Here is a 106,690-nt window from a genome sequence, read left to right as displayed (position 1 = left end):
GTTGAAGGACTATTAGAGCTACAATTTAAAAATATTTTACAAGATACAGAGTGTCCCAAAAAAATAAAAAATATTCAAAGTTGTATTTTTTTAAATGAACATTCTGTATATTATTGCATTTTTAGTTCTACGATTAAAATAAGGGTAAATTGATTAAGGTTTATTACACTTAAACCTTACCGGTTTTGAATATTTCAAAAAAAAAAAAAAAAAAAAAAAAAAAAAAAAAGGCTTCATTTCTCCGAGGATCTCAAAGTTTCCCTAATACTAAATATTTACTGAAGTTTTATTTATTGATCCATCGGTTATGTGTTGGCAATAAAAAATTTACACCTGTTATACAGAGTGTCTAAACATTTATTTAAATAAAGTACTAGATTTATAAGCGGCAATAACTTATTTACATTAAGATACACAGCCCTGTATATTTTAGTGAGAATCAGATGCACAATTTAAATTGTCGCTATCTAAATTTATTGAATATGCCACTGTTTACCTATTTCTTCAAGTTTCAGTAGAAAATGGCATTTTCTATAGATCTTCAGACTCATGTTATTCAATTATCAATATGGAATATATTGACGATTTTTAATTTGTTTTTTAAAACCGACAAATTATCAAAACGTACAGCTTAGTAAGTATATCCGTGTTGGTTCAGTAAAGACGATAATATTATCTAGCTGCAGTTTGTATGCAAAAGAAAACTATTTAAAATCTTTATAAAAGAGTATACCATTAATTAAATATACCCCCAGTATTTCCGCCAAAATACTAAATTAACAGTACATACTTAATTGTGTTCGTTTAATAAATTTATTCTAATATAAATGTAGCATTGAACAAATCAATATAATAGATAAGTTATTTAAATGAACGTCTCTGTTGTTATAAAAAAAATAAAAAAAAAAAAAAATATCATTTTTAAGGTGGTTAACTTTTTACACACTGTCTAATCACATACATAATTCAGCTTGTTTAGTATTTGGAGCAATTATTATTAATCAACGCAAACGGTCAATTAATGTAGTTTTTTGAATAGTGGAATCATATTAATTGGTCCGTTTTAACAAATATTTAACCAGTTTTTAATGAAATAAACGAACTATATTCACAATAATTACGTATCATATATACTCTTTAAAAAATTTGGTACATTCTTTAATAATTAATCTAAATGTCAGTAGTCCAGGGTAGGTAATATATTGAAAATGATGTCTAAATTACAAGAAAATGCATTTTTCCCTAACGGAAACTTGAAGAGTATAGGGTAAAAAATTGGTAATAGATACAATCTGTGGAATAAGACAAATTTGTATTTGTAAACAAAAAATTGTAAAAAAAATTATACAAGGTGTTCATTAAATTAAGACAAATTATTGCCTTAAACTAGTAATTATTTAAAATTAATTTTAGAACCACTCTGTTATAAGGTAGTAAAGTTTTTTATTATTGGCATACACAATAATGATCAATTAATAAACTAATAAATATTTAGTAATAAAACTTTGATACTCCTCGGGGAAACGAAGCCTTAAAATTTTAACTGCAACTTTTAACAAAAATGAAAATATTTCAATAAACGGTAAGTGTTTTAAGTGGTAATAAACCTTAGATCAAATTTACCTTTATTTTAATCGTAGAAACAAATAATGTAATAATATAATGGGTGTTCATTTAAAAATACGAACTTTGATATTGTTTTATTTATTTGGGACACTCTGTATTTTGTAAAAATGGTATTTTTAAATTGTAGCTCTAATAGTCCTTCAACGAATCCAAAACTTACAATTTGTAAAAATCTAGCCGTTTAGCTACAATACTTCGTGTCGTATCTGGTGAACAACCCTGTATAGTGTGGTATATATGCTAACCTTAGATCTTATAGCCTACGTGAATAAGTAAATTCGCTTTATTTTTGTTAAAAACATCAGCGATATTCGATTATCTGACTTTTTATTTTGACGATATTTGATTATCTGATATTGGGTTGTGTCTGACAGTGACTTGTTGGCTCGTCTGTCTTTAGTGAATGAATAAAAAAATTAAATTTCTAAAGAATAAATAAAAAATTTAGCCCGGAAATCATACTAACATGGACAAGAAAAGGCGACAAACGGTATAGAAAAAATAAGACTAATTGAAGTGATTTAACTTATAAATAAAATATTAAGGAAAGCAACAAAAGCGATGTATGGGATTAATAGGACTGGGAGAGACTTAAATATTGTTTCATCAGTGCCGTAAAAATAAAATGTAAAATAGACTCAATAATTTGTTGGTTTTGTTTAACGTTGCCTACAAATGTTATGAGTTATAAAAATTGAAAAAGTATGTTTCTAATAAAAATAGGTAAGTTATAATAATTATTTAATAACAACAATATCAGATATGCTACTGAAACTAACTAACCCAAGTCAAATTGACGTTGCTAAAATTATTATTGACAAGTTGTAAAAAACGTTTTATGTAAAACTTATGGCATATAAGCTTTATCCACGAGGTTCATAGGATCTAATATGCTAACTATAAATAGTTATAGAAATAAAAGACCATATATTCGAAGTTCAATTAACTGACGCACAATTAGGGGCCCACTGTATTGACAAATAAATTTTACACGCAATTTTAATTGATTTAACCGTGCAAATTATGAATTAATGTCTCCTTTTAAGAACAGAAGTAATATACAGACAGAGTAACTTTCAAAATAAAGTCTGTTCAACGAGTGAGGAAATCTTTCCACAGCCGACTTCAAGAAATGCCAGACAACACACTTTGTCTGCAAATTCAAATGACAGCCACACCTGTCACCGTCATGCGTCTTATCGTTGGACAGACTCTACTTTGTACATACATTTTCATTTCAGGTCTTCTTTTAATCATGCGTAGTTTGCACTAAATAATACAGGGTGATGTGTAAGTATTGTTTCAAGCTCTATGATAAGAAAATGTTTCAAATTATATTCTTTTATTGAAAGTAAATTATTTGATAGTTGAAAATATGGAATGCAAACATGAAGTGAACTAGTTCTTTGATATACCTAATTCGCTCTGTTATATATACATAATATATGATATTTCTAAACTATAAGAATCCCCTCAGACCTTCCCTCATAGTTTTAGGACAATTTATAAAAAATATAATGGCTAATAATATAATCTTTGTTTTTTTATAACTAACTCACTTAAGTATATCTAGTGTACAAAGTTTAATAATAATAATAGTTTAGTTGATCTGATACTGTGATTTTTTTTCTTTATTGTAAGATATAAAATTTGTCCAGCGAATCAGGGAAGATTTCGACAAAAAATTTACCTGTCAATTAAAATGACACACAGTCGTTATGTATCCACTCGTTGGACAGATAATATTAATTAATGTTGTATTTGAAATTATTTCTTCTTAAATTTGTAATGATCTCAATAGTGATACAGTTACTTGTAAGAATTGTATAAATATTTTCAAATAAACCAATTTAATAAAAATATTTTATTATATATTGTACAATTTAATTTTATTTTTTAGCAGAGCTTGTATTCAAAACGTCTCAAATACTAGAATATCTATGTATATCTATTCTATAATTCTCCATCTACCAGAGGAAAAATATACAGGGTGTTTCATTTAAAAAAAACGAAGAAAAGATATTTTATATTTTAGAAAGTTTAGCTTAGAATTTTGAACGCCCTGTATGATTTAAGATTACGATATTTAGAATAAAGTAAATACAAACCAACTATAGTAAGCACCTGGCATAATTTTTATTCCAGTGCCACTTCTTATATTTTTAATATTTAAAAAAATCTGTAAAATATATTTTTTTGATTTATTTATTGATATCTCTGAAATTATCAAAAGAAGTTGAATGATATCTTAGGACTATGTAAAATGATTAAGAAGCAAGCCAAAAATACAATGATATACAGGGTGTTCATTTAAAAAATATTCCGATCCACTCGCACGACTTTTTTGAGCCACCCTGTAGAAGTTAAAATATTTTCCTGAAATAGGCCCTAGTACATACTTTTATACAGTTTTTTATTATAGAAGCTACAGATGCCCGACGCTCTGTATTTTTGTATACATTTTTTAGAAAGATTTGATATCACAATTAATCATATATTTTTTAAAATTTTCATATTTTTTGATGAGATAAACGTAAATTTATCAGTAACTAATTTATCAGTGACAATAAAATTACCAGACACTAAATGAACGTCCGATTAATTAAAATTGTTAGATGTCAGTTTTTGAAGTAAATTTCAGTTAATGTCAGATACGTCGCAAAATCAAGATGATAAAAATTGCGATATTCTGAGAAGTCGAAAAAAACTTATGCATTAATGTATAACTATTTCAAAACGATTTAGGATCTCGATTTGAGGCAATTCAAAAAGCGTCCGAAGCACTAAAAGTTCCAGAATGCACATTATATAATCTTTGAAAAACCAAACAGAGCACAGATTCGAATTCTAGAAGAAAATATTCTGCAAGCGTTTCCCGGAGCAAAATCCGAATTACAAAGAATACCTTACATTGTTTGAGGGAAGTAATTTACAAAATGTATGCGCGAAAGGATAAAATAACAGTAGAAACTATTTTCCGGCAATTTATCGAAGAGTCTCCAGAAGCTAAGATTTCCAAAAGTTCGTTATATTTGGGAATTAAAAAAATGGGTTTTCATTTAAAAAACGGGATGGAAGAAAACAGTTATTGGAAATGTCTGGAATCAGATTAAAAAGAATATATTTTGAACAAGATACTATGCGCTAAAAGCCGAAAGCTTTTGAAGCCTTGTTTTGCTGTAGAATTTTGTACATAAACGACCCTATATAAATCTTATTACTGCTTGCTCGGACTTCTTGTTATGATTATTTATATATACTTTTTAGTGCATCAGACGCTTTTGAAAATGGCCTTAAATCGAGATCCTTAATCGTTTTGGATATATAGTTTACTACATTAAGCATAAGTATTATAGTTAAGGATATTCCTTTGTATAAGCCTTAAATCGAGATCTTAAATAATATAGGTATTTTTTTTAAAGAAAGACTCGGTATCTAGTTAATAAAACAATAATTTTTAAAAATAAAAAAAAAAATTCTTTTTATATTTTTTTTAATTACGTTTTTTTTTTTTTTTTTTTTTATAAAATTAATTTTTTATTATTTATAACCGCCACTGATAATCATAAATTTCAAGTCACTCCGCCAATGCAATAAGAAATATGTCAAGCATTTGACATGACAAAGGTCATAACCTAATTTTTTTCATGCGGGTTTAGATGGTGCAAGAAGCCGCATACGTTAAGTTACTAAAACGGCTGGTACCTCTAAATAGGTATTAAAAATACTATATTATGTATTTAATGTATATATAATTTATGTTTATTATCCATTTTAAATTATTTAGAAAAAAAAGATACGCTTATTGTTAAAATGACAGAATCAGTTTTTTTAAATGTTTAAGAAATATGTATTTTCAGGACTTTAGTGTAGTTTATTCTGACACAAATGTTCATTCGAGTGAAACGTATTTTCCACAAAACATCCCCCTTTAGAACTTTTTCTTTAATGGCCATAAGTGGGAGTAAAAGACCAACCGCCCGAACAAACACTAGAGGCGCCACCGGTCATCAAATGGTGTAAAAATTGCGAAAATTTAATCATCTAATTTTGACACAAGGGGTCGCGCTTAACTTTTTTAATTTTATTTCAATATTTATTGTTTTTCAAACTATATTAGTAGACTTTATTGTATTTGTGGTGTATAAATGTTTTCTTAGTATAAAGTTGTATTATATTAATTTAAATTATATTACATACATATTTAAAATTCAAATATGACATATATGTCGGTGCCGTCTAAATGTCATCTTGATAACAAAAGTTAGTTATTGTCAGAAATAGTTAAAAATCATGTTAAAATATTAAAATTTACAAGTTATAGTTAAATATGTTTCACCTAATAGTACAGCGTAATGTTGATATGCGGGTCCAAAACAAAAGTGCCGTTATATTTTTCAGTTTTCGTTGTCAGCCGCGGAAGTTTCAGTGATTTTAGTGTTGTCGGATATTTTTTGTGAAATAGAAATATTGCATTTGGATTGCAAAACTAAAAGTGGAAGTTTTATTGCAATGTAGTAAGCGTTTGTCCATTTTATATTTTACTTTGTCATACCTACGACAAATATATATATTGAAATTTAACGAATTCGTTTTTTTAAATGTTAGAAAACAAGCCTGTAATCCTGTAAATTGACATAATTGTAATGTAATATATTCCATTTAAATGTAATATATTACTTTACAATTAAAAAAATTTAAATTTAAAAAATATATTAAAAATATATACAGGCATTAATTGAAATTTTTAGAGTGCGAACAAACACGAGAGGCGCTTTATTATTTACTTTCATTTCTTAACATGACAGATGAAGTTCTAAAGGGGGATGTTTTGTGCGTATTTTCATAAAGTTTTATATAAGCTGGACTTAAAACGTATAATGTATCTCTGCGTAGATTTATTTTTGTTCGTAGTAATTGTCTTTCTTAAGAATAGAGATATGAAATATCTCCTTCTTCTGTAATGTTTTTTTTCTAATGTGCCTAATACCTTTTGTGGAATAAAGTGTTTGTTTTACGATAAACTTGTTTTATTATAAATTACATGGGTCTTATTACAGTCAAAAATATATACTAGGAATCGTACAGGGTGAGTCAACGATAGAGTTCATTATCTGGTTTGTTGTCAGAATTTAGAAAAAATGTTATAGAAAAAAGGTTTATGGAAAAAAAAGTGAGTAGCTTTCAACAAAGTGGGGTAGATATACCGGTCTGGTCATCGAAACTGCGTGGTCTGTATTTTAGTGCATGCGATAGAGATTTATATTTAATAAATGACCGATTGACATGTCTGTCAATCTTGACATGTCTCTATATCGAGAGACAAACTAAAAAAGGGTCTACAGTGTTGCCGATTTTTACGTGTGTCGGAAAATGTGTGTAGAAAAAAATAAACTATTTTAAAAACTTTTATGTATATAGTCTGTCCAATGAGAAGATCCTTGACAGTGAGAGATGTGTCTGTCGTTTTAATTTCAAAGTAGTTTATTTTATTTTACAAAGAAATAAGTTGGTACAACTGGAACGCATTGCAGGATATATTTAAAATTTGATTGACAAGATGACAAGTGATTACTTCAAAATAATTGTAGAAAAAACTGTATAAATCGTATTAAAAAATACAAAAAAAAAATTATTTTATTTAATAAAAACGGTATGTGTTAATACAAAACAAACAAGAACAAGACACTACATACCAAAAAAATATAAAAAAGAACTATTATTTACTTTCAAGCTTTATGAAACTACCCTCAGTTATGATTATATTTATCAATATATATCGTGAAAGTTGTCGCAAATTTTTCATAGAAAAGAAAATACTAACAATAATCTCTATGTATATTCTGGATTCGGTAGTATTTGTTTACGACAATAAAAGTCTCTTTAAAGAACCAAAGTTAAAACATCAATACTCTACTAGAAATAGAGATATGTTACAAACCAACAAGAGCAACTACACGTATGTGCAGAAGAATGTGAAGCACAGCATTATAAAGATATATAATGCTTTCCCACTCTCAGTTACTGATTTACCTAGACCAAGATTACTGTTAACCCTAAAGAATTATCTATTAGACAAGGCATTTTATACCCTAGATGAATTCTATGCAGACAAGGATAAGCTGTTAATATAGTTTATTTGTAGTAAGTATTATTGTGTTTTCAATTTATTTTCTTGTTAAAAATTATATAAATATTGAAACTTGTAAATTATAGTTATGTAATACAGTATAAAGACTCTTCAGAAAAGTATTTTAGGAATCATGTTTATATTACGATACATTTAGTAGTATTTGAGTATTTTAGTATCTTGAGTTTTTTGTTAACATGTTCCACACCCATCTTGGGTCAATTTATGTAATTGTATTACTTGGAACTAATAAAGATTTATCTATCTATCTATCTATCTATAACTTATGTACAAATACAAATTTGTAATATTCCACAAGAATAAATAAAACAACATAGGTAAATAAAACAAACTATTTTATTAATAATAACACCTACCAAATTTTATACCTTAAAGGTTGATTAATTAACTTTAATCTTAATTTTTTTAAACCAGTACCTTTTGACATTATTTTTCTGCAGTACTAAAATCCATTATTTACCCATCGTGTGATGTCGATATTTACAACTACTCAGTTTTTAGTATGTGTTTAGTTTGATCTTCTACGATATACGAGATGCACTTGTCTATGACGAAATGGTATACAAACTTTATCGATGGCAACTTCATTGGTGTATAAAACTTGCTGTCTGGGCAGCGAGTATAAACCATAAACTGTGCAGTACAGTTAATTTTCACTCGATTTTTCCCTCCACTTGACTTCAAAAGACACATAACACACGTAATATGCACGAATCAACATGCATCATCTTCCAAAAAACGCAGGTTATTTGACAAAACTGATAAAAGTTAACACAAAATTCTAACCTATAATTTGACAAGACTTTGACAAAATGGGTCCAAAAATGACAAAAATCTAAAGGCAGTTCATACGCATCGGCGTCCGTTTGTCGTTCATCGTTCCGTCAAACCAATAAAATTGAAGCCACGATCTGTCATTTTTAAAATATAAACCAATAAAACTGGTTAAAAACAACAAGACACGACGCATGACGGATTTATATTTAAACCCATCCATAGATAACTTAAAAATTACTAGAAACTTTTTTTAGTAAAATAAATAGATTGGTATGGGACGTCACCTGCTTTTCTTCTGTCATCGTCTGTCGAAATCTTACCTGAGAAAAAAAACAGAGTATACTACCGAAATGAAGATAATAAATCTAAACTAAATATAATCTATTACAGAGCTCTATAGTAAAATGAGTAATTGTAAAAAACTGTAAAAAATAATGTTCCAACCCTAGATACAACATTTTTCGTAAACGCCTACTTGTGCGGTTTGAAATGTTGATGCAAAATCCGGCAATACCGCATAAAAGAAATGTATCAACCCAACTTTTATCTCTTTTTAATACATTTAATTTTACATTATCATCACTGTCTTACAATGTAAAATCCAAACCACGCAGTTTCGATTACCAGATCAGTATAACTACTAACAAGTTAAGTAATGTATTTTTTACCTTATTATGAAAATAAAAATAGATTATATTATATTTTTAGAAAGCTTATAACAAGACAATGTTGTAGTCATATTTCGAAAATAATACCTCCCAGCAATATACTTGTTACGCCACTGGATTCTTTGTGAAAAACTCTACCGGATACAATTTTCACCTTTTTGAAATATGATAACCAAGATACGAAGGAAGCCGAAAAATGCAACATTTTAGTATATGCCTTGCATTTCAAGAACTAAGGAAGCTACTAAGCTTTATTGCTTTTATAGCATAGTAATCTGAAAGTCTCATTTGTGTACTTTTACTCATAATCTGAGAAACAAAATTTGTATTGCATTGTACAGTTAATAGTAAACAAAGACAAAAATAAAGAATTTTTAATCTCTTTTCCTATTATTATATTTACCGTCTACTGTAACTTTTTAAAGCATTTAAATTAATTTATATTTAACCATTTACCCAGGGTTTTAATTTACCTAAAAAGCAATTATCTAGTTATAACTTATGAGAGTACGATGTTGGATTTATTTTACTCTACATAATAAAACTTTGTAGAATAATTAAATTCCAACACAGATAGCAGCTGAAGTTAAACTTTGATAATGAAACGATGTGGTCCTGGATACAGGGTGGTCTCAGATCGACATAACTAGACTTGTAAACTTTCATATTTTCTATCGTGGCAAAAAATTTAATCTGTATAAATAAAACAAAGTCAGATTAGTTACACTATTTAAAGCTGAAGAACGGCTGCACCGATTTTAACGATCTCAGCCAAATAACTATTAATATATCGGAAAAAATCACAAAAAAATACAGTTTAATTAGTAATAAATTAGATTTGAGATTTGGAATTCCGCCATATACAATGGGGAACTTACCTAAAAAAAAATATTATTAATTTTGATAGACAATGGAAAATAAATAGACAGGTATTTTTCTTTTTTTCGTACGTAGAATATTGACGGAAATATAAATCAAAAACTCGTAATATAAAACTAAAATATCAAAACGAATGACAATGTCAGGAAATAAACAAATAAATGTGACAACTTGACATTTTTTACAACAGAACTTCCACCTGAATCCTCAGCGGGAAATTTAAATTCCAGTTAGTCAGCCCGGCGCCGAATATGGCTCCATGGTTGACAACAATGAATTTAAAAATCGCGCCCTCGATTACGTAACTAAAAGTTTAATTGATATCAAATATAGAATATAAATTCAAAGGAAATTAGTGAGAAAATACTGAAAATAGCATAATATTCAAATCTATTATAGAAAGATATTGAAATATACAGAAAATTCTTGAATCAAAAGGTAAACAAATATGGGACACCCTGTATATTCTTCAACTTGTGATCTTTAGAGCGCAGCTTCATTTATCTGCACGTGGACGAACAGCAGCAACTGGTTGCTGCTCTTGAGGGTTAGTTGTGTTTGCACGTTCCTGCTAATCTTACCAACTCTCCTGCTGACATTGACCCTTAAAGGTAACGAACGAGAAACAATCCTCGCTTTTAACTGTTATTCAGTTATCTTGCCCTATTTTACTTACACGTCTCTTATTTGTTGAAATTCTGGTTTAAATTTATTATTCCCCATATATTTTAGAATATCTTAATTACAAATTATTTTTATTTTAAATAAATTACTTAAAACTTTAATTCAAACTCTATTTTGAAATTTTAATTTGATTTTCTAATTAATAAATAAATTGTTACATAGTTTACTGTCACTTTACTTTACTGTTGCTTTAACGACTTTTTAAAAATTAATAATTGTCAATCATTATTTATTTAAATGAACGTATTACATTTTATATAATTTTATACATTATATTTAACATTGTAATCAGACTTTTTTAAGCTCTATTTGAAAATAATAATGAATGAATAATAATTTTAAAAATACCTAATCCTAACACGATAAATTTTTCTTTTTTGTAATTATAAATTTATCACCCTTTCTGTAGCATTGAACTAAATAATTTTCTTTAACATTTTAAAATAGCATAAATATGACGTTAATTAAAATTGCATCAATAACGATCCATCAAAGAATGAAAACGACATTATATTACCACAGAAACGTTTTGTTTTTTAGGACTTTAAAATTCAGCCATATTTTCATGTAGTTTTATTTTTTTTAACGCTATGGAAATTGGCTGAAAAGTTTTAACTTTTTAGTTACATGGTCAAGAGTCTAGACTAATACATTTGCTATAACACTTTTACTCGTCAATTATTTTTTAAATAAAAAAAATCATATAAAATTTTCTATCGCGTTATAATATTGTTTTCATAACTTCTAGTGATCTGACACTCATTTTATTAAATTATACAGAAACGAAGTTCCGACCTATATAACTTCTTTCAACATAAATAATGAAGTTTAAATCGATTTTCCACTTTGGATATAAAGGTTTTAAGCCTTTTTGTCCTTTTCTCCAAAAGTTTTCGTATTTTGAACTCAACCTAAAAGGACCTATAACGGTAGGTAAACAAATACATACTATAGAGGCTAATTTTACCTGACTGGCTTTCAAGCTGTTTTAAACTTGAAGCTACTACCCTTGATTACGTAGGCTACTACTATAAAAAGTTTAAAATAGGTCCACGTTTTTAAAATGCCTAATTATTTGAACTTCATTTTCACTATAAATATAACTAATACATCAGACTCTTTCTTATTAAATTTGCAAAAAACAGAATTTTAAAACTAAATTTATATACAGGGTAGCTCATTAGTGCGAGGAAGTAACCAAACCTAACCAAATTTTCAATTTTTTTTGCGAAAAAACCTCATAGACGTGTTTCTGGGGTCGAAATATATCACTCCTAAAAATATTTCCACTTATTTAAGACTCATCACCCTACACAGGGTAGTCCGAACTGTATTCCGGAAACTTCGGCAACATATTCTACAGATAAAAATAAGTAAAAAAGTCTTTTTTTCTAATAATTTCTGAAGTAACGTTAATATTTGGATAAAAATTGGTGTCTGGGAGTTTTTTGACATGAAAAACTTGATTTTGATGTCAATATGACTCCTATTTGTGGGGGGCGCCATCTACATGTGTTTTAACTGATTTGAAGAGTAGTAACTTCTCGTCCGTACCTGTATAAGACTAATGAGTAAGGAAATATACATTTCCGCGACTTTCTACGTAAAAAATGTCTCTTGGTAAATCTCGCTACGAGCAACCGTTCTCAAAATATTTAGAATGGAAATAGTCAAAACATGTATTTATTGACAAAAAATAAACATTGAGTAGATAGTTATTTGACTGAAATAATAAATTTGGGAAGTTTTCATTTTTTTAAATTAATCATAAATTCTTCTACGAAAACATGATGATAAAACAGTTTCTGTAGAACTTTTGGCACAAAAACATTTCACATCTATGATTTCAGTGTGTGACAAAACTTTCAAGATTTTGTCCATTATCATGGTAGTGTGGCCTTTATATAATTTTTATAATTAAAATAATTTATTGAGCGGTAGGCAGAACTTGGATTAATGAGAGCACCGTCTTTTCCGAGCGTAAATATAGTTTATCGTTTATATATATAAAAAAAACAAAATATAGCCAGCTAATAATAGAAATTAAGGCATCGCACTTTTATGGTAAGGGTTCTTTCTGAATTAAGTTACTATAAACTATATTGCCACTTACCTTATTACGTCAACATCCATCAGCAATACATCAACAACAAGAACCTGTCGAAGATTTCATTGATCCCCTTGTAGATCTACCTCTTCGGTCTTGGACTCATACTTTGGATTGAACCACTCGACCGGTTATCACAGTGTTCTTTTAAATAACTTAATATTTTAGTGATTAGGTAAAATAAAGAAATAAAATGCCGATTTTTCACAACACCTAACTATATTTAATATAAAGAAATAAATAAATAAAAAAATAAAGAAAAATATTTAACAACAAAACATTTATAATTAATGAAAAAGAAAGAAATTGAATCAAAAATAATTAATGACAATTAGAGAATTGAAATTCAAACTCAGAGATAATAAAGTTAAAAAAAATACAAAATATTCTTCTTATTAGTCCAATTTAAATTATCTACAATTAGCATACACTTTCAAATCTCTCTTGGAATTATCGTTGGCAGAAAATTAATATGTTAAAAAAATATTCACTGAACAATTAAATTTAAATTAGAATTTAATAAAAAGAACAATTGCAAAATAATCACTTATGCAATGACATCTAAATTTTACTAAAGCTTTTAGAACAAACAGAAAGTCTTAAATCATTAATAAAGAAAAGTATAAGAGAAAATCCAAAAACAACAATTAAAATACTTTAAGCATGAATAGTTTAGAATTTCCTAACTTGAGAATTTATTTGAGACAATCTTTAGATAGAGAACTTACTAAAACAATTAAAAAGACCACTGGATAATATAAGATCTACACGAGTAAATTCGACCGTCTAATTTAAAAGTCAGTACCGAACTGATCCAAAAATCTATTTTCCTAAACCTCGAAATATTTAAAATGGGCGGGTAAAAAGAATAGGGAACCACCAAAAGCCGAGCCATTCTCAAATCCTCTCCGGGTTCGCTTTTCAGGAACCGTCTGATTGGTCTGAGAAAACCTCAACTACCCTGTCGTTCCCGGTCTAGTTGGCCCTACTTGTCATAGATGTCGTTACTATGACCATTTCTACGTTATTTTCCAAATTATTCCTAATATCCGTGTAAATATTATAATTACTGTAAACACAATTACACATGATTAAATCTAACCCTAACTAAAGTATATTTTAAGGTCTGTCCTTAAAAAACCCAAACAAATCACATTTATAATTTGATTTCATTAGATTTCGCTGTTTTATCTTATATGTTTATTTATTTCACATAATTTTGGATATTTTGGATAAAAAAGGAGGACAGTCCTTAATTTTCAGAATATCATTACGTGAACTTTACTTTAATATTTAAATTAACAATTATACTTGTTTTTATCCAAAATCTGTTTGTATTGGGCCCGTGGAGGTCTATCGTGAGGAAGAGTGTCGTCTTAGAGTTTTATTGCTTTCTAGGGGTTTTGCTTATATAATCTCGAAGTTAAAATTTAGGGTTTTACAGTTTTAATGATTGATGCTAGTCGTTTCTAGCTGTTTCAAAGCAAATATTATATTAATTTATGGACGCGGGATTTTAAACCTAACAGAAAAATATTTAGTTTTTCCCAGAGAAACGGGTCCTTCATTCTAAACAGTTTTTACGATCTTCTGAAAAAATACCAATTTAAGGGCGGAAACATATGACAAAGTTTTAACAAGCTTGGTTTGTTGTCTGCTCTAAAATATTCCATTACAAGTGTAATAACTATTTAGTCAAAGCATATTTAATTTATGTCAATGATGGTAGGTATTGATAATTTCGATTCCGTGCCTTTTTTACCTAAAAGACGTCGTACATGTATATTTTTTTACTCAGTAATTTTATACAGGTACGGACAAAAAGTTATTACTCTTCAAAACAGATAAAAAATATGTACGTGGCGCTCTCTACAAGTAGGAGTCATATTGACATCAAAATCAAATTTTTTATATCAAAAAACTTCCAGATACCAATTTTCATCCAAATATTGATGTTACTTAAGTTAAATTATTTGAAAAAAAAACGAAATAAAAATGAAACTTCTACACCCTGTATTTCCGAAACTAAGCATTTTAGGACAGACATTTATACAAACTTTTTTACTTATTTTTATCTGCAGAATATGCTGCCGAAGTTTCCGGAATACAGTTCGGACCACCCTGTATAATAAAAGTTCAAATATACAAAATTTAATTAATAGTTATAATTGCTCGAGATATCCTACAACCACAGAAAATATTCTAATAAATATATAAGGTAAGATGATGTTACAAACATGATGTATTTTAATATAATCATACGATTTCTAAAAGTATATTCGTATTATCGTACCTAACTGTCTACTAAAATTAGATATATTTTATTGTAGTTTTCAGTTACATAGGCTGTAACACAAAACGAGAATGATTTAAATGTTTTTTTTTATTGATTTTTAGTTAAAAGCCTAAAGCCCCATACTCACACTTCGCTACTTCACCTCGTTCCTTCCTCGCATCCCTTCGTCTAAAACTCATATATTTACTATGGGAAAATGTCGATTTTATGCGACTGTGTGTTCCTTCCTCCTTCGTCAAAACGCTACTTCGTCCGTTTACTTCCTCGAAACGCTCCTTCCACGTACTGTCGGTTTTTGGAGGAAGTAGCAAAGGAATTATCACGAACACAAAAAAATATTAAAATATATAAATCGGTCTTGGATTTCATTGGTAGTTGATTTCTTGATTTGGCAGTATGTCTGTACAGGGTGACCCATTTTCGTGTGTTTTGCAGGGTTTGTTTTGCAGGGTTTGTTTTGCAGGGTCGTTTATGAGTCGAAATACAAAGATGCGGTTTTCACATTACGCTGTTACTTTTATATGAAAGTAAAGATGCTACATACAGATATGTCCTAGCTCTCTTACTTCCTAAAATACAGGGCGAATCTGAAATGATTGCATTGCCCTTTGTATCATAACTTATCGAAAAGATGAAAACGGTCTCCCGTACAGTTTTTCACGTAGAATACAGTGACGTAACTATTTCTTCGTTGGAATCTGTCTTTTTTAAATTGACTAAAACTTATATGTTTTTTTAAATACGATATTTTGTATATTATTTTATTTTCCTTGTTACGATCTTTCTAAAATACTTATTTTCATAAACGGGGTAAAAATGCATTATTTAACTTTATTACATAGTCGGCCGGTTTAAATTAGGTAATCAAAACAATCAACTAATTTATTCGACGTAAAATGTTGGTTATTGGCATGTTATTTAAAAGCAGAACAAGTTCAGTTTCCGTGTAGTTTATCAAAATATCACGATGCAAAGCAAAATTATCTGGTAAAATTAAGTTAAATAAAATAAGAGCCGTTTAGCAGTTTAGCAGTACCTAAATAAATAAACATAGAGTATATTATAATTTTCGAAAGCTCATAGCAAGGCAAATAAAATAAAAAATAATATATAGAGTGTCCTGTTTAAAAAAAAAGAACATAAGTTTGAGTCATTTTTCGAAATAGACAGCTCCCAACGAAGAACCACGTTCGTCACTGCCATTCTACCTGAAAAACGAGACACGGGCGGTGGGTAAGTACTCAATGGGTAGAACAAAACAAAAAATCAGGTTATCCGGTATATACCTGTACATTTAGATGAACAGTCTAATTTTATAAAAGGTATTTCCAACGACCGCATAGTAAATACCCGATATAATACCAGTAATATCAGGAATACGAGTATATCTACAATATTTCTTATATATATATATATATATATATATATATATATATATATATATATATATATATATATATATATATATATATATATATATATATATATATATATATATATATATATATATATATATATATATATTACTATATTAGTATATTTCTATTCCCGGTATTATACCGGGTATTTACTATGCGGTCGTCGGAAACTCCTTTTATTAAAATTAGGATGCTCATCTAAATCTACAGGTATATAATATATACCCAATTTTATTTATCTACAAATTGGGTACTTACCCACCGCCCATCACTGACCCTTTTCACCTTTTCGATAAGTTATAAGATAATCGAGATACAAAGATTATCGAAAAATGCAAAAATTTCTACTAATTAAAAAATAAAAAGTAAAAGAAAGAAATAAGAAATATGTATCGTAGCCTTCTTAGTTCAAAGTTTTTTCTTATTTCTTATGTAGCATATTTAGTTTCATAATAAGTAGAACAATGATGTGAAAACAGCATCTTTATATATCTACTCATAAACCAGAAACCCCATAAAACACACACAAATGGGACATCCTGTACATCTAGCAATCGCCAGTCGATATAAAAATAATTCACACACAATAGTCTAAAAAATGAAAGAAAAAAACAATATTGTCTTCATATTTGTGAAAAAATGCATGTCCATATTTATGTAATCGTAGCGACAAAAATAAAAAAAAATAGAAATAATGTGCATGATGCCTTTACAAAAATATCTGAAGAAATGGGGATTGACATCATTAACGTTTAATTAGTATGTCATATGTCATGGTTTCGATATAAATTACATAATAAACTTTACTCTATTGTTGACTCGCCTTGTACATTCATACTGATATACCTTGTACATGATACAGAACTATTCGGATTTATTAAAAAAAAATATATTATTAAAATTCAATTTTTATTTTTGACACGACAAAGAATTGCAGTTTTATAAAATAAAAATTATGCGCCTTTCGGATTTTTTAAAAATTTTAGAGGTTACTAGATATTTCGTATTAAACATGTGGCTGCTATATTAAAAATATTTTGTGGTGTGTTGTTGCATAACTGACTAATTTCCAAGCATCGAATGGACGAAGGAAGAAAGCGAAGGGACGAAGGAATGCGAGGAAGTAACGCGAGGAAGTAAGGCGAGGAAGAAGCGAAGTGTGAGTATGGGGCTTAAGTATTCAAGAAGCCTGTAACGATAAATTCTTACATACTTACGTCCTACTATTACATTTTTTTATTGATTCCATATCACAGAAATCTAAAATTCCTTAAAAGGAATTTAATACAATTTTGCAAGGAATTTTAACTTTTTGATTTTACTAAAAAACTGCAATATGTATTAAAATTACATTTTTTTCTGTTAAGTTAATCTAATTTTATTTTTTTAAATAATCTAAACTTTTACGTACAATTCATACGGAATAAGCTTTTAGTCACGTCATTAAGCTTTATTTATCTGCACAGCGTTGCCCACTTTTATATATTTTCTTTTAATCAAAATATTTTAAGAAACGAAAATAAATTAATTATAAATATGTGAACAGTTTTTATTTACATCAATAAAACTCACCTTCATAAAACCACTTAAGGGACATAAAGGGCCATTACCACCGCTTTCCAGTTTCAAAATATTCTAATAAAGTTGCGATGAGTTTTTTACGGCTATTAAGCTATATTGTACACTTCGCACTAAAATCGAGATTCTAAATAGAACAACGTTCGACTGCAAGGTCTGCTAATAAAAAATTTCAAGCTTAAAGTATCACAACAGTATTTATTTGGGGTCAAGTTTCGTTTAGCCGAAATCTGTTAAAAAAGAAAAAAACAATTTTTTGTCATTTAGGTACCTCAGGGAGTATATTACTGGAAAAAAATTGCAGCGGAAATACGTCACCATTTTTTGAATGCGGTTTAAAAGTAACGAAATGACATACATGAAAAATTAATGTTATTCCATATTTTAGACGTCTTTGTAAATACGAATACGAAAATGAACTTCCATGGAAATGCGATGTTGCCATTTTTTTGAATAGGGTTTAGAAGTAACGAAATGAGATATATAAAAAATTAATATTATTTTATAATGTAGACTTATTTTTAAGCACCGATACAAAAATGAATATCCGCGGAAATGCCTTTTTTCACCACTATGCAGTGATCTTCTTCCCGACCTTTGACCCAGATCAATGAATAATATCTATTCTTATCAACTTAATATCGCTATGGTCAATAAATGCGAAAATTTAAAAAAAATTGTCAATAAAGCATAAAACGACAACTAAACCAGCGACCACACACCTAAAAAACAACCAAATCAAACCAAGCCAACTAAACCCACTACAACCAATAAAAAAACAACCAAGCCAAACCAAACCGAAAGTATGCAAAAAGTAGAGAATACTATGGAAAACTTCGAAATATTGAAGATTTTTCCATTACACCACTTATGATACATTTCCGCGGAAATAGTTATATAGAAAAGTTATAGCAAATTATTAATCAATCAAAAATATGTAGTTTTTATCTTTCTATCGCATTTCGGCACTTCTAAATCCGGAAAAATCAATGAAAATTATTGTGATAAAAATATATTTTTGAATAAAAATTAGTTCACATCGTTGAATTAAATGTTTTTACGTCATTCTATAATGAAAAAAACTTTTAAAAACACCGTAAAGTTTTAAATTTTAGTTAATAATAGAAAAATTAAAAATTCGAGTTTACTCAAAAACAAAGAATTTCCGCGGCAAGAATCAAATTATGTAGTGCTAGTTTTCTTGTATAGAATCATCCTATAAACCGATATTCTATGTAACTGATTTCGGCTAAACGAAACTTGAGCCTTTATTTGAACCAAAAACTCGTAATACAAAACTAAAGTGTCAAAACGAATGGCAATGTCAGGAAATAAATAAATAAATGTGACAACTTGACATTTTTTACAGCAGAGCTACCACCTGAATCCCCAGGGCGAAATTTAAATTCCAGTGAGTCAGCACGGCGCCGAATATGTCCGTGGTTGGGAACAATGAATTTAAAAATCGCGCCCTCGATTACGTAACTAAAAGTTTAATTGATATGAACTATAGATATTTTATTCCTTCACACAGTGATATGAAATTTCCTGCAAATTTATCATAATCCATAGCGATAGGATACACTTTTAATTATATTTTATAAAGTTGCCCACTCACCTCGATTTTCTCCGTTGAAATATTCGTTTTTTTTTCAAAAAACTTCAGAATTTTTAAACTTCTAATGTGTCATTTGGGATCAGCATCAAATTACACTACTTTGTCTCCATTTAACCAGCCTCGTATCTCTTCAACTTTTCGAGATGAGGCTCGAATTCGGGACACCCTGTATATAAGAAAAAAAAATATTAGATGTGCATAATTGAAATAAACGATCTTTAAGAAAGATGCATAAAATTGTAAAGTGCTCCAATGCTTTGAAAGAAGCACTACTTTCATCTAAATAACGATTGTCTGTCTGAACGATTATGTACGAAGCATTACTCGCTGATAATTTTAACATTTAAGTCAGCAATATAAAGAGAAACGTTTTAATTTCAGCATTAAATTATAATATGAAATCAACCCTTTTGTCTTCATTTTACTTTGTTAAATAGAATTCTTGAAATATTAGGAATTCCGTTTAAAAGTTAGATAAAAATGTACACTTTTTTAATTATTGCTTTAAATAAAACAAAGTCTTTACACCATTTAAAAACAAAATAAATATAAAAAAATATTATTTAAAATAAAAAAATATTATTATATACATTATACTCAATAGTCCAATTCGGGCAATGCCCGAGAAAAATACCCAAATCTAGTTTTGAGCAAGGAATATTTCCCAAACCCGAAAAATTAATTTTATTCGATTTTTTTTTTGCTTATAGTGTGATTTGATTGCATTGTTTTCACTCTTTTTGGGTGGATTGGTTTAGTTATTTGGCGAGTTGGGTAGCGTGGTTATTTGGAGGGTGTTAATTCATTGGTTAGTTGATTTTTCGGGTTTGGGAATTTTTTTAAAAGTTTGGGAAAATACACACAATTATTGGTAGTACCTTCAAAAGAACCGTTGCATCCCCGATCTGAACATCCCATGTAAATTTTAAAAACGATGAATAAGTTTTTCCCATTTTATTTTACAGATAAATTTATTTAAAACTTTCTAAAGACCTTCTTAAAATCAAGCAAATTGTTCATTTTAAATGGTTTATACGAATTCGTTAAGTTATGGGAAATACAAAAATGCCAAATTAGTCGAAAATTTAAAATAATGCAGTCCTGATCAAACAAACACAACAATTACAAGTTATGTCACAATTTGAAAAATCTATTATGATTTTCTCCTACAAAGTAATATTTTCAGTTACTACTACAGAGAAATATTTTCAGTTATATCTGGTTATATTCCCTATGAAAAGTTACAAAAACAGTACACTGTAAACCAGCGGCGGATACAGAAATTTATTTTAGGGGAGGCCCAAATAAAAAAAATGTAATGTATAATATGCTTTTCAGGGCGCCATTTTTAACCCAAAAGCTTAATATTTAACCCAAGTTACATATTCTAGGAGGGGGGGGGGGCAGGCCTCATGTGCTCCCCTCTGTATCCGCCACTGCTGTAAACGTACGAGAATCTTTTAAAAATCAAATATATTTTGTAGATATGTAAACATACTGCTTCAAAAGAACATTTATTTATTAAACACTAAACAATTCACAACACAACAAAGGTCTTGTTAATAATTAAAAGATGCATAAAATTTGCCCTACGTTCTTCATCCCCGTCCAATAATTCTTTGTGTTCGGAATATTTAAAGGACTTAAATTTTTTTGCTTCTTTAAATATGCCAAGCAATTGAGTAAAGAACAACCGTAAACAAGAACAGAAATAATTTTCTCTTGTCAAAGTCAGAATCTTCAAAAATTATAAAATCTCGCAAAATTTAAACTGCCCTCAATCAAAAAAATACCGAAAACTGTTTAAAGCGTCCATTTTCAATGTAATTATAGCTATCTTAAGGACTTTAATTTAAATTTTATTTACTCAAACGCATGATAATTGTGAAAAAGTGGCATTAAAAACTTAAAAAGCTATGTGAACTGTAAAAACATCGTGGATCGTGGCATAACGTCGGTTTCCAATATTTCATAGGTATTCCGTACATGTCCTTATATAAAATAAAGTTTCTTATATGCAACACACTGTATTTTATTTAAAAAATAAAAAAAAATAATAAAGGTGTTTTAAAGTTAATAAATTAAGGTGTTTTAAAGTTAATATTAAAAACAAACCGTTGATTAACCCTGTATAATATGTCAAATACTAAAGTTTATAAAAAACTAAGTTTACGAATTAAAGTTGATGCTAAAAAATTAATGAAAATAGGGCTAAAAATAACAAAAATATAACACTTTAAAGATCAAAAATTTCTCCGTTGCGTTTTTTGCATCAGTGTATTTAAATATAGTTTTTAGTAGCCTAAAGTTTTATTACAATAATTTATTGGCTATTGAAAGTTTAAAAACATAATAGAAAAAAGTTAAAGTTAACTTCGCGAAAAGTAATTAAATTTAGTAATGCGTTATATAACTTTAAAATTGAGTTACTAGTTAGTATTCCAATTAAAAGGAAACGTTAATAAACAATCCCACGCAACTTTGTACATGTTACACAACTAATACCACACTGCGTATTAAAACAATACTGTAATTTTAAAGTTCCTATACAAAAGATCAGCAAAATGTAATATACTTATTTTAAACTCACCAAATATTCCACGAACAAGGACTACTACGAATTTTTGGAAACATAGTTGCCTTGCATGGTACAAAGAATACAAGGTATGATATTGCGCAGGTTGGTCGCTACGTCACAGGTGATAACTGGCGCTATTGGTCAGCACTCTCCGCGCGCCAGTTCAAATCGTCAAGATATTGTTATAAACCTGTTTTTTTGTTTATATACCGTCATTGAATTATCGCTAAGCAAGTTACTGTGGAGCAGTGCGTAAGGAGTCGGGCTAGGAAGCGAGAGACCTGAGTTCGAATCTCGGCCGGGACATAACTTTTTATTTATTTTTTAAATACTGTTGTATTCTATAGTTTATTTTTGTAGTATAAAAAAAAGAACTATTTATTCTGTTATTTTTTAATCTCCGGTATTAATATAAATTGATTGTTGGTACAACACCTCATTTAATATAAAATAATATTCTACTTTTTGAAATGTATCGGGCACTAATTGTACCTAAAAGTAATATATTTTTAGTGATATACCATATTGTAAACTATTTAATATTTCAGTCACTTAAAAAGTTAATTTGCATTGAATAATTGCCTACCATTAAAGGAAATTTGAGCTATATAATCCTTGATGGTCATATTCTGGGTATGCAAATACTTCCTCTAAATTTTGGGTTTCGTTCAACCGATTTATTCTCAAAACCTGAAACATCTACATATAAAAAGAAGCACAGGTCACTAATTATAATAGACTTCACCCTTGGAATTACTTCTATCACAATTACAATACATTCATCTGCATTGGCATTTTCTACTTTTCGATGGGAAACTTCAACTTCCCAACATTTTTTAAATGATGTAACAATTCCTCTTGTGGTTACTTTTCCATAGATATCCCCATCTCTGTCCTCATGTGAATTTAGAGGCAATGAACATGAAAATTATTTACCATAAACATCGCAAACTAAAAACCTAATAAACAATTTTATACCGAATATAGAAATAAATTTAGTATTCTTACCTATTATTATCGTCCAAATCCATGTTAATAGATAATTATTTTTACATATATTTTTGGAACTGCTGGTTTTAGTAATTATTAAACGAACTAAAAAGTCTTAAAAATAAACAATTCTTAACCATAACCCCAAAAAAAGCAGATCTCCTGTCAACTTTCTTTATTTTTTATTTATTCATTATTTTTCTAGTGACGTCACAGGTGGTATGCGCGAACTGAACGAAATTGGAGCCGCTATCGATCATACCTTGTATTCTTTGTACCATGGTTGCCTTGTATATATTGATTACTCACAATTCACCTCTATACAAGAGTGCTTCGTTTATCCCATAGACAAACTAACAAAAGCAAGACTTCTCAAACGATTGAGGAAGTTGAATTATTGTTTTTGCGCTGGCCAGTTGAGTCAGAATTCATCGCGCAGTCGCACTCGTCAAACCTAACCTAAATAAAACGAAAAACGTTTTTGCCTTGAACGAACTGTTGAATTCCTGATTTTGCGTTTTGATTGGTTATTACTATTATTTTATTAGCGTACAAAACGAAAACAAGTAATGTAATACATTTTACACTTATGAAGAGCATAATAATTACTGTGATTATACATATTATTGTGATTACATCGCTAACGTACACAAACCGAAGGTCCTACAAATTGACTGTAAGTTATAAGAATCTTTATCTTTTAAATCTTTTTATGATTTGAATTTTCGTGCTTTATATTTTATAATAGACTCTAAATGTTAATATTTTTTAAATTCTTGTGGAAATGTGAAGTTTATGTTTTTGTTTTATATTTGAAAAAGTTGTATATTTTTAAGATGTTTCTTGTTGTTCCTATTATTAATATTATAATATACATAATTATTTTTTTGTACCTTTTGAAGAATAATGCTTTGTTTATTTCTGTTTGCCATAAACTGTTGTTTTTTATCATCTTTTGTTATTTAAATTAAATGAAAGTTAATAACGAAAACGTATTCTCTTATTAAAGAGGAATGGCGTTTTCGTTTATTTGACTTTTTGTTTTTATATCTGTTACGTCCAGAAATTATTGTTTATTTTACCGATAGAATGGGAAATAAATGTATTTTGATTTTAATAAACGCTTATTAATTAAACATCCTTTTTACAAAATACCCAATCCATAAGTAAAACATCCTCGTCTAAAAGACTACTACAAAATACACAATCCATAAGTAAACCGTCCTCGTCTAAAAGGCCAGTTGACGCAAGCGCGGTAATAAACTCTTATCAAACTTGTTGCCGTTTTGCAGTACAGCGTTGACGCGTCTTGCTTTTGTTAGTTTGTCTATGGTTTATCCGTTAGGAATCAATCAAAATTAAACACTAAAATAAACTCAAACGTTAATTAATTTAACAATAATTATGAAGTTTAATGCCAAAGATTATTAAATTTGTGACACTGACATAACATTGACTGACATAGCCTACTAAACTTGAACGCTTGATGTGATGTTGGGTCCAGACCAAGGCGACAAAAAGTAAACACGATTTTGAGACAAAACAAGACAAACTTGCGACAAAAAATGCACAACAAAGTCAAAAGTTTAGTTGTTGCGAATGAGTTTTATCAATTGTAAAAAAATTGAGCGAAATTCAGATCATAAAAATTAAGTTTTACTTAATTGAGATATAAATTTCTATACAAAAAACTTTATTCAAAACAGTTTATAAACTCTCTCAAAAAGGAAGTATTTATTTTCATAATGTCCGACGATATAAATGGTTTGGGAATAAGGCAAATCACAAAGGGTTTTCTGGGGTAAATAAAGGAAATAAAGGGAACGGTATGTTTAAACAGACAGGCAAAATAAATTTTATATTTAACGAGGAATTACAAACAAAACGTTCAGATAATTAATAAAAATTAATGAGCTCCTATTCACAATTCAGCATTATAATACGATAAATTTAAGCCTTAAGCCGCGTCTACATATTATAATATCTGTCACTTTTACAATAGAACAGTGTGTCTTTCATTTACATTCTTCTAAATCGACAGACGATAGACATCATTAAATTAATATCTCTAAACAATTTTGTTATTACAGTTGAGGGTTGGAACCTTTGGTGTTACACAGCAAAATAAAAACACTAAATCACCACAATACACCAAAACACTTTTACTTTTACACTGGACGCGCGTTTCGCTAACCATGTTAGCATCATCAGCAATTTGAGTTTATAATCATCTGCTGATGATGCTAACATGGTTAGCGAAACGCGCGTCCAGTGTAAAAGTAAAAGTGTTTTGGTGTATTGTGGTGATTTAGTGTTTTTATTTTGCAATTTTGTTATGTTACATTATTTTGAGAAATTATACAAAAATATTAGAGTTATAAAAGTCGCTTATTAAAGATACTGTATGATCATATCCGTATTATTTTTGCAAATTTTTTAATTATATTTTTATATTATATATTCCTATATTTTCAGTCTAGGCAAAACGACAGTTTTGTTGCAAGCGACACGCTTGTTTTGTTTATTGTCTACACGTAAAATTTGCTTGATCATTTTGACAGAACAGGTAAAACTGACAGATAAACCCATATGTGTAGAGGGGACTTTGAAGAATCAAATCCATTATAAATTATAAGTTCCTAAAAAAATTAAAAAAAGTAATATTAAATATTTGTCAAACTTGCTAGGTATTTTGTTCTGATTAAGTGTTTGAAAGGAACGCCTTTGGGGTGTAGTAGACTCTAAAATATGAGATAAAGCCGGGATTTAAATGACTGTATTTTACGTAGTAAGTACAGCCATTTAATACTTTTTCTTTAGTATGTAATTACATAGCTTGCGAAATATATAACCACTAACAAGAAAAAAAGTACTTATAGCACAGATTATAATCTTTGTTTTTTCTTTATTGTTTTTCGTGGTTCCAATTTTCGGAATCGGACACTAGTTAGGTGACTAGTTTGCGCACATAGCACGCCCCAAAAACGTTTAAATAAAATATACGACGGCCTCCCCATAAGAGCAATGAGAGGATTTACGTCCCAGTATTGAAGGAGGACAGAAAATCGAGTCGAATGTTCAAGTCATAGGTTCATCCTTGTCTAGTCAAACCTCCTACAAACCAAGGATAGACTTATGTAGGAAATGCATTGAAATTCTATAGCCATCCTTCAATATCGGGACAGGAATTTAAGCGGTACCCTCCGTATACTTTATTTTAAACGTATTTGGCACGCCCACTTATGGCCTCTAAAATTGTGCACAGCGCCTGACCGGCACAGTTATTAGAGAGATATCGGAAAACCGAATAGCGTCATCCAGTATTTACGCGTATTACGATATGCGCGAGTCAATTTTTAACGCAACACCCGCTAATAACGTTACCGCCTGACGTAATTTGCGGATCAATTACACCAAGCGCTCTTTCTAAATAACCTCTGATAACGCTTAAAAATTGCTTAAATGGGCATGTGCAGGTATTTGACAACCGGAGCCGGCCGGCGAGATCTTTTATTTTAGGTTATGTTTGAATTGCTTTGAATTATTGCTTTAGTTTTATTAGGTAATTTGATATTTAAGTAGCTGGGATTAGTTTTAATTAAATAAATATGGCCCAAAATATGGATTCCACCTCTTCCAATACTAAAGAACCTATAAAGAGAGAATTTGTTGCTTGTTGCCCTAATCCCACTGGCAGACGTTGAACAATAAAGCACTGGAAATAAACACTTTAGCCCTTTAGTTTTAAAATACCTAGTAAACTAAACAATTTCAAAGTTTTAAATTCAAAGTTAGGTTAAGTTTAAATAGCGGACGCGACGCGATCAAAATTCTTTCCGATCCGATAACTATAAAAGAAGAGAGTTAATACCACCTCACGTAAAGGAAATAACACCTGACCTTATTAACGTCCATGCACGCTATTCGGTTTAGCGATATCTCTCTATTACGCTGTTTATTGTTATTTTACGCGAGTTTATTTTTGCGCACAGGAAATTTGACTCCTTTGCACATCGTCATAAAAAACAATTTTCGTACCACGCATTAGGGACAAGATTTTTATCTGTATACTTATAACATTAAATATGAGTTTTTTAATTAGTAAGACAACAAAAAAATACCTAAAATCAGCTGCAGGTGGTAGAATTTCGGTGTACTAACACAGATTAGGATACCAGCTTTTTTCGTTTTCCTGTTATTACCGATTCTGAACCGTCCTAGAATTGTGATGCGTATGCGCAGAAGGAAATATGAAGACATTATTTCATTTGCGCATGCGCTGGAGAGTTCTAGGACGATTCAGAATCGATAATAACAGGAAAACGAACAGACCTACCTAATCTGTGGTACTAATGTGTCTGGTCTGGTACTGGACGTGAGACCGACACCAAATTTTAGTGAGTTAAAGGCGCGTTTACACGAGTGAAGTGAATTGATCAAGTAACTTGAATTCAATTCGTATGAATGCTACAACACCGTCTAAACTCGACAAATCATGTCAATTGATCAAGTGAGTTGTTTCTGCTCTCAGTTGACTATTAACGTTCAAGTGGCTTTTTTAGAATGGCGGTCTTTTTTTCAGAATATGCTTTCAAGTCAGTTGACTTCAAGTGACTTGATCAATTCACTTGACTCGTGTAAACGCGCCTTAACTCAAGGCCTAACAGAAACATTGTTGTATTATTTAAAACAATTAAACCACCATATAAAATATTTACTTCTCTTTTACTTTATTTACTTTTAATTGTTTCATCTTAGTTTAATTTGGGGAGGTATACTTAAGACTATAAAGACTATATTTTATTAAGTATCTCTTAAAATAAAGCTTGAGCGTTTCCTCAACGTAAATGTTATAGGTTATAATAGCAAAGTAATTTCGTAAAATAACCGTTAAGTTTAATAAAGTTTTAAGACCCAGCTCAAGAGAGTTACCAACAAGTCAGAAGTAATTTCCGACGATAGTATCTGTGTTAATATAAAATTTATATTAAATTAAAATTAATAGCATAGATAAAATATATTTAGAGATAAATTTCTGTTAAATGAAAAATTCTTTAAATTTTCTATTGAAGTAATTTTTAGAGAGCAAATTTTTGTATTAAAATAACTTCTGATTATTTTTAGTAGAAATATTTGAAATAAGCCGTTTTTAATCATAAGTAGGTATTTTTAATTTTGTATAGAAGTAAATTGTAATTCACTTACATCATTGTTTAAAAAAAACGTAGTTGTTCTATGTCCACAGAATATTAGTATTCCCTGTATATTTTGTAGGTCTGCTTTGGAAAATAAAATAAATTCTCCAATTTTTTTTCAAAAACTATGTGATGTACAGTTTTTGTACAGCGTATTCTGAGACCATATTAAACCATTATTAAGGATATGGTGTCAGAAATTAAGGTCTAGATTGAACTAAATCTAATATATTTAATATTATGTATAGTACAATAAAATTAACTAAGGTGTTATATTATTCTTTCTAGATTAATCAACATGAAGAGTTTACTATTAATAATAATTGTCGGTTTTCAATGCAGAGGAATTTTTGCTGGGCAATTCCAAGAAGGTTTTCGGTACTACAACGTAGGAGTACTTATGGCTTCCAATTTGAATTATCCATTTGATCTGGAAAGATGCGGTCCAGCTGTAGATATGGCTCTGGAGGAAGTTAACGAAAAATTTCTGGCACACCACAAAATTAAGTTACTAAAAGTGCAAAAAAGGTAAATTTGGTTTGATTCAAACTTTACAATAATATACCAAATTTTGAACTGTGCAAACATTTACTGCTCTGTTAATTCTACAGTGAAGTTTAGTAAATAGATTTTTAAAGGTCTAGGCGCCGGGAGGCACGTATAGCCGCCCATACTAAAATATGTTAATATCTCGAAGACTGCGACTTTGACTGATTTTGATGTTATTACAAATTTTGTTGCAAATATTATTCCTAATCTTAATTTGAAAACCGCCTTTCGTTAGCTACTGTAATTTTGGAGTTGTGATTTTTTAAATTTTTAACCCCCCCTCCCCCTACCCCCTTACCAACCCCCCACCCCCACCAAAAACTAATGGCCAGATTCTCGGGTGCCACAGTATTTTTGTGCCAAATTTGGTTAAAATCGGTTCGGCGGTTTTTGAGTTATCGTGTTACAGACAGACAGACAGACAGACATCATGAAAATATTTTGTATTTAGGTCATTTATGACCCAAATAATTCATTTTGAGTGAAATTAAAAAAACTTAATAATCACCTTTTTGTAACAAAAAAATCGTAAACAAAACAAAATGTGACATCGAATTTGACAACGACAAAATCATATTTATGCTGGTATTTTAGGTAGCTTTCTCTGAGCCGTATTATACATTTGTAGTAATTTGAAGGCAGATTTTTGCAAATACCATTTAAATGTCTATTAAGCAATAAGAAATTCTAGAAAAAAGTACAAATTAAAGCCTCTCCAAAAAACTTTAATACAATTTGTGTATAAAATCATCGAGGGGGATAATATTTAACCTTTTCAAAATTTACATGGGATGTCCCGTTTTCTGATGGACCACACTGTTATGTTTTAATTATATTCTTTTCTCCTTTTTCCAACAAACGTATAATTATTTCGTACAAACTACGTATATCAAAAGATCGTCAAAGACTAACAACAAAACAGCATCGTATCCATATAACTTGTCATTGAAGAGGTGAAAACAAACTGCGAAACGTACAATTTTCGGTGTGACCGTGAATAGGGCGGAAAATTGAAAAAAGCCCTTCGGACTAAATTATACACCTAACGTACTCGTGGACGCGTGGATAAAAGGACACTAATTGGCACATATCGGACGCCTGCGGAATATTTAGATTTGCCATTGGACTCTGTTACGAATTCCAGTCGCCATCGGCAGACACCTAGGATTAACGCCTGTCTAGAGCATGTCCAATATGTGTTGGCCTTTAAACTGTATAGCGGATGACAACAAAATCAATGCAGTGAGACAAAATCAATGACAATTTCTTGTTTTTTGTCGAATATACCGTGTGATGCATCGGAACGCGGGTCATAGTAAATTTTGAAAAGGTCAAATATTATCTCTCCAGATGATTTTATGCAAAAATCTTATTGTATTGCATTTGTATTTGACTAAGAGTGGGTCCCAGGTGGGGCTCTCCACTGCGGCCGCGAGGGCCTATTGTGGCTCAGTTTCTACAAGCTCTTTAATAGAAAAAGAGCATTAAAGATCGCCCTCAAGACCCAGCCTTTTAACATAGGCCGATATGTCTTCTAGGTCTGATAGGTCTAGCGTGGGTTTGCCAAACACCTCAAACCTGGTCCTGTCCCCAGCGGGGCAGGTACACATAACGTGCTTCATTATTTCGTCATCTTCCATACAGAGCCGGCATTCGGCGTCTTCCACCAGTCCCATCCTCTGTAGGTGTGATCTAAGGGTGTGATCTCAGCCGGCAGTGGCCCGTGTATACTGCAGTAAGCGTACGCGCTCCGTTCCTACCAGCCTTTAGGACTTTTAGGAGTTCATCTGTTCTACGTTTGGATAGCCCTGCTATGATTGTTTTGGCATGTTCCATTCCGAAACTGTCATACCAGTCCCGAAACGTCGCACCCCTAACCCATTCACAGAGCCTGTCTCTTGCGAGATATTTTGGTACGCTAAGTGTCGGTACTGGGCCCACGAATGGCCAGCCTGCACCAGTTTTGGCGACGGAATCGGCACGTTAATTTCCCTCTAGGCCGACATGTCCCGGTATCCATATTAGCGACCCTTTGTTCCTATCTCCTAATATATTGAGTAGTTTCTTACAATGAAGAATCGTCATAGACGTGCTTTTCGTTGCCTTAAATGCTTTCAACGCCGCTTGACTATCCGAAAATATGCTTATTGTTTTCATGTTTTCCCGGTGTATTGCTGTTCTACCAGCAGTTGCACACAGGTTTCAATAGCATATAGCTCAGCTTAGAAAATTGTGGTGTGCTTTCCAAGACTGTGATAGATCTCAGTCTTTGGACTGCTGCAGTAGATTCCTGCGACAGATCCTTTATCGTTTTTGGATCCGTCCGTGTACCAACACATTTCCGCATGTAATAAGCCGTTTCTCGGCTTATCCCATTCGTCCCTATTCGGAAACAGGACGTTGTAGTTGCGCGTCAAGAGTTGGATTGGTGGTGTGAGATCCGAGGCCATTCCCAGAATCTCATCCGATTGTAGTTCGTCTACTAGTCGGTTTTGTATGAACATGATTGTTCCTTGGCTCTCTCGTGCCATATTTAGAAACCTATATGTAGCCCAAATACGTTTTAATTAAAATATACTGCGGCCTCCCCATAAGAGCAATGAGAGAATTTATGTCCCAGTATTGAAGGACAGAAGATCGAGTTTGACTATTCTTAATCTAAGAGTTTGACATAAGTCCATCCTTGTTCAGTAGATGGATGTAATGCACATGCGCCGAAATGCTACTTTTCTATAGGCCGAATGGTGTCGAGATGGGTTATCGATTTATTTTTGGACGCGTCGTCGGCGTGGATTTTGTTTTCAATTTGGACTTGGGCAGTCGCCATTAGAGTTTTCTCTAACTTTCTGTTTTCCACGTGTACTGTGTTTTCGTTTGTATTTTAATCTTTGTGCGTTTATTGACAATTTTGTGATTTAGTTTTAAAGACTTTTGCTGTAGTTTAATTAATAGAACAATGGGAATGGGCTACTGCTTTTTGTATGGTAGAAGCCAACTAACAAAATGAATAATAGAAATTTTTCTCGATGTTCGTTTGTATCATGAAAGCAAAATCAGAAATAAAAGGGATGTTAATATAAGACAAAAATATACTAAACTAATTTTATTCAAAAATCAATAATTGTTAAAAGCATTATATTTAGTCTTACTATTTTAAAATAAAAAAGACATTATAATGTAAAGACTAAAATAGAGACTACATAAGGCTAATTATAATGCTTTACACAGTTACACACAAACTGTCTTATTGTAAATTATTATTGTTTATTTTTCATAATATAAAAGAGTATTACAATGCAACAATGTAAATAATTATATTTTTTGTATCTAGCTTGATTTATGTATAAACTTAATATGTACATACTTTTAGTTATATTTGTTTAATAAAAAATATGTTAATAATAAAGAATTACTTTTGTTTCATTTTAAACCAGGACTGATGTTGATTATTGATCATAAATACATGGGCAGTAAAAGAAACAATAGACAGTAAAAAATGTACTGTTATACTTTGTTTTGCTGCAATTTTTAAGTCGAGTGAAATAGATATGCAATTTGTAATACTAAGTTCTTAAGACAGTTCCTTAATTGAGGTTTTACTAAATTATTTTTTGAATTTTAAAAAAAGTGAAATAGATATGCAATTTGTACTACGAAGTTTTTAAGACAATTTCTTAATAATTGTGGTTTTACTAAATTATTTTTTGAATTTAAAAAAAAAATATCGTACCTGTCACTTTTTTTCATTCGTTTTATTTAATAATAATTGTCTAACACAACAAAGTCTACTTAGAACGATATGATATAAATATAAATGAGTTCATTAAAAAATGGTCTGATTAAAATTAGTACCTAAATAAGCAAAAATTATCCCCTCATAAAACAAGAAATTAAGGAGTTCAGTAAAAGGATTGCAACTATATATTTTATTCAGTAAATTTTCATAATAGTAAGTATAAAAGCACAATCTCTAAAACGACAATATGAATAATGTATATTAAGATTTAACTCGAGTTTCAGTGAAAAAACTATATTGATATTAAAATATTTTAATACCTTCAGAATACTAATTACATACCATAAAATAGGAGTTTTTACGATGCGGGAAGCCTATCTAGAAAAAGAATTTTAGAAATCAGCAATGGGATTCTGTAAGCTCTGTAGCAAGAAATTTCCTATCGAGCCTATGCTATTTGTATACGATTGATGAGTCACTAGACAGGGAAATGTTTACAGAATCGCACTGCAGATACCTATTACGCTACTAGGAGCCCCCCATTGTGAGACAGATATAAAATAATTTTTATATACCTATTCCATAGCCTATTTTTTTAAATGTCTGTAATATTTATAATAAACTTATTTTAACGAGTAGAAGTATTGCACCAGCATCAAAATTAACACTACTTGTAAAAAACTGTTGCTCCTTGAGTTTGTAATAGATATAAACAAAATAAACATTCGAAAATAACTAAATCGAAGATATCTGAAAACTTTTGGTTGAAAAAGTGTTTTGCCATAACATGTTGGATACGATTAAAATATCTCAATTGATAAATATGCGCATAATGTTACATTATCAAATTTATTTGATTTCAGAATATTTAACAAAAAACTTCCAATTTTTCGAAAGATTTAATTCAATTATTAGAACGTCTTTAACCTCAACTTAAAATAAATAAAACCAAAACAAAACATATCATATGATTTGGAACTGTCCAATCAAAGTGCTTACAGATCGAGCAAGCGCAGAAAACCTCCTCCCGAACAAGGATAGACTTATGTAGGAAATGCATTGACATTCTATAGCCATCCTTCAACATCGGGACAGGAATTTAAGCGGTACTCTCCGTATATTTTATTAAAACGTATTTGATGTAGCCCATCTCGCCTCTCTCTCCAAAAGAATTTGAAGAGGAGGTAAGTCAAGTAGGGATTCCATAGCTTTTGACGGCGTAGAATGAAAGGCATCAGTCAGCGCTAAGCTAAGCATGCTTGTCGTAGTAATTTTGACAGTTTATTCTTTGCCGTTGTTCGGTTGAAACTACCAGGCAACTGCGCCATACGTGATAATAGGCCTGGTGGCGTATAGCCAGTACATATTTTTGGGGTTTAATCCCCAGTTTCTATCACAAATTCGGAGGCATGCCCATAGAGCATAGCAAACCTTTTTTGGTAGTTTTTCTAGATGGGAGGTCCAGCTAAGTTTTTTATCCAGGTTTAATCCTAGATACTTAACTTCCTCCGCAAACGTAATTGTCTCACCAAGAAGAGTGGGCGGTTTTAGTTTGTCTATTTTCCTTCTTCTGGTGAATGGTATGATCACGGTTTTCTGTGGGTTTACACTTACAAGTTGTATTAGACTTTTTTTAAGAGGCGTTAAAGTTGTACTGTCGTCTAGAATTTCGTTTTATTTGGTTTGGTCTGATTATATTCATTATTTAATCTGATTATATTCATCGCAAGAATATTGATCAGCGTTAATTAACATTGAATAAGGAAAGTCGAGCCAATTGGAAGATTCAAATAAATAATATCCAGGTCAGCAATTTAAAGATATTATTTTTAACTTTTTTTTATTGTGAATTTGAAATCTCAGTGTGCGATCTAATAATATGCATAATATTTATCATAGTTATTATAAATAAATCAACTTCTACCACTTCTACCAACTAGATTCTAATGCTATACATGTTCGAAAAGGTTACCACCCTCCCTATTGCACAAATTTACTTTTTGCTAAATTTTATTTGTAGCACTTCTACCATTTCCAATACATCTTCCGGGGAAACGATTTAATTGTTTATATTATATTATTTATTAGCCGATCATACCAACAGGTATGGTAGGCTATTAAGATCGGCAAAAAATAAGTTTTTTTAATTTCACTCAAAATGAGTTATTTGGCTCATAAATGACCTAAATACAAAATATTTTCATGGTGTCTGTCTCTCCGTCTGTCCGTCTGTAACACGATAACTCAAAAACCGCTAAACCGATTTTAACCAAATTTGGCACAAAAATACTGTGGCACCCGAGAATCTGGCCATTAGTTTTTGGTGGTGGCGGGTGGTTAGTAAGGGGGTATGGGAGGGGGTTAAAAATTTAAAAAAATCGTAACTCCAAAATTACAGTAGCTAGCAAAACGCGGTTTTCAATTTGAGATTAGGAATAATATTTGCAACAAAATTTGTAATAACATCAAAATCAGTCAAAGTCGCAGTTTTTGAGATATTCCGTGTTTCCGTAGTCCTTTTTTGAGAAAATCCGTGTGGAGAACTCCAAACTCTCATCGGACGCGACCACAGGTGGCGGAAATAAGCGTGGGAAATAAGCGTGGACCAAAATTGGAAAAATTTCTTTACTTTGCAACTAAAAGAACTGCCTACCAACTTTTTTTTAACATAATATTTTAGTATGGGCGGCTATACGTGCCTTCCGGCGCTAATTTTTGTTTATTATTTTGTTGCATTTGATTTTCCGTATTCAATGTTTTACCCCACGTCACTGTTTTATCAATATTGTAACAATGAATAGATTAAATATAAAAAAAAACAGAGCCGGACTGGAAATTAGTTTAAATAAATTGTGTTCAAATGTCCGAAACAATGACAGGAAAAAATAAACTTGATTTTCAAAAAAAACTGCAATCCTTAAAATTTTTAAAACTTTTTTGATGGTATCTTGATGAACATTCGAAAGCGCGACTTTGCCCCAATTTAACCATGTTTGTCTCTATTACGGTTACCGAGATACCTATGCTCGAATTACCTCGAATTTGTAGCACCCTGTATAATATTTTTTCTTGTATTTTGCTTTTATTTACTACTTACTATTAACTCATAACATTTATTAGCAACGTTAAACAAACCCAACAACTTATCATGCACACACAATAAAAATATTATTCCTAATTTACCCTTTAAAGTGCTTAAATAAATTCATAATATATTTTTCAGAAAAGCCCAGATTTCAGAGCTCACAAGTCCGGAATTTTGAAAAACTTTTATGAAAGCCCTACTATAATTCGACATATAATTGTTATTCCTCCTCGCTTTTTCCTAAAGTTTCCGCAATAACAATAAAAATTTATTTCGATATAGACTTCGACCGTTATTTTTTTACTGCAAATAAATTCGTTCCTCCATATTGGCTAGAAGACCTCGATGTCCCTTGCCTACTCCCTCGAGAAATGAAATATACGGTGCCTTATAGATAGGAAAAAATAAAGCAATAGTTATGTAAATTGAAATTTTCCAATTCCTTCATACAGATATAGATATTAATATTTTTATTCGAAGTTTTCGAATAGGGATGTCTAAACATATCGATGAAAAATTATCGCTACTTATCAATCATTAAACATCCAAATTGAATTTTTCATGTAAAAAACACACCAAGACACCAATTTTTATCCAAATATGGCCGTTGGTTCAGAAATTATTAGAAAAAATCGAATTTATTTTATTGTGTCTCCGAAATGAATTTTTCAGCTATCCCTCGTGCAGCGGTGTTTTAGCTCCGGGATTGGCCGCCGATATGCACTTCCTGTCTGACGTAATCGCCTTTATTGGTCCCGCCTGTTTATTTGCCCTGGAACCTGTGGCTAGACTGGCTGCATATTGGAACACACCTATCATCACAGGAATGGGTGACCAGGTAGGATATTAATTTTTGGTTTGTTCCTATAGTCTATAAAAAGAATAACTTTAAATTTTGACCGTTATTTTTTACCAACATGGCAAATATAACTCTAGCTTACTTCGGGTTTCTCTTATTACCGATTCTGAACCGTCCTAGAACTGTGATGCGTATGCGCAGAAGGAAATATGAAGACATTATTTCATTTGCGCATGCGCTGCCGAGTTCTAGGACGGTTCAGAATCGGTAATAACAAGAACCCGAACAAAGCTTCTGTCAAAATTTACTGATATTCTCGAGGATATTCTTTAAATTGAGTGCATGAACGAATCAGATAGGTAACTCTTTTTACTTTCGTGAAATAGAAAAGGAAAATAATAAAACAAGTGACAGTTCTTCCTCTTGTGGTGACAATGTTGAAAGCGACATTCCTACTCTATCCTTGGTGATACTCGAATATCGAGACACGTCCATAGAGTAATAACAAAAACACGTCTGTCAACGGTCAACGATGTCACACACACACTCTCTCAACACACTCTCAACAACTACTACGAATAAGTTTACTCAGCCTTCTTTAAACTGTGTATTTGATTAAAGTATTTTAATAAAGTGTGTACTAATAAGTTTACATCATATTAATTGATAACCCAAACCGTTAGTACCACACTCTTCTTGCAAAAATCAACATGAAATGTCATAATTGTCAAAAGTAAAATGTCATCAGCTTTTGACATTTCTAAATATCAGACCAATGCCGTCTCTAATAGAACAGCCTCGGAGCGAGATTTATGACGTCACGCTAGTTAGATACTACAGATTAATAAATATGTTGTAGAATACATGGAAAACATAATTATTCCTCGTATTTTTGGTTTGTATTTTAAAAATTATATAGTTTACATGAAATATACATAATATACAGTTAATAAATGCAATATATATATATATATATATATATATATATATATATATATATATATATATATATATATATATATATATATATATATATATATATATATATATATATATATATATATATATATATATATATATATACCTATTTATAGTAATAAATACTTTGGCAAATAAACTATGAACCATACAAATGCAGCAAATGTTTTACAATATACAAATAATGAATATCTACATAAGATAATGGGTAAAATGTAAAATATATCTTAAATTTTGGGGTTTAAAAATCGATCTAATTTAACAAAAAACATTCAATATCTACTAATAGTGATGTATTATTGTTTGCATTCACAAAATTTATATGTATATTTTGCAAGTATCAATGTTCGAAAAATTATATTTGCAAATAATACAATATCATAGAAAAAAAGGCGTCAGCGATGGCTATAAAATAAAGATCGCTGTCATTTTATATGTAAAATTATTCTAAAATTTTTGATTTTCTTGGGATTTAGTTTCGGGAAAAACGCTGATTAAGTTTTTACTTGGTTTTTCATTATTTTTTTTGGTTTAAAAAAAACGTTTCGGCTCATTATAGCCTTCATCAGTGTTGTGTCATATGAAAAAAATAGCGTCGAATATAATCCAAAAAATTACATATAAAATATTCACACCACACACCACATAATGTTTACTGCAATTAATAAACTAATATAAACTTGTTAAAAATGACCACATATTTTTTTAAATTATTATTCTTAACACTAAAACTATCTACATTGACTATGGAGTAGAGATGTGTCGTTCGTGAATGATTCGTTCACAATGATCGAATCTTTAGAAAGACCCGTGATTGACTCGGTCACCTTACGTGACCCTATCAATCATATGACCCGAAACACAAAATCCTCTCCTCCGTGTCTTACTGAATTTGAACCTAAAACAACCATTGGATCATTGAAGATTGAAATGAAAAACGAACCAAACGAACTCTTTTCACATATCGCGTCGTTCGAATTAAATTCCGGCGCCCCGGCCCGTTCAACGATCAATGCAAACATCCGAGCCGCATTTTAATACCTAATTTACCGTAATTTACGTCTTATATTGTTTTCACATTATTAGTTAATCAAGCTAGGCATCGCGATCGCGATAATATTTCTTCATAATGATTAAGATAAAATCATTCATGCATCATTCAGCGTTCCGAGTTTCGAGAATGTTCTGAATAAGTTACACTGAAACACAGTAAAGCGATCATTCATATGAACGAATCATGATGAACGGGTCATTTCAATGAATGACCTGGTGAGACACGGGTCACGGGAATGAACCGGGTCTTCCCATCCCTACTATGGAGTACGATTTCACCCATAGTCAAATGTAAGGAATAATTATGTTAGCGTGCCATCATAAATCTCGCTCCGAGGCTATTCTATTAGAGACTAATAAAATTAACACTAGAAAAGCCCGCGAGAACTGTTAAATTCAAAGTTATTCGTTTCACAGACTATACCTACAGAGTAAAGAAGGTGGTACAGTTACGCTTATGCGCAGTAAAGAAAATGCGTTCTATCAACGAGAAAATCGTTTAACGAACGATAACTTTTGCATTCCAACCAGAATAATTGTAATCGTTCATGAACAGTATTCGGAACAGTGATTTCGATAAGTAGAATTTTTGGGTATGCGAGTTGACTAGTAAGACGCAGAAGCATCTGGTACAAATTCCTGTGTTGGAACAAACCTTTTAACTCGCGATAGTTACTGTAGATGAAAGAAATATTTTTTTCTAAGACTGATTAATTTATTTTAATTTATTTTCTAAGGAATGTGTTGAAAGAATAAAATAGATTTGCGAACATATTTGAAAATAAATTTGGCCGTGTACCTATAATATCGTATTGGAAAAATTGTTAATGATTTTATTGAAATTGTGCAACCAGAACGCTGTAGTAATTGGCCAAATTAGTAGCAATGTTAATTAGAGATACTGTAAAATACGGGAATTCAATTTCTATTTTGAATTTGGCACCGATAGTAGGTATTTATTTTTATGATAGCAAATAAAGTCATTTTTAGAGCAGCATTTTAGAAAAGATTTTTATATTTATTTTCAGCCACCTACAGAAGGAGAATTATCGGTTACTTCGAGGATATTAGGAAGATACAATCCAAATAATAAAAGTGACAGTCCAGTAAGTAGTAGCCTTAATCAAGGGTAGTAGTAATTATAATAATTAGCTCAAACACTTTATACTATATTTTCACCAAAAAAAATAGAGAGTCAGAACAAAAGATGACAAAATCACACTCTTGTCTATACATATACCATACGATAAAAAAAACGGCGTCAAAGACTGCTGAGGAATAACAATCGGTGATAATTTTGGCGATGTCAAGCTCTAGACGTCATTTACCTGGCTCGTACTCTTTATTTTTTAATAGCCCTTACTGTGGCATTAAGAAGGTTGTAATTTATTTTTATATTGGAGAAAAAATAATTTTTAAAAGTTATATTTAAAAATTTGAGAAAAATAAATAAATATTATTTTTTGAAATAGATTTGTGTGTCTTGTAACGTTCTATCATTACAATTAGTACAAATTTTTGACAAGTTTTATGTCAATTTTTAGTTAATGGCGTTTAGAGATTGCCCGCGCCAAAATTCTTATCGGTTGTCATTCCCCAGCCGTCATTGACGCCGTTTTTTTTTTTTTGACGGCGTTTTGACGCCGTTTTTTAAATTGCTGCAAATTATATTTTTGAAACCAGCTAGTGATGAGTAAATGCAAGAAAAAAAAACAACATGGCAAGAGATTAAATTTATAAGAAAGAAAATCCAGAAAAGATATGTGATTCTGGAAGTTTAAGCAAAAAACATTTTTTTTGGGGAAATTTTCAAAGTAAAATAACTCGATTATTTTTTACTTATTTGAAAAACTGTAAAGAGAAAATTTGTTTCTTTTATCCAGATCTACCAGCCCTGAAAATATTTGCACTTATTTAAGACTCACCCTGTATACAGGGTATACCAAATCCGCCATTAGAATCTCGAAAACATGATGCGAACATTAAAAGAGACATAAAAAATGTCTATCTGGGATTTTACAAAGTTAATTGGTAACTTAAGGAGACTTTTCTTACAAAGCGGTTTTAAAAAATGTAATTAGGCAATTTAAGAAAGCCACTTTGTAATTAAACCCTATAGTAATTTAGAACCTATTAAGAAACAACCTTTTTTTATTCTTAATCTAGGGAAACAACCACCTTCTTAACCTTGAAATAGTTCTCTCCGTGATTTCGCTTATTACGAAATAACGTTAAATCGACCTGACTTAAATCCAGAATGCCGGGACATCGCATTTAACTATCCAAATACACGCAATGTCAGAATTAAGCCGATTTACTGGAGAAACACAAACGAACCTTCTGCCAAGTTTTGATTAGTACGGAGTACAGGTCCGGCATTTAATTGCCAAAGTTGTTGTTTGTAATTATTCAAGGCAGTTTATCATTATCCATTTTCATTAGTTATGTCAAATTGAATAGATAATTGAGAAGGTTGAGGGAGAGAAAATAATAGGAGGCTATTAAACGTTTAAACTGTAGGAAATGCGTCATCGGTACAGTAGAAATCATGAAAGTTTTCATCTTTGAGACGTTTTGTATCCAGTAGAGGAAAATTACCAAATCTGGAATACCATTTAGTTTATGTAGGGTACTACAAATTCGAAGTACAAGCGTTAATATCTCGGAAACCGTAATAGATACGAAGATAGTTAAATTAGGGCAAAGTTGCGCCCCTTTGGGTGTTCACCAAGATGCCATCAAAAAAGTTTTAAAATTTCAAGGATTTTTTTGAAAATCGATTTTATTTTTTCTTGTCGTTACATTTTAGAAAATCAAAAAACGAATTGCACATTCTCATAGCCACTTTATTAGAGCTATCTGATAGCATTTTTAGATTTTCAAATTAGCTGATAATTTGTGAAATACACAGGCCGACTTAATTTTTTTAAATACGGACCTGCATTTTTCATTAGTTTAGAATTTATTTCATTAGAGAATGTGCAATTACTTTTTTGATTTTCTAAAATGTAACGACAGGAAAAAATAAAAGAGATTTTCAAAAAAAATCTGTTTTTTTTTTCAAAAAACTCAGCAATCCTTGAAATTTTTAAAACTTTTTTGATGGCATTTTGGTGAACATGCCAAAGCGGGCAACTTTATATAACATAAAAACTAAATGGTATTCCATATTTGGTTACTTACCTACTTTCCTCTATTATTTATTATTTTTAACATTTTAGGGAATTTTAAAAGACAAAAGTAAATACCCAACGTTGACAAGAATGTCCTACTGCCAATGTCGACTGAAGAAGGTTTTCGCCAGCATTTTCAAACAGTTCAATTGGAAACATATCGCACTTATTTTGGATAGATCCGATTTATTCTCGCTCACCGTTGGTAAGTGCTTTATCAGTCTCATCGTTCAGTTGACGAGGTGGCCGAGTGGTTAAGGCGTTGGACTGCTAATCCAATGGGCTCTGCCCGCGTGGGTTCGAATCCCATCCTCGTCGAAATCTTTTTTATTTTTTATTTCATCAATTATATATTTTATAATAAATTTTAACTAAGTTTATAATACAATAATAAATTATCCACTAAATATTTTTTTTTTAACTCCTGTGTAACTATTTCTTTTTGTCGAAACGTTAATTTTTGTTAATTTTTATCATGTTATTTATATTAGTTTAAATTTTAAAATATCATCAAGGTACTAAACATAAAATATCATGTGATAGAAAAAAAAACAGCGTCAGAGATGGCTTTGAAATGTAGATTGCTGTCATGTTGTATGTAAAATTAAACTGGACGCTGTATTTTTTTGACGATACGGTACTTATACTTAAAATATTATAAAATAGTTATGTATAGTCTGTCCAACAAAAAGATACATGAGAGTAACAGTTTTGTGTCTGTCATTTTAATTCACAGGTGTAAATTGTATTTTCTGTAATTTTTTTGATGTCGTGGGTCAAAATCTTCACTGACTCGTTAGACTGACTTTGCCCTTAACTACACAGGGTGTCAAAAATAGTGTATAGTCTATAAAATGCTTTATAAAATGAATAACTTTGAATTTTGACCGTTATTTTTTACCATCATGGCAAATATAAAATCCCTCTGTCAAAAAAGTTACTGATATTCTTTAAGTATTTTTTAAATTGAGTGCCTGAACGAATCAGATAGGTAACTCTTTTTACTTTCGTGAAATAGAAAAGGAAAATAATAAAACAAGTGACAGTTCTTCCTCTTCTTGCAAAAATCAACACGAAATGGCATAATTGTCAAAAGTAAAATGTGATCAGCTTTTGACATTTCTAAATATCAGACCAATGCCGTCTCTAATAGAACAGCCCCGGAGCGAGATTTATGACGTCACGCTAATTAGATACGGATTAATAAATATGTTGTAGAATACATGGAAAACATAATTATTCCGCGTATTTTTGGTTTGTATTTTAAAAATTATATAGTTTACATGAAATATACATAATATACAGTTAATAAATATAATATATATACCTATTTATAGTAATAAATACTTTGGCAAATGAACTATGAACCATACAAATGCAGCAAATGTACATAAGATAATGGGTAAAATGTAAAATATATTTTAAATTTTGGGGTTTGAAAATCGATCTAATTTAACAAAAAACATTCAATATACACTAATAGTGATGTATTATTATTTGCATTCACAAAATTTATATGTATTACATATATTTTGCAAGTATCAATGTTCGAAAAATTATATTTGCAAATAATACAATATCATAGAAAAAAATGCGTCAGCGATGGCTATGAAATCTATCATTTTATAATGTAAAATTATTCTAAAATTTTTGATTTTCTTGGGATTTGACACCCTGTATAATCAAGCATATAATTTTAGATCTTTCTGATTTATTTTAGGTAAAAATTTAGAACATGGACTGAAACAAGAAGGCATACTTTCCTTCGTTAGAGAACTGGATGGTAACGAGAACTACTCGATTGGAAATTACTTGCGAGACGCCAGCATGTATGCACGAGGTATTATTTTAATGCGATTTGGTCTGCAGATCATATCGTTACATAAAGAGCCCAATTTAGAATAGCCTTGCTCATTCCTAGTGGCCTAATGGCGACGTTATGTCAATAAAACTTTAAAATATTCGATTACAAAATATGTGGTTTTTCCGATTTAAAGAGATATCGATTCTTTAGTTCCTCATTTTATATTAAAACATAAAAAATGGGATTTCTACCATTCCGATTTATTTTTTGCAGTGGTTATATTGAGCGTGAGAGGGTCCTTGGTACGGAAATTCATGTTAGCTGCTCACTCGCTCGGAATGACGAAAGGCGATTGGACATTTCTGGATGTAGAAATATTTCAGGTAAGTTTTTTATAAGAAAAATTCACGTCTTTACTGTAAAACCAATTCCATTACACGTAAAAAAATGTCAAGTCTCGCAACAAAATTCTTCCACTACAAAAAGTTGCGATATCTAATGTAAAACCAAGACAGTTGTTTTAGTTAGTGTCTATACTCGAGCACCATATTCAACAACTTTATTATAAATTGTTATCTAATCAATTTTACCTATTAAAATTTATAGTGACTGTATATATACAGGGTGTTTCAAAACAAATGCGAAAAACTTCAGGGGGCGATTCCTTGTTCAAAATAAAGGGTAGTTTGCTTTATAAACGTTGGGTCAAAAGTCAACCATTAGGGAGATATCGCGGTACAAAGATGGCGGAAAAATAATGTTTTTATTTTTTATCTTGAAAACGAAAAGAGATAGTCTAATGAAATTTTATGGGAGCATTACTGTTACGAAAACACACTCTGGTAATTTTTTCACTTTTTAAAATGAGTGGAAGGGGTTGAAATAAACACCTTATTCATTCTTGTTAACGAAATTTAAAGAAAAATCTTATCAAACACATACAAAAAAATTGATTTGGATAGCTTGGTTTATTTAGAAACTTTTTTACCTCTTGTGTTTCTTTGATAAAACTCGCCGATTTGAAATTAAAAAATAACATGTAAAGCATTACATGTCAGGATCAAAAACATTTTTAGATAAAGAATCTAGTGATACTAACGATAATAATAAGAATCTAGATAATAACGTATTGCAGTAGAGTAATGTCAATAAAATAATATTAGAAACATCCTAAAAAGTGAAGCAGCCCACTAGATTCTTTATCTAAAAATGTTTTTTGTCCTGATATGTAATGCTTTACATTTTATTTTTTAATTTCAAATCGGTGAGTTTTATCATAAAAACACAAAAGATAAAAAAGTTTCTAAACAAACTAAACTATCCAAATTAATTTTTTTGCATGTGTTTGATAAACTTTTTTTTTTAATTTCGTTAACAAGAATGATAGGGGTAGTTTATTTCAACACCTTCCACTCATTTTAAAAAAGTGAGAAAATTACCAGAAAGTATGTTTTCATAACAGTAATGCTTCCATAAAATTTCATTAGTCTATCGTTTTTCGTTTTCAAGATAAAGAATAAAAACATTATTTTTCCGCCATCTTTGTACCGCGATATCTCCCTAATGGTTGACTTTTGACCCAACGTTTATAAAGCAAACTACCCTTTATTTTGAACAAGGAATAACCCCCTGAAGTTTTTCGCATTTGTTTTGAAACACCCTGTATATAGACACATCTTTATTTCTGGAATGAAATGGAAATCCTCCAACAGTCAAAGCTACACGCATACTGGTGCGATCAAGGCCGCGATCACGATCACGATCACGGCAGCGATAACATGAGCGATCATTCTAGCACACACCAACGCGTTCACGTTCACCGCCGTACCTATATCACAAATTACCTATTATATGCAGTGCGCCATTCGGTAGGTATACATAGGTACAAATTAAAATTCTGAATTATGTATACCGAAAAAAAATATTCTTAAATATTTACCTACAATATTTAAACTTGAACAATAAAAATGTATACATATGTAATGTCCAAGCCAATTGCAACTCCAATTTTGTCTCAATCTTTTTATTTTTAATTCTATTATTTTTGTAACTTGGATCGGATAAATCATATAGAATTTTGTGTATTTTTACAGCCTTAATTAGCTGCTTTGTTAACTCCATTTCTAAATTGCAACAAGAAAAAACACACAAAATAAAGGAAAATTCCTATCAGTTGGGTCGCGATCACGCGATCAAACTCGACAAGTTGAATCTGATCGCCACCGCAGAATAGAACGCCGCCAGGCCACTTCGTCTCCAAAACTCGATCGCGCCAATGTGAAACGGCTCATATATTATGTATTCTTCAGCAACTTTTGGCCGCGGCCGCGTGGAGATCGTGATCGCGGTCGTGATCGCACCAGTGTGCGTACAGCTGGCACTCGAAGAATTTTTTCAGGCTAAAATTGAACGTTTTTTCGCATGTCGGGAGCTCTCTTGAGTAGCGATGGGAACTATCGAATGAATTAGACTATCGAATGGTTACTGAATGAATGATTTCAACTATCGAATGGTTTCATTCGAATAAAATCATTCATTCATTTGTATACTAAAGCATATGTGACAACCTCGCCGTGCGACTAAATGGTTATCGTTAAGCCACGACCACCCACGACTATCGAATGCTTTTGATAAATGAAATTTAGTATTCGTTTCATTTTTGTCTGCGTCAGTGCATTATTAGTTCTTCCAAATTTTTATAACTTGCCTTCTAAATACTGTGCTATTTTTGCGTTTATTAAAATATTTAAAATACTAAAGTAGTAGTGTTTTTTTTTAAATTGACGATTGTGTACGTGTGCAGGTGGTCAAATTTTTTCCCAAAATTTGTGTGATTTTCCAATCTTTTAATTATTTAATTTTGTACGGTATATGGTCTATTTTTTTAATGGGAAATTTTAATAAGTAACAATTTTTAAGAGAGATGAGGTGAACTTACAATTAATTTTAAAAATACATATGTATTTGTATTTTAGATGTTTTAGTAATATGAATTAGTTGAACTTAAATATGTAAATGAACTTAAAAATGTTTATTTAAGTAATGTGGTAATGTGGTTAAGTAAGTGGTTATCGAACTCAAATTTTGGGATGAGAAAATTAAATTGATTGATTAAAGTTTTACACGTGACAATTTAAAAAAAAGTTAACGATATTTGTATTTTGTTTATACTAATTGTTTTACATGTAGATTTTTGCGAAGAAATATTTCATTTATTTTTTAAAGTAAATGCCAGTAAAAGCAAATATTATTTTTAAATACTAATACAAAGTAATAAAAAGTAATTATGTGTATTACTTTTGATTTCTAATTTTCTATTTATATTTTTCTTCTATTACACTGCATGCTTAGAAAATTAATAAATGTTTATATTTCATGATTTTAAAATTTGTTGTTAATATAACAAATTAGTTCTGTAATTATTATTATTTAATAAACCATCGTTGCCACACAATAAATTTAGAGACTATATTATTTTTAAATAGGATCTAATATGAATAATTTTGACTTCTAATTTGTTGTTTATATTTTGCTACTACTTAAAAAAATGTTTATATTAAATGATTTTAAATTTTTTGTGTTAATAGGTATAACAAATTATTACTGTTATTATTATTTATTAAACCAGTTTTGCTTAAAAACATTAAAAATAATTTTCCTACATCCAAAATAAAAAGTATTATTGCAGTGTAACAACAGAATATTAATAAAAAAAATGCAAAATATATAGTCATACTATCCCTAACTAACTATAATACCAAAGAATAAAATTCTTTGCTAATACCAACTAATACGAATATACGGCAACAGCGCCATTCATAATGTATTTTCTGTGTAAATACTAGCACCTCAATAAAAAAAATAATGTGTCCTTATCTTTATCTGACTCAAAATCAAAGATGCCGGCTTTTTTCATACCATTGCTACCGACCGCTGTCGGGTTTCTAGGAAAGAAACCTACGTCGCCGGGCGACAACTAAAATCCAGTTTATATTTTATTATAATCGATCCGGACGAATGAATGAATTTTATAAATGAATGGTTTTTGCTGCCGAATTAATATATTTCAAGGCAGATGACGCATCTATTCGATATTTCTATTCGAATAGTTTTCGACGAATGTTTTCTTAATAGCTATCGAATTATTCGAATGAATTGCAACTATCGAATGTTTCGATAGTATTCATTCGATAGTTCCCACTACTACTCTTGAGACATATTTCACTGACAATGCCAATTTTCTTGCAGGGTTCGTACTGGGGCGATCACGACTGGAAGGCCGACGATGAAGAAGATGGAGCAGCCAGGAAAGCTTATGAGGCCCTTCTAAGGGTGTCCCTTTTGCAACCCACCAGCGACAAGTTCCAGGACTTCGCGGACAAGGTCAAGGAGATCTCGAAAAGGGACTACAACTACACGATCAGCGATGGCGAAGAGGTAATTATCATTTGACCTCAAAGGAGGTAATTATAATTGACCCCAAATGCGCATGTTTACACTATTCACATCCAACATGACAGTAGAGGCCTGAGCCTGATTAGATCAGACTCCCTACTACTTTGAAACTCTTTCGCTAAGCCGTAGTAAATTATTAAACTTTATGACACTGACACTGATACATTTTTGAAGCATTGAAGTCTGTTCAAGTCATGTTGAAGTCTAAAACATTTTTTTGTGCCATGGAATATTCAATTACAGAGAAAGTCACCATGATTAAATAAACCTATTGCAGAAATAGCTACAACAAATATTTTGTAAAATTCTATCATTATTAGGTACATCTTTCCACCATATTTTGGATATGCATATTACAACAAAAATTTGAACGACGACGCTTCTTGTTCAATACAGGCCACAGTGCTTCGAACATATGGCCTCTAGAGGACAAAAATCCAAAACTTCTCTTTTATTGTAAGCAATTTATTCAAACTAGGTTTATTTGACACAAATGATGAGTACTCTCATTGTACTAAATGATGATGTTCTTAGTCCCACGTTTATGAAAAAAAAATCTTATAAATAATAATAATGTTGGAGCTGTGTTCCATCTAAGCAAATAATAAGTTTAGTATGAAAACGGTGTAAGTATTAAATAAATTCCTGTGATAAAAAAGAATTGAAATAACATTAGAACATGATTCCTACAATATAAGCCTAATATAAGATAAAAATGTTTTTCTTTAATGAAAAAGAAACATTAATGTTATATTTAATTAAAAAAAAAATTAAGATGCTATAAATTTACTTTAGGACAACAAAATGCATAGATCGTAACTACTCTGATTCAGGAGAATCACTGCTGACAGAATCTTCTAAATTTATAGTATCTAAATCACAGGTAGATGAAGTATCCTCACATATAAGATATTTCTGTACATCATTTTCTAATATGTTACTTTTTCGCGTTGTTACTGTTCATTTTGTCGGTATGAGGGGTTCGGATGTTAATAGTTACCTCTTTAATAGACCATATGCATATATTATTTTTTCCTTTTCTGGGTATGAGATTTTATAATAAATTGAAAGATGGACACTTTTTTTATGCGACGTTTCGCTCCAACATAGTGGACTTTTTCAGGCACAAGTGGTGTCTCATTTGACTGGAAGGTTCATCAATATCTAATAAGAACATATTTTTTGAAATACAAATAATTTTGAGTTCTTGTCCTTATGATCAAGCTAAGTATTAGCCAGATCGGCATTGCTTATCAATTTTACTCCATCTGAAAAGTGTTATTAAATAAAGTTCGTCGCAAGCAGACGCAGGTGAACTATACAAAAATTAAAAGTGTATGAATATGGCAACAAAAATATTCTAGATATGTTTTGATATGTTTTTTTTAAATGCCTTTTTGAAATTTGAAAACGTAAAATTTTTATACCCATTTAAGAATCATCTTAAAAAATAAATAAAAACTACAATCACGAACTTGTTTAGAAATAAATTTAAAGTACATACCTTGTTTAACAATATCCATAGTGGCTTTCAATTAAGTACGTACCCGTTTAACTCCATAATATACAGAACTACTATGAATGTTATTCTTTTCACTGATGAGATAATGATCGCAAAATTTATTTTTAGTGAAAATATTTGCTAACAAAAACGCTGTTTATGAAAAATAATATACAGGATGGTTGAACATTGCTATAAGTATAAAATTATATATTAGATATTAGTAAATTTTAACTTATTTTTTTATTTTTGTCCATGGGACGAAGCACTGTGCAAGCGTCCAATTGGCTTGGTAATGACGATTGATAACATTCCCCATAGAATTTTACATATAAAATGACAGCGATCTTCATTTCATAACCATCGCTGACGCCAATTTTTTTTCTATCGTATTGTATTTAAAACTGCCTAGTGAAAGAGGTTCAAATTTGATAGGTAGGATTTTTTTTTAGGTGAACTTTGTCATAGGAGCCTTCTACGATGGGGTTTACCTGTTAGGAATGGCTCTGAATGAAACAGTGAACGATGGAGGGAATATTAGAGACGGTGTTAGAATTACAGCTCGTATGTGGGATAGACACTTTTTAGGTAATATCTCTCTATCCTAATATCGTAGTCTTTGTATTTATTTTTATCTTTAACTTATTCTCAGGTATAACCGGCCATGTACGTATTGACGACAATGGTGACAGAGATGCCGACTATTCCATTCTGGATTTGGATCCAATAACTGGAAAATTTGAGGTTACTATCTTACTAATTCAACTGTTTAATGTTAACAATCTAGTCCAATTATTGATTTTACAAATACCATACAAGTGCTTTTATTTACATCCCCAAGCGTAAATAAATGAAAATCAAATAGACTATAGTACGATGGAAAAAACGGCGTCCAGTTGGCTTGGAAATGACGATCGATGACATTTCACATATAATTTTATATACAGGGTTGTTCACCACATACGACACGGAGTATTGTAGCTAAACGATGAGATGATTTTTACAAATTGTAAGTTTGGGGTTCGTTGAACGACTATTAGAGCTACAATTTAAAAATATTTTTACATGATACAGAGTGTCCCAAATAAATAAAAAATATCAAAGTTGTATTTTTTTAAATGGAACACCCTGTATATTATTACATTTTTAGTTTCTACGATTAAAATAAAGGTAAATTTGATTAAGGTTTATTATACTTAAACCTTACCGTTTTTGAAATATTTTCAATTTTGTGAAATTGCAGTAAAAATTTTAAAGCTTCATTTCTCCAAGGGTATCAATGTTTTTAATACTAAATATTTAATGAAGTTTATTTATTGATCAGTTATTGTGTTGCAATAATAAAAGTAATACTACCTTATACAGAGTGTCTAAAAATTTATTTTAAATAATTATTAGCTTCAAACGGCAATAACTTCTTTAATTTAACTGGAATGTCCTGTATATTTTAGGAGAATCAGATGCACAATTAAATTGTCTATCAAATTGTACTATACCATTTTTTACCTATCCCTTCAAGTTTTCGTAGAAAATGCATTTTCTTATAATTTAGACCTCATTTATCAATATATCCATGGAATATTGACATTTTAGATTGTTTTTAAAGCAACAAATGTACAAAATGTACAGGCTAGTAATATTATCGTTTTGCTAAAACAGTATGTTGTATGCAAAAAGCCCATTTGTATGCAAAAAGAAAACTATTTAAATCTTTATAAAAGAGTATACCATTAATTAAATATAATACCATTATTTCCGCCCATATACTAATTAATTATATACTTAGTTGTATTCGTTAATAAATTATTATAAATAAATGTGGATTTGAGTCAGAAATCAATATAATAATAAGTTATCAAATTAAAGTCTCTGTTGTTATAAATAAGCATTTATTAAAAAATGAAATATCATTTTTAAGGTGTTACTTTTTATCACACTGTCTAATGTACATACAAAATTCAGTTTTTTAGTATTTGGAGCAATTATTATTAATCAACGCAAACAGTCAGTTAATGTAGTTTGAATACTGGAATCATATTAATTGATCCTCTTTAACAAATATTTAAACAGTTTTTTTTATTTTTTAATGAAATAAACGAATTATATCGACAATATTAGTATCTGTACTCTTTAAAAATTTGGTACATCTTTAAAAATAATCTAAAATGTCAATAGTCCATGGGTATTTTGATAAATAAGTTCTAAATTACAAGAAAATGCATTTTCTACGGAAACTTAAAGAGATAGGTAAATAATGGTATAATATAATTTGATATTCCATTTAAAAAAATACAACTTTGATATTTTTTACTTATTTGGGACACTCTGTATCTTGTAAAATTATTTTTAAATTGTACCTCTAATAGTCCTTCATCGAACCCAAAACTTACAATTTGTAAAAATCTCATCGTTTAGCTACAATACTCCGTGTCGTATGTGGTGAACAACCCTGTATAAAATGACAGCGATCTTCATGTCATAGCCATCACTAACGCCGTTTTTTTTCCATCGTATGGTACAATATGATCGAAAAAACCGGCATCAGCGATGGCTACGAAATGAAGATCGCTGTCCTTTGATATGGGGAATGTTATTGATCGTCATTTCCAAGCCAACTGGACGCAGTTTTTTTTTCGATCATACGGTAGCAGATAATAGTATATTATTTTATTAGGAGTAAAAATGAGAATTTTATTGGGGAGGCTGTACGTTACAGTCGAAGCACCAAAGGTACTTTTTTAAATAAAAAAATAATACCTTTAAGTAATTATATATCGAGCAACAATGGGTACACTCACTGAATTTGCTATTTCATATCAGTTAATAATATATTTTTGTACTTTTGTGCTTAGGTGTAGAAGTGGCTTACTTTTATGTCTAGGCGTTAAAATGTCACGTCGCAAAAATTAATACTTTTGTGACGTTTAAAAAAAAATTGTTTTCAGGTTGTAGGGCATTACAATGGACTGGATAAGCATTACACTCCGCTGCGTGGAAAGCGAATCCATTGGCCCGGTGGTCAAGAAGGTCCCCCCGCGGACATCCCAAGGTGCGGGTTTCTGGGTGACAATCCCGAATGTAGGGACAAAGGTAAACTTGTTGAGAAAGACTTACAGAAATATATAGAAAATAAGTATAATTTTGTAATAAAGTGAATTGCCTCATACATTTAATCAAATCATTATAAGGTATTTTTGATTACTATTTTATTATTACCTCTTTTTTAAATGTTTCATGCTGCTTAATTAGAAGCATATATGGTCATAATTTATGGATTATTTGCCTTTGGTTTATTTCTCGCATTTACTTCCACACTAATCTGCGTAACATATAAGTAAGTATGCCATAATACCGTATGAACGAAAAAAAAACGCCGTCCAGTTGGTTTGGAAATGACGATCGATGACATTTCCCATATAATGATATATATGTCTTTTTATTCAAAGATATATGTGAATTTCATAGCATATTGTTGAGTTATGTCAAGCTATTTTTCTATGGATATGTCATTATTTTTATTATACGAGGGAAATGTTCTCAGCATGTTCGATGTTTTCAACAATATTTGTAGCTGCTAAGTCATAAATTATCAATTACTTATTGAGAAATTTATTGAAGAAGAAGTAGTTTTCACTAAAGAGCAAAAGAACGCACAAAATTACAATTTTTTCGATTTTTACTGATAGTTCGACAAGTAAAACGATCCTTAGCGCAATCCGTAGTTAAGAAGCGCTTGGGCTGAAGTCCAGTTTTTATAATTTTACAGGAGACTGAGAAATGTGAAGTGCCTATACACTAAAGGTATAGGGCCTCAGTCCACTATTTGCTTATTATCTTTTTTCTTATCATATAAGGTATGTTGAAAAGTTCCATAAACAACATTTTGTAAAAAAGTGGACGTCAGCCCAACTGCTTCTGAGGTACAAATATAAGCTTATATTAATTCAGTAAGAAATAAAAACCGTTTCATTATGTATTCTTATACACAAAGTTTCAATGAATATTTTTCTGACACTTTCAGACACATGAAAACGTCGGCTGATCTAAACAACATGTCGTGGAGAATTCGACCTGAAGAAGTAATTCTAGAACCAGGAAGACCTTTCGGATCTAAGCTTGCCGTGCAAAAACTCGCAGAGGTAATTCGTTATACAGGGTGTGCGGTATTTTATGTGATGAGGGATGGCATGGGTGATGGGGTGCTGGGCCTGTTCATGATACGACGGTTGGTTGACACTTTACTGATCTCTATTTATTGCGTCAAGTTGACATGACAAGTGACATGACATATATTTGGGAGTATTCAAAGAAGAGTCACGCTACAGGATGCTCCAAAGAGTTCGCAACAAACATTTTACAAATAAGAAATTAAAAAAAATAATGTTCCCTGTAACTCAATAATTCCTTTTCTGTTTGTTGTGTGCTTTTTGGCGCATACTGTATATAATTTTATATTTTTCAGACGTATGGTTTAACAAGCTGTAGAGGCTCTATAACGTCGAATACGTCGTTGCCTTCAACTAAAATATATACAACGGTGGGAGTCTACAAAGGGAGTAGAGTGGCTATAAAGAGAATAACCAAGAAGAAAATTGATATCAACAAAAAACTACTATGGGAAATAAAACAGGTTATAAGGTCCTTCCTTAATATTTTTATTGAAATGTACTAGCAAAGTTTATTCAACACTCTCAACAGAATTCAGTAAACTTTGATAGTAGGTACAAGCCTCGCTGCCTATACAGATTATACATAAGTATAGGCTTGGTGCATCCTCCGCCGGTGCTGCCACCGTCGGAGAATATCGTAAAAAACTAGCATATACAAATACATGGGTTTAGATAGCCAGTATACGAAATATGTATTAATTAATTATTCTATAATATAAAAGTGTTAGGAAGTATAATTTGTGAACATTCTAAAAATAAAAATAAAAAAAAATATTTTGATATCTTCAGAAGGTCAAACTTGTATTATAATTTATTATTCCAGTTAAAAAAACTTTTTAGATGAGATCAACTACGGCAACGAGCATAGTTTTAATCACTGGTTATGCTAGTGGGGCATAATTGGGACTATTTCGGCTATAACGAAATTTTTTAAAGGTACATAATTATAATTTTAGAAGATGTTCATAAAACATTTAATCACTAGTTTATTAAAAAAACAATAATATTGCAAATTATATTTTATCCTCTCAGTATATGTCTATTTAATTTTTGATTATGTAACAAGCACTTTGTTTACTCATTTGTTTCGTCGAACCGCTTGAATCCATTTTTGCTATTGATCAAATCGGTTACTGTCGGTGGGAGAAACGATGAAGCTGTAGTCGTTGTTTCGGGAGAGTGGAATATCCGAGAAAAAGTTGAGTTATTGAATCTAATTGCACATAATAACGCCTTAATTACGCTCTCCTTTACGCGTTACTATTTCTTCGGCAATTTTATTAACATATGAAATTGTCACAACACAACACGCCTAGTTCGAATTCTTTTTTACTTATTTTTTACTAACCTAAACAGCGTTACAGCACACAAACCTCGTACCTGAGTATAGTCGTCTAACTGCACTAGAAAAAGACCAAAATACTTAAATATTATGACAAAACCACGATTTCAATATTATTTTAATGTGATCAACATGACGGCACGGCGCACAATGGAACGAGTCCATGTTAAATGTTGGACATGGGGCTAAAATTTTTTTTGGGAAAATGGAAAACTGAATAAGGTAGTTTCAAAAACAAATGTCAGTCCTCTCTTAAAAACTGATTTTTATAAAACAAAAATGTATTTTGTCGTTTTTACAAAGGTTTAAAATTAACCGTTTTCAAAAATGCTAATTCATGTTGAAAATATTACCACAATTTGATTTTTTTATTGCCCAAGCTGCGGTAGGTTTTTTAAAAAATATTATTTCTTTAATTTAACTCGTTCTTTGTGAATGAATTTTTGGCAAAATTTTGTACATACATCTCATCAATCACCCACTATATATTTTTGAATTAAAAAGTTTTGAATTTTTATTATAGATCTAATCATCAAGAAATATGAAGTAAGTGCCGCAAGGTACCATAAAAAGAATAGCGGCATATAGTAGACCATTATACCCTTATTATAAACATATATAAAAAAGTTGCCCCAATTTGCCGTTTTTTGAAAAAAAACAAAATTTGAACTATACGATGGATACTATTTCCAAGGGGCTTTTAAGTAATTTACATAGGTTGAACAAGTCTGGCTTTAAAAATATATTGTTATTCCGATATTATTATTAGGTACTATCCTAAATCGTATATTAGTAGATTATATCCAAATCATTGCACCCCCCTCCATTAGGATACATCTACGGTTTTTATTATTATAAGCAGAACTATTAAAAAAATAATTCTCAAATAGGACTTTTTAATGAGAAATTAGTGTTCTATCACTTTACTATAGTTATTTTCCTAACAAATGCGTAAAGTGATACTTTCCCGCACGCCTTATTTGACATTTACCCTGACATTAAGAAATAATGCTAGTCGTTCAAATAATTTTCAAATATGCAGTAATTTAATATGGTTATCACTTGGCTGAAATATTCAAAAACGAAAAGAAAAACATGCTAAACCATTATTTTTTAACATTATTTTGTCCAGAAAACATTAACTTTATCTAAAACTGCGTTTATTAAAATACAAACTTAAAAGTACCTAATTTTTAAAATTGTTCGTCATCTTCAATTTTTATGAAATATCAATTTTGACATTAAATTTGTATATTTCAAAGCATTAGCTTTCCAAAATTACCAAAAATTAATCCAATCCCGATAAAAATCAGCGGACACAATATTGAACAAGTACCACATTTTTGATATTTAGGAAGCTGGCTAAATAGTGAAAATACATGTGACGAAGAAGTAAAGGCAAGAATTGAAATGGCACGTAGAACATTCAAAAAATGGAATACCACGCTCACTAATAGAAACCTATCACCGCAAACCCGATTGCGAACACTACGTTGTTACATATGGTCCACTCTTCTTTACGGATGCGAGACATAGACGCTAAAAGTCGAGAATATAAATAAAATAGAAGCCTTTGAAATGTGGTGCTACCGGAGAATTCTTAAAATTTCTTGGACCGAACATATAAGCAACGAGGAAGTTCTTGGACAGCTGAACAAAGATCGGGAACTGTTAACCACCATCAAGGCCAGAAAGGTGATCTACTTCGGACACATAATGCGTGGCACCAAATATTATATTCCTCGTTTGATTATTCAAGGAAAAGTCGAAGGTAGAAGATGGATAGGTCGAAAGAAACTGTCATGGCTCAGAAATATACGGAACTGGACCGGTCTGGGGGTGGAGAGGCTGTTTCATGCAGCAGAAGATAGAGAACTCTTCCACGAAATAGTCATGGAGATCGCCAACGCCTGAAGACAGGCACGGCACCGCAAGAAGAAGACAAATGTTTGAGTAATGAACAATTTTCAAAGGCTCATTTTTGTTGACCACCCTATATAATAAATTATTAATCTATTAAAAATATTTTTTCTAATAAAACTCAAAGTTCCTCCACTCCAAAAAAACTCAAAACGAAAAAATTTGATAACAATGAAGCAAAGTTATGGGCTTTAAAAAAATTGGTTTTGGTAAAACACACTATATTTTTAGGGCGCCCTATATATGGTTTAAGTTATGTAAGGCAACAATTTTTTGTTATAATTTAAGACGTCCCTCTTTACATAATATTACAGTATATATAAATAATTTTAAGTTTTCCAGATTGAAAGTATCAAGTAAAAAACTTAATGTCCAACCGCTCCCATAAGCTCGTTCCACTGTGCGGCGGCGTGAACTATATACTGATAATTACTGGTTTTTGCCGTTGAAGCGCTGCGGTCGGGGTTTGTTGAAATTAACTGAAATGCACCAAGCCTGTAAATTAGGATTATATATTTTTATTGTACTCTGTTTTATGACAAGGTTCGAGACGTCACGCATGAGAATACTGTCAGATTTTTGGGAGCTTGTATTGAATGTCCTACTATTCTTATTCTCACTGAGTATTGTTCAAGAGGCAGCCTAAGAGACGTGTTGGAAAACGAAGACATACACTTGGATTGGAATTTTAGGATGTCTTTGATATACGACATAGTAAAGGTAATTGATTAATTGACAGGTATAGTAAAAAGGAAGGTCTCTTAGACCGATAGGAGTAGATCAAATAGTAACAGGGATTATAGGTTTCTTGACGGTCATGAGCTATTGTTTTTTACAGGGCATGAGCTATTTACACAGCTGTGACATTTCTTTTCATGGAAAACTGAGATCATGCAATTGTCTGATCGATGGAAGATTCGTTCTGAAGATTTCTGATTTTGGTTTAACATCCTTGAGTACGCCTATGGATGTGATAAAGGACGCAAGCTACTACAACAGTAAGTTGTTTTATACAAGGTGTCCCAATAAGTGCAAGATTTTAACTGGTAGTATAATTGAACCCTAGAAACACGCCTATAAGGTTTTTTCGCAAAATGTTTTTTTTTTGAAAATTAGATTTTTTTTAATTTTCTTTAGTTTTTAGTTAAAAAACACAATTTCTTGATAATATGGCAACATAGGTAGTAAATTAAATTTACAAGAAAGAAAATCCAAAAAAGATCCAGACGAGTGGTTCTCAAAATTTGAGCAAAAAATATTTTTTTTGGAAATTTTCAAAATAAAATAACTCCGTTATTTTGGACTTACTTGAAAAACCATAAAGAGAAAATCCGTTTCTTTTAACGAGATCTACCACCCCTTAAAATACTTGCACTTATTTCTGGGACACCCTGTATCAAAAAAATAATATATTTTGTCTCTTAAGTAATATAACTTGTAACTTAACTTAATAAATATAAAAAAGATACAAAAAGATACAGCATACCTGATTGACAATGTCCGCAAAATATACAACCCCACCCCCACATATGTAAACAGAATATTATACTACGAGCAAAGAGTAGATAAGACAAGAGACGACAGTGAAGAAAGAAGTCGAATTTCGCGAGAGAGACGCAGATATATTAAAATTTAAAGGTCCCATCAGGTCCCATTTTGTCTGTTGCCAAGTATATTTCTTTGAAAAATAAACAAGATTTTCTGAAAATAAATTAATAATATAAGAAGGATATAAGTAACGTATGTTAATACGGAAATACAAATTTTTAGTTTAGGTTGGTTTAGGTTCTTTTTTCGCAATGTACTGATAATATCAAAGAAACAGAATGACTAAGTTGATCGATTTCAAAGATAAACAGATAAAATCTGAAAATCTGACAACTGCGTATTTTATTTATTCTAACCTATGATTTTAGGACGCTAATCAGCTCTGCTATTCAATCAGGCTTAAACATAAACAAATACAAATCTGATTAGTTGTTTTCTTACATTTTTGCCTTTTTAAAGTGTGTTTTCAGAGTTTTTCGATATATTATCGTTTTGAGAGTTTTTAAGGTTTAATTTTAGTATCGTTTTTGTTGCGTACTAATTAGTAATTATGGTTAAATATGAATAATGAACAGGACACGAGTAGCAGGAAAAGACGAGATGGTGGCAATGTGTTTGCTTATAAAGACTGCAAAAATAGGCCATATTCTTCGACAAACATAATATTTCACCCTTTCACCCAAAGGATCCTGAAAAGTATTTTTATAGAAATATACTATATAATTATGTTATTAAACTAAATGTAATCCATAGATCGAAGACATGGTTAGAAGCTTGTAATATATTTTTACAAAAAAAAATTGAGCAACTCTATTTTTTTGTACATAAACTCCACATTGTGATATTACACTTGTTCAAGCCCATATGTAAAAAAAATACACGTAAATAAAACATTTCTTACAAATCGACTTTATCTTGTTTACCAACGATATACAAAATATTGCTTTTATTATCTTTATTCCCGGACAAATATGTTTCTAATTATAATTTATTTTATATAATATTTAGAAAACTCATTTTTTTCATTCCTATTTATTTCTTTACCCATACAGTAACTATTTATAAGCTATACAGGCAAGTTCTTGGGCAAGTTTTAATAATAGTCTATTTCAAATTTCCCGCGAAAAAATTACGAAAATTTAAAGGGACAAGCGAGACGAGGTCACTCTCCCCACCACTCAAACATGAAAGGTACCGCGCGAACTGTCGTCTCTTGTCTTATCTACTCTTTGCTACGAGTATAACTATTATTTCCAGAAATGCTATGGGTGGCTCCTGAATTACTACCTTTGACGCTAGTCCCTGGCAATCCGGCAACACAGAAAGGAGACGTCTACAGCTTTGCCATAATTCTGGAAGAAATTATTGTACGGGGTGGGCCGTATGATGCTGCCAGAAGATATTTAGAAGTTGAAGGTAAATGCATGATAATACTTTTATACAGGATGAGTCTTAAATAAGTGCAAATATTTTTAGTGCTGGTAGATCTCGATATTTTCTCTTTAAAAATATATTTAATTAAAAAAAGTATTTGTTTATCAGACGTTTTGTAGTTATTCTAGAAAAATTATTTATAATAGTAACGTATATTGATAATAATAAAAAAATAAAAAAGTTTGGTAGGCCCCGGCGAGATTCGAACTCACGATCTCCTGTTTACTAGACAGGCGCTTTAACCAACTAAGCCACGGCGCCATGGAGCCGTTTTGTTTTAAGAGCAGAAATCAACTATGCTCAACTCTCTTCCATTAAATCTAATTTTGGATTATTGTACAAAAATAAAATCACGTTAAAATCCTTGATTGAAATAAATTATTCTAGTTTATTATTTATAATTATTTAGCAACTCTTGTTTGATAACAAAATACTTTTTTGCGTTAATGAATATTTTCATTAGTTTTTCGCCAATTTACCTAAATGGCTACTGTTTTTGTAGAAATAATAGCACGCGTGGCCAGTAGGGAAAACCCACCGTTTCGTCCAGCGGTCAGTCAAAGAGACTGTCCCGAAGAATTGCTGGAACTGATGGAACGTTGCTGGAACGATAATCCAGAGGAAAGGCCCACGTTCGATTCGATACGAGGAAATCTAAAAAGTATTATGAAGTAAGCGAAAAAATAATCTGCATTTAGTAAATACCGTGTGTGATCGAAAAATAAACGGCGTCGAGTTGGCTTGGAACTTAGAAAATGGAAAATACCGATCTTCATATCCAAGCCAAATCTGGCGCCATTTTATTTTTGATGGTATTTTATACTTAACTATATTTTTTTATCTATATAGGGGTTACTGCGAAAACTTAATGGACGATTTGTTACGACGAATGGAGCAATACGCGAACAATTTAGAAGTTTTGGTGAGCGAAAAAACAGAAGAGTTGAGCCAAGAGAAACGCAGATCGGAAGAATTGCTTTATCAGGTAACAATCAATTGCTTTATATACTGCAGAAGATAAACTAAGGATAAAGTAAAATACTATTTTCATAAAAAATGTCTATACCTATATGGCGGATTCATCTCTCCAAAAAAATCCTATATGCGGGTATTTCGCCACCGCAAGAAAATCTACAAAATAAAATAGTTATTTTTTGTAAACACTGCGCTTATAGATGTACAAATTTGCCTAACTAAAAAAAATGCTTCAGGTTTCGGAAAGTTTTATCTCTTTCCGTCGTCGGAAGCAAAAAAATACAAAGAATAAAGAAAAAAAAACTATTTAAAATATTTAAATTCAACTATTCGAGAACACTTTAGTTTTTTAAAAGAGATACGTCTACAAAAACCGTTGACGGTCTGTCAAAATGACATTATATCAAGTTAAACTTCAAAATTAACAACTAACTACCTGATAACAATTACTTAATAAGGTAAAACCAAAAAGCCTCAAACATTCGGTATGATTAATTTTAATTTTTACGTATATGCTATGTGTATTTATGTTATGTTCTTTAAAATCAAAGAAGCGATTGCCATACATTACTAACATCTACAGATGTATGAGCAAACTAATAAATTTATTTTTATTAGATTGTATTAAAAACCCTCTTTTATTTTTCTTCTAGAGGCTATGGCTTCTTTCATTATTATTTTGGCGTTATTAAAATTTATTCTGTGCCCTGTGTCCCATGAATGGTGACAAATCTTATAGATTTGTGAAAATCTCCCTTTCTCAAATAATCTTTATTTTTATATTAATTAATAAATTAAATTAGTTAATTAGATTCGAAAACTACGACATAGCAACCATTTTTTGTTAGTTTTCTTAGACTTTGTTTCTGAAAGCTCTTGACAAATAAAAATTTTTGTGTTTGAAATAAGCGCCCAAAGATAAAATATCTTCGGTGCATTATATTTATTCCGTGTATAAATACAGTCAATGTTATTTAATTCATTATTACTAACTAGTTGAAGCCTGGCGCATCCGCGCCACGACATCTGGAAGAAAAGATACTTTTTATTTTTTTTTAATTATAAATGAAAAACAAAAAATCTGGCGACGACAGTTTTTAGAAAAGCCAATTAGCCAGTGGCGGCCCGTCAGGTGAGGCAACTGAGGCGCCGCCTCACCTCGAATTACCTCCTGTAATTCAGAGTTTAGTGATTTATTTTGTAACAATCAGACTTTAAAATGCATCATGTACATGACATTGTGATGTCCCTTCTAGAAACCCCGTTTTCCGGAAGACAGGAGGATGAAAAGCGAGAGGTCTTACAGGGAAACAGACCTACTCCCCAGATAAGTGTTATAACAAATGATAAAAAGACAAATTAACAATCCCGATTACAAGTGTTCAAGCCGAGCGGGATTTTCCTTGTCTAAAACGGATAAAATCTTACTTAAAAAATACAATGTTACAAGATAGACTTTCTGCTTTGTCTTTATTTTCAATTGAAAAGGAGCTGTTGGTTACCCTTAGTGAGAACGAAGGGAAATTTTATGATGACATAATTGATAAATTTGCTATTCTTAAAGACAGACGTATAAACTTAACCTACAAGGAATAATTCTTATACAATTACATTTTTTAACTATTTTTTACGTGTTTGTTTCTTATTTATGTCGTCGCGTCGCGCGTCGTAGAGATTGATGTGACAAATTCCGTCTTACTAACCGAACGAAAACCTCAAATTAGAGCTGTTATATTACGATCATTAGATTAGTTAGCTAATAGCTAATATATGTTTAAGTTATATTATTTATACTCTGAAGAAAAAAAAGTAAAGAAACAGTTCCGATGATGACTTTTTTAATAAGTTATGCTTACAAACTTATTATACCTGAGGAGTAAAAAAATCTCTAGCTTATTGTTGCTTAGCTGCTTAAAAAAAACAAAAAGAAAATAAACACATAAAAACAAAAAAAAAGTTCTTATGACATTTTTAGTAGGTTAAACCTTCAAACATATTATATCTGAGGAAAAAAAATTAAACTTGTTGCAGCTTAGACCCCCCCCCCCGTCTTTTTGTTTTCGTCCGCGTTTGCGTCGCCTCATCAGTTCTAATGGTCACGAGCCGCTACTGCAATTAGCTATCTTTTAGTAAAAAAATCAACTTTCTAGAGCAAGTCGTTACTTCAGTAGAGACGACACAGATAAACATTAGCATTTTATATATTATGTAGATATTGTGTTTTTCAGATCTTACCTCGACCCGTAGCTCAACAGTTGATGCTTGGAGAGTTAGTTCAACCGGAACAATTTGAAAGTGTTACTATATATTTTAGTGACATTGTTGGATTCACTGCACTTTGCGCTAACAGTACACCCATGCAGGTATATATAACTCTATAAATCCTTTGATATATACAGAGTATTCCTGAAAGGTATGCAGAAGTCTAACAGCAATTTTAGTATATTTACCTTATTTTATATTTTTATAATGTATAGCTAGGTACCAAGGTTTATAACTAACGATATAATGTTACAAATATAAGATAGAGCAAATCAATTTAAAATCTATTCAACTAGAAAATACATAACCGACAGTTGACTGTTATTTTAATTTACTGACAAATTGGATTTTCTATCATGTTTTGGATTCGAAATCTTCGCAGACTGGTTGGAGGGCCTTCACATATTTTCCACGAGAATTTGTGGTTTTATCCTTTCTGAAATACTCTAAATATACCTACATGTCGTTTAATTTAATACAATACCCAAATAAAATCGGTCTTTCAGGTAGTGGACTTTTTAAACGACCTGTATAGCACATTTGACCGAATAATTGGATTCTATGACGTTTATAAGGTAAATAATAAATGAACTGAAAATAAGGTATCTAGTTTATGTTTTAGATAATTTATCTTTAATTTTGTCTTCCAAACGATACTAAAATTAGACTATTTACCAATTCTAGGTGGAAACTATTGGAGACGCTTACATGGTAGTATCTGGACTACCAGAAAGAAACGCCAACAACCATGCCAGAGAAATAGGTCTCATGGCATTAGCCATACTGGATGCTGTGAGAAATTTTACCATAGCCCACCAACCAGACAGACTTCTACAGCTAAGAGCAGGTAAAAATCGTACAGGATGACCACTTAAAACTGTGTCGTCTACACGCAAGATTTTACTTTATACATTTTGACTGAACAAGAAAGACTGACAAGTAAAACTTTACGTGTAGACTGATGAACTGCCTACGATTTTTCTGCAGTTTGAATTTTCGACTTATGGCCAGTTTCAAGACAGAAATATACCACTGTGCGCCGGCGCAAAGATCACAATTTCTCAAACCTATTTTTAATGAGCTGCATAAAATGTTAACGGTTGTAAAAAAAGTTCTTTCAAAATTAGGCGAGTTATAAGTGGTTATCCTGTGTATAAAGACTAAGGGATATACGACATTTAGGTTTTGAAATTTTCCGTTGTAGGAATACATTCTGGATCAGTGTGTGCAGGCGTGGTGGGCCAAAAAATGCCCCATTACTGCTTGTTCGGAGATACAGTCAATACAGCTAGCCGAATGGAGAGTACAGGACAACGTGAGTACATATACCGTATTATCGAAAAAAAAACGGCGTCAAAGACTCGATAAGAATTTTTCCGAGGTCAATCTCTAGACATTTACTGAAAATTAATATAGAACTTCAGTGTGAAAAATTAACGCTAATTATAGAGATATTTAAAAACGATAGAACGTTTCCAGACACACAAATCTATTTTACAAAAAAAAAATTCTCGATTTTAAACTACGTCATTTAAAAATAAATTACAACCTTCTTAAGGCCAACTGGTAGTAAGAGCCATTAGAAAATAAAGAAGAGTACGGGCCAAGAAAATAACGTCTAGAGTTTATCATCGACTGCCATTCTCCATACCCCATTTTCGATCGTGCTGTACCTTCTTCTTAGATCTTATAATCTACGTGGATAAGTAAATTCGCAAAAAATATCAGATCATTTTATAAAAATGTCTAGAAAATTCTTCGTCTGAGGGGTAAACAGCCTTAACAATATTTTGAAGAGACAGAAGTTTCCTTTGAATAACAGCTGAGTGCGCTGGGTTACGTACGAAAGCGTATTTTATATATACGCTGCCATACCAACCCTGAAAAAGATTTTTACAGTTCTTTTTGCAAATTAACACATTTTTTTGTAAATTTACACATTTTCTGTAAATTTGCAAATTTTCTGTAAACTTACACTTTTTCTCTTAATTTACACATTTTCTGTAAATTTACACATTTTCTGTAAATTTACACATTTTCTGTAAATTTGCAAATTTTCTGTAAACTTACCCTTTTTCTGTAAATTTACACATTTTCTGTAAATTTACACATTTTCTGTAAATTTGCAAATTTTCTGTAAACTTACCCTTTTTCTATAAATTTACATGTTTTCTGTAAATTTACACAAAGTTACAGTTTTGTACAGTTTACAGGTCGTTGCCGAGACGTCGCCGTCGCGTGGCGTCGTCTTGCTGGGTAGTATATTTAGCATGCAATTTAGAGAAAAATTGTAAATTTACAGAAAATGTGTAAATTTAAAGAAAAAGTGTAAATTTGCAGAAAACTGCAAATTTACCGAAAATGTGTAAATTTCCAGAAAAACTAAATTACAAGAAATGTGTAAATTTACAGAAAAAGGGTAAATTTATAGAAAAACTATAAATTTACAGAAAATGTGTAAATTTACAGAAAAAGTGTCATTTACAGAAAATGTGTAAATTTACAAAAAAAATGTAAATTTAAAGAAAATGTGTAAATTTAAAGAAAGTGTAAATTTAAAGAAAGTGTAAATTTACAGGAAAAATGTAAACTTACAGAAAATGTGTAAATTTGCAGAAAAAGTGTCTACTTAATTTACCGAAAATGTGTAAATTTAAATAAAGTGTAAATTTACAGAAAAAGTGTAAATTTACAGAAAAAGTGTAAATTTAAAGAAAAAGTGTAAATTTGCAGAAAACTGCAAATTTACCGAAAATGTGTAAATTTCCAGAAAAACTAAATTACAAGAAATGTGTAAATTTAAATAAAAAGTGTAAATTTACAGAAAATGTGTAAATTTACAGAAAATGTGTAAATTTAGAGAAAGTGTAAATTTACAGGAAGTGTAAACTTACAGAAAATGTGTAAATTTGCAGAAAAAGTGTCTATTTAATTTACCGAAAATGTGTAAATTTAAATAAAAAGTGTAAATTTACAGAAAAAGTGTAAATTTACAGAAAAAGTGTAAATTTACAGAAAAGTGTAAATTTACAGAAAAAGTGTAGAGTTTACATAAAAAGTGTAAATTTACCAAAAAAGTGTAAATTTACAGAAAATGTAAATTTACAGAAAAAGTGTAAATTTACAAAAAAACTGTAAATTTCACTAAAAAATACTCTTCAACGTTGCGATGGCAGAGCTCTACGCTTTCGTAGTTCCGATAGACGATAGACAAATAATTTTAGATTTGATTTTTTGTGAATTTTGTATATAAAATTAGAGGACTTTTGCAATACGTGAAAGAGAACAGTACGACCATAAAGACTGTCCTCTGGAATAGTGCACCGTTGGCAGCCCTAAGCTTAATAAGCTCACCCTAAGAGAAGGATATCGTTAACATTCTTCTAGAAAAAAATAAGTAGAAAACGTACATCATACTCACCGAAGTTGTGAGTAATAACTTGCTAAGTAACGCTTTATTCACGAAGTTTATAGGATCTAAGATTCTTAGTAGAATTATTTCTAAAAACTAAAAGATTAGAAACAATACAGATTTAACTTTAAATCTGATTTTTTATGTTTTTACAGCCCTCAAAATTCACGTGAGCGAAGCTACCAAAAGTTTATTCGACACATTCGGTACCTTCAATATGGAACTCAGAGGAGAGGTGGAACTAAAAGGCAAGGGTTTTGTAACAACCTACTGGCTTTTAGGATGCTCAGACACCGATCCTAGACCTCCCACTCCCAGAGTATCCAGCAACGTCGAACTGGATAACAGTAATCCATATCCTTTAGTTTTTATGGGATAAAAAGTAACCTATGTGTATGAATATTTTTTTAATATGAAGTCAATAGCCGTCAGAAGTATTCTTATTCTTTTATAAATCACATATGAAGTACAAAAATGAAAACAAATTAGTATTTATATAAGTAGAACAAAACAAGTTTTAGATCAATTTTTATCAAAGTACATATTAAATTATACATGTCAAATAGTGCCAAAATGAATACTATTATTATTAGGAAGATTAAAAGAGATGTTTTAAAATTTATAAAAATAATACAAAACTAGAAAGTAGACAGCTTTATCGATATATTTATATTAAGCTATCATGATACGATTTTAGATAATGATTCAATGTCTGTGATTATAAGTACATATATTTTTTTAGTTCTAAATATTATATCCATTAGAGAAATTATAAATTTTAGTAATATAAATAAATTATTATTTGAAGAATTTTTTTTCTAATTTAAATATTATACCCAAACAAATAAATGAAACAAAAAAATTGCAACAAGAACCTTTATTAAACAGCTACCAAAAAAACAGCAATACTTTTTTTTGAGATGAAATCGTCCTCAACCTTGTAAACAACACCAAAAGAATACCTATCACTTCACTAAACAAAATTATTTCTTATAGACTAACACATGATTCCATACAAATATGTTATAAATTGATTTATTCAAATGCATGTCAAATATCAAACCATTTTATAACATATTTCTACGTCATCCTTATATCTAAAATGTTTTCTTTTAAAGGGAGATAAACATTAGTGTTTACTTAAAGGTCAAACACCGAAACACTGAAATCTACCTGCCTTAGAAGAACGATGAGATATACTATCAAAACATTGGAAATATAAAATTGTATAAAAACTCCATATATACATACATAAAAAATGAGATATGATCATTACCTCTTATATTACACTAGAATTCCAAGCAAAACGACCAAATCGCTGACAACCTATTAGCAGTTGTACTATACGATCGAAAAAAAACGGCGTCAAAGACGGCTGAGGAATGACGATTGATGATAATTTTGGCGAAGTCAAGCCCTAGACGTCATTTACTTGGCCCATACATACTCTTCTTTATTGAACTTTGAACCTCTTTACGCGCGCTGGTAGTAAAAATTCAAGGCCGTGACACACGAGCTAGCGAGATCAAAAGTCGCCAAAAAAACATTTGATTTAAAGCTATGAAAATCATTATAATAATCTTGATACTACACCTGTGTATCAATATGCTCCGGTTGTGTGCTAGGAAGTAAATTTTCATGCATATTTTTATCGATAGGTTTGTAGCTTCTGAATAACTGTCTAGGTAAATCATCTAGCTCATTTTCTAGCTCAGAATTAGAATTATTAGAGTTAAGCAACTCGCATTTTCATTGGAGGACATTGTCATATTCATTTCAAACCAATAATCAACGGGAATATTCGTATAATTTAACAAAATTACTGTAAACCACTATAAATACGAATTGTTGGTTGGAACAACTTTAAGAATATATAAACAAGGGTAGCAGGCTATGGAAAAACACGGATTACCAGTAAATGTCAAATAGAGATGCTTGTTGTCAGTGTCAGTCGTTCTGGTCCTTTTATTATATCAAAAATATGCAACGTGCACGTGAAACAAGAAATCTTACTGGCGAAGAATGTGCTCAAGCATTAATATTGTCTGAGGAAGGTTGGAGCTACCGAAGAATTGGTGAACGATTTAATGTAACTCACTCAACGAGTTAATCAACGGTATAGAGATACTGGAAGTCATTGTCGCAGGCCGGGACAAGGCAGGAATCGAAGAACCAATCCGATTCAGGAACGTTTTTTAAAACTCTCAACATTAAGACAACGTTTCGTAACAGCTCGGACCCTTTAAACTCAGCTTAGAGATACTGATGGTCTACAAGTTTGCACAGAAACTAGCATCTCTATTTGACATTTACTGGTAATCCGTGTTTTTCCATAGCCTGCTACTTACTTTAGTGAGTAAAATGGAAAAATGTTAATTAAAACCAATATTAAATCATGTCATCCTATAAAATGTTGTTTCTCGTGTAATAAGAAAGATAATGGAGTAAATAAAAAAACAAAATGAAAAAAAAAAGATAAGGCTAAAATGTGATTTCAATTTTAACTTGATACTGTAACTGATCAACTCTACAAGATGTCACAAATTTTATTAAAAAAACACGTTATAATTGCTACACCCGGTATTAGTATAAAAAGGGTTCCTATCAAAATACAGTTAGTATAGCAACATTGTGGAAAGAATAACCTATCATTCAAAAAAAAATCGTCCAAATCGGATAAGCGGTTTTAACAAAAACTTAACTTTTGGTTATTTTTTTGTGGTGCGTTAATTTATTGGGGAAGTGTATTATTTTCAATTTATTTTTGTAATCTGCACATATTCTGTTTCCTCAATAGCCAGCAAATTTTGTGGAATACCACCCAAAATACACACTTTTACGCAAATGCTAACGATTAAATTTAGTTAGAAGAGAAAAACTTTTGAACCTAATCAACAATTCATAGGCAACGGAATTTGGTTTAAGTATTTAATACTCATTTCCAACTACAGCCTATTGCTGCCTTCCCGTTACCCTACGCCACACATCTCGATTTAGAGCGTCATCAGCTTCTAGGTTACAAGCTTCCATTGCTTCCGTAACCGTTCCGTTCCAGGATTTTCTAGGTCTACCTCTCTTTCTTCTGCCCTGGGGAGCCCATTGAAAAACTCTTTTTGGCCACCTGTTCTCCGGCATACGCAGAACGTGTCCAAACCATTTTAAGCTGGATTTTTCGATTCGATCCAGTACTGTCTCCTCCGATGCATTCATGATACGCCTGACCTCGATGTTTGTCTTTTTTTCCATTGGCTTGATATACCTGCGCTTCTTCTAAGGTAGTCCATTTCAACAACTTCGATTTTGCGTTTCGCGTCTGCACTCAGAGTCCATAGCTCTGAACCATAGCAAAGAACTGACTCCACCAATGTTCTTCCAAGTCTCTTTTTAGTTGTTGCAGACAAGTTTCGGTCCCACCAGAGGCTGTTAAGACGTCCAATAACTTGTTTGCTCTTCTGAATTCGGGTTTGTATTTCTACTTTGCCCAAACCCTCGTTATTGATAGTAGCACCCAGGTATTTAAATTTGTCTACTTGTTGAATCTGGACGTTATCATTAATGAAGACTTCAAAACAAGCGTTGGAATTGACAGCTAAGTATTCGGTCTTCTTTAGACTAACCTGAAGTCCCCATTTGTTGTATTCTTGATAAAGCCTCTTAGTCATGAACTCTAGATCGTATGAGTCCTGAGCTTTTTTAAATATATAAATATAAATAATAATTTTTAAATGGTGTACCTAGTTTAAAATTCGAGACAAAATATTTTTTTGGAAATAGATCTATGTCTGGAGACGTTCTATCCTTTTTTTAATCTTTCTATAATTAGTGTGAATTTTTGACAAATTTATGTCAATTTTTAGTAAATAATGCCTAGAGATTGAACACGCCAAAATTATCATCGATTATCATTCCCCAGCCGTATATATGTTGGTTGTACAACAACATAACCTATATTTTTGTTATTACACGGAATATTCTTGAAAAACTGGGAAAAACTTATATTTGTTTATGGAAAATATGTGTGAACAAAATTAAATACATAAGCAAGCAATTTCATAAAAATGATATTCCTTACTTATATTTTTATACTCACACTCTAAAGGCGGATTTTCATGCCCCAGTCATCCGTTGATATGATCATCTGACGACGCTCTGATTGGTCTTAATGTTTTCGCGCCACTTTTGCCCCCCTGTCCGTCAACGGAGAAAGTTAAAATAAAAGCTGGTTATAAAGGTGCGTTTCCACCAAGCGCGCATAATGTTTGCAAATGTTCGCGAAATTCGTGGAGATGTTATTTAGAATGTTTGCAAACGGTTCGCGAACGGTCGCAAACCGACTGGCGATGTTTGCGTGTTTCGTGGAAACAGGTTTAAACGAAACTTTTTTTTAAAACATTTGAATTTGAACGTGTCATTTTGTGTCGTTTTTTTAAACTTTCAATGATAGCTTCACACACCTCTGGAATAATTCTTGATATAAGTGGCTTCGAAACTGTAAAGAGATATATAAGGCTGTTGTATGAACCTCCCGTGGCTAAAAACCGAAGTGTTATAGCCAATCTCAGTTCCACAGGAATACAGTCTCTGTAATTAGTATCTTTTTTACCTATTTTAGGACCGATTAACGATATTAAGTATTGAAAGTCTTCTTGTGACATTCTAGAGAAATTCCTAAATAGGCCACTTCTATCATCTGTTTTCAAGAAGTATGACGTCCAAAACCTATGTTTTCTTTTCTTTTTTTTCATAGTCTCCTTTTCTTTCAAAACACACATTATAATAAAAGAAGCGGCATTTACAATAGCTGTTTTTCGCGGAGCCATTTTGTGCAAATATTCCGGATCGTTGACAAATGTTCACAAACTCACTGTTAATTCGCGAATTTTTATCCTGTTCAAAAAGAGAAAAATAGAAACGAACCAACATTTACAAACGTTTTCAAACATTCGCAAACACTTGCGAATGTTTGTTTGACAATGTTTTTTGATGGAAACGCACCTGTGATTGGTCGAGTCGAAAGAGAAGTTTACTTACAGTATTTCACGCGAAATCTAAACAAAAAAAAATAACCCCAGAGTGAAACCAACGCAATCAAAACACGCTTACAGTGTGTTTTGATTGTTATTACCTTCACTACACGTCGACACCTGTGAAAAAAATAAAAAAATTCTAGATTTGTAGGATTCGAACCTAATACATCTCGATCCGGAGGCGATCGCCTTACCAATAGAGCCAAAGCTGCTTTTGTAACTAGGCTCTATAGCCACAGATTAGGTATACTATATGTATACAGATAAAAATCTTATCCCTAATTCGTGGTACGAAAATTGTTTTTTATGACGATGTGCAAACGAGTAAAATTTCCTGTTCGCAAAAATAAACTCGCGTAAAATAACAATAAACAGCGTAATAGAGAGATATCGCTAAACCGAATAGCGTGCATGGACGGTAATAAGGCCAGGTATTATTTCCTTTACGTGAGGTAGTATTAACTCTCTTCATTTATAGTTATCGGATCGGAACGAATTCTGTTCGCGTCGCGTACGCTATTTAAACTTAACCTAACATTGAATTTAAAACTTTGAAATTGTTTTGTTTACTAGGTATTTTAAAACTAAAGGGCTAAAGTGCTTATTTCCAGTGCTTCATTGTTCAACGTCTGCCAGTGGGTTTAGGGCAACAAGCAACAAATTCTCTTAGAAGGGCTAAGTCGTGATCTGCTGTAAACCTAAGCCTCTTTATAGGTTCTTTAATATTGAAAGAAGTGGAATCCATATTTTAGGCCATATTTATTTAATTAAAACTAATCCCAGCTACTTAAATATCAAATTACCTAATAAAACAGTAATAATTCAAAACAATTCAAACATAACCTAAAATAAAAGATCTCGCCGCTCGCCGGCCGGCCCCGGTTGTCAAATGTACCCGCACATGCCCATTTAAGCAATTTTTAAACGCTTGGTGTAATTGATCCGCATATTACGTCAGGCGGTAACGTTATTAGCGGGTGTTGCGTTAAAAATTGACTAGCGCATATGGTAACCATGATAAGGTACGCGTAAATACTGCATAACGCTATTCGGTTTTCCGATATCTCTCTAATAACTGTGCCGGTCAGGCGCTCTGCACAATTTTAGAGGTCATAAAAGGCGTGCTATGTGCGCAAACTAGTAACCTAACTAGTGCCCGATTCCGAAAATTGGAACCACGAAAAACTATAAAGAAAAAACAAAGTTTATAATCTGTATGATCTGTGCTATAGCTAAGCTATAACGAATCTTAATTCGTTATAGCTTAGCTATAGCGCCTTATGTTATATTACTTATAATATTCCACCAGGGAAGAACCGACCAATAAAAACATAACGTAAAATAAATTTAAGGCATTTTGATGCATTTTTCCATATCGGGAAGTGGTTATAGAACTGCATGAAAATCCGCATTAACTCATAAATTAAATGGTACGAGGTAATTCTAGACTAGCTTTTAGAGTACTTACATGACACATTGTTGGAATACACCTATAACTATAAAATAAGTATAGTTTTTAAACCAGATTAGTATTTAAACAGAAAGTTATACCATAGGATTAAAATTTTATGATCAAATGGACTTTGACTTTGACAATTTAAAAAATTCTAATGTTTTTTCTCATAAGAACTTATGTTTATCTGTCGTCATGCAAGGGAATGATTAGTTGAAATTTTATAGAATATATGGTGTGAACATTTTTTAAACAAGTATTAATTAAATGTGCATCATAAAGATAATTTCTGTTAACTTATCAAAAAGTTATCATCACAGATTCATACGTTGCAGTCTAGTTTTTCACCTGTTGAGCTGTTTGTGGTTTCTCCTTGACAGGTGGTGTCTAAAAATAAGTAATTGAAATATAGTAACAAAGGCAAACTGTATAAATCTGCAAGGACATTGTGTCAGGGCTTGAATTACAGCGAGATTATTGTAAATCTTGGTTAAAAAATTTTTATAAGTAAATTCGCTTCATTCTTCAACATATGAGAGACATTCAATTATCTGACTGCCTCTATCTTTGACACTGACTTGGTCGATTTTGGCGTGTACAGGGACATCATTTTAAGTGTCTCACTCGATTTATAATTTTCCTGTTTGGTATTTAAAGATAGTAGAAAGATTTCCTAATGCAATTTTTCGCAAGGATGCCGATTCTGTACACCAAAATTTTTTAAAACGTCAATTTTGACAGATACGACGCCATCTTGATTTTTTTTAAATGGAAACCCCCACATATTTTAGCATGGTCCGGTAGACATATTTTAGCTAATTTCAAAAATATATAGTTCAGTATACTTTGCACTTACGGTTTTCGATATACAGTGGATTTAAAAATGAATTGTTCCAGAATCATTTTAAGTGATAATAAGTTTATAATATTTTAAGATATAATATTTTAAGATAGTAAAAAGATATTTCAATGTATTTTTTCGCGAGGATGCCGATTTTCTACATTAAAATTTTTTACAACGTCAATTTTGACAGATACGACGCCATCTTGATTTTTTTTAAATGGAAACCCCATCAAATTTTAACACCGCCCGGTAGACAAACTTTAGCTAATTTCAAAAATATATAGTTTAGTATACTTTGCACTTACCGTTTTCGATATACAGTGGATTTAAAAATGAATTGTTCCAGAATCATTTTAAGTGTCTCACCCAATTTAAAATTTTCCTCTTTTCTATTTTAAGATAGTAAAAAGATATTTTAATGTAATTTTTCGCGAGGATGCCGATTTTCTACATTATAATTTTTTACGTCAATTTTGACAGATACGACGCCATCATGATTTTTTTTAAATGGAAACCTCCACATATTTTAGCATAGTCCGGTAGACATATTTTAGCTAATTTCAGAAAAATATAGTATATTTTGCACTTACCGTTTTCGATATACAGTGGATTTAAAAATTATAGATTAAAGAATTAATAATAATAATTTAATTTAAGATTTAAGAATTTTAAAATTCGAAAATTGTAAACTGGATGACTCACTTAAAATAATTCTAAAGATTTCATTTTTAAATGCACTGTATATCGAAAACGGTAAGTGCAAAGTATACTAAACTATATATTTTTGAAATTAGCTAAAATATGTCTACCGGACCATGCTAAAATATGTGGGGGTTTCCATTTAAAAAAAATCAAGATGGCGTCGTATCTGTCAAAATTGACGTTGTAAAAAATTTTAATGTAGAAAATCGGCATCCTCGCGAAAAATTACATTGAAATATCTTTTTACTATCTTAAAATAGAGAAGAGGAAAATTTTAAATTGGGTGAGACACTTAAAATGATTCTGGAGCAATTCATTTTTAAATCCACTGTATATCGAAAACGGTAAGAGCAAAGTATACTAAACTATATATTTTTGAAATTAGCTAAAATATGTCTACCGGACCATGCTAAAATATGTGGGGGTTTCCATTTAAAAAAAATCAAGATGGCGTTGTATCTGTCAAAATTGACGTTTTAAAAAATTTTGGTGTAGAGAATCGGCATCCTCGCGAAAAATTACATTAGAAAATCTTTCTATTATCTTTAAATACCAAACAGGAAAATTATAAATCGAGTGAGACACTTAAAATGATGTCCCTGTACATATGTCATTTTCTTTTAAGAAAATAAATTTAAATTTTAGCCCGGAAATCATATTAATACAGACAAACAAATATTGTTATATTAGTTATGTAATGGATATACCATCCTGGTCAGTTCATCTGCGTGGTCTGTATTTTAATGCATGCGACAGAGATAAATATAAATAACCGATTGAGAGACAGAGTGACAAAATAAAAACCGGCATACAGTGTTGCCGATTTTTACGTGTATAGGAAAATGTAGTAGAACCAAAATTTTAAAAACTTTCATGTATACTACTGAAATGAAGATAATATATCCAAGGCTAAGAACATAGTGGAGCGACGAGGATAGCGGCGAGCAAGCAGCGCGATACCGCGTCGAGCAAGCCTCGAGGTGCTGAAACATAGTAGAGCGGCGAGGAATAGCAAGGTATTTTATTTATTATTTTCATTTGCTTATTGATAATTTAAAATGTTAACAGTGGCTAAAATTCTGGGCAGTAGTGTCGCAAACATTTGGTTGATTTAAAACCAACAAACCAGAAGGTCTAGTGCAAGAACAGTTAACCTAATAGGACTGCTCGTTCAGTCAAAAGTGTCCGCCAGGTGCATGCGAAAACTACTCGCTTTGTGACGTCATTGTAGTCCTTGTCATGGTTATTAGTCCTTATCCGGCAACCAATAATACACACACGTGCATTATTGGTTGCCGAATACAAAACGTTCATTATTCAGTTAATTTATTTAAACACCTTATATGTATGCAGTATAGAAAATTAACTGTATAAATCGTAATAAATACTCGGATAATGAATTTATAAGAACAGCAGTTCCCAGCATCACCTTTTGCAAGCATTCTTTTTAGAGTACTTCCATATTATGCTCTAAAATAATTAATAAACACTATCGTAGGCACTTAGTAAGCACTTTGTCACAATCCACAACACAAAATGAACGTATTTATACACTCTATAGCTCTGAAAACTTTAAAGACACCCTTTTCACATTTAAAATTGACAAAATAATTAACTCAAAATCTCTCAGCTGTTATTTTTATAAGTTTACCATAGGCAACTAATAATACACACTATCATGACAAGGACTACAATGACGTCACAGCTGTCAGCTGAAGCGCGGGAAGAAGTGAACGTACGTCTTATGAGGATGAGCAATCCTATTAGTTTACAGTTCTTGGTTTTTTTTATAAGTTTACCATAGGCAACTAATAATACACACTATCATGACAAGGACTACAATGACGTCACAACTGTCAGCTAAAGCGCGGGAAGAAGCGAACGTACGTCTTATGAGGATGAGCAATCCTATTAGTTTACAGTTCTTGGGTCTAGTGTACATGAAATTTTCAAAAACCGGAGAGAGTCAATTTTTATAACCTTTACGAAAATTTGTTGCCACTTCATCTCATAGCTTATCTTAAATGTACCGGTTATGGTGATTACTATCTTTTTGGTCCCATAAAATCTCTCTTAAAGGGGCCCACAGACGGTCAATATGTTTGCGCAATAATATTACCCAATAATATTGTTAGTCATCCCCAAACAGTACAATAAATTTGTTCAATAACTAGTTTCGTTTTGCACTTTGGTTAACATGGATAAGAAAAAACAAGCTGCTATTGCCCTTGTTTTGGCCACTTGTTTAACAAAGAAACAAAAGTGTCAAAGTAAATGAATGAAAGATTGGTATAAGAAAAGAGGCCATATTTTTTGCTTTTTGTATTCCATAAAGCTGGCAAAGAATGGTACATTTCGATGACTTTTAAAATAAATCGTCATTCTTCCTCTTTTGCTTTTGATCCCATATTTGCTGACAAACCACTGATCTAAATATTCTAAATAGGGCCGAGCAGCAAGACAGACACGCATAGAAAACAAAAATATACTGAACTATTGTGCAATATTATCCACACACGATACAAACTAATTACTATTGCACAATAAAAATCAAACTGTTTTTGATTGACACAATATATTGTGCAACCTTTCAATGTAAACCCTAAACGGTCAATATTATTGCACAATATGAAATATTGCGCAATAATATTGACCGTTTGTGAGTTTGGGAATCCATAGTTTTCTACAGCGCGACAAAGCGACGAAAACAAAATTATTTGAATTGATCTTGCCGCTCGATCTAACCGCTCGAGCAGATCGTTTTACTATGTTCTTCACAGGTTTGTTTTGGACGCGATGTCATGCTACTGGCTCTCCGCTATCCTCGTCGCTTCACTAAGCTCTTAGCCTAAGCTAAATATAATTTATTACAACTGTAGTAAAATGAGTAACTAATTGTGAAAAATAAAGTTCCAACCCTAGAGGTAACATTTTTCGTAAACGTTTACTTGTACGGTTTGAAATTTTAATAATTAATCCAAGAATTCCGCATAGACTACATCACTGTCTTACTAGGATGTGTTAAAACAACTATACTACTAAGTTAATATAATAGGTCTTAAATAATTACCTGAGATGCGGGAGGTTGTTGTTTGACAGGTGCTACAGTTGGTTTGGCCTGTGGAGGAGGAGCCTGCCTCGCTTGTGGTGCCTCCTGTTTAGCGGCGGTGGGCGGTGCCTGTTTTTGATTGATCGATTTTGCAGGGGCAGCGGTAGGTTTAGGCGTTGTCGTAGTCGGTTTTTGTGTGGTTGTAGTGGGTTTTGCGGTAGTGGTTGTCGGTTTTGATGTAGTCGTAGTAGTTGTTGCTCTTTGCGTAGTCGTAGTTGGTCTAGGGGTTGTCGTGGTTGGTTTTTGGGTAGTTGTAGTAGGTTTTGGTGTAGTCGTTGTAGGTCTGGGTGTAGTCGTTGTCGGTCTTTGTGTAGTAGTTGTTACAGGTTTAGGCGTTGTAGGTGCAGAACGTTTAACACGATCGACCTAAATAAATAAAAAAAATAAGATAAAAATTAGACAACTGTATGTATTACTCCTAATATTGTAAATTTCTAGAGAATTTATGTTTGGAGAAAGGAGAAAGAATTTTTTTACTAGTGCAAAGAAAATAGGATTGGAAAATCAATCTGGTTTTTATTTCATTTTATTCTGATTTTTATCATTTTTTCTTCTTATTATGCGAAAAATTAGTATTATGAGAACATTTAGAACGAAAATGAGAACAAATACAGTGTGTCCCATTAGTGTGAGAAAGTCCAATATCGTCCTTGATAACGAAGAAATGAAAAAAAGTTTTACACAACTGTTACATGGATTATAAAGATGCATATCCTAAAATACAGGTTGTCCCAAAAAAAGTAATGATAAAATTGTATTTTTTTTAAATTGTAACCCCCCATTTTGTGTACACAACTGAATTTAGCATTTTACGTTATTGCCATGCTATCTTTTATTTACTAAAACTTTGATTAAAAACAGTATATAGGAAAAGTGGTAAAAACCTATCTATATTTTTCTAAACACCAAGAATAACAGAATAAATCCATAAAAAAACTCACATTATATTATACAAGTTTTTTTTACATGGACTTCCTCACACTAATGAGCCACCCTGTAGGTATTTATCACATTATCCTTCTCTGGACATCTCTACAAAGTACATTAGATCTAGCTAGAAATTTACCTTTAAGTCACTCCATCCAATGGTATCGAGTGGAATCCTAGCAATATAGTCGTTGAAAGGTGATCCTAAATATAAAGTATCGCGGAAAATGTGCATTTCCGATATTCCTTTAATTTTGCTGTCGAGATGATGCAGACTGTCGACGATGTTGCCGCTCCTATCGACCCTCAGTAGAGTTACCCGGTGATTTGGCAACAATGCGTGACCCGATGCAAAACTTCCCAACTATAAAACACAATTAAATTTAGAAATCCGAAGATTTTAATAAGTAATAAAGCCCCGTATACACGTATTGTTTATGTTACAACTTTCCGGTTCAGTCAAAATGTATCAAAGATGCCTTTATGGCTCACAAATTTACATGGAATTTTCTATATGTGCTGAGCTGATGGATAACTCGGTACGTAGCTTAAGAATACTTACGTAGTGAGCTGTCTTTTCGGAAAATTCATTGGGGTAGACTTCGTTTAACTTTTTAAATAAAAATTCGACGATACCCATAAACCTAAGAGCAGCTTTCCTAAGCAAAGGAAATGGACCTATGGATTGGAATAGTATGGGATGGTCTTCGTCTGTTGACATAACCAACGGTACGAAAAATCCACCTTTCCCGTCAGCTTTAAGGTTGTCAGGAAGACCGGGAAGTCCATCAATGAATATATCATGAGTACCTTAAAGAAAATTGAGAAATATTCTGAAAAAATCGTCTCCAAAACATAGATCTTAAAATTAAACATTGGTTAGAGATGTACTAAAATATCGATGTTGAGAAAATTATCGATAAATATCGGCAATATTTTTATTCCCGATAAATCGATATGTAAATTTAAGTATCAAACGTTTAGTACAAACAGTTTAGTACAGATAGTCCTATATGTATAGTAAAAAAAACGGAGACAAAATTGGTTAGAAAATGAATGATTTTTGACAAGCGTCAACTATGACGCCGATTTCTTTTCGATAGTATATACCAATCGGGTCATCACAAAAGCGTGGTCTGGATTTTAATGTGTAAGGCAGTGATGTAGACAGATCAAATGTATTAAAAAGAGTTAGAAGTTGAATAGACAAGTTTTTAAAATACATAGTTTATTTTTTTCTACACACTTTCTCCTTCACAGGGAAAAACCGGCAACAATGTGTGGCGCTTTTTATTTTATCTCTCTGTCTGTCAACCGATCATGTCGCATGATTTAAAATACAAACCACACAGATGATGTAAATCAAAAAGAGAAATCGACGGAAAGAGAAAAACTTTCCGAAACGTTAAGCATGTTTTTGTTCCTTAGGCAAATTTGTATATCTGTAAACCTAACTGCTGACAGTGTCACAAATTAACTACAACAGATGCGTAAGAACACCGAATTAAGCCGGAGTCTCATGCATCCGAAATCCGATGGTACGACATCCGAAATTTGAAGTTATCGTGTGAAATAAAAAAAAGCCTGTCACATACATCCGAAAGTTCGTTCCGAAATTTGACAGTTTTGACATTTAGACCTGTAATTACTATGTATTATTATTATGTAGTATTCCATGAATTATTGGAGAAACACTTATAAAAATAACTTCCTCGCCAAATATCCCGAAATTGCCCACTTCCCACTAAACTTGATTTTAAAAACCAATATTTTCAAAAAAAGTGAGGTTAAAAAAATATAGATAATAAAATAAAAAGTTAAACAAAATTTAACTTTATACGACGTCGGACGATTAGTTAAAAATATCGGATAAAAATTGGTGTCAAAATATTTCGACCAATAGGAGCACCGTCGGATCGTCGTGTCATCGGATTTCGGATGCATGAGGGTGCAGCCACACTATCCTAAAAACGGCGTATCGGCGTAACGGCGTAACGACCTTGAATCGATTTCCAGTAATTCTATTGGCTAAAATTTTTGACAGATGAATTTGACAGAAAAAATTTCTGACAGATGAATGTTTCAGCCAATAGAATTACTGGAAATCCATTCAAGGTCATTACACCCGTTACGCCGATACGCCGTTTTTAGGATAGTGTGGCTGCACCCTGAGACTCCGGCTTTACGCGTTCAGGTTTCTGTGACCTTCAGAAAGAGTTCATAGACAATCCGCATCAATGTATAGTTTGGGTTATTATTTGTTTGGGTGAAAATAATCTGCACCAATATGTAATCGAGGCATATAATCTCACAGTAATTTAATAGATTGCTCGTCATATTATATTAGTTCATAGGAGATTAGGAAAAAAAGATATTTATAGTATAAAGAATTAATTTATTTAACAAAATTTAATTAAAGATGTGACAAAATAGTTACTTTTCTATTGTTCTATCGGACTTTTTTCGACTATATAAATCTTCATTTTTTGTAAACTTTAATGCATAAAATATTTTCAATCTAATAAATAATTTAATGATGTATAGGAGGAAATTTCTCACATGGGTGGTCAAATTCTATAGTTTTCATTATATCAAACAGCCTCTGAATGTTTTCTTCAGTGCAAAACTCATCAAAATTTAATATAAATAATTTTTCCATTTCCAGTAAATAAAATGAACAAATTTTTCCACTTTCATGATCAAAGCCTTTTAAATGGGTAAATAATTTCGAGTTATCCAGAGATTCGGATTCTTTTGCAAATTTTAGACAAATATCACATTGATGTATTTGAAGACCATTTTAATTGATGTAGTCAAACATAATTAAAGACATTTTGTGTTGAAAACATTTCTCAGAGGCTGTTTGATATAATGAAAACTATAGAATTTGACCACCCATGTGAGAAATTTCCTCTTATTTACATCATTAAATGATTTATTAGATTGAAAATATTTGATGTATTAAAGTTTACAAATAAAGATTTATATAGTCGAAAAAAGTCCGATAGAACCAATCGAAAGGTACTATTTTGTCACATTTTTACTTAAATTTTGTTAAATAAATTAATTTTTTATACTATAAATATCTTTTTTTTCCTTATAAATAAACACATTTGTATCCCATTTTAAATAAGATATACAAAATACCAAAACTTAGAAATAACAGTTCAAAAGTTCAACAAAAATCCTACACCCGTTTTTAAAAAGAAACATATAACCACGCACTATATCATTCCAGCAAGCGAATACGACACAGCATAGGTTTCCGGACTAAACGACTGGTGTATTTACACCACTCAATAGGCGTGTGGGGTTTGCCGAGCGGTTTCCGATGCAGTCGCTTTCTTTCGCATCTGTTATAGGTAATTTGTGACAGTGTTTACAAAAAATAACTATTTTATTTTGTAGATTTTCTTGCAGTGGCGAAATACCCATATAGGATTTTTTGGAAAGATGAATCCGCCACATGGGTATAGACATTTTTTAATAAATAAATGTACATTTACCTTTCTTAGGACCTTTCAAGTAATATCTATGTATTCTATTTTGAACTGTCTCAGCTGCAATAACAAATTCTTCATCGTCACTAAGAGCTACTCCATTGGCAAAATGGATGCCATCTACAAGAACTGTGTTTCTTTTCGTTTTAGCATCGTAATGGATCAATCTATATTATATAAAAAATAATCAATATAGCGCCTGGTCATTCATATTTGGCGGTCTTCTTATTTTATTGAGTGAGACAAGAATTGCTGGAAATGTATCAGCATTTGAATAAAAAAATTAAGAAAGGAGTATAATGCTATCTATGTATTCATGCATGGTAGACGGAGGTGTTGATCCTTCTAGAAAGTCATAGTTAAACATTAAATAAGTGTAATTTAAAATAATTATTTATTAAATGATAAAAATATGTACTTGAAAAAAAAACTTAATTTTTAATTTGTTAGCAAGGTTTTTTTATCACATGCTGTATCACTGTACTACGGGGTCATTGTCCAAATCACCAAACAATATAAATAATAAGTGGATATCATTTATTTTATCACTATTAATTATGGCGTTATAATTAACTTGAGACTTTAATCTTGTTGATGATGTGGTAAAAGAAAAAAAAAATTGAAAAAAAAGATAATTATATGAATCATAGAGTACTGTTTATACCGGGTGTTTTTCAAAAGTGGCTCACCCCTATAGCTTTTTTTCCAGATAAAAATGTTAATATCTAGGTACATAAATACCGGGTGCGTCTCAAAAGTGGCTCACCCCTATAACTTTTTTATTTTTTCAGATAAAACGAGATTTGGTATGTTAGTATATGACATACATTGGGATTGATTGACGTATTCAATTGTTTTCGGTCACTTCCGGTTTCACCAGAAATCGAATGACATATCATATGTTAATTTACATTGACATAGTCACTCAAAAACGAATTCTATTTTAAATTTCAATCTAGAGTGCCATGGCTGTGTTAAAAACATTAATTTTTAATCAAGGAGCCTTGGAAAAATAGATTTGATTGTCTAATGTGTTTAGTGTTTTGTCCTGGCCGGTTAAAAGATGCCCAAATCGTATTTTTAATCATAGCTCAATTTTTTCAAATGGAACGAGGGTAGCTCATTAGCATATTTGGAAAAAGCATTTTTTTTACGAATAATTTGATACCACACACTTGTTATTTTGAGTCAAATTGTTGTTATGAAGCACATGTTACAATTTCAAATAAGCCATATGCCAAAAATCATCAAGGAGTCGACATAATTATATCCATTCGATTCAAGTGTCATTTCTAAGTAAAAAAATTGCGAGGGTGCCATTTAAAAATCAAAAGTTGTAGTCATTTCCGGTGAAAGCCAGGAAGTGACCGAGCACAATTGAATACGTCAATCAATCCCAATTTATGTGAATCAATCCCAATTTATACCAAATCTCGTTGTTTTATCTGAAAAAATAAAAAGTTATAGGATTGAGCCACTTTTGAGACGCACCCGGTATATAAAGTATGTCAAATATTTAGCTGTGTCGTCTCTACTGAGTAACGACTTGCTCTAGAGAGTTGCTTTTTTACTAAAGATAGCTAATTGGCTCTAAAAACTGTGTCGTAACCGGATTTTTTGTTTTTCATTTAATTAAAAAAAATAAAAAGGTATTTTTTTTCCTGATGTCGTGGCGGATGCGCCAGGCTTCAACTAGTATGACATAAATAAGGTTGTTGACGTATTCAATTTAGTTTCGTTCACTTCCTGTTTCCTTTTTGAAATGACTACAACTTTAGTTTTTTTTTTTTTTTCGACAGGTTTGTTTTGGACGCAATGTCATGCTACTGGCTCTCCGCTATCCTCGTCGCTTCACTAAGCTCTTAGCCTAAGCTAAATATAATTTATTACAACTGTAGTAAAATGAGTAACTAATTGTGAAAAATAAAGTTCCAACCCTAGAGGTAACATTTTTCGTAAACGTTTACTTGTACGGTCTGAAATTTTAATAATTAATCCAAGAATTCCGCATAGACTACATCACTGTCTTACTAGGATATGTTAAAACAACGACAAAAAGAGAGATTTATAAAACCTAAGTTAATATAATAGGTCTTAAATAATTACCTGAGATGCGGGAGGTTGTTGTTTGACAGGTGCTACAGTTGGTTTGGCCTGTGGAGGAGGAGCCTGCCTCGCTTGTGGCGCCTCCTGTTTAGCGGCGGTGGGCGGTACCTGTTTTTGATTGGTCGATTTTGCAGGGGCAGCGGTAGGTTTAGGCGTTGTCGTAGTCGGTCTTTGTGTAGTTGTAGTGGGTTTTGCGGTAGTAGTTGTCGGTTTTGGTGTAGTCGTCGTAGTAGTAGTCGTTGCTCTTTGCGTAGTCGTAGTTGGTCTAGGGGTTGTCGTAGTTGGTTTTTGTGTAGTTGTAGTAGGTTTTGGTGTAGTCGTTGTAGGTCTTTGTGTAGTAGTTGTTACAGGTTTAGGCGTTGTAGGTGCAGAACGTTTAACGCGATCAACCTAAATAAATAAAAAAAATAAGATAAAAATTAGACAACTGTATGTATTACTCCTAATATTGTAAATTTCTAGAGAATTTATGTTTGGAGAAGGAGAGAAAATTTTTTTACTAGTGCAAAGAAAATAGGATTGGAAAATCAATCTGGTTTTTATTTTATTTTATTCTGATTTTTATCATTTTTTCTTCTTATTATGCGAAAAATTAGAATTATGAGAACATTTAGAACGAAAATGAGAACAAATACAGTGTGTCCCATTAGTGTGAGAAAGTCCAATATCGTCCTTGATAATGAAGATATGAAAAAAAGTTTTACACAACTGTTACATGGATTATAAAGATGCATATCCTAAAATACAGGTTGTGCCAAAAAAAGTAATGATAAAATTGTATTTTTTTTAAATTGTAACCCCCCATTTTTCTGTACACAACTGAATTTAGAATTTTACGTTATTGCCATGCTATCTTTTATTTACTAAAACTTTGATTAAAAACAGTATATAGGAAAAGTGGTAAAAACCTATCTATATTTTTCTAAACACCAAGAATAACAGAATAAATCCGTAAAAAAACTCACATTATATTATACAGGGTTTTTTTACATGGACTTCCTCACACTAATGGGCCACCCTGTAGGTATTTATCACATTATCCTTCTCTGGACATCTCTACAAAGTACATTAGATCTAGCTAGAAATTTACCTTTAAGTCACTCCATCCAATGGTATCGAGTGGAATCCTAGCAATATAGTCGTTGAAAGGTGATCCTAAATATAAAGTATCGCGGAAAATGTGCATTTCCGATATTCCTTTAATTTGCTGTCGAGATGATGCAGACTGTCGACGATGTTGCCGCTCCTATCGACCCTCAGTAGAGTTACCTGGTGATTTGGCAACAATGCGTGACCCGATGCAAAACTTCCCAACTATAAAACACAATTAAATTTAGAAATCCGAAGCTTTTAATAAGTAATAAAGCCCCCATACGTATTGTTTATGTTACAACTTTCCGGTTCAGTCAAAATGTATCAAAGATGCCTTTATGGCTCACAAATTTACATGGAATTTTCTATATGTGCTGAGCTGATGGATAACTCGGATGCGTAGCTTAAGAATACTTACGTAATGAGCTGTCTTTTCGAAAAATTCATTGGGGTAGACTTCGTTTAACTTTTTAAATAAAAATTCGACGATACCCATAAACCTAAGAGCAGCTTTCCTAAGCAAAGGAAATGGACCTATGGATTGGAATAGTATGGGATGGTCTTCGTCTGTTGACATAACCAACGGTACGAAAAATCCACCTTTCCCGTCAGCTTTAAGGTTGTCAGGAAGACCGGGAAGTCCATCAATGAATATATCATGAGTACCTTAAAGAAAATTGAGAAATATTCTGAAAAAATCGTCTCCAAAACATAGATCTTAAAATTAAACATTGGTTAGAGATGTACTAAAATATCGATGTTGAGAAAATTATCGATAAATATCGGCAAAATTTGATTCCCGATAAATCGATATGTAAATTATGTATCAAACGTTCAGTACAAACAGTTTAGTACAGATAGTCCTATATGTATAGTAAAAGAAACGGAGACAAAATTGGTTAGAAAATGAATGATTTTTGACAAGCGTCAACTATGACGCCGATTTCTTTTCGATAGTATATACCAATCGGGTCATCACAAAAGCGTGGTCTGGATTTTAATGTGTAAGGCAGTGATGTAGACAGATCAAATGTATTAAAAAGAGATAGAAGTTGAATAGACAAGTTTTTAAAATACATAGTTTATTTTTTTCTACACACTTTCTCCTTCACAGGGAAAAACCGGCAACACTGTGTGGCGCTTTTTATTTTATCTCTCTGTCTGTCAACCGATCATGTCGCATGATTTAAAATACAAACCACACAGATGAAGTAAATCAAAAAGAGAAATCGACGGAAAGAGAAAAACTTTCCGAAACGTTAAGCATGTTTTTGTTCCTTAGGCAAATTTGTATATCTGTAAACCGAACTGCTGACAGTGTCACAAATTAACTACAACAGATGCGAAAGAACACCGAATTAAGCGGGAGTCTCATGCATCCGAAATCCGATGGTACGACATCCGAAATTTGAAGTTATCGTGTGAAATAAAAAAAAGCCTGTCACATACATCCGAAAGTTCGTTCCGAAATTTGACAGTTTTGACATTTCGACCTGTAATTACTATGTATTATTATTATGTATTATTCCATGAATTATTGGAGAAACACTTATAGAAACACATTATAAAAATAACTTCCTCGCCAAATATCCCGAAATTGCCCACTTCCCACTAAACTTGATTTTAAAAACCAATGTTTTCAAAAAAAGTGAGGTTAAAAAACACACGATATCGTACAAAAGTTAAACAAAATTTAACTTTATACGACGTCGGACGATTAGTTAAAAATATCGGATAAAAATTGGTGTCAAAATATTTCGACTAATAGGAGCACCGTCGGATCGTCGTATCATCGGATTTCGGATGCATGAGGTGCACACTATCCTAAAACGGCGTATCACGGCGTAACGGCGTAACGACCTTGAATCGATTTCAGTAATTTTTGACAGATGAATTTTGACAGAAAAAAATTTCTGACAGATGAATGTTTCCAGCCAATAGAATTACTTGGAAATCCATTCAAAGGTCATTACACCCGCTTACGCCAGAATACGCCGTTTTTAGGATAGTTTCGGATGCATGAGACTCCGGCTTTACGCGTTCAGGTTTCTGTGACCTTCAGAAAGAGTTCATAGACAATCCGCATCAATGTATACTAGTTTGGGTTATTATTTGTTTGGGTGAAAATAATCTGCACCAATATGTTATCGAGGCATATAATCTCACAGTAATTTAATAGATTACTCGTCATATTATATCAGTTCGTAGGAGATTAGGAAAAAAAAGATATTTATAGTATAAAAAATTAATTTATTTAACAAAATTTAATTAAAGTTTTGACAAAATTGTTACTTTTCTATTGCCTCTATCGGACTTTTTTCGACTATATAAATCTTTATTTGTAAACTTTAATGCATAAAATATTTTCAATCTAATAAATAATTTAATGATGTAAATAAGAGGAAATTTCTCACATGGTTGGTCAAATTCTATAGTTTCCATTATATCAAACAGCCTCTGAATGTTTTCTTCAGTGCAAAACTCATCAAAATTTAATATAAATAATTTTTCCAGCCTGTAAATAAAATGAACAAATTTTTCCACTTTCATGATCAAAGGCTATTAAATGGGTAAATAATTTCGAGTTATCCAGAGATTCGGATTCTTTTGCAAATTTTAGACAAATATCACATTGATGTATTTGAAGACCCTTTTTAATGATGTAGTCAAACATAATTAAAGGCATTTTGAGTTGAAAACATTTCTCAGAGGCTGTTTGATATAATGAAAACTATAAATTTGACCACCCATGTGAGAAATTTCCTCTTATTTACATCATTAAATGATTTATTAGATTGAAAATATTTGATGTATTAAAGTTTACAAATATAGATTTATATAGTCGAAAAAAGTCCGATAGAACCAATAGAAAGGTACTATTTTGTCACATTTTTAATTAAATTTTGTTAAATAAATTAATTTTTTATACTATAGATATCTTTTTTTTCCTTATAACACATTTGTATCCCATTTTAAATAAGATATACAAATTACCAAAACTTAGAAATAACAGTTCAAAAGTTCAACAAAAATCCTACACCCGTTTTTAAAAAGAAACATATAACCACGCACTATGTCATTCCAGCAAGCGAATACGACATAGCATAGGTTTCCGAACTAAACGACTGGTGTATTTACACCACTCAATAGGCGTGTGGGGTTTGCCGAGCGGTTTCCGATGCAGTCGCTTCTTTCGCATCTGTTATAGGAAATTTGTGACAGTGTTTACAAAAAATAACTATTTTATTTTGTAGATTTTCTTGCAGTGGCGAAATACCCATATAGGATTTTTTGGAAAGATGAATCCACCAGATATAGACATTTTTTAATAAATAAATGTACATTTACCTTTCTTAGGACCTTTCAAATAATATCTATGTATTCTATTTTGGACCGTTTCAGCTGCAATAACAAATTCTTCATCGTCACTTAGAGCTACTCCATTGGCAAAATGGATGCCATCTACAAGAACTGTGTTTCTTTTCGTTTTAGCATCGTAATGGATCAATCTATATTATATAAAAAATAATCAATATAGCGCCTGGTCATTCATATTTGGCGGTCTTCTTATTTTATTAGTGAGACAAGAATTGCTGGAAATGTATCAGCTTTTGAATAAAAAAATTAAGAAAGGAGTATAATGCTATCTATGTATTCATGCATGGTAGACGGAGGTGTTGATCCTTCTAGAAAGTCATAGTTAAACATTAAATAAGTGTAATTTAAAATAATTATTTATTAAATGATAAAAATATGTACTTGAAAAAAAAATACTTAATTTTTAATTTGTTAGCAAGGTTTTTTTATCACATGCTGTATCATCGTACTATGGGGTCATTGTCCAAATCACCAAACAATATAAATAATAAGTGGATATCATTTATTTTATCACTATTAATTATGGAGTTATAATTAACTTGAGACTTTAATCTTGTTGATGATGTGGTAAAAGAAAAAAAAAATTGAAAAAAAAGATAATTATATGAATCATAGTGTACTGTTTATACCGGGTGTTTTTCAAAAGTGGCTCACCCCTATAGCTTTTTTTCCAGGTAAAAATGTTAATATCTAGGTACATAAATACCGGGTGCGTCTCAAACGTGGCTCACCCCTATAACTTTTTTATTTTTTCAGATAAAACGAGATTTGGTATGTTAGTATATGACATAAATTGGGATTGATTGACGTATTCAATTGTTTTCGGTCACTTCCGGTTTCACCGGAAATCGAATGACATATCATATGTCAATTTACATTGACATAGTCACTCAAAAACGAATTCTATTTTAAATTTTAATCTAGAGTGCCATGGCTGTGTTAAAAACATTAATTTTTAATCAAGGAGCCTTGGAAAAGGTGCCATTTAAAAATCAAAAGTTGTAGTCATTTCCGGTGAAACCGGAAGTGACCGAAAACAATTGAATACGTCAATCAATCCCAATTTATGTCATATACTAACATACCAAATCTCGTTGTTTTATCTGAAAAAAGCATTTTTTTTACGAATAATTTGATACCACACACTTGTTATTTTGAGTCAAATTGTTGTTATGAACCGCATGTTACAATTTCAAATAAACCATATGCCAAAATATCAAAAGTCGACATATTATATGTCATTCGATTCAGAGTGTCATTTTCTATAGAAAAAAGTACCGAGGGTGCCATTTAAAAATCAAAAGTTGTAGTCATTTCCGGTGAAACCGGAAGTGACCGAAAACAATTGAATACGTCAATCAATCCCAATTTATGTCATATACTAAAATACCAAATCTCGTTGTTTTATCTGAAAAAATAAAAAAGTTATAGGATTGAGCCACTTTTGAGACGCACCCGGGTATATAAAATGCTAATGTTTATGTGTGTCGTCTCTACTGAAGTAACGACTTGCTCTAAAAAGTTGCTTTTTTTACTAAAAGATAGCTAGCTGGCCCTTCTAAAAACTGTCGTCGCCGGATTTTTTGTTTTTCATTTAATTAAAAAAAAATAAAAAGTATTTTTTTCCTGATGTCGTGGCGGATGCGCCAGGCTTCAACTAGTATGACATAAATAAGGATTAATTGACGTATTCAATTAGTTTCGTTCACTTCCTGTTTCCACGGAAATGACTACAACTTTTGATTTTGAAATGGTACCTACGGTATTTTAATGTAAACTTTTGACATTTTTGCTTAAAATAAAATAGTATTTTAAATTCCAATCAAGAGTGCCATGACAATAAATGTAACGACAATTTGACCACTCATTGATAATTAAAACACTATTTTTTCTTTATTGAAAATGTCAAAAGTTGACATATAATAAGTTATTCCATTGAACATGTCATTTTCTATCAAATAAAGTAAAAAACTACCGAGGGTGCCATTTAAAAATCATAAGTTGTATTATAGCTGTTTCCTTTGAAACAGGAAGGTGACCGAGACTAATTGAATACGTCAATCAATACCAATCTATGTCATTCTTATTTGAAAAAGTAAATAAGTTATAGAGGTAAGCCACTTTTCAAAAAACACCCGGTATATTATAACAAAAATTCACATGCCTTCTTGAAACACAAGTACTATTGAATCAAATAAATATTAAAATAATTATAGCACAATAATTCCAGCTAAAAAACACTTAATTCAACGTGCATATTAATACCAGATAAAAATATTTTATATTTATACGAGATAATTTAAAATAAACATTCATACTCTTGAATAAATCCCAGTCACTAAGTAAGATAGTTTAGAGCAGTCTGAAGGTCACCTCTTATTTTGTCTGGTTAATACGATTGAAAAAGAACTGCATTGCTTTTATATGAAAATCAAAATTATAAGGCAAATATCAACTTGAAGACATTTTCTTCACAATACCAAACATATACTGTTAATAATACTACGTTTTTTAATAATATAATTAATTATTTAGATAATAATTATTACCTTCCACTTGGATCGCTCAGTACAGTAAAAATCCCATCCTCCAAACCAAAATCAGTACTTGAATCAGTCCAATATATATCGCCATTACTCGCGAGAACAATAGAATTGAACAATCTAGGTTTTTTACCATTTATTTCAGTTTCTGGGTCAACCAAAACCTTCTTTTCACCTTAAATTCATAAGATTTTAATAAAGAAACATAAACAACTGTATTTTATACTAACCGGTTTTAATATTAACCTGAAACAATCCATAGTAAGCATCGGCAACAAATAAATTGCCATTGTTATCAAACTCTAAGCCCAAAGGTCTTCCACACTTCGACTCTTCATGAATACTTTTGCAGGGCTTACCGAATTTTACTACCGGTGTTATATGTTCCCCTGTTAGTTTAACTACATCGCCCAGTAGTATTCCGGTGTATAATTCACCATTGTAATCGGCAAAACATTCTGGTCCGTGAAAATCTCCTTTGTGCCATACTTCCACGTCTTTTAGGCGATTGTTTAAAGCTAATTTACCGGTAAACGGTTTTGCTGGTGTCACACTAGGATTAGAACAGTATAAATATATATAATCTAATAAAAAATAATCTATGCAGCTTAAATAACTGTTTTAAGGCATTATATTAAACGCGTCATAAAAGAAGGCGATAAAACTTGAATAGCCTTCGTAAAATTCAGAAATTTAAATTAAAAAACATAGCAAGTTTATAAAAACTAAATAATTACGTACCTAAATGGTTTGGTCACTTTTGCATAAGGTGGTAGATTAGGAAGAAGAGCTAACAAGACCCCTATAACGAGGATCTCAAAAGATCTTCGAAAAATGAATTTAATAATCCCTCGTAGACCCATTTTTAAGCTGTAACTGTTTCTATTCCTTGTCCTTTTCTTGTTTTAATTGAGAAAACTATTAAAACATGATAACAGAGACGAAAAAATCACAAAACTAACCTCAACTGTCACTGCTGAGTTGGAAAAATATATTCACAGTGTTGTCATATTATTTGTCAGAGATAGTCACGGTGTTGCAAAATCAATTCCTTATCGCTGATTACAAAAAAATGTGCAATAAATTAAATAAAAATTTAATTAACATCCTGCTGTTTTAGATAACAACAAAAAAACATGATTCAGCGATTCAGCATAGTACTGCTCTTATAAAAAATACAGAATGTAAATAATTACTAAATATCTTTATTTATAAATATTAAAAAAATCGAAATAATCTGATTTATAAAAATTAAATTATATAAAGTATTGGAACCTTTTTATTAATAGAATTTTTGCTATCTTTGCATTAAAGATCGATAAAATGGAGAAGAAAAACCATAATAAGTTCGATATTTTCCATGACAACCCTCTTGGAAAAATACAAACATATCAAGTTAACTCTGTTTTGATATTTGTAAGCAACTTGATATTTTGTTATATTACAAAAAGTAAATTTCACGTAAAAAAACATGGCCGAAGATGATAATTCCTGGGTTTTCGACTCATTGGTTTGTTTTTTGAATGGACCAATTTGGAATGCTCCCCTGCAAAGCTTTGTCGAAGAAAAATCGATAAGTATTTACATTTTGTTAAGATTTCTCTTCAGAAATTATGAGTAAAATTTCTGAATTGTAGTTTTTGAACCGGATGTGACCCATAACGACGATTATAATATGATATTTGAGGAGTTCAAAAATCTGGTAAATATACAGGGTGTCCCAATATTCGGTGGACATAGAAAAGTGCTTAGTTTGTCCGTTAGAAATTGATTGCTGATGTATATGTAAAATTATACCATATATGATCGAAAAAGAAGCGGCGTCCAGTTGGCTGGAAAATGACGATCGAAGACATTTCCCAAATAAATCTATACTAATTATAAACTCCTTAAGTGGCTGACATACTGATTAATCACGATCCTGCTCAAACCACTCAACGTAAGAAGCTTAATTTTGGCATACAGGTTGATTCTAGGGTGTAGAGGTTCGATAAGAAGGGATTTTTCGAAATTCCAGTTCCAAGAGGGTGAAACCACCCCTCAAATATTACAATATTTTTTATTTAATAAAACGGTCAAGTTTCCGAAAAAACGCTTAAACACGTATATTTTATTTTGTTTGTTTACATATTTTAAGATTTTTTAAAAATATATACAGGGCGTTTCGAAAAATCTGGTCACTGATTAATCACGATCCTGCTTAAAGCGCTTGACGTAAAAAGCTGATATTTGGAAAACAGATTGACTTTAGGGTGTAGAGGTTCGATAAGAAGGGGTTTCTCGAAACTCGAATTCTAAGGGGGTGAAACTATCCCTCAAATATTAAAATATTTTTCATTTAAAAACCGGTGAGTTTTCCGGAAAAACTCTTAAACACGTATATTTTATTTTGTTGTTTTACATATTTTAAGATTTTTTATAAATTTATACAGGGTGTTTCATAAAATATGACCATTGAGCAATCACGATTCTGCTTAAACTGCTTGACGTTTAAAGCTGATTTTTGGTAAACGGATTGACTGTGGGGTGTAGAGGTTCGATAAGGAGGGGTTTCTCGAATCTCAAATTCCAAGAGGGTGAAAACACCCCACAAATATTACAATATTTGTTATTTAAAAAACGGTTAGTCTTTCGGGAAAATGCTTGGACAAGCATAATTTATTTGGTTTCTTTACATATTTTGAAATTTTTTAAAAAATCATACAGGGTGTTCCAAAAAGTTGGGTTATTTCTTAACCACGATTCTGCTTAAACTGCTTGACGTAAAAAGCTTATTTTTGGCAAACGGATTTTTCGAAAGTCAAATTCCAACGAGATGAAACTACCCCTCAAATATTAGCAAGTTATATAATAATATCGTAATTTTTATCCAGTTTGTATGTTAATGGAAATTCTTGCTTTACTTTATCATCACCATTACAAATGATTAATTCGACGCGAACGAAGTCGCTGGTACACGCTGACGTCATCTGGTACACGCTGACACATCATACGATATGATGAATGTCATCGATGTTCATTTCCAAGCCAACTGGACGCCGTTTTTTGCGCAATTGACTTATATGCATTCCGAAAATACATATAGAGGGGCTATATCCACGGAATATTCGATTACCCTGTATATTGATAGTATTTTATTTCATTTTTCAGGTGGATTTTATGTTGGGTAACTTCATGGATGATATTGGTATTACGTCAGAACAGTTCCATGCCGCCTGTCATGAAGGAAAAAAATATCACTTGTCATTTGATAATGTAGGTACCGGTAGATCCAATCACTGCACAATACACAATTTCTTTATTCATTGGAATATGCCAATCAATACACTAACAAATGCCAGTCTAAAAAATAAAAAAAAACTCAGCTCAAGATACCTCAAATTTATAATGACCAGAGGTCCGTCATTATGTCACGGACAGTCCATTATTTAAATCCGATTTTTGTATAAAACGAGTACGTTCCACTGAGCACTCATAACGTTCATGCTCAAGGTCGCGATTTTTCCCGTTCCACTTGCTTGCGAGCGTTACAATCATAAACTCAAGTGGAATGGGTTATGGGGCGTTTTAAGCGTCAATCCTGTCAATGTATGTAAATAAGATGTAAATAGTAAATAATAGTCAAAATAACAGAAGAGAATTCAAAAAATCTGTCTCAAAAAAAAAGAAATCAAAATATCTTTGGCGACAATTGGATATTTGCTTATTTGGTATATCGGAATGTGTCTAAAACTTCTTCATTTAGTTCAGACGAATAGTGGAATGCAATTTTACAAAATCGCGATCGTAAAAAGCGAAAACTTTAAAAAATTGCGCCAAAATTCCTCAACGTCCACTTCGATCCTAATATTCAGATGGGTCCTTGTGAGCTCGGCATGAGCGAAAATAATGACGTCAATAGTGACGTTTTCGCCGCGACCACAACGTCCACGATCGTCATGTGGAACGACCGAAGGCATATTTTGAGCATTATGAGCGCTTAGTGGAACGCACTCAATATCTGTCCATGAATAGATCCGTCACTCCAAATTGTCTGTCCAAATATCCGTCAATTGGTTTCAATTTTATTGTGCATCCAATGTTAAAAGTAAAGCGTTTTAAAAATACTTTATTCTTTGCTATAATTTAACTTTTATTAAAATAGTGACATATTATGTATAAGTCAAATTTTATTTTTTAAGATTTAAAAGGTCCCCATTTTAGAACATTTTTGAACAAATCTGGGCGGCCAACGACTACGACATGTTCGTTCGGATGATGACGCAGAAAAATGTGGAGCTGCAATTGCAAGCTCTAGAATTGATCGAGAAAAAGTACGGGATCACCCCTCAATCGTTCGTCCCCAAAAACAAAGACAGCGAGCAAATTGAAGAGAAGAATGTCAAAATAATTCCGATAATAAAAGAAAACGATTCGAAATTAGAAAAAGAAGTTCTAAACGAAGTTGCAAAGTAAGATACCATCATAGATAAAGGAAATAAATTTAGATTGGAATGCTTGTCAAAATATATAATTGTTTTGGGTCGCGACCGTTGTACGCGATCTGGCGCTACTATAGCGGTTGCTAAGAACAACCGCAAACAAAAAAAGAATAATTTTCTCTTGTCAAAGTCAGCATCTTCAAAAATTATAAAATATTTTAAAATTTTAACCGCCCTCATTGAAAAAATACCGAAAAGTGTTTAAAGCGTCCATTTTCAAAGCAATTATTGCTATCTTGTGAGTTTAATTTAAATTTTATTTACTAAAATCCGTGATAATTGTGAAAAAATAGCATTAAAAACTGAAAAAACTGTGTTGTGTATTGTGAACTGCAAAAACCACCGTGGATCGTGGCATAACGTCGCACACTGGTTCGCTCTTATAGACGTACGGGGCCAAAACCTGTATATTATTATATCGGGGAAAATTAATGTATCAGTTAATATTTTTTAGTAAATCTATAAATATTTAGGCGTTTGGAGTTGCCAAACATATAAAAAAAGTTCTTTATCGTTAGACGTCGTATAATTATACAGGTAAAGTAACGATGGTTCATTAGAATTTAAAAGCGCAATGTATTTACCAATATTAATAAGTATTACTTTATAAAGGTATTTAGCAAAAATTAAAAAACAACAAACAGAATGAACAATGGTTAGAAGATATGCGGTAAATCGTTGATAAGCTAATAAAGATACAGGGTGGCCCATAAGTGTGAGAAAGTTCAATATTGTCGTTGCGTAGACGAAAATATGAAAAAAGTATTATATAAATATTTGCATGTTTTATTAAGGTGCATATACTAAAAATATTTTGTTGTATAAAGGGTGTCCCAAAGTAATGATAAAGTCATGGGCTTTTTTAAATCATAACTCCCTTTTTTCTGTACATAATTTGATTCAGCATAAAATTGTGCATATAGGACACTATTTTTATTTGAAAAACTATGCGGTGTTGCCATGCTATTTCTTATTTATTAAAATTTTCGTTAATAATAGTAGGTATATCCGAAAATTGGTTAAAATCTGAGGTTAATTTATATTTGTTAATATCTAATGCTATACTATGTTAATACCCTGTAACTTTACCAATATTTTCTTAACACCAAAGAAAATAGAATAAATTTGTGAAGAAAAAACTCACATTATCTTATACCGGTCATTTTTATGGCGTGGCTAACAATGAAATATTTAAAATGCTCTATTTCAATTTTTTAAATGCACATTTATAAACCATGCAACATTTATATAAGACGTTTGTTTACAAGACAATTTATGCTGAATAGCAGATATTAGCAGCTAATTTGACATGGTTCTCAAAAAGACATTATGAAGTTTCATTTAAGTTAAAACAATCACTTAGTTCAGCTGCGATATTCTTGATTTAGTTATGTATATAAAATATATTTCACAGGTACAATATAATTTTGATATTTTCAAATGGTTAGTACTATTTTTTTTCATTTTATCTGTCAAAAACTGATATTATATGAGGAAAGTATACGTGCAGTATGGTCTAATTATAAAATGCACTATTTAATATTATTTTGAAAACACTAAATGAGTAATTTATTCATTGTCGATACAAAAACAGTTATATATGCTTTTTTAGACTATTGCATATAAAATGTTATCACATAAGTGCTCTAAAGTGCATGATTTTCCAAAATATATTTTTATAACAAACCTTTCATGTTTTTAAATATATATTATAAAATATTTGATCATATATGATCAAAATAATTTTTTTCGATATATTGAGTTTTGGCCAAATTTTTATAAGGGAGGGAACTACTGTGCGTCGGTTTCCAATGTTTCATAGGTATTTCATACATGTCCTTATACAGGGTTGTTCACCACATACGACACGGAATATTGTAGCTAAACGATTAGATTTTTACAAATTGTAAGTTTTGGGTTCGTTGAAGGACTATTAGAGCTACAATTTAAAAATATTTTTACAAGATACAGAGTGTCCCAAATAAATAAAAAATATCAAAGTTGCATTTTTTAAATGGAACACCCTGTATATTATTGCATTTTTAGTTTCTATGATTAAAATAAAGGTAAATTTGATTAAGGTTTATTATACTTAAACCTTACCGTTTTTGAAATATTTTCAATTTTGTAAAATTGCAGTATAAATTTTAAGGCTTCATTTCTCCGAGGGTATCAAAGTTTTTAATACTAAATATTTACTGAAGTTTATTTATTGATCAGTTATTGTGTTGCAATAATAAAAATTTTACTACCTTATACAGAGTGTCTAAATATTTATTTTAAATAATTATTAGCTTTAAATGGCAATAACTTGTTTAATTTAAATGGAACACCCTGTATATTTTATGAGAATCAGATGCACAATTTAATTGTCTATCAAATTGTATTATACCATTTTTTACCTATCTCTTCAAGCTTCCGTAGAAAATGCATTTTCTTGTAATTTAGAACTCATTTATCAATATACCCATGGAATACTGACATTTTAGATTATTTTTAAAGATGTACCAAATTTTTAAAGAGTACAGATACTAATATTGTCAATATAGTTTGTTTATTTCATTAAAAAAATAAAAAAACTGTTTTAGTATTTGTTAAAGAGGATCAATTAATATGATTCCAGTATTCAAACTACATTAATTATTGACTGTTTGCGCTGATTAATAGTAATTGCTCCAAATACTAAAAAACTGAATTATTTATGTGTATTAGACAGTGTAGTAAAAAAACTAACACCTTAAAAATGATATTTCATTTTTTGACAAATGCCTATTAATAACAACAGAGACGTTCATTTTCATAACTTATTATTATATTGATTTCTGATTCAAATCCACATTTATTTACAATAATTTATTAACGAACACAATAAAGTATGTAATTAATTAGTATTTGGGCGGAAATACTGGTGATATATTTAATTAATGGTATACTCTTTTATAAAGATTTAAATAGTTTTCTTTTTGCATACAAATCGGCTAGTAATATCATCGTTTCACTAAAAACGATAATATTACTAGCCTGTACATTTTGTACATTTGTTGTTTTAAAAACAATCTAAAATGTCAATATTCCATGGATATATTGATAAATGAGGTCTAAATTATAAGAAAATGAACTTGAAGTTGAATGAAACTTGAAGAGATGGATAAAAAGTGGTATAATACAGTTTGATAGACAATTAAATTGTACATCTGATTCTCATAAAATATACAGGGTATTCCATTTAAATTAAACAAGTTATTGCCGTTTAAAGCTAGTAATTATTTAAAACAAATTTTTAGACACTCTGTATAAGGTAGTATAATTTTTATTATTGCAACACAATAACTGATCAATAAATAAACTTCAGTAAATATTTAGTAATAAATACTTCGATAGCCTCGGAGAAATGAAGCCTTAAAATTTATACTGCAATTTTACAAAATTGAAAATATTTCAAAAACGGTAAGGTTTAAGTGTAATAACCCTTAATCAAATTTACCTTTATTTTAATCGTAGAAACTAAAAATGCAATAATATACAGGGTGTTCCATTTAAAAAAATACAACTTTGATATTTTTTATTTATTTGGGACACTCTGTATCTTTTAAAAATATTTTTAAATTGTAGCTCTAATAGTCCTTCAACGAACCCCAAACTTACAATTTGTAAAAGTCTCATCGTTTAGCTACAATACTCCGTGTCCTATGTGGTGAACAACCCTGTATAAGATAAAATTTCTTGTATGCAACACACTGTATTTTATGTATAAAATTAAAATAAAATAATAATAAATTTGAATAAATAATATTTGGCGACAGAATTCCGGAAAAAGCCGAACCGCTCCGAAATTATCAAAAGCTTTGAGTCGCAACCGTTGCAAGAATAGCGCCAAATAGTAACATTGTCCTTATGGGCACTTTCTAATCTAAACACCATACGTTCGAAAAAAAACGACGTCAAAGACGGCTGAGGAATGACGATTGATGATAATTTTGACGAAGTCAAGCCCTAGATGTCATTTACTATTTATTGGCCTCTACTCTTCTTTATTTTTTATTGGTACAATGGCTACCAGTTGGTCTTAACAAGGTTGTTATAATTTATTTTTATATTGAGTAAAAATATTTTTTTAATGGTGTAGTTTTAAATTCCAGACACTATATATTTTTTGGAAATATGCTGTGTCTGGAAACGCTTATAATTTATTTTAGTGATAATTTTCGACAAGTTTTTTGTCAATTTTTGAGTAAATGACATTTAGAGATTGACCGCGCCAAAATTATCATCGATTGTCATTCCCCAGCTGTCTTTGACGCCGTTTTTTTTTAATTTTTAAGTTCATTGATTTAAAGTTCAATTATTTTAAAAATGCATTTAAACAATTTATTACTAAAGTAAAAAGAAATCTTTTTTACTCTAATTTGAGTTAAGTCATAGTTTCAGGAAAGACATGCGCTGTATATTTTTTTAGAAAATTTCCTGAAGACGAACCCAACACTTCTACGGCTGAAATTAAAGAACTTATTGAACAAAAGCCGATGATCGAGAAAAAGTTAAAAGAAACTATTGGTAAATAATGATTATTCAATTTGTTTAATCCTTTTTTTAAAACATACAAAGGTACAACCTGAACTTATAGTGTTTTTTAGAACCACCAAAAATTAGTATGTCTAAATCAGATACTGATAGTGACAGAAAAGCTGATCATTCGACAGAAGACAAAACACCAGCGAAACCAGCTGTAAATAAACGTAATACTCAAGAGGTACGAGCATAAAATAATTATAGAATATTTTTAATAGCAATGACAAATGTTCATTTTTTTCACCCTGTATAATACGAGTAGACAGACTATATATAACAAAACTTTTAACAAAACCTCTAGGAACAAATCATAATAAACTTATATCCTTCTTAGTTCTTATATGTAACAAATAACCATGGAGCTTCATAAAGCTCTTAGGTAAAGTCTTTGAATAAGAAGACTAAGGAAGGAGCATAATGCTATCCATGTATTCATGCATGGTGGGCGGAAAAGCCACCATAAAAGGTCTCTAGGGTTAGGATCCTTGACAGTTCTGTTTGACGATTCATTTGACACATTTGAATTTGATTTGAAATTTTATGGATTTGTCAGTTACGGAGCTTATTTTATGTTATTTATTATTTATTCTACTACTGATAGTTGTATAAAGGTAGTAAATCTAGATGGAAATTGTGGCAGAACTTAAATTAACAGTAACACTATCGCGATTTATCGAAAAGACTCTAAAATAGTTGGTTGTGTAGCGTGCGGTAGATCTCAGCAAAAATTGAGTGAAATAATGGAACAACTTTTCGCTAGTAAGTGACTATATAATATACATACGTGTAGTAAACCGATCATTTATGAAATTCACTTAAATTAACTAAATTATATATTTTTCTTGCATTTTAGCTTTTATTTATTACTTGTCAAAGATTATGTCAAAGAATTTAGATACGTTAATTTGACTTACCTGCTTCAGTAGCGTATCGGATGTTTGTGTTAATAAATACTTATTATAACTTATCTATTTTTATTAGAATTATATATTTTTATAACAATTTTAATAACTACCAACATTTATTCACAACGTAAAATAAAACAACAAATTATTGAGTCTACCCCACGTCTACCCTACATCATAGTTTTACATTTTTTAAATAAAATTAGAACGACACTGATAAACCGGAATTTAAGTCGGCCATATTTGAGGCCCATCGCGGTGTACCTAAGATTTTTTATATGCTCCTTCCTTAGTCTTCTTATTCAAAGGGTAAAGCTATAATAGGCAAATAGTAAATAAGTAAATGCCTTAATTTAATCCTGTCATTTGTCAAATGTCTGATGGATGATGGATACATGATGGATATTGGCATATACAGTGTGTTTCAAAAAGTATGTGCCATCTCATGTGGGGAGATTCGTCACGTTAAAATAAGATTTATGTTTTATATCAACATAGGCCCCATTCTGTTTTGTTTCGTAACTACAGGGGTGTTTTTCTTTCAAGTGCTTTCAGTGATTTGAATGGAATTTTGAGGGTGAAAGTTACTATAAGTGTTACATATTTTAGTTTTAAAAAAGTGTCGATAGATTCACCAGGGACGTGCACAAGGGCGGATACAGGAATTTATTTTAGGGGTGGGCCAAAATAAAAAGTAATGTAGAATATGCTTTTTAGGGTGCCATTTTTAACCAAAAAGCGTAATATTTAACACAATTCACAGATTTTAAGGAGGGGCCGGGCCCCATGGGCCCCCCTCTGTATCCGCAACTGGACGTGCATAGGGGTTATCACTGGAATATTTTTCTAAAAAAAAACATGTGCGCCACTGACTTCTTTTTCTCTTGTTATAAAAATTGTGTAGACCGTTTAATGCCGATTAAAAGTTTTATATTAATATTTTGTACCTTTCGATCTCCCTGATGACATAAATACAATGTTATTAATCACAATTAACAAAATAATTAATTAATAAATTATTTAATTATTTATGAAAATTTATTTTTTATTTAAGAACTTTAACATCTTGTAGCTTAAAAACTATGCATTTCTTTCCGCACTAGAAATGCATGTTTATTGGAACATTTTCTCATACTTTTTTGATGAGGAATTTATGAGTACTGATTTAATATTTTGGCCTACAATGACAATAAAAAAATTGTGGAGACCGCGAAATTGACAAAGTACGAAGAGACAAGATTTAATCTGCATTAAACACATTGCTTACACTATTTCATTAACAAGATAAAAAAAAAGTCAGAGGCGTACTTGCTTTTTTTAGAAAAATATTCCAGTGATATAATCCATATGCACGTCCCTGGTGAATCTGTCGATACGTTTTTAACATTAAAATATGTCGCATTTATAGTAACTTTTACCCGCAAAATTTCATTCGAATTGCTAAAAGTACTTTAAGAAGAAAGTATAATAAACTGAAAAAAATAAGACTTTGACACCCTGTAGCTACGAAACAAATCAGAATCTGACCTATATGTTGATATAAGAAATAGATCTTATTTTTACGTGAGGAGTCTCCCCACGAGAGATGGCACATGTTTTTTGAAACACCCTGTAGAAAATACCTAGGGAGATAGCAAAATATAAGTATTTTGTAAATATTTTGCTATTTACCACGGCACTTAGCAAATGCCTACCCAAGTACCATTTTCACGAATTGCGACCACATGTTTACTAAACACAACGTTGGATTAGTTACAAAAAATAGTTAGCTCCCTACCATGGGTATTAAAATAAATTTAAACGTTTTTATAACGTTGTGCCGACGTTGGACTAGTGCTACAGCAAAGTAGAAGCTTCTGCGACGTCAAATAAACGTTGTCTTGTAACCTTTTTTGCTTAAGTGATCTTTAGGTGATTCGGACAACGTAGTTACAACGTTGGACAATATAGAGTTTTCCGACGTCAGTTTCAGGACCTATTCCAACGTTATGTAAACGTCGTCTGTTTTACTAATTCCAACGTTGTTTAGATTTCCTTATTCTTACGTTGGTAGGACGTCGAGTCACTACCTTTTTGCAACTGTATTGAACCATAACCTTAAATCTTAAATTTTCACTTCATTGTTCTGTTCAGTCAGACAGTTCAGTGCTGTTTTTGTTTTTTATAAAAAAAAACTTAATTAAAATGGAACATAAGAAAGGTACATATAAAACTAAATTTAAATATACATCGACATATATTACCGATAGTTTATCCACTCCCTCGTTTATTTAGATTATAGAGGGCGGCACAAGCTAGACTCTAGGATGACTAAATTAGACAATCTTGCGACTAGTATACTACCTGTTAAGGCCGAACTGCGACTTTATTAGTCCAGTATGCGACTACTCGAACTACTCCATCTTAATCTCCAAAACAACACAGTGAAAGCCGCCATGTTGTTAAATAAGAAAATGTTTCGTTCCTAAAATAGCAATTCCTGCTTTTTGAATACATTAACTTGAAATATTTGACCCTAAAAAACACGCGGAAACAATTTTTTCGACTGCGAATAAATTATTCTCATTTTACTAAAAAAAAAATTCAGGAAAATTTTTAAAACTTCTTTAATTTTAAGGCCCATTAGTATTTTTCAAAGTAGAAACAATACATTTATCAATAAAGTTAAGAGTTTGTTAATTATTTTATTTATATAATTAACAAACATATATATAATAATTAGAGTCGGTTAAAGTGTTTCAATAATTATGATCTTCAAACATCCCCCACACTTAAATACTTTTGTTTTGTTTTCCTTCACTGCCATCTGACATATGTCTCTAACGAAATCATAAAAATAATATTTTTACTATAATTATCCCAATTTAGGATAAAACACGACTTAGACGCCATATTAGTTTTGTATTTCTGTGAATTAGGATTTTAAACAACGTTGCAGTTTGTACTAAATTAGGCTTCTAGCCAACGTCGGTATCCAACGTCGTTTCGACCCAAAAATTATTCTCCAAACTAGTGCAGACTCGGGTTGGCACGAGGTTGTGCCGACGTTGAGCCCCGATGTTTGGTCGCGTGACACAACGTTGTCCCGACGTCCAAATGTTGCTTGGGTAGGCAAATGACTATTTACCAAAAATTACTTTATGCCTAAGACATATATAAGTTTGATTTCATTTCAATTTGTAGATCGATGCGCTCGAACTAAAGAAACGCCAAGAATATCTGAAAGCCCAACGCGACAAACTGGTCGCTCTGAAGAAAGAGGCCCGACAAAAACAGCTCATCGTCGAAGGCTCGTCCAAGGCTAAAGAAAGACCAAGATCGGCCAGAGCTGCCGAGGCCATTCTGACCGGGGAAAAACCGATGACCAGCTCAGAACCCAGTCAGCTACAACTGAGAAGAACGCTGGCTGAAAGACTAAAAGCCGAAGTGGTGGACAAGGATCACAAGTAAAAATATTTTTGCACCTGACAACAAAACATATCAAACGAAAACAATTTACTTTTTTACATTGACCTGCGGTAATTTTGTCGGATTATACAAAATTTTTACGGAACTAAAAGTTTTTGGGATGTAGTTTAGATACAAATTTGAATGTTTTAAGTTAGGGTTTATTTTCAGGTGTACTTTCTTTTTAAAATATTTTCCACTTTCTTGCAACTTCATAGTTACCCGAAATGACTGTCAATTTGCTTATTTTACATAGAACACCCTCTATATTTTGTGATATTTAAATTCCATATGCAATTCTGAACACTTTTTGTGTATCGTTGATTGAAGAAATAAGAAGATGCGCAACCTTATGAGCGATTTCATGGCACAAAACCTGTCCAAGATGTAGCTGGCGTTTTTTTTTTAGAATTTAGAAATGAGTGGGAGGGGGGTTAATCACTTCGACCTTACAGATCCATTGTGTCCCCCTTTCTTGAATCATAACTCATCATACAGTCCCAGGGCTTTGACAAAAGCCAGTATCTGGGACGGTTTTATAGAGGGTAGTTCTCCATCTCCAATATCAGTCGTACCAAAATTCATGGCACGAGTGGTTGTCGTCTCGGCGCACTCAGTGATGAGGTGTACTGGTGTTTCACCATCTTCCCCACAGAATCTGCATTCGCCGTTTCTTCTTAGTTTCAATCTACTGAGGTGTTCATTGAGGAGACAGTGTCCTGTTAAAACCCCGTGACAATCCGAAGATTGTTCTTACTCAGACCCAGGAAGATCTGTGATTTTTCTTGATCATAAGCACTCAGAAACTTCTTCGAGTGTCTTAGACCATTGCAAGATTTCCATTCCAGGTTGCGGATGGAATCTTCCAAGTTCTTGAGTTCCGCCTTGAGTTGGTTACCACTTGGAAAGCAAAACGGTTCTGGTCCAGTTAGTGGAGTGTTCGCTCCTTTCCTAGCTAGATTATTTGCTTTTCATTGCCTTCTGTCCCTTGGTGAGCAGGCACCCAGTGTAGGAGGACTTTGTTTTCTTTGCCTAATTTATTCAGCTTCTCTATGCATTCTTTGACCAATTTCGAATTGATTGATACTGAGTTGATCGCCTTTAATGCTGCTTGGCTATCAGATAAGATGGCTATTTCTTGTTTCCGATAGTTCCTATCTAAGATAAGTTGTACGCATCTCTCGATAGCGTAGATTTCTGCCTGTAGGATACTAGGGTAAGTGCCCATTGCTTCGGAGTAATTAGCTCTCGGCCCAAACACTCCGATCCCTGTTCCCGTATTGGTTTTGGAAGCATCAGTATACCAAGTTATGGTATGGTCTTTTAACTGCTGGGCAAGCGTTTCGCTCTTCCAATCCTTCTTATTGCTCAATACTACATTGACATGTTTCTCAAAGTTGTACGTTCTTGGCATATCGTCCACTGGGAGTTGCAGGAATGGTATTTCCTTTTTGAGGGTGTTCCAAGCCCCTGATCTGACAATTCTCCCAGTACTAATTCCGTTAGTGACCATTCTAATCATTGTCGCATTGGCATATCTACCAATGACAATGTGCAGTGGTGTTAGATCTAAAATGACCTCCATTGCTGCTGTTGGACAGGTTCTCATGGCTCCTGTGATGCAAACACATGCTAACAGCTGGCGTTACCGTTAGCCTGTCCGAGAATTTTTTTAGTTTACCTCTGCGCCGCTGCATGCTAATAGTCGTTTACAGCGCAGCGGATAAAGAATACCGTACCGCAGTTCTGCTTTCAGTCGACAGAGTGAGCGGTTGCCGGAGACAGTGTTGCCAGAACTACTGATTAATCCGTAGATTTACGGATTTTGAACACAGTACGTTAATAAT

General features: G+C 31.4%; 4 protein-coding genes and 2 non-coding genes across 6 annotated transcripts; 3 read left to right on the top strand and 3 right to left on the bottom strand.

The window, feature by feature from the left end:
* The first annotated feature begins 10,671 nt into the window (after nucleotides 1-10,671).
* On the top strand, nucleotides 10,672-67,502 carry LOC115890401 (atrial natriuretic peptide receptor 1). The gene is made up of 24 exons (XM_030910629.1): nucleotides 10,672-10,712; nucleotides 28,854-29,093; nucleotides 36,608-36,773; nucleotides 39,794-39,871; nucleotides 41,987-42,143; nucleotides 43,659-43,778; nucleotides 44,016-44,125; nucleotides 47,991-48,179; nucleotides 50,151-50,286; nucleotides 50,351-50,442; nucleotides 52,644-52,788; nucleotides 52,948-53,032; nucleotides 53,720-53,837; nucleotides 54,161-54,328; nucleotides 57,673-57,849; nucleotides 57,968-58,127; nucleotides 59,935-60,093; nucleotides 60,614-60,782; nucleotides 60,961-61,096; nucleotides 63,315-63,449; nucleotides 63,855-63,923; nucleotides 64,033-64,195; nucleotides 64,553-64,663; nucleotides 66,916-67,502. The coding sequence occupies exons 2-24, from the start codon at nucleotides 28,864-28,866 to the stop codon at nucleotides 67,137-67,139; spliced, it is 3,297 nt and encodes a 1,098-aa protein (XP_030766489.1). The 5' UTR covers nucleotides 10,672-10,712; nucleotides 28,854-28,863; the 3' UTR covers nucleotides 67,140-67,502.
* On the top strand, nucleotides 42,175-42,256 carry Trnas-gcu. The gene has a single exon. It is a non-coding gene; the product is annotated as a tRNA-Ser (tRNA).
* Trnat-agu lies at nucleotides 60,299-60,372 on the bottom strand. The gene has a single exon. It is a non-coding gene; the product is annotated as a tRNA-Thr (tRNA).
* A 5,494-nt stretch (nucleotides 67,503-72,996) lies between the features above and the next one.
* LOC115890400 (adipocyte plasma membrane-associated protein-like) lies at nucleotides 72,997-92,427 on the bottom strand. The gene is made up of 8 exons (XM_030910628.1): nucleotides 92,183-92,427; nucleotides 91,672-91,994; nucleotides 91,448-91,616; nucleotides 88,869-89,029; nucleotides 79,385-79,632; nucleotides 78,962-79,186; nucleotides 77,857-78,261; nucleotides 72,997-73,627 (listed from the first exon to the last, which is right to left on the bottom strand). The coding sequence occupies exons 1-8, from the start codon at nucleotides 92,302-92,304 to the stop codon at nucleotides 73,577-73,579; spliced, it is 1,704 nt and encodes a 567-aa protein (XP_030766488.1). The 5' UTR covers nucleotides 92,305-92,427; the 3' UTR covers nucleotides 72,997-73,576.
* LOC115890398 (integumentary mucin C.1-like) lies at nucleotides 84,402-86,080 on the bottom strand. The gene is made up of 3 exons (XM_030910627.1): nucleotides 85,939-86,080; nucleotides 85,519-85,742; nucleotides 84,402-84,818 (listed from the first exon to the last, which is right to left on the bottom strand). Exons 2-3 carry the CDS (start codon nucleotides 85,612-85,614, stop codon nucleotides 84,417-84,419), a joined length of 498 nt encoding a protein of 165 aa, XP_030766487.1. The 5' UTR covers nucleotides 85,615-85,742; nucleotides 85,939-86,080; the 3' UTR covers nucleotides 84,402-84,416.
* Nucleotides 92,428-92,866: 439 nt separating the features above from the next.
* LOC115890413 (cilia- and flagella-associated protein 36) lies at nucleotides 92,867-105,184 on the top strand. The gene is made up of 7 exons (XM_030910643.1): nucleotides 92,867-93,018; nucleotides 93,079-93,143; nucleotides 94,592-94,696; nucleotides 95,645-95,892; nucleotides 100,379-100,476; nucleotides 100,557-100,672; nucleotides 104,580-105,184. The coding sequence occupies exons 1-7, from the start codon at nucleotides 92,913-92,915 to the stop codon at nucleotides 104,844-104,846; spliced, it is 1,005 nt and encodes a 334-aa protein (XP_030766503.1). The 5' UTR covers nucleotides 92,867-92,912; the 3' UTR covers nucleotides 104,847-105,184.
* The last annotated feature ends 1,506 nt before the right edge of the window (nucleotides 105,185-106,690 follow it).

This window comes from Sitophilus oryzae, unplaced genomic scaffold, assembly GCF_002938485.1.
Source record: "Sitophilus oryzae breed Bouriz unplaced genomic scaffold, Soryzae_2.0 scaffold_864_pilon_pilon, whole genome shotgun sequence".
NCBI classification, from domain to species: domain Eukaryota; kingdom Metazoa; phylum Arthropoda; class Insecta; order Coleoptera; family Curculionidae; genus Sitophilus; species Sitophilus oryzae.
Note: the sequence above shows the minus strand (reverse complement) of the source record. Positions and strands in the feature narration are given on the sequence as shown.

Bases quoted from the DNA above. Each gene is read 5' to 3' on its own strand.
- LOC115890413 (XM_030910643.1), top strand. From the start codon at position 92,913: ATGGCCGAAGATGATAATTCCTGGGTTTTCGACTCATTGGTTTGTTTT. The intron at 93,144-94,591 runs GTAAATATACAG...TTCATTTTTCAG, and splicing joins TTGAGGAGTTCAAAAATCTG to GTGGATTTTATGTTGGGTAA. The intron at 100,673-104,579 runs GTACGAGCATAA...TTCAATTTGTAG, and splicing joins ATAAACGTAATACTCAAGAG to ATCGATGCGCTCGAACTAAA.
- LOC115890401 (XM_030910629.1), top strand. From the start codon at position 28,864: ATGAAGAGTTTACTATTAATAATAATTGTCGGTTTTCAATGCAGAGGA. The intron at 36,774-39,793 runs GTAGGATATTAA...ATTTATTTTCAG, and splicing joins TCACAGGAATGGGTGACCAG to CCACCTACAGAAGGAGAATT. The intron at 61,097-63,314 runs GTAACAATCAAT...TGTGTTTTTCAG, and splicing joins CGGAAGAATTGCTTTATCAG to ATCTTACCTCGACCCGTAGC.
- LOC115890400 (XM_030910628.1), bottom strand. From the start codon at position 92,304: ATGGGTCTACGAGGGATTATTAAATTCATTTTTCGAAGATCTTTTGAG. The intron at 91,995-92,182 runs GTACGTAATTAT...TTCTAATCCTAG, and splicing joins AAAGTGACCAAACCATTTAG to TGTGACACCAGCAAAACCGT. The intron at 91,617-91,671 runs GTTAGTATAAAA...TATGAATTTAAG, and splicing joins TCAGGTTAATATTAAAACCG to GTGAAAAGAAGGTTTTGGTT.
- LOC115890398 (XM_030910627.1), bottom strand. From the start codon at position 85,614: ATGCACATTTTCCGCGATACTTTATATTTAGGATCACCTTTCAACGAC. The intron at 84,819-85,518 runs GTAAATTTCTAG...TTATTTATTTAG, and splicing joins TTGGATGGAGTGACTTAAAG to GTTGATCGCGTTAAACGTTC.